Here is a 138377-nt window from a genome sequence, read left to right as displayed (position 1 = left end):
AAAAGTAAGCAGCTGAGAGTTAAATTATTTTTTTTACTGCTTTTGTAGCTAGGCCTGATGGAAATCACAAGAAAACTAGAAATTCAAGAAGAAGGAATGCTGCCAAGTGCCTTTGTTCACTGGAAGCTAGTGATGAGTCTGCTGTGCCAGAGAAGGGAGCAGGTCAGCATCTCAGGCTTAGAACACACAGGCACCATCCCGAGCAGTGCTTTTCCTCTGGGAAAGGACAGTGCCCCACCCACCACACCACACCACACCACACTACACCACACAACACCACACAATACAACACAACACAACACTGTGCTACATGAGGGTTGTGGGGGGACGGGCGGAACTACTATGAATTCACCATCCCTCTCCTCTAGACTCTGCACTGACTTCCCAAATGCCCCCTTTCCACTCACGGCTGGACCACAGGCCCAGGCCTGGGGGCCCCGTGGTCCAGTCTCCTTCCTTGGACTTTCATATGCAACTGCTTCTTGAGTACTGCCATTTTTTCATTCCTGGATTAGAATTCTGGAGTGAAGGAGCTGAAATTGGGGCCCATAGCAACCATCTGGCCCAGAGAAGGAAGTTCACTTGCCCAAGGTCACACAGGATGTTAGTGGCCAAGGTGTGCTGAAGAAAGACCCACCTGAGGGCTGGTGCTGGGAGAAAGCCAGACAGAAAACACATATTGCCCTGGATTGGGTTTGTGCTTCCCTTTCTCCCAGAAGAGAAGCAGGGGGAAGGGGCAAGACACATGTCAATGAGAGGCAAAGGAAAAGGAAGGGAATTAATCTTCAAAGAGCTCCATTTCTGTTCTGGGTGTGAGACATTTTGACCTATAACTCCAACTTACCTCTCACTCTTCTTGGGAGTAGCTATGTATCCCTTATTTTACTGATGAGAAACTGAGGCCCAGAGAGGTTAAGTGACTTGTTCAATGGCACACAGCTCATCCCTAGAAGGACAAGAATAAGAAGCCAAGCCTTCTGTAAAATGCCCTTGATGCTCATTCCTTCTCTCTAATCCCCCCAGCCCAGGCTCCCACAGGGTCAAGTCAGGGTTACAACACCAGCCGCATAGCAGGTACACTGCCCTAGGGAGCTGCACAAGTCAAGTCCTCTCCACATCACTAGGTTATTTTTCCCAGAACACCCCTCTTTAAAGTTGCCAGAATGTCATGTAAGAAATTATGTGATTATTGTCTGCCTTCTTTTATTTACCACGGTTTTTGAAATTCCCCCATTTTTGTGTGTGTATTCATTCCTTTTTTAAAAAATTGTTGAATAGCATTACAGTCTATGGACATCCCACAGTTTTCATTCATTCACCAGCTGATGGGCATTTGGGTTGCTTCCAGTTTGGGGCTATTATAAATATAGCTGCTAAGAACAGTCACACACAAGTGTCTGTGCAAACATATGCTTTATTTCTCTTGGATAAATATTTAGGAGTGGAATTTCCAGGAATGATATTGTGTATGTTTAACTTTAGAAGAGATGGCCAAACTCTTTCCCAGAGCAGGCTTACCATTTTACACACACACCAGCGGGGCATGTGCATGCATTTTAGTTGCTCCACACCCTCCCCAATAGCTGGTGTTTCCTTGTCCACTTCAGTCATCCGGTGGGGGTGGGGTGCTACCTCACTGTACTTTCTGACTGATGATGTTGAGCAGCTATTCCTGTGTTTCCTTGCTATCTGTACATGTTCTTTAGTGAAGTGTCTATTCAAGTCCTTGGCCCATTTTTTATTTGGGTTGTTTGTCTTCTCATTTTTGTGTTGTAAGAAATTTTTTATGTGTTCTAGATACAAGCCCTTTATTAAATATATGTTTTGCAATTTTTTTCTACCAGTCTGGGGCTTGCTGCTTCATTTTAAGTGTCTTTTAAAGACAATGACTTTTGCTGAAGTTTATTTTAATCAATTTTTTCTTTTATAATTCATGCATTTTGTGTCCTACTTAAGAAATCATTGCTTAATACAAGATCACTACAGTTCTTTTCTATATTTACTTCTAGAAGCTTCTTAGTTGGTTCTTACATTTAAACTATGATCCGTTTCCTGCTAATTTTTGTGGGTAGTGTCACGTAAGAGGGAAGGTTCACGTTTTTGCACAAAGATATTTATGTGTCAACCTTTCTGTTCTTGAAGCTCCTGATACATTAAAAAAAAGGACCCACGCCAAACAGAATTTTAAAATATTATCACATATTTAAGTGTTTAATAAATTAATGCTCTCAACCCAAAAATTATGCAGGTACAGTGATTACAAGTAAAATCTCATTTTCTAAAATTTTTTCAAGGTCCCTGACAACGGACCCTATGCCCACCCTACCCCCTCTGCATGCCTGCTTCCACCAGCCGCCTGCTAGCCCCCTAGGGCCTGGGCTGCCACCTCCATATTCTCTGCACTCCCCAGTGGGACAGCATGGTCCACAGGGGCTGACAAGGGGGCCCTCAGTACCCAACACAACAGCTACTGTTTGTGGTGGGCCTGCCGCTTTACACGCAGGTGTTACCATGCCCCTGTCAGATGGCATGGACAAACGGAACATTTGATTCTTGCAACAAATAACATGTCCCTACCCTTATTTCACAGTTGCAGAAACTGAAGCCCAGAAGTTTTAAATTCCTTAACCAAGGTCACTGGGGGATGAAACAGCAGAGAGGCTGGGCTTCGAGCCCAGATATACAGAGACCAGAGCTCTGCAACCCGGCCCGGACATCTCTCCACAGACCCAGGCTTCGTACTTGTGACCCTGCTGATGTGGGTCCCTGAACCCTGCTCGCATGGCCATCGCAATGAACAGAACTGACTTTTGTCACTGTTATGGGAATACAGTGGAGGGTGTGTCTCCTCAGTGAGTGGAGGATATAAAACAAGAGCATAAGCGTAATTTTTCCTCAGGCACTTTATTTTGAAATACTTTTAACACATGGAATACTGAAAGAGGAACAGCGTTATATTATATACCTAGATTGAACAGCTGGTGACATTTTGCCACATTTGATTTACTCTATAAACTTTTTTAGAATTCTCTGAGAGTAAGTTGCAGACATCAACACACTTCACTCCTTAATGCAATACTTAAGCATGTTATCCCCTCAGAACAAGAGTGTTCTATAGAATGATAATGCCATTATCCTACCTAAGAAAATTAATAATCCCCTGGTGTCTAAGAGCCAGCCCAAATTTACATCTCCTCAGTTGTCAAAATGACTCGTATACCTTTTTAAAAATCAGGATCTCATCAAGGATCAACACATTGTCTTTGGTTATTATGTCTCTCTGGCCTCTTTGAATCTGTAACACCCTCACCACTTTTCTTCGATGTTGTCACGACTCTGACTTTGTAAAGAGTCCAGGCCAATTTCCTTGTAAAATATTCCACATGGTGGACATGTCTTCATGTTTCCGAGTGACAGCCCTTCACTTACTCCCCTCTCTCTGCAGAGAAAGCCATTCCCTGCTTAAGTTTTCTGGCTCCTGTAACAAGCCTCATTTGTTTGCAAACCATTACAGCGAGAATAAGAAATAAGCTGAACCCACGCTTCTTAAATTTTATTTATTTATTTTAATTTATTTTTCAGTTAGAGTTGACATACAATATCACATTAGTTTCAGGTGTGCGGCATAGTGATTAGACATTTATATACCTCACGGAGTGATCACTCCAGTAAGTCTAGTTTCCATCTGACGCCATACATAGTTATTACAGTATTATTGGCTGTATTCCCTATGCTGTACTTTATATCCTCATGCCTATTTTTATAACTGGCCATTTTAACTGGCACTTTTTATTTCTTAATACCTTTCACTTCTCCTTTTAAAAAAGCTCTGGGTGACCACACTAGCTGAAAAGTGAGGTGCTTACTTTTACAGTATTATAATAGCATCGACACCAATAACCTAAAGATTTACCTTCCCTGACTGCCTGCTGGGGGTTGGGGGAAGACGCAAGGAGCTCCCGGAGAAGGCCAGCCATCCATGACATGCGGCTCCAGGAGTAGGGAGGCGGAAGTAAGGGGAGCACTCTGCCTTCCAGCCTCCCAGCCCACCAGTGGCTGGCTGAGCCCTGGGAATCCGAGGAATGTATAGGGCTACGTGAATTTTTTGGTATTTGAAATGTGGAGAGGCAGCATGGAGCCTTAGCAGAGAGCAGAACGGGCATTCAGACAACCCAAGGCCAACCACTTCTAACAGCAGTGTGCACCCAGGACCTTTCCCCGTCGAGTTAATGGGAATGCGCCTAGGTGATCTCTATGGTTACCAAATACGACCTTATGAAAGAGCTCAGGAAAGAACGGGGCACATGATAAGACACCCAGCCAACTTGAAGCCTGACCCATTGGCCAAAACTGGAACAAACTGAGAAATAAATAAATACTGGGTTATAATCCATCAAAATAAATGTCCATGATTTCATACTGATATAAATTTTAATTGTATAAATAAATGGGGAAGAAAGGACAGCTCTTCTTTACTGAAGATTCCAATAAATAAATGTAAAAGAAATAAGAAATATAAAAAAATCACCACTAGGCAAACATCACAGTAATAATTATCACAGGCAAAACCTACTAATGCATGCTCAAATTAGCGTGAGAAAGTTTGAGGAGAAATAAAATATTTGCATTGTCTCAAAGTATCTCCTTCAAGATATTTATTAATTATATTGGGGAAAATAGCAATTTTACATGGAAAAACCTAGCAGACACCACCTTAAACAAGTGATCAGGGTTAATTATCATCAATAATAAGGCATATTGACATTATGTACCCCTTGATATATATGCTGAGAAGGTCACATTATTCTGTGGTATCCCTGCCAAAAATCCATAATGTAATCTAATACTGAGAAACATCCAACAAAACCCAGCTGACAGGTATTCTACAATATAACTGACCAGTATTCTTTGAGAATGGCAAGGTCACACAAGACGAGGAAAGACTGAGGAAGTGTCACAGATTGGAGGAGACGAAGGCAATTAAATGTAATGTGAGTTCTACATTAGTGGAAGAAGTGGTAAAATTCAAATTAGGCCTGTAGTTTAATTAATAGTAATGAATAGCATTAATAGTAACATTCATAATATCAATGTTAATTTCATGGTTTTGATCACTATGGCTATGCAAGTAAGATGTTAACATTAACATACAGAGAAGCTGAAAAATGGGCACTCTTTTGCAACTTTTTTGTAAGTCAAAATTCATTTCAAAAGAAAAAGGTTGTAAAAACACAGTTGTACACACATACACACATATATACACACATATATGTAAATGAAGTAGAAGGTCCCCTAGCCACTGTGGCCTGAGGGACCCCGGTAGGAGTACCCTGCCTACATATTCCTCTTCAGCCTGTCAAGATGTCTAAAATCCCACCATTCATGATGCATTATTTTCAGCTAAGGTTCTGTGTTCCTACAGGTCCAAATGTCATGCAACAGATACGTACTGAGTCCTTTCTATGTTCAGGCACCTGCTAGGTATTAGTGATAAGTAGTGAAGAAGACCAGCAAGACTTCTGTTCCCCTGGAGCTTATATTCAGCCATTCGCATCTTCATATGAATTTGTTAGTTTGCTCCATTTTCTACAGCAGCCACAAAGCAGGGTGTGAGGAGGGTGAATTCGAAACAGTGAAAGGTGGGAGAGTGGGCTTCCAGCACAGAGCAGGCACAGGAGAGAAGGTAGGAGAAGGTAGACCTGCACAGGGGCTTCTGGAAGTTTGAAAATCTGAGCAGAGCACTAAGACAACAGAACAAGGTTCTGGGAGGTAATGCGGGCCCCACTCTGAGTGTGAAGGCCCACTAAGTGGTGAGGGCATGTGTGGCCTGAATTAACCTCAATAATAATAATAGCCAACACCTGTATAACACCATGTGGCAGGCACAGGCATTTTATTATACTTCCCTTTATTATGCTTCACAGGTGGTGTGTTTTTTTACAAATCGAAGCCCAGAACCTCTACCAGAAAAATGATTACAACTCAATGCTGGCTTTATTAAGTGGTCTGGAGCTGAAACTGCAACATCACCTAGGATGCCTATACTGTTCTCATGAATTTGTATGTGATGACACAGTCGACCCTCACAACAGTCGTACAAGGTAAGGTACTATTATCCTTTTCTACAGATGAAGAGACTGAGGCATTGAGAGTTTAAGAAACTTGCCCAAGGTCTCACAGCTGGTATGTGCTGGAGCTGGACCACGGACCACGGCAGTTTGGCTCCTGAGTCCATGCACCTAACACTCGCACTCTAATACCTTCCAGAGCTAGGGGAGAACACCTTGGCATGGGGAAGAAAGAGTGCCACAGAGCCAGGACCAATGCCATCTCTGGGTCTGAAGAAGCAAAAAAATTCATTCCTGAATCTTATTTTGTATGAGTGCCTACTACATGTTAAGTACAAGACCCAGTATTAGACATGTAAAATTCATACTTCTGAGGTACTATTTTTCCCATTATACAGATGAGGAAACTGAGGCTTAGAGAGGTTATTTTGCCCAAGGTAACATAATTCTGGTAATAGGGGAAGCCAGGGTACAGCTGACTTGTGGAAAACTTTAGACTTGGCTGCCATCAGTCTCACCCTTGGCCGAGCACTAAATAAGGTCTTTCCCTCTCTCCCTCCCTCCTTCTCCCACACTAAAGTTAATTATTTAATATGTAATATATATCCTGAGTATGGCATTTTGCAGCACTGGGCTTTAAACAGTGCACATTTAAATACATTTAATCCAATGAATATTTCAAGGAAATTAATCTCCATAGGGCAGGAGAATGTTCAAGTTTCCCAGCACACCATAGTACATCTGAATCAGCCGAGGAAATGATTTGCAAGCTCTGCAGCAGGTTGAGAAAGAACCATTCACTTCAAGACGTTGAGAGCTGACTACTGGTGCTAAGTAGCAAATACGCGGCCACTGAGAAGAATTAAGGCGCCCCCTTGTGGTTGAAGGTGTTTATGCAAGGAGATAGTATAGCTAACAACCAGGGACCGGCAACATACCTGGTTGTTTGGGTTTTTTGGAGGGAATGCCCTGTAAAAAAAATGTGTGTTATGTATGAGAGAATATATATATATTTCTACAAGACCCAGTGAATCTACTCCCTCACCTCTCCCTTTCCTTAGGAATCCTTTCCTAATTTCAGAAGCTAGAAGCTTTCAGATGGCTTCATAGTACAAGAGCCCAGTCCGATCACACGAAAACACCAGACAGGCCTGTAATAAGGAACAGTCACTAAAACAACTGGTCTCTGGCAATGTCAAGGTCATAAAAAGAAAATGAAAGACTGAAGAACAATTGGAGCCAGTCGGAGAACAGGGTGAAATGACAACTAAATACTGTGTGGATTCCTGAAAGAGGTCCCGGGACAAAAAAAAAGAACATTCATTGAGAGACTGGTAAAGTTTGAATGGGATCTTGAATTTGGTCAATGGTATTGTACCAATGTTAATTTCCTGGTTCTGACCATTGTACTATGTTTATACAAGATGTTAACATTTGGGAGCATATAGGTGAAGGATATATGAAAACTCTACTATTTTGCAATTTTTCTGTAAATCTAGAAGTGGTTCAAAATAAAACATTAAGTAAAAAACTACTTGCTTAACCTTGTAGGGCAGTAGTTCACAATTCATGCAAGTCATTTTATAAATAATAAAATACATTGTTTGAACAAAGTACTGGTAATTTTAATTAAACCCTTTCTTTTAAGGTAATTGCAAATTCACATGCAATTATAAGAAAAAATACAGAGATCTCATGAACCCTTTGCCAGTTTTCCCCAATGGTAACATCTTGTAAAACTATAATACAATGTCACAACTAGGATGTCAGCATTGGTACAGTTAACACTCAGAACTTGACCACAACGATCCCTAACGGTGCCCCTTTAGACCACACCCCTTTTCCTCTCACCCATGATCTCCTGAATCCCTGGCAACTACTAATGCAGTCTCCATTTCTATAATCTTATTATTGCACTCATATGTATGTAATCTTTGGGAAATGGCTTTTTTCACTTAGCATCTTCCACAGAAGATGCATCCAGGTTGTCACCTCTATCAATAGTTCATCCTTTTTTACTGCTGAGTAGCAGTAAATTTATATCCCATGGTATAAGTGTGCCATAGATTGTTTAGTAACTCACCTGTTAAAGGATACCTGGATTGTTTCCAGTCTTTGGTTGTTACAAATAAAGCTGCTACAAACATCTGTGTACAGGTTTTCGTGTGAACATAGTTTCATTTCTCTGGGACAGAAGCCTAGAAGTGCAAACGCTAAGTTGAGTGGTAAGTGCCTGTTTAGTTTAAGAAGCTACCAGGTATCAGGGAACTGTAGCTGTTTCCCAAGTGGCCGTACTCTAACGTCCTCACTGGCAATGTGTGAGTGGTCCCTTTGTCAGCATTTTAATCATCCTGACTAGTGTGCAGTAATGTCTCACCGGGGTTTTAATTTGTATTTACCTAATGGCTAGTGACAAACGTCTTTTTTATGTGTTTATTTGCCTGCTGTATATTCTCTTTAGTGAAATGTGTCATCATGTTTTTTGCCCATTTTATAATTGAATTATTCATTGGTTTTACCATTGAGTTTTGAGCATTCTTTATATATATATATATATATATATATATATATATATATATATTCTAGATCCCAGTCCTTTGTCATATATGTGGTGTACAGATATTTCTCCCAGTCTGCAGCTTGTTCTTTTTTTTATCCTCTTAACACAGTCTTTTACAGAGCAAACGTTTTCAATTTTGACAAAGTCCAATTTATTGCTGTTTCCTTTTACAGGTTATGCTTTTGGTGTCAAGTCTAAGTATCTTTGCCTAGCTCTAGATCTGAAGACTTTCTCTTATTTTTTCTCTAAAAGCTCCACAGTTTTACACTTTACATTTAAGTCCATGATCCATTTTGAGTTATTTTCATAAAAAATATCAGATTTGGATTAAATTGCTCCCCCACCCCCACCCCTGTGAATATCCAGCTCCTTCAGTATCACTTGTTGAAAAGGCTGTATTTCTTCTGTTGAATTGTTTTGCAGCTTTGTGAAAAAATCAGTTTGGCCTATGTGTGTGCACCTGCTTCTGGGTACTCGATTCTGTTCTGTGGACCTATGTGGATACCCCTCCTCCAGTGCCACCTAGACTAGATTACTGTGGCCAAAAGTAAGCTTTAAAAACAGGTAGATTGTTCCTCTCACTTTATTCTTTTTTCAAAATTGTTTTAACCCTTCTAGCTCTTTTGCCTTTCCACATAAATTTTAGAATAATCTTGTATATATCTACAAAATACTTTGCCGGGATTTTGATAGGAGTTGCGAGTATATACTAATCTGTATATCACTGTGGGCAGAGTTGGCATCTTTATTATCTTGAGTCTTCTGTCCATGAATGGGATACCTCTTTATGTATTTTAGATCTTCTTTAATTTATTTTACCAGTGTTGTATACTTTTCAGCATGTAAGTCCTATACATGCTTAATTACATTTACATCTAAGTGTTTAGTTTTTTTTAAGCTATTTCTTTTTTCAAAGATTTTATTTATTTTCAGAGAGAGGGGAAGGAAGGGAGAAAGAGAGGGAGAGAAACATCAATTGTGGCTGTTTCTCATGCACTCCCCACTGCGGGGACCTGGCCCACAACCCAGGGATGTGCCCTGACTAGGAACCCTTTGGTTCACAGGCTAGTGCTCAATCCAGTGAGCCACACCAGCCAGGGCAATTTATATCTAAGTATTTAATTTTTAAGCAATTGTAAATGGTATTATATTTTTTATTTCAGTGTCCATGTATTCAATATATTATTTTTGTGTTTATCCTGTATTTTGCAACTTTGCATAACTCATTTATTGGTTATAGTTTTTATGTAGACTCTTTGAGATTTTTCTACATGGATAATCATGTCTGCAAAGAGGGACACTTTTATTTCTTCTTTTCCAATCTGTCTGCTTTTTGTTTCCTTTTCTTGTCTCATTGTGTGAGTTGGAACTTCTGTCACTATGTTGAATAAGAGTGATGAGAATGGGTATCTTTGCCTTATTCCCAGTAAAAGAAGGAGATCATTCAATCCTTTGTCATTAAGCATAATGTTTCTGTAGATGCTTTTTACCAACTTGAGGAAATTTTTCTCTTTCTAATTTTCTGAGAAACTTAATCACTAACAGGTTTTGAAATTTGTCACATACCTTTTCTGTGGCAATTAATATGATCATATGACTTTTTTTGGTCTGTTGATGGTGGATTACAAATATTGAACCAAACTTGCATCCTTGGAATAAACCCCACTTGGCCATGGTATATAATTATTTTTATATATTGCTAAACTATATGTGCTCATATTTTGTTGCAGATTTTTGTGTCTGCATTCATGAGGGATGTTAATCAGTAGGGTTCTTTTCTTTTTGTATTGTCTTTGTTTAGTTTTGGCATTAGGGTAATACTAGCTTTATCAAATGAAGTGGGAAGTTCTCTCTTTTCTTGTTTGTAGAAGAGATTGTGTAGACCTAGTGTTGATTCTTCTTTAAACATTTGTTGAAATTCTTCAGTGAAATGATTTGGGCCTGGAGATTTCTTCTCTAAGAATTTTAAAATTATAAACTCAGTTTCCTTAATAATCATAAAGCTACTCATATTTTCTCTTTTATATTAGGTGAATTGTGATAAGTTATTCAAAATTTATCCTCTTCATCAAAGTGGCCATATTTACAGAGAGCCATTTATAGTATTCCTGTAATATCCTTTTGACACCTACGGAGTCTGTAGTGATAGCTCTGATTCATTTCTGATGTTGTTAATTTGTATCTCCCCTCTTTTCTTTCTTTGTTAGGCTTGCTAGAGGCTTGTCTAGTGCCTTTTCTTTTCAAGGAACCAGCAGTTTGCTTTATTGCTTTTTCCCTGTTATTTTTCTGTTTTCAATTTCATTAATTTCAGTTCTTTATTATTGCTTTCCTTCTGCTTGTTTGGGGTTATTTCACTCTTTGTTTTCTGGGTTCTGGAGGTGAGAACTTAGATTATTGAATTGAGACTTCCTTTTTGTTAATGCAGGCTTTTATATAATGTCCCTCTCTGTCTCTGGAAACTTTCTTTGCTCTGGAGTCTATCTTATTTGATATAATATAGCCACTTCTGTTTTCTTTTGACTAATGCTTGTATGATATATCTTATTTCATCCTTTTACTTTTAATCTGCATATATCATTATATTTGACAATATTGTTATATTCGACATGAGTTTCTTGTAGATAGTATGTAATTGGGTCAGTTTTTAATCCTCTCTGCCAATCTTTGTCCTTTAAGTAGTATATTTAGACTATTTACATATAATATAGTTATTGATCTATAAAGACTTAAGTATGCCATTTTACTTTTTGTTTTCTGTTTGTTCTGTTTTCACGATTCTGTCTCCTTTTTCCTGCCTTCCTGTGGGTTATCTAAACTTTTTAAAGAATTCTATTATGGTTTATCTGTAGAATTTTTTAGTGTATATCATTATATAGCTCCTTAGTGGTTGGTCTAAGTATTACACCTTATGTACATGAGACCCTACTCCACCGGTATCATTATTTTACCATTTTGAGTGAAGTACAGAAGCTTTATCACCCTTTATGTATTTTATCCTCTCCCGCCCACAATATAATTGTCTTAAATATTTCCTCCATGTTTAGAACCATATCAGATGGTGGTATAATTTTTGCTTTATTTATCAAACAATATAGAAAATAAGAGGAAAAGAAAAGTCTATATTGTATTTCTCTGTAATTTTGGTCACCACATTCTTTTTTCTTTCTTGGTGCTTCAAGTTCCCTTCTCTTATTGTTTCCTTTGTGCTTGTAAATGTGGAACCACTAGTGGGCGTTCAAAGTGAATGGCAACAAGGAGAAGAAGGAGAAAAGGGCTGATGGGCTCACCACTCTGCAGGTTCGCCGCAACCCATGATTGTGAACCAGGGGCCTCTTCCCTCACAGGCTGGCCCAAGTCTTTAAAAGGCATAGTCAATATTCTTCCATATTTGGAAACTTTAAAAATGAAAAATAAGTTTAAAGAAAATTGAATCTGACATCTACTTGACATCTGAGGACCTGTGGAAGATGTAATGTTCTATATCTGTGATGAGAGAATTTTTACATTTAACCAAAGGGGGCATAAATTAGAATAGGTAAAAAAAAAAACAACCCCAAAAACGAAAAAAACATGGTATCAGGAAGTGAGCACCATGGGCACTATTAAGAGACACTACCTATATTAATCAGGGTTCTTCATGAAACAAAAATAAAGAGATTTATTATACGGAACTGGCTCATGCAATAGAGGAGGCTTAGAAGTCTCGATATCCGCTCTCTGCAAGCTGAAGAGCTGGGAAAGCCAGTGGTGTAATTCAATCCGAGCCCAAAGGCCTGAGAACCAGGGGAGCTGATGGTCTAAGTCTCACTCTGAGGGCAGGAGATCGATGTCCCAGCTCAGAGAGTCAGGCAGAGAGCAAATTCTCCTTCTTCTGCATTTTTCTATTCTATTCAGGCCCTCACAGGGGAGGGCAATGGTTTCACTCAGCCCAACTCAAATGCTAATCTCACTTGGAAATACCATCACAGACACCCCCAGGAATAACTGTTTAGACAAAAAGCCGGGGGTACCCCACGATCCCATCAAGGTGACACACACAGTTAACCATCACACCATCCAATACTCGGAAAATTGCGGAAACTCTAATAGCCACATACAAAGATGCACTGACCACACTCTTTGTCAGCTTCAACGAAACCATTGACAGGGGCCAGTGTGGTCTCTGGCTTGTCTGGAGTCATGGCACAGGTAGGGAGAAAGGGACACACGTGCCACCAGCCACGGCCAGAGCTGTGTGCCTTGTGTGGCTATGTTTTCCTGCAGGGTCACTGGGCATCCCATGTAGACAAGCTCAGGAAATCGGAGAGAAAGCTCTTCCACTCCATGCAGTTATTAATTGCTCAGCGAGTGAAACACAGTAGAAATAGCAGGCAGATATAAAATTCTAAATGTTGGTGGGAACTGTATTTAACCTTTTCTAAAGGAACATTAAAGATGCTTTAATACTTTGGTTGGGGGACCCCCAATGTGTGAAAAGGAAACAGCAATTGCTGACAGAGTCACTTTCCACAGAAGGAACCATGCCAGAATCAATTTCTAATAGGAAGGAAGGGTAATGAGAGTGCATTGTGGATTACGGTCACATTTTACATCACATTCTACATCTCTAAGAGCTTCTCTGGACAGACTGTAAATTACCCTGACCTTAGAAAGTGTTCCCCCTAAGCTTTGGATTTTATGAGCATTGCACCTGCACATTCTGACCTGGCTTTGGATAAAATAAGAATTGAGCCAAGAAATCAGCTGAGCCACACAGAGCCAAGGGTCAGGCCTTGTCTGAGTATTGATTTTGACTGTTTTCCTACCACCCCTATATCTAGACACATATAGCATTATCTCCATAAATGGCAACCAAACCCCAGGCCAATTTGGGATGGTTAGTTACTATCCCAAACTTGCTTTGGCTACTGGTAAAATCAATGTAACATTTGTGGCATTCCTTCAGGTTTCAAAACTACAGCTGAGAGCACCACACCACCTTTTGTTTAGGGGCAGGTTACTGGAAATTGTGCTAGGCAGGGCCCTCGATCGAAAACAACAGACAGCTCTTCTAGGCATGATTGAAGCATCCTGGCTGGAGAACAAGCCTAGCCGTGATCTCACACAGAGCCACGGGCGCTGCAGGCACCGCAGGTATCACTGCCCCTGGGTCCCCTCCACTGGCACTGCTACACTTCATGCCTTGGACACGCCCTCTGCACTACTGGACTCCACTGCAAGTTATCACCAACTGACCGGCCTGTCAAGTTCAGTTCAAGCAGGAGCACTTTAAAGTTTGTACTGAGGCCATGTGACTATGCTTAAACTCATGCTGCCAGGGGATGGGGAGTGTCCTCATATAGGAAGGGTATATAATATTCTGGGCAGCCAAAACAATAACTAACATCCACTGTAAATGAGTTAGACAAAAATAAAAATAGCTACTCCCATGTGGTAGTAATGTCCAAATTTATATATGTGTGTATATATGTGTGTGTGTGTAATATATACACACATATACTATATTATATATACATTTTATTAGTAGTGGGTTGCCCAAAAACCCCATTGGATTTTTTTATATGATGGTTCTAGTTGCACTTAGCTGTCTTCAACTTCATTTGAAATAATTTTGTTAGATTGTATTGTGACAACTGTCATACCAGCACGCATTAAAAAAAAAACTTACTGACTTCTGGTCAAGATGGAGATACAGGTAAATACAGTTAACCTCCTGGCACAAGTGCATAAAAATTACAAATAAATTATAGAACAACCATCACTCAGAACCATCAGAAATCAAGTTGAAGGAAAGTCTGACAAATGTGGAATTAAAGAAACCACATCCATCCGGACTGGTAGGAGGGGCAGAGACACGGAATGGGCTGGTCCCACATCCATGAGTGGTGGATAAAAATCCAGAGGGGATATCTTGGGAGCAAGGAGGCCCAGCCCCACACCAGCACCCCAGCCCAGGGTACCAGTGCCAGAAAGGTAAGTTTCCATAACTTCTGGCTGTAAAAACCAGCTTGGATTGAGTTGGTGGAAGAAATTTCTGGAGTCCCAAGCAGTTTCTCTTAAAGAACCTGCACATGGACTCACCTACTCAGACTCACTCCCTCGGAGTTCTAGGGCCTGGATGGGAGCTTGAAAGGCACCAGTGGCATGCAGGGAGAAACTGAAGTGTTTGGTATCAAGGTGAGAGCTGGAGAACAGCTTTCTCCCAGACAGAAAGGGAGGCAGAGCCACAGAGCTGGCAGGCAGGTATAATATCAAGGACTCCATCAACCTGGTTAACACAGTTTTCTCTCCCCTGGAGATCCCTTAAGGCTCCACTACACCCAATTACAGCTGTTAACAGTAGCTTCTCCATATGAATGGCTGGTCTTGACTCAAGCTTCACACCTTCTTAAATCCTTTCAAACAAGCAGCAGCCAGCCTCAGTGAGCCCTCAACTCCCATACCTCTTGCTAAGTAGATCCAGGCACAGCACTAGCAGCAGCCAGCCTAGATTCATAGCTTGGCTTCACCTGGGAATCTCTGAGCCCAGCATAAGTAGCAGACATCTCAGATTGTTCTATAGCTCAGTAAAGGTGACCCCAGGCAAAACACAGGTCAGGGCTGATCCTGGTCTGCACCACTTGGAAAACCCCAGGGCCTGTACACCCAGTGGACAGCAATAGACCACATCAGAGCACCACCACCCCGCCCCTGCACAGCTGATCCTCCATGAAGGGTGGGAGTTGGTGGTCAGTGGTCACAACCAGTCCTTGAAACTGACTGGCCTGGGTAAATTTCTCCCATTGTCCTGCCATCAGCAGCCAAGGCTCAACTACAAGAGGAGAGTGTACTCAGACCACACGAAGGGTGCACCACAAGTACCCAACTTGGATGATAGGGAAGGTTGTGCCACTGGACCCTACAGGACAATTACATTAGGCCATACTACCAAGACACAGAGTCAAAGCAGCCCTACCTAGTACATAGAAACAAAGGGAAGCTGCTAAAATGAAGAGACAAAGAAACATGGTCAAATGAAAGGACAGATCAAACCTCCCCAAAAAGAACTAAACAAAATAAAGATAAGCAATCTCTCAGATGCAGAGTTCAAAATACTGGTTATAGGGATGCTCAAGGAATTTAGTGAGGACCTCAACAGCATAAAAAAGATCCAGTCAGAAATGAAGGATACACTAATTGAAATAAAGAACAATTTACAGGGAAACAACAGTAGAGTGAATAAAGCTGAGAATCAATTCAATGACTTAGAACATAAGGAAGCAAAAAACAACCAATTAGAATAAGAAAAAAAAGGAACCCCCAAAATGAGAATAATATAAGCAGCTTCTGGGACAACTTTAAGAGGTCCAACATTTGTATCATAGGAGTGCCAGAAGAAGAAGAGAAGAAGCAAGAAATTGGAAATCTATTTGAAAAAAAATGAGAGGAAACTTCCCTAATTTGGTGAATGAAATAGACATGCAAGTCCAAGTAGCACAGAGAGTCCCAAACCAGATGGATGCAAAGAGGCCCACTGCAAGACACATCATAATTAAAACGCCAAAGGTTAAAGATAAAGAGATAATCTTGAAAGCAGCAAGAGAAAAGCAGTCAGTTACCTGCAGTGGAGTCCCCATAAGACTGTCAGCTTATTTCTCAAAAGAAACTTTGCAGGCTAGAATGGATTGTCAAGAAATATTCAAAGTCATGAGAAGCAGGGACCTACATCCAAGATTACTCTACCCAGCAAAGATATCATTTAGAATCAAAGGGCAGATAAACGACTTCCCAGACAAGAAAAACTAAAGGAGTTCATCATCACCAAATCATGATTATATAAAATGTTAAAAAGGCTTATTTAAGATCAAAACACAATAAAACAGTAAAATGGCAATAAATATATACCTGCCAACAATTGAATCTAAAAAACAAACTAAGCAAGCAAGAAGATGAGGGACAGAATATGGATATAGAGAGCATTTTTATGGTTGCCAGGTGGGATGGAGGTGTGGGGGAATGGGTAAAGAGGTGAGAAGATTAAGAAGTACAAATGGTTAGTTATAGAATAGTCATGGGGATGTAAATACAGCATAGGAAATGGAGTAGCCAAATAACTTATATGCATGACCCATGGACATGAACAATGGTGTGGAGATTACCTGAGGGTGTGGGGGGTGCTGGGTGGAAAAGGGCAAAGAGGGAAAAATGGGACAAGTAATTGCATAATCAATAAAATATAATTTAAAAAATAAAATTAAAATAATTAAAATAAAAAATCTTACCAAAATTGGTGAATTTTTGTGCAGCCATTTTAATATTGAAGATAGAAGAAGATATACAACATTTAGGCACATTATGTTTTATTATTTCAAGAACGGTAAAATGCAACTAAAACACAAAAAAAGATTTGTGCAGTTTATGGAGAAGGTACTGTGACTGATCGAACGTGTGAAAAGTGGTTTGTGAAGTTTCTAGTACTATTGACATTTTGGCCGAATAATGCTTTGCTGTGAGGCTGTCTTGTGCATTAGAAGATGTTTAGCATCTTCCCTGGCCTCTACCCACTGGATGCCAATAGCAGGAGATAGCTGACATATTCAAAATATCCAAATCAATAAAAGTTACTGGTGCAAATGAAAAATGTGTCTTTTATTTTACAGAAAAAGTAAATGGACTTTTTGGCAACCCAATGTGTGTGTGTGTATATGTATTTTCTGGAAATCAATTAATGAATATGCATAGATAACAGGCCTGTGTATGCTGGTGCATATCTTATTTTCAACTCCTTCATAATAGACCAGTGACAAATCTTTACATGGGATGTGCCTGGTTTCTCTTCCAAATGGCCAGGCCCCAGTGTTTTGTACCAGTTTCCTGCTCTACACACCTCAAGTCCATCCTCCAGCCCACACGAAGGAGTGGCCTTTTTCCTGGCTTTTTTATTAAACATTTACTACTGAACTAGGTCCTGCAGGGATATCCAATCTTTTGGCCACACTGGGAGAAGAGTTGCCTTGGGCCACACATTAAATGCATTGTGATAGGTAATCACACACACAAAAAAAATCTCATAATGTTTAAGTAAATGTATGATTTTGTGTTGGGCTGCAATCATAGCCATCCTGGGCTGTGGGTGGCCCAGGGGCTGCAGGTTGGACACCCTGTGAGAGGGAAACAACATAGAAAAAGGGAAGGGAACTAACATTTACTAAGTGCTCATTGACTATTGAGCATTCTGGGAGCTTAGTTGACATCATACTTATAACAGGCAGGGCTGTAACCTTACAATACTCATCTGGGTTTGAGGCCCAGCTCTACCACATATTGTAATCTTGAAGTTATTCAACTTTTGTGGCCACAGGATTTCTCATCTATAAAATGGAAGTACTTCAGGGTTGTTGGGTGAAGCACCGAACTCTGTGGCACACAGCCATCAGTTATTGCCACTGGCATCAGCTGAAATCTGGCTCCCTCTTAGGTGTCTCCTCCTCCAAAAAGCCTTCCCCCATCTTCTGAATCTGATGGTGTCCCACCCTCCCACTTTGTCTTTGGATTCTACCTTCTTCCTAGAGCTCAACACTGGCAGTGAAGACTATTCAAAAGCAGGAGTCTACATTATATTCCCAGCAGCACCTAAAAATTCCTTGCACATGCTAAGTCTTCTATAGAAAGTCATTGAATTGAAATAGCCAAACTGTATTCTTCATGGCAAACTTCCCATTTAGCACCTTAAATTTGCTAGTGGATTGTCTAAATTGCCCTTCCTCAACAAAGAAAGATGCATTTTACATTTATAAGAAAGTCACACAAGCAAAGCTTGGGTTCTACACTTCGCATATTATACAAAATCATGACAAAACAATCCTTAAAGTGTTCTAAGGAAGGAGCCATGCTGGACGCTGACATACTGCCTTTCAGTAAATCCAACACAGCCTTTCCCCCCTTTAATTATTGATTCCTGGGTTAATACGAGATGACACAGATGGAATGCATTTAGAGGCATGTGACAGGAAAATCACCTGTTCCCTCAGTCAGCAAGGGAACATGTTCTCATTATTGATGGCATGAAGGAAATGAGATGCTTTGAAGGAACAGCAGATTTGCTTCTTCTAGTTTATATGTATTCCATGAGAAGGAAAAAGGTACTTTTAATATTATTTAAATCATTTATTTATTTCTGAATTCAAATAGCTGAATTTGTGTAAATTTAAATATATGATACCATTCCACAACCCAGAACTCACTCCTTTCTTAGCTCGCTGGTGAATCCTATTCAGGGCTGTGTTATACACACTAGCTTTGCAGTGAATTGCAAATGCAGATGGTAGGGGATGAAACAAGGGAACATACTTGATCTGTGGAAGAGGGCATTAACAGCCATCACCCCTGTATGATCACTGTTAGAAGATGTGGCTAAATTTCTGGTCCTTCTGCCTTCTCCCCTAATGCCAAATGCAAGATTAATGCTCCTCTTTATCCAGGGCTGTTAAGTGTTAGTGTGCTTCTTGCATTTCTCTTTGGTATCCCAAGGATGCTCTCTTATTGTCATTGCCCCCAGCTCCATGTCCAGGGTACAGGAGGAGGGGCATTGTGTACAAACACTGCTGACACCTGTGGGTGACCACTGTACTGTGTCCTTTATTCTTCACCTGTCTGGCCATGTGGCTATAGGCCACTAATATCTATAGCTAGCCCCCTTCTCTTTTTGCTGCAATTGAAAGTTATAGTTCATCCAAACTTTCTGGGGTCTTTTTGGTGGTTGTTGTTGATTTTTATGCATGCAAAACAATTTTATGAAGTGTTTTCAAAGAGTAAACATCATGGACATGTTTGTGAGGACAATGGTCTTTTTTTTTTAAATCCTCACCCTAGGATATGTTTATTGATTTGAGAGAGAGAGAGAAACATTGATGTGGGAGAGAACCATCAATCAGTTGCCTTCTATACCCAGCCCAAAAGGCTCCCCAACTAGGGATTGAACCCACAAACTTTTGGTGCCTGGGATGATGCTTCAAGCAACTGAACCACCAGGCCAGGGCAGGATGATATTTCTTATTATGTTATCATAATAAGCTCAGCACCTTTAGGATGGAAATAATGTCTTTATCTATCTCTATAACTCTATGTGATTCACAGCACATAATAGGTCATCAGAAAATGTTATTGATTTAATTGCATTGTCTACATCATAGGCTTGCCACTTGGGTTTTTAACAAGAGTTCCACAAAATCTTAAAATTGTATGAAAAAGTATATGTGCGTGTACTTTTTTTCCCTTGGGAAAAGATCCTGCTCTGATCTGAGAATGCTGGTGCCCGCTGTGAACCTTTCCTTCACGTTTTGACCCAGGTGAGGGAGGCAGCACTGGTGCAGAGAATGCAGGGACAACTTAAGACAGGTGATGACCCAGAGTCAAGGCTGAGGAGTCAAGGCTGAGACATGCCGGGAGAAAATAGGCATATGAAAAAATACTGGGAAAATTCTTGTCACATCTGTCAAAATGCTATCCTGCCACATTGCCCCATGGGTAGGTTCGATTTTCAGGGGCACTGAGAAGTTCGTGTCACCTCCTTTAAAAATGTCACTTTGGTGTGTGCTACTATTCCGTTGTGCAGCTCCTTGCCTATTCAGCCTAGGCCTCTTTCTTCCATTCTAAATGAGAATAACTCGCCACCATGGCTGCCTTTCATGCTCAGAATGCCTTTGTTGAGACCCAGTTATAAACTCCCTGCAGGCTCAACATGCTTGCTAAAAACAACAAAAATACTGCTAAAGTAGATTTTTTAAAACACCACTACCCTACAATAATCAAAGATCTGAAAGTATAATAAAAAACTTCCTGGTCAGCCCTGGCCAGTGTGGCTGAGTTGGTTGCAGCAATGTCCCATACACGGAAAGTTTGCAGGTATGATTCCCTCCCTGTCAGGGCACAGGGCACATTCATAGATTGTGGCTTCAGTCCCCAGTTGGGGAGCCTTCAATAGGCAACCAATTGATGTTTCTCTCTCTCTCTCTCTCTCTCTCCCCCTCCCTCCCTCTCTCTCTCTCTCTCTCTCTTCTCTCCCCACCCCCTTTCTCTCTCTAAAAGCAATGAAAAATGTCCTTGGATGAAAATAAAAAAAAAGAACTTCCTGGTCAATATCTGGATGAGAAAGCCTGCTACCAAAACGGTAAAAAGACTGCTCGATGATCAGAGCCCCTAGGGGCATCTGTCAATACTATACCTTTAGGATGCACTGTACTGCACCTTTATTAGAACAGTGACTATCAAAGACAACCAAGTACTGAGGAAATAAGAACCAGCAAAACAGCAGAAAAAGGTCCACATAGACTTCAGCTATCAGGAGACTATAAAAAGCTACAGGCCATATCTGAAAAAGAACTAAACTAAAAGTAAAGATAACTGAGATTGAAAACTCAACAACCATATTGGTAACATACTGACCCTGTAAGGCAGAAATAATGAACGGAAAGAAAGGGCAGAAGGCATTCTATAGAATGCAGTACTAGGAGAAGACAATGGAACACACACACAAAAGCATACAGGAGACGTGGAGAATATGATACAAAGTTCTAACATTGGCATGCCAGGAAGAGATGAAAGAGAGTAGTATAGATTGAGGATTTTTCAGAACTGGTAGACATCTCACAGATTTAAGAGACTCAGTGGATTCCAACCAGAATAGAATGAAATCCGTGTCTAGACACCTCATAATGAAACTGCAGAAAACCAACACATAGAGGAAAAACAGAGGGGAAAAAGCCAGAGGGGAAAACATTATCTTCAAAGGAGCCACTGACAATGGACTTTTAACAGCAAGTCAGAAAAGGGTAGTCCCATACAGCTTTAATGTGCTCAAAGAAAATTAGTGCTAACCTAGAATTCTATACACTACAGACACACAAAAAGTTTTTTTTTTAAATGAATTTGGTCCCTTTTCTTAGTCTTTGGTCCCATATAAAACTCTTGGCACTCTGGGAGAGGTCTGAAAAACCCATGCGGGTCGATTGCACTTTACATGATAGGCCACGCAATGCGTTCATCAGACTGGTGGTGAGAAAGCCATAGGACGAGACCCTGTAAAGGCACACGGAGTTGGCGGGAAAGGGGGAGGGAGTACCCGAGAGGTTGGAACTGGCTGCCAAAGACCAGTGAGGCCTACCTAATGATTTGCCATACAGTGAATACAGCTCATTGGTGAAAAACACCTGCTATATCTCCTTCTGTTGGTTCCTCATCTATTGATGATGCATCAAGAATGGTTCCTTATAGGCAAGGTGGATACAATATCTAACAATTCTAAGGCACCTGCACTCATCAGTCAGAAAATATTCCCACCATCAGACCAGAGCTGGCTGTTGCACAAAATTAGTATCCTGGAGGCCCCCCATGGTATAAGTTGTTAACCCTTTAGTGGCTACAATATGTGGAAACCCAGATGGGGACCTGATCAGTTAGGGTAGTAGAGACATTCGAGACAGCAGCTATCTAACAGTTGGTATTTTAATACATGTATTAGCAGTCCTAATACAGACCAGGTGAGGATGAGTCCTGCTCACAGCCCTTCCACCAGACCTCTTAGCACCTTTCCTTCTTCCTCTGCTCCCTGGTCACTGGTCACCTTTCTGGAACCCTTGCAAACAAACCTTCCAAGAGAGCTACTATTTCCTTGTCTAGTTCTACCAGGAATATGCCTTAACAAAAAGCCATAGGACAACTTTCTATCTCAAAACCTGGTTCCTAGTTCCCTTGGACACCAGACAGAGATTGTATATTCTCTTTTATATATTCATTCCCGGATATGACTGTATTATTTTATTGCATCTTAAATGGGTATTATAAAATTAAAATCTAGATTTATGCAGAAAAGAAAAAAATATTTCTGGCTCTGGTCAGATAGCTCAGTTGATTAGAGTCATTCTGATACCCCAAGGTTGTGGGTTCAATCCCTGGTCAAGGCACATACAAGAATCAACCAATGAATACATAAATGGTTGAAAGAACAAATAGATATTTCTATTTTTCTCTCTCCCTTCCCCTCTCTCTCTAATCAATTAAAAAGTTTTAAAAGAACTATTTCTTTGCTCTATAGTCATATTTAAAATACACTTCCTTCAAATGACATACTCCTTTGCTACATTTTATGGTTATAAAATAATTTATTTTCTTTATTATACCATATACATTTATAATAAAAAAGTTAAGAAATAAACAAAAGCACCTGTAATCTCCTTCCATTTCCCTCAGATACTGACTTTACGTGTGTGTGTATCTGATCCAATTAACTTAACACTCACTTTGTACAGAAACCTTTTTAGGATGAAGTTATCTCTGTACTCATTGAAAGTGTCATGTGTGCCAAGGTACAGCTGTACTTAGCAAAAGAAACAATTTATTCTTCCTGGAGACAATATCTTTATTGGATTCTAGTGAGTAGATCAAGCACTATCAATGTAAAGTTGCTTTGACATCAAACAAAAAACCCTGCAGTAGCGCAACTCAATATGATTTGGATTATCATCTGCAGATACAAAAACACATCAGAAGTTCAGAGCCCAAGGACTTCATTTTTAAACCTTAGGGCTTGAACTACATCTGAATTCAAATTCAGTATGCCCTTAGATCAACTTGAGCTGACAAGTTCTTTAGAAAAAAGTGGAATAAGGCAATTTGATGGAAATTATACTGTGCAGTGCCTTGTCACTCCAGATATTTCACTTTTACATCAATTTTTTTTCAATTAATTTAAAGGTAACTGCTATGTGCCAGATATGCAGGCTATTTGTCATTATTATTCATTTATTTATATGCAGCACTGTCATTTACAAGGACATATTTCTTGGGAAAACATAATTTCTCTAAACTTATCAACTTGCTGATGTAAAACTTTCTCAAACCTTTTCTCTGGAAAGAAAGTTAAGCATTGGTTGTCAGAGAATGTTCCCCAGGGACCTCCACACTCGGTGCACACTTGGGCCTCTGCTCCTGGCCTGCTCACACTCACCAGGCTCTCTGCCCTGAAGCCCAGGACGATCAGGTGGGTACAGTGTTGTTCCAAGCATAAAGAAGCCTCAGCAAAAATGTGACGATTTAAGGCGACTTCCAGAGAAAAGAGCAATGCATGCTGTGGAATATGTGGGAAGAACTACTGTGTCGGCACATGAATGAAATAAAAACAAATGTTTACTAACACATCCTACAGCCACTCCCCTTGCCCACTTCCTTTAATAAGAACCTAGAATCACAGACTCAAAAGTCTAAAGAAGCTTAGAATAGGAAGGGACTTTAGAGTTTATTTTATTCAACATTATTTTATAGGTAATGAGGCTGAGATCCAGAGAGGTAATTCCACAAGACAGCCCCAGGACAGAGATGTCTCTAGAGTCTGCTGGTCATGATTTATCACGGGTGGTCTAGCACCCCATGTGTGAAGAGCCAGGTAGAGAATGTCTGGGTGTGTGGAATATTATGGAGGTCACTAAATGACAAACTCCCAAACTCTGCTGCCACATTTACATGTCTCATAATTCCCACCTGTGAAATCACCTCCTCCATTTCATTCAGAGCTCACTTATACTCTGTCTCCTCTAAAAATGTTTATTAAAGCAATGCGAAGTTAATGCCTGTTTTAAAAAGTAAAATTATACCCATACCAAAACATGACTAAGAATCTGGATTTTTATGCTTTCAGGTAAACAAAAGCAAACATTCCCTCCATCCTGAATCTCACATCAAACTCACATGAAGTACATATGTTTTAACAATTTTTAAAGTCTTAGAAGGCAATCACATGAAGTGTACAGCATTGCAGTTGATCGATGCTTTTGCAATAAGTCTGCAGCTTTTGCCTCCAAGGATCAGGCAACCACAAGCTTCATTCTTCTTGGAAGACAGCTTAGCAGTTCACCATCTTCATTTAGTCTGCTGATGGTTGGTGTGTCGTTACATGCTCAAAGTTCTCACTTTCATTCACTGCATACAGAAAGTCAGCTGATAACCTTAACATTTCCTTTAACAGGAAAGTAGCTGGCATACAATGATGAATCAGTAATGGAGCATAAAGATTACCCCACTTCACATTTTTCAATGGTTCCCGAGAGCCTTCGGGATAAAGTCCAGACCCCTTAAACTGTCAATCATGGACCTCCAGGATCTGAGATTCATCTCTCTTTCTAATTCCAATTCTCAACCCTCCCCCTCCTACTCTGTGGCCCAGGCACACAAAACTACTTTGAGTTCCCTGGAAAAATCAAACTCTCGCTCTTCCCTCTTCTGAGACTGCCCTGCATGTACATAAGCTCTTGACATTTGTCTGCTTAGTTCTGACTCACACTGTAAAAGTCCATTTAGTTGTAGACATCCATTTGGAGTGTTATCATAACATAGTTAATGTTAACTGCACCCTAAATATGGGAACAATCAAGGCACTTTCAGTGGGACATCAACATTTGCCTTTTCATCACTAATCTTTTGGTAAAATAGTTTACACTCACTACCCCCATTTCTTTATTGTTTGAATAATTTCTTAATCCCTTGCAAACCTGCTTTCCCTGACATTACTCAACAGAAAATATTTTAAAGGCTACTAGTGTCCTCATAACCATTGAATTCATTGGCAACAGTTTTTTTCCCCTCAAATACCAAGCCTCCCTAAGGTCTCCAAAGCCATCTAGACTTCTAGTCATCCTACAATGTCCTCCCTCCCTTTTCCTTGTGTGGCACATAGTTCTTCTAGCTGTCCTACTCTAATTGCTTCTTGTCTGTGTCATTTACTGGCTCCGCTTCTTTCTCTAATTAAAGATATTCCTCTGGGTTCATTAGATTCAGAACATTAGCATCAGGATGCCTTCCAATCCCTTAACTCACAACAAACTCAAATATTTGTGTATCCTGGTGACTCTAGCTTCTTAGTGAAAAAGCGAGAGCTCATAGTCTAGTAAAAGAGCATTAGTTTTGTAGACAGACTTGGGTTCAATCTTATCTGATCCTTATTCTTTTTTAAAAAATTAATCCTTGTCTAAGGGTATGTTTATTTATTTCAGAGGCAGGGGAACAGAGAGAGAGAGAGAGAGGGAGGGAGGTAGAGAACATTGATCAGTTGCCTCTCTTATAAACCCTGACCAGGGATCAAACCCACAACCTACGTATGTGACTTGACTGGGAATTGAACTGGCAACCTTTTGGTGTATGGGATGATGCTCCGATCAACTGAGCCAGACAGCCAGGGCTGTCACTCATTTTTGAGCAGTATGACATGGAGCATACTAGATCCATCTGGGCCTTAGTTTTGCATCTGTATGTTGGAGAAAATGCCTGTCTTTTGGCATTACGATATGAAGTGCAGTATGCAAAGTATTGCTAGGTACCAAAGCTGGGTACATAGTGGGCACTCAGTAAGAGTTAATCTCTATTACTCTTATCTCTACACCCACTTCCCTGACACTTGTATAGTATCTCACTCCCAACCATTTCTTCATATACATCAACAATAGGTATATATTACAGGGTGCAGATATGTTTCCCAATTTTTTACCAAGGCAAAGCCCAATTCCTCCCTATTTAAAAATCTCCAGGATCTAACTCCATCTTTCTTCTCCAGCCTTTCCCCTTGCTGCCTTTTTCAATGAATACTATTCTCCAAGCAAACTGGAGTTTTTCTGGTCCTCAAGAGACCATATATTCTTCACCTCAAGGTCCAGCTCAACTTCTGCATCCTTCATGAAACTTGTTTCCTCCCTGGCCAGGTGTTTTATCCTTAGAGCATTTTATTAGTACTTCTCTCTCTATGGGTACTCATATTATCTGGTACTCAGTTATTTGTGCAAAACTGATCCTTCCTAACGTATAGATTGTAACCTCTTTGAAAAGAGAAACTAGACTTCTGGCCAAGATGGAGGCATAGGTAGACACATTGTGTCTCCTCACACAACCAAAATAAGGACAGCAACAATTTAGAAACAAAATAACAACCAGAACTGACAGAAAATTGAATTGTGTGGAAGACAGATAACCAAGGAGTTAAAATAGACACATTCATCCAGACTGGTAGGAAGGGTGGAGTGGGGCAGCTGGGCGGAGAGGGGTTGTGGCACAAAAAGCGGTGGTACCAGGCACATAAGGCATTTTGGGCGCACAAGACTGTAGCGGGTGGACCCTGGGTGCGCAGGCGGCAGCTGGTAGACCCTGGGCCTGGGATGGCAACGGGCAGAACCAGCAAGGTGGCGAATGTGAAGCAAGACACTGCACACAAGGTGGCTTGCTGGCTGACCATGTGGTCCCACATTCATGCACAGATAAACCAAGCAAAATTGGGGAGACAAACTGTGCAACCCAAGGTCCCAGATTGAGAAATAGAGCCTTGGGGCACTGATTGAAAACACCTGTGGGGACTGAGGTGCCAGGAAAGACTCCCAGCCTCACAGGAGAGTTCGTTGGAGAGACCCACGGGGTCCTAGAACATGCACAAGCCCACCCACATGGGATTAGCACCAGAAGGGCCCAGTTTGCTTGGGGGAAACGGCGGAAGGGGCTGAAAACCGACAGAGTGGAGCAAGTGCCCTTGTTCACTGTGGACCCCGCTCCCACATACAGCGTCACAACCCAGTGACTGGGTTGTCCCACCCTGCTGAACACCTAAGGCTCCACCCCTCATACATAACAGGTGCTACAAGACCAAAAAATGGCCCAAACAGAAGAACAGATCAAAGCTCCACAGCAAATACAACTAAGTGACTAAGAGATAGCCAACCTATCAGATGCTTAGTTCAAAGCACTGGTGATCAGGATGCTCACAGGATTGGTTGAATTTGGTTGTAAATTAGATGAAAAAATGAAGGCTATGCTAAGTGAAATGAAGGAAAATGCACAGGGAACCAATAGTGATGGGAAGGAAACTGGGACTCCAATCAATGGAGCGGACCAGAAGGAAGAAAGAAACAACCAAACAGGAAAGACGGAAGAAACAAGAATGCAAAAAAATGAGGAGAGGCTTAGGAACCTCCAGGACATCTTTAAATGTTCCAACATCAGAATTATAGGGGTACCAGAAGGGGAAGAGAAAGAGCAACTAGTGGAAAAGTTATTTGAATAAATAATAAAGGAGAACTTCCCTAATCTGTCAAAGGAAATAGGCCTACAGGAAGTCCAGGAAGCTCAGAGAGTCCCAAAGAAGCTGGACCCAAGGAGGAACACACCAAGGCACATCATAATTACATTAGCCAAGATGAAAATGAAAGAGAGAATCCTAGAAGCAGCAAGAGATAAGGAGACAGTCACCTACAAAGGAGTTCCCATCAGACTGTCAGCTGATTTCTCAAAAGAGACCTTGCAGGCAAGAAGGGCCTGGAAAGAAGTATTCCAAGTCATGAAAGGCAAGGACCTCCATCCCAGATTGCTCTATCCAGCAAAGCTTTCATTTAGAATGGAAGGGCAGATAAAGTGCTTCTCAGATAAGGTCAAGTTAAAGGAGATCATCATCACCAAGCCCTTATGTTATGAAATGTTAAAGGGACTTATCTAAGAAAAAGAAGATAAAAAACATGTATAGTAAAATGTCAGCAAACTCACAATTATTAACTGCACATAAAACAAAAACAAAAACAAACTAAGCAAACAAATAGAACAGGAACAGAACCACAGAAATGCAGATCACATAGAGGGTTAGCAACAGGGGAGTGGGAGGAGAAGAGAGGGGAAAAAGGTACAGAATAAGTAGCATAGATGATAGGTAGAAAATAGACAGGGGGAGGGCAATAATAGTATGGGAAATGTAGAAGCTAAAGAACTTATGACACATGGACATGAACTAAAGAGGGGGGATGTGGGTGGGAGAGGGTGTGCAGGGTGGAGGGGAATGAAGGGGGAAATGGGACAACTGTAATAGCATAATCAATACAATATATTTTTAAAAAAGAAAAGAGAAACTAGGTTCTTATTATGCTCTTACACTTTGCTAAGTGACATGGTGTGCATGTGTGTGTATATATATTTAAGCACCAAGTAGGCTTTTCCTTGGGAATTATTTTCACCTCCTCAACTTCTTATAAATGGGTAGGAATATAATGGAAAGGGAATGGTGTATATTAGGCACTGCTGGCTGAACTTCCACTTGGAATTCTCCCAGGAGCAGCAAAAAGGCAGTGTTGAAACAGTCATCCTAGAAATCAATCAGGTAAGCCTTTAAGATCTGTTGATCAATTGCAATCAGCTTCTTGGGAAACCCTTTACCAATTTCCTCTGCTTGTCCATATTTCTTTTCTTCTCCAGAGCTATTGTCCTAACATTCCAATCTCCTCTAAACCAAAAAGTAATCAAAAGACTTTATTTTAAACCTACAATTGAATACTCAGGAATATACACACATGTATTGAATGCCATTTTATGTATTAATTCATATCTGATAATCTTATTTCTTTAAAACAAAATTTCTTTCAACTAAAATACAACTAGATTTTTATAGGTTAATTTTTTAAACATTTGTTTTTTCAAAAGTTTTATTTATTTATTTTTAGAGATGGGGAGGGAGGGAGAAAAAGAGAGAGAGAAACATCAATGTATGGTTGCCTCTTGCATGCCCCACACCGGGGACCTGGCCTGCAACCCAGGAATGTGCCCTGACTGGGAATTGAACCAGTGACCTGTTGGTTCACTGGTCAGCACTCTATCCACTGAGCCACACCAGCCAGGGTTATAGGTATAACTTTCATGCAGCATGTGTGTAGTGCTTTGGGTATAGTATAAATTCAGTATGTAATGGTTGGAAGAAGAATGAATTTACATTGCACAACTGCAGAACTTAATGTTGGTTAATTGCAGTGAGAACAAAAAGAAAAGAGTTAAATTGAGTGTGATGGTTGGGGGCTCAGCCCTAATCAATACCAGCTGGGTAAATTCTTGGGCATCACAATGATTTAAGTATTTCCAGCTGAGTTGCTTGAGAATAGAAATGAAGTGTTATTTTATTTTGTATTACTTTGTACTATGTCAAGTCTGAAGATACTTTTTCAAGTGCAAGAGTATCCAGGAAGTAGGAATACTGGAACATTCACTCTTCAAGGAAATTAGGTATAGTTCATATTTGTAAATTTTTCAACTATTGTGATCCTCAATCACTCCAAAGCATAAACGAAGTATTCAATTATCTATCTCAATTTACATATCATAACATCATACTGCTGGCACTAAAATCCAGTTCCAGACCCATTCTTCTCTCTACTATTGAATATCACAGAAACACAGATTGATAGAAAGTGAAGGATCTCTAGAAATGACCAAACCTAATCTTTTTTTAAAATGAAGAAAACTGAGGTCACAACAGCAGCAAAGCTCCTACAGACAAATGACCTGATGCCAAGTCCATGTCTTTAGAGGTCACTTTCAACATACACATTGTATTTATTTTTGCCTTTCTGAAAATCTAGAGGTCTAAAAAAACCTCTACAGGTTCTCTCAAGCCAGAGGTCCTCGTTTACATGTAGCCATAGGGCAAGTTTTATTTGGCTCACAGTGGTTTCCTGCCCTCTCCCCACACCCGGAGATTTAGGAGGGTGAAGGGTGGCAAGCAAACATTCTCATTAGCTATTTGGTAACCCCTATGGCACAAGTCTTTTATTCTAGAGTTCAGCTACCTTAATGAAGAGAAACTTACATGTTTTCTTGATATTTATTTATTTCCTCACCCCAAGATATGCTTATTAGTTTTAGAAAGAGGGGAAGGGAGCAAGAGAGGGAGAGAAACATCAGTGTGAGAGAGAAACATCCATTGGTTGCCTATCGCATGCACCCTGACTGGGAATCCAACCTGCAACCTGCAACCCAGACTTATGGACTGAGAGCGAATTGAACCCTCCACCTTCTGGTTTCCTGGACAACGCTCCAACCAACTGAGCCATAACAGCCAGGGCCAGGATTTCTTTTTTTTTTTTTTTTTAAGGAAAAAAAAAAGGAGAGAGACACAGATTAGGTTTGTATGTGCCCTGACTAGGGATCGAATTCTGCAACCTTTCAACTGAACTACAGGGTCAGGGCGAGGTATTTTGATGCGGTAGGAAGAGCACAGGATTTTGAGTATATACCAGCTTGCATCAAATCCCGACTCTGCCACCACTTAATTAATGCAGCTTTGGCCAGGACACTTAACTTCATTGAGCCTTGGACTCCTCATCAGTAAAATGGAGGTAATTCAGATTTTGTGTAGGATTTGAGAGGAATGTATGTCTGGCACACAACCAAAGATCGATTAAATATTTGTTAAATGAGTGAATAACACAGTCGATGCTCAATGAAAGGTGACCATGCACTGCTGGGTAGTGCTATCTTCTGGAGAGCTGCACAACTGAAGGCTCTTCTCCCACTCTGACCTCAGAGGGCTGAAGCTCAGCCCAGGGTCCAGCCCATACCTTCCCAACCTTAATCAAGTGCCACGTCCAGGGTCCGCAGGTGACTTGCTGAGCCACGTTGCGTAGCCCATTAGGGTACTATGGGCTTAGAACCTTGTCTCGCCTCTCTCTTCCCATTCCTCTCCTTAGAGTCAGAGAGAGCCTTACAGCAATTCTCAGCCCTAAGACACAATTCCTCTATGTGCGGGGCACCCCCTGCCTTAGTGTCCAGCAGGAATTAATCATTTCATTTTTGCCATCCTTTTTATCTCTCGGTTTTCAGGTTTTCGTTCACGCTTAGCGACGACACTACACTGTCCTCCGTGGCCAAGGCCAGAGCCGTCTGCTCCTACGGCACTAGGACGATTCTGTGCAGTATGGTGGACCACGTTGCCTAGGAAACTGGGGAGGGGCTTAGGAAAACGTCAGCCAAACGCCTGGTTTGCGCAGGCGCTCGCGTCGTAGCTTTCACTATCGCGAGAATCACTTTCCGGAAGTTCCACGTCAGTCAGTCCGTCGGTCAGCGGGTGTGTGAATCTCTTCAGGGACTTCTTTGCGGGTTTCCAGTTACGGCGTCCCAGTTCGGACTGACGGAGCCATGGTAGGTCCAGACCCTGCAGGAGGGAGCGAGACCCCTTGGTTTCAGGCCAATGCATGGAAATCCTGGTCTGGGGCCCGCGGTAAGAAGTGGCTTTGGCCCCCGCTGTGGCCGCCGCCTCAGGCCTTGTTGGGTCCTAGTCCAGTTTGTGTTCGTGAGGAGGCGGTGGGACCCAGGAGACTGGGGTGGTTTACGGGGAAGCGGTACCTGTAATTGGGCCGGGGAGTCCCTGGCTCCACTGGTGCTTATGGCCTTTGACGGAGCTCCTGAAGTCTGCAGCGGGGTCCGTGGTCATGGTTCAGTTTGGAAGTACAGAAGGCTGTAAATGAACTTCGTAGAAGGCTTTGGCAAAATTACCTCATTCTGCCTTTAAAACAGTGACAGCTGCTCTTGCACTGTGGTTGAACTTAAAATCCTGGCATAGTGTGTGCGCTGACCACAAACTACGAGCCTAAGCAGATGAGCAAAAAAGAAAGTAAATAGAATGTATATGGAGTCAAAAGTGGGGTTCCAAATGCTATTCTGGCTTAGGTTTCTGAGGGGAAAAGACGGGTGAGAGAGTTGTTTATCAAACTGGCCTGGTTTTCTGCATTTGCAAATCTGGTGGCTGGTAAGAATGGCAACACTTTTTTTTTATTATCACCCTCTCCCTCAAAAATGCCCTGAAATACTTTTTCACAAGAGTGTTATAGTTAAAAAAAAAGTAGTGTAAAAATATTATTTTTGAAAAAAAGTAAGAAAGTATTTTATTTTAATTTAAACATTTTCCAGCCTTTTTCCTTTTTCTTTTTGCTTGTTATGAAGCACAGGTTCAAAGACTTTGGAGCTAGAACTTCAGAATTAATAAGTTAAACTTCCTCATCTGGCAGTTAAAAATAAAACTTAAAATTAAGTTTGTAGGAGGCTAGTTGAGGCAATTGAAAATACAACAGAGATTGAGTCCTAGGGCAAGCTGTTGAAAATTACAGATACTCCCAGAAAAATGCATAGAGAAACACCATGTTGCATAAAATTTCAGTGGGCTCACTCATGGACGCCCTGCCCACTAGTCTTATCTGTGAATTTTCTTGGGTCACCAGGTTCAGAGCCCCTGAACAAGACTTCAGGTCTTTTAAGTCATATTAACCACATACTCAGGTCTGGGGTCTGCTGTGCTTTCAGTAATGGACATTTTTGGGAAGGGCCCTTGGCTCTGCCTAATTAAGTTTTGTTATGTAATCTGTACATTAAAGAATATATTTCTATAATTTCCTTCATTTTAACACAATTTAAAATCTTTTAAGAAACAAAATGAATTCATTTATTCACTCATTTACTAGCGAGTGTTTACTATGTTCCATGCACTTCGCTAAACTTTTGCCTCCTGATTCTTATTACATCTGGGAGAGTGAGTTATGAACAAACAGTAGGCCAGGCACTGTTCTGTTTAACACTTAATTTATTTCCATAACACTAAAAGATAATTGTGTCATCACTCCTTTACCTGTGTTGAACCTAAGAGAAGTTAACTTGCTCACTGTTGCACATTTTAATGAATGCTGGAACTGAAATTTGAATTCACCACGACCCTCTAGACCTGGGCTGTACTGTCTATCCTAAACCCCTGTACCCAAACACAGGCATACTTCATTTTATTTTGCTTTTGCTTTATTGCGCTTCACAAATACTGGGGGCAGGGGGGTTGTTTGTTTGTTTTGTTTTGTTTTTTTTTACAAATTGAAGATAAGACCCTCTACCAGCAAAAAGATTACAACTCACTGTAGGCTCAGATGATGGTTAGCAGTTTTGATTGTTATGTATATTGTTGTTTTTTAGGCATAATGCTGTTGCACACTTAATAGACTGCAGTATAGTGTAAACATAACTTTTATGTGTGCTGGGAAACCAACACATTCATTTGAGTTGCTTTATTGCAGTGGTCTGGAATCAGACCACACTATCTCTGAGGTATATCTATATAAGGTGCTATGCAGATAAAGACAAATAAGCAATGACTGCCCTTAAGGAGCATCTACTCCAGAAATCAAAAAGGGACATGTACACATTTTCAAAGGTTAAAATTTAATCTGTAGGGCCCCAAAGGAAATGCTATTTATGGCTAGGGTAATCAGAAAGATCATAGTGGTGGAGGTAACATTTCAACTGAGTCCTATACGAATCCAGCTTTTGGAAGATGGAGGGAGACATTGAGAGTTGAGGGTACAGTGTGAGTATATTAATCTTTGTATTCCAGAGTGCCTATGCCTAGTACAGTGTCTCATTCAAAGCAGTCACTTACATGTTGAGAGAAGTATAGCAAGAGCTCTTTCTTGGCTGTGGTTTTGAAACGGATTTGTGCAGTAGGGGAAGGTAAAGGTACCGTAGGATATTTCAGTCCCCTGGACCACCTTCTTGTAGCATCACTTTTGCTCAGTAATCAGTTATTTAAAACACTTAGTCATAAACTATACACAATTTGTAAGTGTCTAATTTCCTCAGTAAAGGAAAAGTATGAGATGTGCTGGCTTAGTGAAAGTCCCCACCATGGTTCCTGGTACATAATAGACACTGCATGTTTGTTGAATCAGAAGAGATCAGAAAAAGAAAATTTGTGATGAAGCAAATTCAGAAATGGATCAAGTAAAAGGCCACGCTTCCTTGAATGAGCAAAGATTGTGAAGATGGTGGTTTGAAAGTAGAAAATTTGAGATGGAGAGGAAGGGATGACAGTGGAAACGTTTTTCGTGGTGATGGTAGAGAAGATCCAAAGAATTCTAATCTTTTGAAGTAAATTAAGGGGTACTGGTTGGAGGGTATAAGTAAGGGAGGAGTAAAGTAAAATAAGGGGTACAAGTGTTGCTACAAGTGGGTGAGGAGTATATAGAAGTAAGAACAAGGTTCAAAGTAATCAGTGACCTAAATTTGATACAGATGCAAAAAGATGAACAAAAGCCTTGTGAGGTGTTTGTTTTGTTTCAGGAAATTGTCTTTGCCAAAATTATCCAGTGATCTTCATTTTGAGTTGGAAAGTAACCTTAAATCTCTGCCCCATTCATGAATATCATGGAAGTTAACAAAAATAAAAGTTTGACAGTAGCTCAACTTGCCAGATAAATTTGTAGTTTGTGTGTAAGAGCCGTTGAAGGGGAAATACATTTTAAATCAGTTTTCCTCAATTTGCCTAAAAGAGAATTAAGACTGTTGCTGTAAGGCACCATGTATTTTATATGAAAGTTTTCCTAGAATGGTATCTTTGAAAGAATTAAGAAAATTGTTATTTAAATCATTTTTTGTTTTGTGGTTTAGATGAGAAATCCAAATTGAAAAGGCAGGTTTATTGATTTGAGAGAGAGAAACATCAGTTAGTTGTTCCACTTATTTATGCATTCATTGGTTAATTCTTGTGTGTGCCCTGACCGGGGATTGAACCAGCAACCTTGGTGGAACAATGCTCTAACCGATGTTAGCTACTTAGCCAGGCATAAAAGGCAATTTTAAACTATTAGTATTTTCTGGCTTGAGAGAGTATTTGAGTTCTTGTTTAAAATTGTTCTGCTTTCCATTAGGTTCCTGCAAACTAAATCGATTAAAATACTGTAACGCTTCCATTTGCTCCAAAGGCTTTCATGGACATAGATATAATTCATATTGATCACATATTACATTGTCTAGCATTACTGTCAAAATCTACTTCCTCCGAAAAACTCTATTTTTTTGAGGTGTAATTGGCATACGGTGTTATATGAGTTTCAATATATAATTGAAATATAACAATAATCACAATATAGTGATTAGATATTTGTATATACATCTTATGAAATGATAACCACAGTAAGTCTAGTTAATATTCATCACCATATATAGTTACAAAAATTTGTTTTTCTTGTGATGAGAATTGTAAGATCTACTCTCAGCAACTTTCAAACATGCAACACAGTGTTGTTAACTATAGTCACAGCATTGTGTGTTACATCCCATGACTTACTTTATAACCGGAAGTCTGTTCCCTTTGACTTCCCCCGTTTCACCAGCCCTGCACCCCAGCTCTCGCAGCCACCAGTCTGTTCTCTGTAAACAGATCTGCGAGTTTGGGGATTTGTTTTTAAAGATTCCACATATAAGTGAGATTATACAGTACTCTTCTTCTGTCTGACTTATTTACTTAGCGTAATGCCCTCAAAATCCATACATGTTGTCATAGTAAAGTTTCATTCTTTTTATGGCCGAATAATATTCACTGTAGTATGTATACATATAAACCATATTTCTTCACCCATTGATGGGTGCAGATATTTTTCTGAGTTGGTCTTTTGTTTTTTTCAGATAAATACCCAAAAGTAGGATTGCTGGATCATGTAGTTCTATTTATAATTTTTGGAGGAACTCCATACTGTTTTTCATAGTGGCTGGACCAATTTACATTCCCACCAAGTGTGACAAGGGTTCCCTTTTCTCCATAACCTCACCCACACTTGGTATTTCTTGTGTTTTTGATAGAGCTGTTCTAACAGGTATGAGGTCCTATCTTACTGTGATTTTGAGTTGCATTTCCCTAAGAGTAGGGATGTGGAGCATCTTTTTATATACCTGTTGGCCATCTGTATGTCTTCTTCAGCAATATGTCTATTCAGATCACCTGCCCCCTTTTAAATTGGATTGTTTTTGTTTTGTTATTGGTTAGTATGAATTTTTAATATTTTTTTCGCTATTAGCCCCTTATTAGATATATGATTTGCAATTATTTTCTCTCATTTGGTAGGTTTCCTTTAATTTTGGTGGTGGTTACCTTTGTTATGGAGAAGCTTTTTAGTTTGATATAGTCTCACTTGTTTATATTTACTTCTGTTGCCTTTGCTTTTGTTGCCAGATTCAAAAAATCGCCCCTAAGACGGATGCCAAGGAGCTTTTTTGTTTTATGGTTTCTGGTCTTACATTGTCGTTTTAAATCAATTTTGAGTTAACTTTTGTGGGTGGTGTAAGATGGGGGTCCAGTTTCATTGTTCTGCATGTGACTCTACAGTTTTCCCAGCACCATTTATTGAAGAGACCAGCCTTTCCCCATTGTGTATTCTTGGCTTCTTTGTCATAAATTACTTGCCCACATATACATGTGGGTTTATTTTGGGCTCTCTATTCTGTTTCATTGATCTATGTCTGTTTTTATGCCAATACTATACTGTCTTGATTAATATTGTGATTTAGGGTTACTAAGACTTCATGAATAACTCTTTCTTAGTAATACTTTCTTATATGACATTAATGACATGGCCAGAAATGGTGATTTAGTAGATACTTTATGTTTATTTACCAGATGATCGATAAACCAAGGGTTCTCAAAATGTGGTCCATTATCTCATAGGAGTTCCCCATATTTTTTTAGGAGGTCCACAAATTAAAACTATTTTCCTAATAGTAAGACACTATGGGCCTTTTTCACTGTGTTGATATTTGTATTGATGCTGTGGAAGTAATGAAAGATAAAACTGCTAGTGCAGTGTCAGCAAATTCTAGTGATAGTGTATTCTTCACTGTCACACAGTTTTCTTTTTAAAAAGCCAGTTTCATTAAGAATATCATTGATGAAGCAGGAAAAAAAATACTACTTTTATCACATATCAACACTTGTGTATACATCTACATTATTGTGTGTGGTGAATGGGAAGTATGCATAAGGCACTTGTGTTGCGTACTGTTGTTTAAGTTGCTAGCTTTACTTGAAACAACGGCTGACAATGTTCAGACCTGATTGCTTGGCAGACATTTTCTAAAAGCTGAAAGAAGTCCCTGATAGTATTTTTTGCTGATGATAAAATTAGAGCTTTCTCATGTAAGTTAGAGTTTTAGAAAAGTTCTATCGCTGACCTTAACAGTTTTCTAAAACTTATCAGTTGGAGTCAATGGTGATATTAATACATGTGATTTTGATACTGTATAATGCAGTATGTCAACATTTGGAAGATCTGTGTAATTCATTGAACCAACATTTTCCAAGTAATTGATGTATGATGTTACAAAATGATGCATGGATCTATTCAAAATACAGACTAGAACAATAGGTTTTAAATAGCAAAGTGTAAAAGTTCACTTGGCCCTGGCTGGTGTAGCTCAGTGGATTGAGCATGGGCTGCGAACCAAAGCATCACATGTTCGATTCCCAGTCAGGGCACATGCCTGGGTTGCAAGCCACAGCCCCCAGCAACCGCACATTGATGCTTCTCTCTCTCTCTCTCTCTTCTCTTCCCTCTCTAAAAGTAAATAAATAAAATCTTTAAAAAAAAAAAGAGTGGGAGTTTTCTTTTAAAAAAAGTTCATTTGTATAGTTTCAGATTTCACACAGCAACTAACCTTTAAGAAACTACCACTTGTTACGTTTTGGTGTGATATCAAAGAAGTATATCCACAGTTATTTGACAAAATGTTAAAATATTTCTTTGTAACTACATATCTTTGTGAGACCAGTTTTTTTCATATACTTCACAAAACAACATACCACAATATATTGAAGGCAGAAGCAGATGGAAGAAACCAACTGTCTCTATTAATTCAGAATTTAAAGTTTTATAAAAAATGCGAAACGTTGCTACTCTTCTCACTAAATTTCTTTTGAAAATACACTTCATAAAAGCATATTATTTAAGTTAACATGAAATGGGTTTATTCTTGTTATTTGAAAATGAATGAATACATAAATATTTTAAGTTGTCTCAGTTTTAACTTTTATCATGGTAAATATCAATATATATAACCCACATAAAAATCATTTTTAGGGTCCTTAAAATTTTTTAAGAATATAAAGGAGTCCTGAGATCAAAAAGTTTAACTGCTGCTATAAATTTTAAAATTTTAAATATTTATATTTTTTGTGTGTATGAGTGAGGAAGTAGAAGAATTTACGTTGTGAATTCCTTTGCCTTGATGAGAATGATATTCATTGTGGTTTTTTGTTGTTGTTTTTGATCTACTTCTCCATCCAAACATTTAGACTTGATACTATGTCTTCAGTTTCCTAGAGTAAAACTGAATTGTTTTGTAGGCCTGTTAATGCACTGTTTTTAGTTACAATTTCAAACATATTATTTGGCATAACAATTTATTTTTTTTTAATGTTATTTCTTCTTAGCCTCTACGACTTGATATCAAGAGAAAGCTAACTGCTCGATCAGATCGAGTTAAGAGTGTGGATTTACACCCTACAGAGCCGTGGATGTTGGCGAGTCTTTACAATGGCAGTGTGTGCGTTTGGAATCATGAAACACAGGTAGGAATTTTTAAGGCCTTTATTAGAAATACTGTGTTAGACTGTGTTTATAATGACAGAGAAAAAATAGCATATCAGAGTCCAGTAATGCTTCCTCAAATTGGTACAAAGTGTGTTCAGTAAAGAGAAACATAGCTTGCAGAAGGCACAGTTCTGGGCTTCTAATACACAGTCTGTAAATGTTAAATTCTGTAGTATTAGCTTTTCTTTGAGATTAAGGAAACCAACACCAATCTAAGATTACTTGGCTGTGGAAAAGGTATTTAATGGTATTTACTTTTCCATTTAGTGATTAGTCTAATAGTCTTAAGAATGGAATTTTTAATTTTATTTTTCCTCCAGTGCTTAATATGATATGTAGATAAGTTTTAATCAGCCATACAAATTATAAATTATATCAGAAATATTTGTAGTCAGCTTTTGATTACACATATGAGAATATGCATTTTACAGAATATTTGCCTTAAATGCTTGTTTTGTTCTCTTTCATATGAGTAAATAATGTGTCCTTCAAATTAGTTTATCATATTTTCTAGTCTTTTTTGACCACAGTTGATCTTTTTCTTCTGAAGTGCAGAACAGATAGTCAGCACTGTGCTGTACAAGTTATGTGTCTCTTGTACAGTAATTGTCCTCAGTGTCCAAGGTTAAGTTCTAGAGTCCAGATAAAAATTCACATTTGAGAAATTTAAGAAGGCAGAAATAGACTAAGGGTACTAACATCAGGAGTAAACCTAAAAACCCTGCTAGAGCCTTTTGTCCCCGTAACAAAACAATGACTGCACATTAACACTTTGTTCTCTGCTGTTTCCAAGTGCCTACAACATTACTTGACACATAGTAAGTGCTCAGTAATTATTCGTTGAACCAGTGAATAATGAATATTCCATTTATTATTGTTTTACTATTTCAGGATTTCTTTCCTGTGTAATTTCTGATTTTTTACCTTGTGAATTCATTTTCCTTGAGGCAGATAATATAGGTTCTGTTTCATGGTTTTGTTTTTTTCTTTTTTGTCTACTTCTTCATTCATATGTTTGAAACCTTTCTGATTTTATGCTTAGCAAATATGTTGATGCTTCCTCTCACCCCCACCACACCTGCTAATTCTTTCTAGGGACCCCTCTGTCAGCTCAGGTTCAGGCTCGGTTTACTTATCTGGGATAAAGATGTTGTTTCCTTTCCTACATCACAAGATTGTCAAATGGATTAAATAAAATTAGGTAAATTTTGTATGAGACCTGTGTGTTAGCCATTATTTCCCTAACTTACATTGGGTGTTGAGTGTGCAGCATTTCTCCCCCTTTAGATAGTTCAGGTTTGAGAGTGTGGAAGCCAGCTCTCATGTCATTTGTATCAGCCACAACACTAACGTGGACCTGAACGTGACTGCTTGTTCTATAGCTGCTTTTCTTTTACTGCTCAACAGATCCCTGGGTTTGTTGGCTCCTCCTGTGAGCTTTTGTGGATTTGTCTGTCATCTTACAGATCACATTTCTGTCTGTTCTCAGTGTCTATATCACAGTCAACTGGTAGCATTTGTACAGGTTGGAATTGATGTCCCCATTTATTCATTATTTGTCTGAAGAAGCTCCTCAAGCCAGAGTAGGCTCAACAGTTCGGAGGAACTAGGCCCTATTCTTTTTGTTTAGTTACGTGGTTAATCAATCAGTAAGATTGTGCTGTTTTTATTACTCTGTGATACAGAAAGAGATTGAAAAATGATAGTTTGATTCTTCAGAATTTTAAAGAACAAGGAATCACAGTGAGAAAACAAAGAAAAGCATTCATACTTGCTCTATTACTCCTTTTGGGGCAGCTTGAAGGTACATCTAAGTCACTGTTTTCATACTGTACTAAAAAGAGATAAATAGCATTTGTAAGGATACATATGTTAAAGTGTACAGAAAAATTATATCCTGAGTTTATGGGTTTTATTTTAAAAAGAAACAGAGCTGATTCATTCAACAAATACTTAAAACATACTGGTTGTTTTCCAGTCACTGTTTTAGGCTCTAAGAATACAAGATTTCCACCCTTAGGGAGCCCAGCAGGAAGGATTGATGTTAAACACATGATTTTAAAGGTGTAAAGTTATGAAAGGGGAGTATGAAGTGCTGTGGGCGGGTTTTCAGGCTGAGGGAACAGGAGGAAAGGTAATTTGAGAGTAGCCACAGATGAGGCTAGAAAAGTAGGGAAGGGCTGGAGCACAGAGGATCTGGAGTTCCGTCTTGTGGACATTTGTTTTTTCTTACCTTTTATACATATTTTAAAAACCTGTTAAAGCAAAGCATGATTGACCTGTTTTTTAACTTGACTGTTGAGCTTTCATATTTTTGCCTGACAATATTTTTAAATCAGAAGTGGTCTAAATAATTAGATGTTTAAAGTATAACAGAAAAGATTTTTCAGTTATTTCCCCATAACTCAAAGTGTATATTCTTGTTAAATTTTAAAGACGCTGGTGAAAACATTTGAAGTGTGTGATCTTCCTGTTCGAGCTGCCAAGTTTGTTGCAAGGAAGAATTGGGTTGTAACAGGAGCGGTAAGTAATTACATGAGTTTCTAGTCCCATTTTCTGAATTGGTCAAAGATTATATAAATGAGTTACAGCATTTTGATTCTTGATTTGTTTTGTAAATTAGCGCAATGCTTTGAAGCATGGACTTTATAACATGAGCCTATAGTATAATTTTTCGTGCAAGTCATAACTGTAATGATAATTTTAAAATTTCCATTTCTAGGATGACATGCAGATTAGAGTGTTCAATTACAATACTCTGGAGAGAGTTCATATGTTTGAAGCACACTCAGACTACATTCGCTGTATCGCTGTTCATCCAACCCAGCCTTTCATTCTAACCAGCAGTGGTAAGAGGTGACCCCTTTTGGTCATGTGCATCTCTGAGTGATTTCATTCAATGAGACTTGTAATTCTTTACTGCTCTTACAAGTAGAGTTCTAATTCCAAACAGCCTTTAAACTATTTAAATCCATTAACTTGCTATTGATGCTGGTTGCTTTTATATTTTAATGAAATAGAACTCTATTTAGAATTTATATAGCAGAAGAGCTCCAGTTCCTGTCAGAGAAGACCTGAAGGCCTAGATGCTTAAACATCTGCTGAACAGAAAGCTCATTTATATGTTGATGAGTGAGCTTTTGGCAGATTGCCATATACCCTCCTCAGTGTTACCTTTATATTCAGGCTCATTAGCTCCTTGGTGTTATGTATGAAACAGTCGACCTTTTGGATCACAATTAAAACAAGTTGCACTGAATTGGTAACAGCTCTTTGAATCATTTTTAAGTTAAAAATTGAGAAGTAATTCACACTTTTTAAATCAATCTTGTATTATAAGAGATATGCTTATTCCTTTAATAGTTACTGCCATCATTGTTTAGTCATACTTACACGCTAATCAAACTTGCATTACTACTCCTTTGTCATTCTGTAAAGCCCAGAGTCTGTCCTCAGTGTTTCCATGAAATTTTATATTTGCTATTAGTAATTTATCTTTTTATCTCCACTTTTTTGTAGAGAGTTAAGTTTATTCTTAGAATAAATAAGGATTTTGAAAAATCTATTCAATCCGGATACTATTTCTGGAAATCATGAAATGTATGATTTGTGTTAGATCTGCCTTAAAAGGCACAGAGACTGCTTACTTTTGAATGAAAGACATAAAAATTGCAGCTAACTTGAGACTTTCTTTTTGGCCTAGATGACATGCTTATTAAACTCTGGGACTGGGATAAAAAATGGTCTTGCTCGCAGGTGTTTGAAGGACACACCCATTATGTTATGCAGATTGTGATCAACCCCAAAGACAACAATCAGTTTGCCAGCGCGTCTTTGGACAGGACTATCAAGGTAGGGTGTTCAGGATTTGTGTCAATTAGGGTTACTTGTGAAATACAGTTGTTGTAGGTATTTTACTACTTACTGGCTGCCCAGAAAGTTGTTCCCATCTTAGAAGTTTCTCTCAAAACTTCATTTTGAAGTCAAACCAGGGCTTCTCATTTTGATCCAGAAAGGCATATTCTGTTTGGAAAAATATTGTGGCAACTTGGTATTCTTCATGAAGGAGTGTTTTTCCACGTGGAAGCACTATTTTAAGACTTATTAAACCTTTGCAAACCCAAAATTTAAAAAATGCCTGTATCTTCTCTAGGTTACTATTTCTTCTCCTTTTTGTGAATTTGTTGTTTACCTCTGCTGATTATGGATCTGATTTTTATTTCAAGTTCATCTACCTCCATTCTCTTTTTCTTACTCCATTTTTCCATACTGCCAGTTATCCTTCTGAAACATGGATTCTATCTAATCAGTTGCCAGTGTAAGGATAAAATTCCAATGCCTAGTGTGGAATACAAGGGCTTCCAAGACTAGCCTCAGCTAAATTATGAGATACCTTCTATAGCCCTGGAATAGTCACTCTCTGGAGATGCCATTGCTGTTCACAGAATCTTACCTTACTTAACTGTTCCCTCTGCCTGCGGGACCCTTTATTCTCCCTTTTTGATTTATTTTCCTCTGGTGAATTACTCATCCTTCAAGGCTTAGCACAATTATTTACTCTGAGAAGCACTCTTCAGACATCCATTTCACCTCCAGACAGAGCTAGTCATGCTCATCCCATTTACTTCATTGCTTTTTGCCTCTATTATGGCCTTCACATTGGATAATAATGTGCTTTTGGAAATTTTTATCCCCTGAAATGGTGATGTTTGGGACAGGAACTGTGTGTCACCCACCTCACTCAAGCAGACATTCATTAGCAAGCAGCACAGTGTCTTGCCTGTACTAGATGCTGAATATGTGTTGCAGTGAATGCAGTCATATTTCTTTTTCCATCACAATATTTAACATCTCTCTATATGCAGAGATCTAAAATGACATATTGCATTAACTGTTGCTTACACATATATGCTTATAGCTGTATAATATTTTTTCCTGTAACTTACATAACATGTTATTTGACAGCCTAATTATTATTAAATGTTATATGTCTGAACATACTAGGGTTTTGACCTTCCTTTTTTCCCTTTCATTGTATCATCCTTGCTTTGACAAGGTTGGAAAGTTTGAAATTAGTTTTAAGCTTTTTCACTAAATTAGGTGTCTTGAGAATAAAAATTGTCTTCTCTTTGGCTGTAGTAAAGTTTGTTGTATACAGTAAGTAATAAACATATGTACTTCCCACAGGGACTCCCACATAGTAGGCGCTCATTAAATATTTGTAAAGAGATAAAGTTCAACATGAATGCTGTAGTGATGTTTGACTAGTTTTCCATACTTTAGTTAAGCAGTATTTTTTTCTTTTTAATACATCTCACTAAATCCACTTCCATTAGCTTTACATTAAATCTCTCATAAAATCATTTCCTACCCTTAAATTTTCTCAGAGTGTCACCTGTGGATCACCTGGTATGTCTGTTAAAAATCTAGTTTTCTGCCCTGGCCAGGTGGCTCAGTTGGTTGGAATGTCATCCCATACTCCAAAAGGTCTCATGTTTGATCCCCAGTAGGGGTGCGACTGATCAATGTTTCTCTCTAGCACTGATGTTTCTGTTTCCTTCTCTTTCTCCTCCCCTTCCTCTCTCTCTAAGAAAGCAATAAAAACATCCTTGGATGAGGATTTTTAAAAAATCTAGTTTCCTAAGATCATTGTTGTGCCACTGAATCATAATCTATGTGGATTGAAGCCTGGAAATTGACATTTTCAGATTACACCGTAGTGATTCTGCCCCTAGAAATTCAGGTGAAGTGAGAAAGGACAAAAACAAATGGGTGGAGAAAAAATGAATGTTCTTAGCTTCTCTCTCCTGGGCTTTCGCATTTTTTACATTATGTCAGAGGGGTGGTAGAGTGGTCTTCTGAAAAGCAAGACCCCATATTGACTGGCAGATGCTGTTGCTCTCTGAAGGTCTGGCAGCTAGGCTCCTCATCACCAAACTTCACTTTGGAGGGACACGAGAAAGGTGTGAATTGCATTGATTACTACAGTGGTGGCGACAAACCATACCTCATTTCAGGTGCAGATGACCGTCTGGTTAAAATATGGGACTATCAGGTACAGTTCTTTTATAACTTTACTTGCTATATGTTAGACATGCTTCTTAATGTTTCTTTCAGGACAGTTCAAACTTGGATTGTTGAACTCTGTTCGTAGCATAATAACTTAAGGCTTTGTTATTCATACCTAAGTTGTGGTCCCAGAATTCCCCATAAAAATGAAAACAAATGCCTATCATGGTTTAAAAAATAAAATGCTATCATGTTTGTTTTTCATTTAATAGTAGAAATTAGAAATATTAGGCTCCTGGTTTCCAGGTGCTCACCGTAAGCATGCAAAAGTTGTCACGTAGGGCGCTGAGGATCGCAGTGCATGTGGCTGGACGGCGGCAGCTGGTGTGGGGTTGAGTCCTTGTGAGACCCAGAGCTGCTGGCCGATCGCAGAGTTCTGCTGAGCCCTTGCCACCATAGGCCCCTGTCTTCAGCCAGCCAACTGCCGCTGCGAGTGCACGCCTGCCCTGCTCTGTCTCTTTGATGGCGTCCACCTCTGGGGCCATGGTGGAGAATGAGCAGATTATGGTCCTCGACCCTCACACAGATCTCAAATTGAAATACTCCTTCACAAATGTGGTCACTAGAAATCTTAAGTTGTGAAATCCAATGGATAGAAAAGTGTGTTTCAAAGTGAAGACTGCAGCACCTCGTGGGTACTGGGTGAGGCCAAGCAGTGGGATTACTGACCCAGGGTTGACTGTGACTGTTTGTCAGTAATGCTACAGCCTTTCGACTATGGTCCCAGTGCAAAGAGTAAACACAAGTTTATGGTGCAGTTTTTGCTCCACCAAACATTTCAGATATGGAAGCTTTGTGGAAAGAGGCAATACCTGATGAATTAATGGATCCCAAATTGGATGTGTTTTTGAAATGCCCAAGGAAAATGATAAATTGAATTATATGGAACCTAGCAAAGCTGTTCTGCTGAATGCATCTGAACAAGATGGACCCATGCCAAAACACATGTTGTTTTACTCGGTCATACTGACACAAGGCAACTCATGGAAAAGTGTAAAAGACTTCAGAAATGATGAAGCTATCAAAAGAAACTTGACACTTCAGAAATGAAGGCTTAAAGCTCAGAAAGGTAGCACACTTAGAGAAACCGGGATCAACCTCAGCTGCATCCTTCAGAGAGAATGTCACCAGTCCTCTTCCTTCACTGCTTGTTGTAATTGCAGCCATTTTCATTGGATACTTTCTAGGGAAATTTAGCTTGCAGTGTGAAGCATGCAGAGTGCTATTTCTTTTATTTTCTCTTGACCAGAAAAAGAGTTGTTTACCTGCCAATTCATTGGTATTTGGCCTGTGGTGAACTTTTGTGTGTGTGTACAGCATCATACAGCCTTTGCCTTTAATGATCTCTTAGGGTTAGAAAACACAATAAAAAAAAAGCCGATTTGTTTGGCTACCAAATTGTATATTACCAGATCATCACTAGCAGATGTCTGCTACACATCCAGTCCTTTATGAAGTTCATAAATAAAGGATTGGTCTTTCTTTGTGGTTTTAAGTAGAGCTCAAGAATTGGTCAGTCTTAGAAATATTATTTTAATAATCCCTTTAAATTTTACCTGTTGCTGTTACTTCTTGAAATATTTATTTCGATTGCTAATTCCACTCATTCAGGCAATGCCAAGAGGTATTCTGTGGGGAAATGGCACCTCTTACAGTGTAAAGTTTCCCCATTACCTTTGCTAATATAATGGCAGAATTTTTCTTATTCCCTGTGAGGTGGTTGTTAACTGGGTTTTTCATCCTTATAATCCTGCCCCATGGTATTTAATATAAAAAATAATAAAACTTAACAGATTAAAAAGAAATTTTAACATTTTAATTAAAATGAATTCGTACATCCTCTAGTGTCGTCATTGGCAGACTTCCGTTTATATTTGAAAACTAGCAGGTCAGTGAATGTTATGAAATAGCCTTGGTACGGCTATTTTGCCACATAGACTCTTATAAACCTAGCTATGAACTCTTGTTAGCAATAGTTTTTATCTTCAAGATTTTGTTAAGTTTTATTTTTTTGTTTCTCACATATAAATTCCCCCAAGCAGTTAATAAAAGGAGGGCTAGAAGACCAGTTTTGTATTTAAATACAGAAAAAAAATCATTAAAGACATTATTATAGGAATTTGGGGAGAAATACTCAGATGTAAACCGGAGATCTTTTGGGGGTGTGAGTGTGGGTGTGTTTCTGTCTTTAAGTGTGGTATTTACATTTGTCTATACTATGATATATGTATATACAAGATAATTCTATTTCAAAATTGTCTGTACTGAATACTTTTAGAGTGTCACAACTACTGTCATTTATCTTTGTGCACCTGACAAAATTAAGGATGAGTTACTTGATTTTCACTAATAAAAATGTTTTCTGAAAAAAAAAAAAACCCGAAAAGACCTTTTCTGTGTCTGATTACAGAACAAAACATGTGTGCAGACACTGGAGGGACATGCCCAAAATGTGTCCTGTGCCAGTTTTCACCCTGAGTTGCCAATCATCATCACAGGTTCAGAAGATGGTAAGTTGGAAATGTACGTTTATTCCTATGCCTGTAATTATTACTAAGTGGATATTTAAGTCAGGTAGAACCCTGTATTATAATAGGAGTTTTCCAAGAATTTTAAATATTTTTATTAGAGTAGAATATTTAAACTATAAAAGAGGAAAGGGACATCATCATCCTCATCCTGATGTGTTTTGACTCTTACTTAAATAATAGGACATCCAGAAGCCCTAGAGAAAAAGTGAAAAAGCCTGTGCTTTCGAATGTAAAACCCGGGGTCAAATTCAGGTTCTGCCACTTTGTGGATGTGTGGTTTGGGCAAATTATGAATTGGAAATGGACTTACCCATTTCATAGGATTGTAGGGAAAGGCCGAGAAGAAATCACACGTGTGAAGTACCTGGCACATAGTATGCACTGTAGCCAGGAAATCTTTTCATTAGTTTCCATTTAAAATTACATTCTTAGTTTCAGTTTCTTATATACTTTCTATTACTAATTTGCTTATGTTACTTTGTAAAATCACCTACAGACTATAGATTTTAAAACATTAAGCTGCCAGGAAGTGTTTTCTGTTTGCATATAAAGACTTCCATGTGTCTGGTTCACCTGACACAATTCATTGTCGACGTTTAAATTAAAGGAGTATTTCATTCTTCTTTTTAGGAACTGTGCGTATATGGCATTCAAGCACCTATCGCCTTGAGAGCACATTGAATTATGGGATGGAGAGGGTGTGGTGTGTGGCCAGTCTGAGAGGGTCCAACAATGTCGCTTTGGGCTATGATGAAGGGAGTATCATTGTTAAGGTAATCAGTAATTATAACATCTCTCTGAATAGATGGACCCAGGGGAAGCAATTTTCATTGTGTTTTAGTACAGTCATTTTCCAAGTCACCAGTTTCGTTAAACTAGCACTACTTTTATTAAGCACAAGAGATTAAGCACTGGAAGTATGAAGTGGAAGAAAAGGAAGTTGGAACTGTTTATTCTATTGTGGTTTTGCTTTTCCTTTTCATTGTTGAGAGTCATTTGTCATTCTTCCAGCTTGGTCGGGAGGAACCTGCCATGTCCATGGATGCCAATGGAAAGATAATTTGGGCTAAGCATTCAGAAATCCAGCAGGCCAACCTAAAAGCAATGGGAGATGCTGAAATTAAAGATGGAGAAAGATTGCCACTGGCAGTAAAGGATATGGGGAGCTGTGAAATTTACCCTCAGACTATTCAGCACAATCCTAATGGACGGTAAGCCAAACCAAAGTGTCTTTCTGAGCCTCTGTGTATGTTAGAGCAGGGTTTGCATAGCCACAGAGTATACACTCCTGCCCTGTGGTGGGCATTCCTCATTGAGCTTTTGCCCTAGCCTCACAATCCTTGGCACAGCTGCAGTCATACCAATGGGTGGAGTTGGCACGCAAGGTAAAGCATATTTGCCTTCTTGGCCTGGTCCCATCACATAGTTTTGACCAGATACATAGTTTTCTGTTTTATTTCAAATATGTTGGGTTTGTGTCCTTGTCCCCTTTGAGGGCAAGGATCATGCCTTACCCTGAGACTCAGTAGGTACCCTCTCAGTATTTGCTGACTCATTGCTCCTAAAAAGAAAAGCTGGCTCTGAAGTGTGTGTATGTGTGTGTGTATATCTTTTTTCAAAGATTTCATTGATTTATCTTGAGAGAGAGGGGAAGGGAGGAAGAGAGGGAGAGAAACATTGCTGTGAGAGAGAAACATCGATCAGTTTCCTCTCATGTGCCCGACTGGGGACTGAACCTGCACCCAGTCATGTGTCCTGACTGGCAGTTGAACCAGTGACCACCCCCTCCATCCCCAGTTTCCAGGAAGATGCCCAGCCAGCTGAGGCACACTGGTCAGGGCTGAAGTATATATATGTATGTATACATGTTTTGAAAAGGTTTTGGGATTGGCAATAATTCCTTTTCTTTTCTGTAATTTGAACCATCAGTTCTGTTCCTCCTCAAAAATTTTAAATCACCAAACATCTTGTGAGAGAAGAGTTGCTAGTGCAATGAATTAAGGCTGTGGAGCTTTAAAAATTAATCTGCAGTAGATCTGGGCATATGAGTATTTAAGAAGACAAAGTAGATAAACCAGCTATGCTGCCTGGTTCAATAAATGGTATTCGTAATTATTTGTAAGAAAGGTTTTTTTTTGAAGACTAAAAACACATTATATATTTTCCCTTAATATCATAAAACATTCTTTACTGTAAGTTTTTTTCAGTTCACTTTTGGTAGTCCAGTAGCAGCTACTACTGTATTCTAAATTGCAGCTTTGGAAGAGGGTTGCTTTGCTTTATATCTATTGAGAAAGTTTTGACCTTCAACATTCTATTCATACTCATTATTTAAATGCTAAAATATCCTGTTCATTTTGATAAATTTAATAGTCATTGAAAACTGGAGTGAGATACTTGTATTTATCTGAATGATCAGTTTTACTGATCAGCATGGGAGTTTTGACCTGCTCTGTTTCAGACCTGGGCTGGTTCACCCCTCCTTAGGCAACCTGCTGGCCCCCGCTCCCTGGAAGTCACCATATTGATGCAGAACTTAATGCAGACACCCAATCAGCACAGTGCACTACAGCCCAGAACTCCTAGCTCAAGCGATTCTCCTGCCTCAGCCTTCCAAGTTGCTGGGACAACACGTGCAACACTGCGCCCAGTGAATGATCAGCTTTAAAATGAAGATAGTCTTGGAACAAGATAGTGCCTTCTTATGGTATAAATGTAATGGGCAAGGTGCTAGGCATCTTGGTGCTCAACCAGTATTGGTTGAATTATTGAAATCCTCTCCAGTGTATCTCCAGCCATCCTCATCTTCCTGTTCCCAGTCTCCTTTGTTTATAAAAGAAAGCCACTGCAGCAATAACCCCATTTCATAATTTGCTTTTGGATTTGCTGGGTAGAGTATTTAATCTAGCTCTGCATTCATAGACATGTATAACTTTAAAAGATTTTAGGTTTAGTTGTAATAGCTGACTGAAATAATGTTTATTAGAAATATTTTACCATAGTACTGGCTGGGTGGTCTGGTTGAAGCATTGTCCCATACACCAAAAGGTTGCAGGCTCAATTCCCAGTCAGGGCACATACCTCGATTGTGGGTTTGATCCCAGTTGTGGTGCATTCAGGATCCAACTGATGGATGTTTCTCTCTCACATTGGTGTTTCTCCTCTCTCTGTCAAATCAATAATAAAAAATATCCTCAGGTTAGTATTAAAAAAAGAAATATTTTACAGTGAATATGAATCATTGTTTCTTGTACATGTCCTCTATAATTCCCTCCCTGGCTTCTTTAATTTCTAGGTTTGTTGTGGTTTGTGGTGATGGCGAGTATATCATCTACACAGCAATGGCATTGAGAAACAAGAGCTTTGGATCTGCCCAGGAGTTTGCATGGGCCCATGATTCTTCAGAGTAAGTACACTGTGTGATATCCAGGCAGCCCTGATTGCATGTGGGTGTTCTGTGTGGGGCTGGGTTAAAGAGGTTCTTGAGGCCCAGTGGATGCTATGCTTTCTGTATTAAAGAAGGGCTCTCATCAGAGCTGTGTGTTAGAAGGTTAGCTGTGCAGTGTGAGCTGCCTCTGCCCTTTATAAATTCAGTGTTGAGCTAGCTCATGTAAACTGACCTAATAATTCCATTAACTGGGGATCCAGCACCCATTTCCTTGATGGCAACCCATGGTAGAGCCTGGGTGCAAAGTAAGTAGGCCCTAATATCAGGTCCCTGGCAGGTGACCTGGGGTCACCCTCTGACCTGGTGTCCTGAGGTGTTTCTGCCCCTTTATGAGCTGCCTGGGAGAGATGCTATAGTCTGATGTCTTTGACAATTTCACTGAATCTTTTTAAAACACTCATTTTCTATGATGTTACCTCCCATTCTTAATAAAACAAATTCTATCTGTATTCAGATGTTCATAAAATGTTCTCATTAAAAACAGGAAAAATACACTAACTCTGAATTATTATACTAGATAGTCGCTGCCTGGTCCCTTTTTGATTCCAGTTTGGTGCATGTAATAAGCATTAGGGCTTTGGTCATTTTCAGACCACACACCAAATTACACCTTCCCAGTTCTCTTAGTTTTGTTTCCCCTTATTTTGCATTGCCTCTGGCTCCAAGAGTGGATAATTTAAGCCTTAGTATTATGTAATAATAGGCATCTTTTTTTAAAAACAAAAGATTAACTGAGAAGTTAAGGAATAGTTTTGATTTTTTTATAAATTTCCTAAATATACTCATTCGTGCACAGTTCCATAGACTAAAACATACTTTGAATGGCCTTACCTTTCTCGACAAACCACTGCCTCTGGTTTGGTAGTTCCCCTTTTCACTTTATCCAGCCGAGACACTGTTCAGCATCTTTTCTGTTTTCAGTACAGCAGTTGTCAATGAATGCTTTTGAATAGCCAGCAGTGGCCACAGCCCCCTTTCAAGGCAGAAACCTGAATTGTATATAATTTTCTTAAGTTTTTGCCAAACATGGACGACTAGTGAGCCACTTACAAAAGTTGTTTTTTATTTTTAAGTCACTTTTATTGAGGTATAATTTATATAAATAATTTAAGTGACCATTTCAATGAATTTAAGCTAATTACAAACATTAACCACCAGTACAATCAAGATAGAGGACATTTCTGTTGCCTCAAAAAAATCCTCATGTTTCCTGTTATAGTCGGTACACAGCCCTGTGTCCCAGCCCCAGGCAAATATCTGCTTTTTTGGCACCATATAGATTAGATTTGTTTACTTTAGAATTTCATATAAATTGAATTAATACAGTCGACACTCTTTTGTCTGGCTTCTTTTGCTCAGCTGGTTGTTTTTGAGATTTACCCATGTTGTTGCATGTGTTAGTAAGTAATCAGTTCCTTTCTGCAGTGGAGGATTCCATTGTACCAGTATATCACAGTTTGTTCAGTCATTCACCTGTTGATGGACATTAGGGTCTTTTTCAGTTTGTAAAATAATTTGTAAGTGCTAGTAATTTGTGTAATAATGTGAAACCCATGTATAATTTGCCCAACTATATAAGGAGTTCACTCAACTCTTAGGAAACAATTTTACTAGTGAATCTTCAAATATTTTCTATTTTTGCATAGTTTACTACTTAAATATATTGGAAGAAACTTGTAATGTTTGGTGGAATTATGGCTTAGTATATAATATGCTGTGTTTGCCTTCTGTTTTTCCCTCCCCCTGCCCAGATATGCAATACGAGAGAGCAACAGTGTTGTAAAGATATTTAAGAACTTTAAGGAAAAAAAATCATTTAAACCAGATTTTGGAGCTGAAAGTGAGTGTTATTTATACACTATAAATTTTTAGAAGCTTTGTAATAGCTTGAAAAACATCTGCACAAAAACCTTTTTGTTCTTTTTAGGTATCTATGGAGGCTTCTTACTGGGTGTCAGATCTGTAAATGGCTTAGCTTTCTATGACTGGGACAATACAGAACTTATACGCAGAATTGAAATTCAGCCCAAACATGTGAGTTCCCTCCATTGTTTTTGGAATGTGTGTCTTTGTGATGAGCTCTGGGTTCCTGAGACCAAGAAATGTTCTTGAATCCTACTGTCTTTGTTCCATTGTGTTGGGCATGGTGCCATTTACCTCGGGATTACTTAGACACTCAGAATTGTGATATTAAAATAAGGGAATAGGTGCTGGATATTTTGAAAAATATAGAAAGTGCCAAGTGCTTTTCATATTTGAAATGGCTTCCGACCGAGTGGAAAAAAACCCCATGTTTTGAAGACAAGAAGTCTTGAAGTCCTTCACTTAGAAAGGCTGTTAAAGTTCCCACTCATTTCAGAGACTATTTTCATACTTCACCTGACAATGGCTGTTTAAACTTTAGGTAACTGTCTCCAGTGACGTATTTTTTCTACCTTTCAAATTGCCTCTGCCTCTGTGACAGCTTTCATTGTCGGGAAATTATCTGTGGAGACAAATCCACCTCCTTAGGGTCCTGTTTCTGTCTTCGGTAGCACCTACTCAGTGGGCAAAGGGGACAAAAATTGGTTTGTGTGGGGTGAAAAAAACTTAACTCTTTTTCTCTATAATGTGTAAGTATTCGTATGTATATACATATCATTTAATATATTTACCATATGTGTATGCATTATTTATGAATAAACATATATACTGTAGTATCTGTGATATAAAAATTTCATAGTGGAAGGTGGATATGAAAACAGTGTCTAAAAAAGTTCAGGTGGAATTGAATTAACACTGTTGTAGAACAGTAGTGAATAGGCTACTCCTCTGGTAAATCACAGCACGCCTACTGAACACTGACAGCTCTCTTTCCTGCCTCCCTTAATCTTTCCATTTCTGGGCTAAATAGAACAGCACTGCCCTGTCCACCTTCCCAAATATATGTATATGTTCATTACACTTTAATGTAAGAAAAATCTGGGAGAAACAAAGTGTATGCAGTTTATCCTATCCACTCAGAAATCCAAAATAATTTGTCTGTGTTTTTTTTGTCATGTTACAGATTTTCTGGTCGGACTCTGGAGAGCTAGTCTGTATTGCCACTGAGGAGTCATTTTTCATCCTTAAATATCTGTCAGAAAAAGTCTTGGCTGCGCAGGAAACACATGAGGGAGTTACTGAAGATGGCATTGAAGATGCATTTGAGGTAATTACGTTAGCACAACGTTAGCTTTGTTTTAAGTGATCTGAGTTCTTACAGCAGAACCTCACTCATTTTAACATTTTAGTATGGATTAGGTTTGGGAAAACTAAGCATTTAAAGAGTTATGGTAAAATGTGAAAATTAAAATCTTGGTTCAGAGATCAGGGTATGAAAGTATTTATGTTTAAAAGAAATTTGTGCTTTGATTTTAGGAAATCCTTAGATTAACTTTGGTGTCTTTCATTAAGGAAATTAGAAGGTGTTTTGGTCTTAAGACACTTTGGCAGAGTGATTTAAGTGAGCTTTCAAATGGTAGAGATAAATCATCCATTGTGGAGATATCTTGGAAGATGGTATGAAATACTTACTAGCCAATTTCATGTGTGTTAGGAGTTTAGATCACAGCTTTGGCACAACAATGAGATTTTACATTACAAACAGTCATGCAGGATTCTGTTCTTAAAGGAAGAAAGGAGAGAGATTCTGAGGGTAGATTTTCTTTCTTGAAACAGGATTTTGCTTTGTCTCCCTTATTCTGCCTTATCACCCTTAATTATAATCTTTTTTTTTGTTACTGACAGGATTTCTAATGCTGAAGAAGGTAATAATAAACTTTCTCTTCTTCTTGTAGGTTCTTGGTGAGATTCAGGAAATTGTGAAAACAGGATTGTGGGTAGGCGATTGCTTCATTTACACAAGTTCTGTGAACAGATTAAATTATTATGTTGGAGGAGAAATTGTCACCATTGCCCACTTGGACAGGTAGTATCATTTTGCTTTTGTCTTAAGCACCATAAATTTAAAAGTATACTTTTTAAACAAAACCTATTGCTGACTTATAGGGATGATAGGCCTGATTTTTCATTGTTACAGTTTTAGTAGGTTGGCAGTTGCTAATCAAAATTACATCAATCTAATGGGAAGATTTTGAGCAGGAGGCAGAGTGTGTAGGGTGTGTGTACTGATTAGGGCTTCTAAATTAGTATCTGTTTCTCGCACAGAACGATGTATCTCCTGGGCTATATTCCTAAAGACAACAGGCTTTATCTGGGGGATAAAGAACTGAACATCGTTAGCTACTCCCTCCTGGTTTCAGTGCTGGAATACCAGACGGCTGTCATGCGGCGGGACTTCAGCATGGCTGACAAGGTCCTTCCCACTATTCCAAAAGAACAAAGGACCAGAGTTGCACACTTTTTAGAAAAGCAGGTAAGAAGGTTTTGTGGGTTTTTTGTATAGTTTTTTTTCTGTGTTTCTTAAAACCAACAATTCAAAAGGATGTTAATATGAATTGGAAAGACTTTATTTCTTAATTGCCACTTACTTCCTTACAGTAATGGAGTTTTTCTGTAAATTTAAGTCACTTATTATACTCTTCCTTCTCCTTTCTCAGTGTATGTGGCACCCCGTGTAAATGTTGGGGTAATTACCAATCTTCCCCTCCTGTAGACTTCTTTTCCATTCTATTAATATTTCCATTTCTGTAATGCAACTTTCTCTTTTACCTGGTTTGGTTTTGTTTTTTTTGGTAAAAAAAAATAAAATATTTATTTTATTTTTATGTATGGTAAAATACACACAACATAAAATTTACCATGAGTGATACACCTTTTTCTTAATGTGGTGTTTTTAAATCAAAATTGTATGTGCACAGTTTTACAAGGCTTAAGTAAAAAACAGCCCTCCCGTCCCTCATTCCTGCTCTCCAAGAGGTCATCACTTTTAATTCTTTTAGCTGACTCTCTTTGTATTTATTTCCAGATTCTGAATAACATGCTTATATTGATGTTTCTCAGCTTTAGGGATTCCTTATGACTTCCCAGTTGGTAGAAGATGAGGATTTACTCTTCTTCCCCCACCCACTTCTATCACATGCATGCCATTGCCATTTTTCTGTTTCCTTATCCTTCCAATGTAGTTACGTCATGTTTCTGATTGGATCAGTGTCCGATGTTTACACTATTGTGGCTCTGTAAACACTGTGCAAGCCTCATGGTATAGTGTAGCTTTCCTTTCCTGCAACTTGTTTTCCCTGAAATTAGTAATTGTCTCTCTTTTTATACTTTGCTTATTTTTTTTAAATGTACTTATGATTATTCTACCTACTCTGTTGGTTCTTCAGATTTCCTTAAAATCTCCTTCCAGTATGTTTCGTCTGCTTCAGTCTGAACTGTTTTTTCTGCTCTCATCATGGATAATCCCCCCTCAGCACCCTGTTGGGCCTCGCCTTGCCTCTCTCTCTGGAGTTGGATCTGTTTCCTATATTCCCATCTTCATTCCTGGTTTACTTCCTAATTCTGCTGCAGCATATCCATGAGTTGTTTTCTGAGAAAAGACTTATTAAAGCAAATAAATTTTTTGTGACCTTCACTACCTGAAAGTGCCATTGATCTACCCTGAAACACAATTGACCATTTAACTGGATGTAGACTTCCAGGTTGGAGGTACTTTTCTTTCAGAATTTTTAAGACTTTGTTCTGTTGCCGTCTAGCTTCTAGTTATTATTGAAGTCCAAAGCCATTTCTGTTCCCGATTCTTAGTACCTGATCTGGGGGGTTTTTTTGGACGATTTTTTTGGATCTTGCCCCTATTCTGCGATACCCTGATGGTGGGCCTTGAAAGGCGTTAATTATAATTCATTCTGCTGGATATCAGATAAACTCTTTTTATTGGAAACTCACGTCCTTTTGAGTTTAAACATCATTTCTCTGATGCTTTCCTTCGTTTTCTGTAGTCGCTCTTTGGAATTGTTACTCAAAGGTTGGACATCGTGAACTTGTTTTCTCATTTAGTTATTCTTGGACTTTTAAAATCTTGTTTATGGGTAAAGTTTTTCCTCTTTCTCTGAAGATGTGGGTGATAGGTTTTTGTTGTTTTGAAGTTTTCCCCCTGCGTGATAGGCTTCTGTACAGCTACTGCTATTGGTTCATTTTGATCTCCATTTTTCCTGGGAGAGATTCTCATCAGGTATCTGATGACCCTTGGGCTCTCACTAAAGAGTGGAGGTCTAAGAAGCAGATCAAAAGGCCTGAGTTTGTGGCTGGGCTTGTTGGGTATGGACTTACAATTCCTGATGTTGTTGGGCCGTTTGATGGGGGAACCTCGATGTCAGGATCTTCATCTAATGAGTTTGATTAATAACTCCTCGTTTATTCATCTAATGAATTTAATGAGCACTTAACATTGTACCAGGCACTGTTCTAGCTGACATGTAGCCCTCATTGACATTTTAATATTTTTAAGTCATACCCCTTGGGCTGGTTAGTTTACAGAGAAGCTCCCCAGTCACCACTATTCTGGGGGCTAAGTAGAGAACAGCTCAGTGTCTCAGAATTTAGTATTTCATTTAGTCTCAACATCCATTTTCATAATCTGTTTTCCTTTTGATACTCAGGACTCTTTCCTCAAAGTGTACATACAGGGCATCCCTCAGACCTGAGACCATCTCTAAAGAATAAGCCTGCGTTTTGTGTGTGTGTGTCCAGGGGTGTGAGGGAGAGGAGTGGGGACCTGTGTTACCTAACTGCTTCTCATGTAGACTTTCAGGCAGTTCTGTTTGTGTTCACAGTGTCCTTCAGGAGACACCTTTGGGGATTCTGAGGTGTGAACCAGGTGTGTCTATGCTCTCTTCACTCCTGATGTAGGGTTAATTTTCTCTGCTGTTTTAACTGAGTTTTATACCCTGCCACCAGATTGCCAACTTCTAGAATTTTGCTGCTAATGTCTCCTCTGCCTTTTTGTGTGTTGTTGAAAGTTTATGCTTTTAAAGAAGAATCCCTTTGGTGCCCTTTCATGGGGGATATGGAGGAAAACAAAACTGTACAGTCAATACCTTGGTACTCGTCGGCCTCAGAACTTGTCAAACCCTATACACCTTGCATTTTGATGAGAAAAAAAAATGTTTTGGCACTGGGCACTTGCTCAGGACTCATCACAATTGCCAGAACTTGTAGGAGTCAGTTTCGGTACTTGTCGGTTTCGGCACTAGTTCTGAGTCCTGAAATGAATTAATGAGGAGTACCAAGGTACCACTGTGTTCTGTCCACCCGATTTCATTGGCTCGTCCTTGCCTGTGTCTGACTAGTTCCATAGATCTTCATCCCCCACTCTGGGATTCTGTATGGTCTGCCTCAGTGCTAGGGAGGAAAAGGAGTGTGCAGGTTATACAGAACGCCTTGTTTACATTGTACTCATGGGCAATGAGGAAGGGACGGCTTGTAATAGTTTGGGAAATCAAACATTTTAAACAGGATGGTACAGTCATCCTGAAGATCCTGCGAACAACTCAGAAAGCTGTCCAGCATCTCTGTTCTGACCATCCGTAACTGGTAAAATCTGAGCTTTTTGCCTAACACACCACTTCCTAGAGTTGAAGACCCAGCCCATAGGGTAGACCTCACTAGTACCGTTTGTCTGTCTTGGGAGAGAAGCTAATTTAGAAATTACAGTTGTTTTTTTAAACACCTGTTCCTGAAGACGAGTGAGTAGAGCATGGGAAAGAATGTTTGCTGATGAATAAACGGAACATGAGACCAGCACTCAGCATAGGTAATGACGCCTAGTCAGTGTTAGGGCCTGAAAGCAGATGTTTGCTAAGTGACCTGCAGATGACAGAGAAATGGAACATTTACATTTGACTTCCTTTTCTTTGAAGCACTAGACTAGGTGAACTAAGACCCTGCTTAATGAGTAAATTACCAACAGCCTTCTTTTTGAAATGACTCTTGTTCAGTCAACTTTCTAAAATCCTTTTTTTCACATTTTTATTTTTTATATTTCTGATTTTATTAGTCGTTTTACTTGTGTGTATCTATCATTGGTCAGCTTCCACTGCTTAAAGAACAGTAGGCATTGTGTGACTGAAAGTTTCTCTGCTGGGGTCTTATCAGTTAATTTAATGACTCCTTAATTTTTCTTGATCTTCTCATGCATATTTTGTTACGTTACTTTTGTTTGACTCAAGTAATGGGGTTTCTGTGTCAGCAGGGTATCTGTTAGTTTGAAAGGGAAATGGATGATTCACTGAGTGCTTGTGTATATACTGTGTTTCTATACAGACTACACACACTTTTGTATACATAAATACACACACACTTTTTAAAATTTGTTTAGGGCTTCAAGCAGCAAGCTCTTACAGTATCCACAGATCCTGAACATCGCTTTGAACTTGCTCTTCAGCTTGGAGAACTCGAAACTGCATACCTATTAGCTGTGGAAGCAGAGGTATGTACTAGTAACTGATAGAAAGACCAACATGTGCTTCTAGTATACATTGTTATTAAAGTCCCCTGAATTGTAAATTAGACTCATTTTAGTGAGGTTATTGCTTTTCTTTGGTCTCCTTAAAATGTGCATTATGTTAATGTTTGCCTAGATTATGTGGATTCTATTGGAGGTATTAGCTTTCTAATCTGTTTAAGAGAGTGTTTTCAAACCTTATAGGACAGGGGTGTCAAACTCATTTTCACCGGGGGCCACATCAGCCTCACGGTTGCCTTCAAAGGGCCGAATGTAATTTCAGCTTCTTCAAGTTAAGGAGTAGTTTACATTTGTACAGTCCTAAAATTACATTCGGCTCTTTGAAGGCAATCGAGGCTGGTGTGGCCCCCTGTGAAAATGAGGTTGACACCCCTGCCATAGGAGATCTGTTTTGGAAGAGAAGGAATGTGTGAGATAGTAGGTAAACTAGTCTGGGAACTCTTTTAAAAAAGAGAGTGCAGATGTAGCAGTAATTTGCCAATATCCAAAACTACTGAGAAAGATTGTTTTTAAGGAAGGGTTCTGACATTTTGATAGTTTAGGAACACTTTTATGGGTCTTTGTATATTGAGGGATCCTAGTTGTGGTTTAAGTCTAGCATTTACTGGTAAATTATTTTCAGATGTGCAAACTAAAGTTTAGCTATGTTAAGCTCACCCAAATGTGCTGCATTTTGAATTCTGAAAAGCCACAAATGACAGATATTAATTAAGTATTTCAGGACACAAGAAATAATTTTCTAATCTTAAAAATGGTATTAAATCACTCATTAAAATGACGGCAATCTAATTACCTTAAAACTTCTATAGTTTTTTGACTAATTACAAAATAAAAATACAATGGGTTGATGATTATTCATGTATCATTAAAATTGATTTGTTTGAATGAATTTTGAATATGTGAGTAACTTCCATTTCTTCATTATACATTTTGTCATTCCTTTTATTTTGATTGATAGAACCAAGTTAATAAGTACAGCTGAATATACAGGGTCTGGCACAAATAATGCCCTGTTTAAATTTTTATTTATTTATTTTTAAAAAAGATTTTATTTATTTTTAGACAGAGGGGAAGGGGAGGAGAAAGAGAAGGAAAGAAACATCAATGTGTGGTTGCACTCATGGGCCCCCTACTGGGGACCTGGCCCGCAACCCAACTTATGTGCCCTGGCTGGGAATTGAATCGGCAACCCTTTGATTCACAGGATGGCATTCAATCCACTGAGCCACACCAGCCAGGGCTTACCCTTTTTTATTACAAAATCATAAGCATGTAATTCTGCAGCGTAACAATATACACTCAAGCACACCATATGACATTTTATGTGAAATGTTCGAATTAAAACTATAAAGTATTACACTCATTTATTACCCTACCAACCACTCAAGCAGGCCTTACTTCTGCTGGATCCTGTATATGTGTGTGTATATGTGTGTACATATATATAACCTCCCACTGTCAGCACAGTATTGCTCAGGATAATAGAATAATGTTGATGTTGGAAATTCAGATGTTTATTTCCAAAGATATTTTAACTTGGAAACTTTCTTACAGTCGGAACAGAAGTGGAAACAACTTGCTGAGCTTGCCATTAGTAAGTGTCAGTTTGCCCTAGCCCAGGAGTGCCTGCACCACGCACAGGATTATGGGGGTCTGTTGCTGTTGGCCACCGCTTCTGGAAATGCTAGTATGGTGAACAAGCTAGCAGAGGGTGCAGAGAGAGATGGCAAGAATAATGTGGCATTCATGAGCTACTTCTTACAGGGCAAGTGAGTATTCACCCAAGGTGTGAAAGAGGTGGGCATAGTAATTAAAAGCACTCTTGGCATTGAATTTGAGGGCAATTTTTGGAAAGGATTGTGAAGAATAAACCCTACACAGAGATCTGGTGCCTAGCCAAATGGTGTAGCTAGTGAGGGGCAGTCAAGACATTACCCTGTTAGCTAAGGATGCTCTTAGCATAATTGTCTAAATGTTTGAGGAAAATGAGCTATTCAGGGAGGCTCAATTGAGAGAAATTTCTCAACAGCCCTGCCACTGTCTGGCTGAAACACTTTATGATGGCAGGAGGTTATTTGTGCTGCTCCAGTTGGTACCTAAATGGTTGATGGTTTTACCCAAATCAGGTAATTCTGATCTTTGGCATGGCAAGAATAAAGGGAGATGAAGATGCCGGTTACTCTCAGATTTGAGTCCAACTGGAAAGCGTAAAAATGACCTATTTTTAAGTCTGGCAGTTAGTGCAAACCAAATCATTTCAATAGTAGTTGACCATGCCATGAAATAAAACACAGAAGTATTCATTAACCTTGTCCTACATGCTAACTTTTTAAATTCCATGAATTATACAAATTTTGAATGTATTCATATTTAATATTTATGTATTTAATACATATTATAGACAATATATTTTTAAATTTGTATACCTATTAAGACTAGATCCACTCTTCCTTAAAATTCAAAAATCTAAAAATATTCTGAAGTTTTTTGTAACTTCTTTGATGGCAAAACCTGACCTGAACTCTGAAATACCTGTTACCTTTATGCCACTGGGTGTTTTTATATCATTTAGTTTTTATGTTACTGCAGAATATTGATGTATCATTTTTATTTGATACTGATATTAGGTAATGTATACTATATGTACTATATTACCTTTCTAAAGTCCGAAGAATTCTGAAATCTAAAACATACTTATCCAACTCAAAAACATGAAATTAAGAAAGGAAAAATAGACAGTTGGGTTATTTTCCTACTGGATACCACTGAGTCATCCGGCACAGCCCGTGTTGGAGACACTGCCCTGTATTCCTTCCTGCTTTTATTCCCTTATCTCCTGAAGCCTTTAAAAGGTGCTTATCCCAGCTGCCTTAACTTGCCTTGAAAAGCCCCTTTCAGTTCTTCTTAGGAGTTGTTAAAACAAGTTAAAGAGTTTGAAAATGGTCAAAAAGCTTTCTCACCCTTCACAACACCTGGAGTCCACTGATTGTGGAACACACTGGTGATGACAAGTTAATGGCTCAGCAAGAGAAACGAGGTGCATGTGTGGGAGTTGGGGAGGGGATGCTGACTTAGCAACACTAAATCTACGTTCTCTTCATGTGTTAAAGCACTGTGTTTATTCTTGGTAACACTGCCTCTCCTTTTTAATCGTTAGGCTTGATGCTTGCCTGGAGCTCTTGATTAGAACGGGACGACTGCCAGAAGCTGCCTTCCTGGCCCGGACTTACTTACCCAGTCAGGTTTCAAGGTATAGACTTGTAATTTTAGGAAGAAATGCTTCAAATAAAAACAGCACATGTATTTAGTCTCCCTTTGGTTCCATGATATCTGTATTAGGGTGGTGAAACTCTGGAGAGAGAGTCTCTCAAAAGTCAATCAGAAAGCGGCGGAATCCCTTGCTGATCCAACAGAGTATGAAAACCTTTTCCCTGGATTAAAAGAAGCCTTTGTCGCGGAAGAATGGGTGAAGGAAACACATGCCAGCCTGTGGCCAGCTAAACAGTACCCACTGGTCACGGTGAGTGGCCGTCCTCCTTCGGTGTGACCACAGGGTGAAAGTGCATTCATGACTCAAGATTTTGAACAATATTACATATATTATTGTTGGGATAAAAGCTAGTATCTGGGGTTTAAACCTACTTCACAGATTAATTACAACTTCAAAATACTTCATTTTATTACTGCTTTGTTTTCTGATAGCCTAATGAAGAAAGAAATGTTATGGAAGAGGCAAAAGGCTTTCAGCCCTCAAGATCTACAGCTCAGCAGGTCAGTGGAATGCTAATGAGATCATCTTGTTGAGCTTTGTTGCTGAAGTATTAGCTCCACTTCCTAATCCTGATCAATCTTCCCTTGGCGGGGACTTTAAATATGTCTCTACTTGGGCTTTCAGGAACTTGATGGAAAACCTGCTTCTCCTAATCTTGTTATCACAGCATCCCACTCAGCCAACAAAGAAGAAAAGGTATGGCCATCATCCCCCAACTTCCCATCGAACCCTAGCCTCACCCTTCCCTCCTCTTGAATGTCTGCAAGGTGTGCAGGCCTCTGCATTTTAAGTGATGTGATCAGTTTCAGAGCAGGGGCTTAGAAAGGGGAAGAGACCCTTTTTGATTGACTATAGGCATACCTCATTTTATTGCACTTCGGTTACTGTTTTTTTACAAACTGAAGGTAAGCCCCCCACCCCAGCAAAAAGATTGCAGCTTGCTCAAGGCTCAAATGCTGGTTAGCACTTCTTAGTAGTAAAGACTTTTTAAATTAAGGTATGTGCATTTTTAGATATAATGCTGTGCACTTAATAGACTACAGTAGAGTGTAAACATAACTTTTATATGCACTGGGAAACAAAATTCATGTGAGTTTTGAAAAACAAATTTTTATTGTGGTGGCCTGGAACTGAGCCCGCAATAGCTCCATGGTATGCCTGTATCGTTTCAGTTCCCCTTGGATCATGAATCAGAACTTTAACATAGTACCATAACTCACCCTCTCCTTCCTCTTCTTTGTAGAGTTTACTTGAACTGGAAGTAGATTTGGATAATTTGGAATTAGACGATATTGACACAACAGATATCAACCTGGATGAAGAGATTTTGGATGACTGAATAATGTTCTCCATTACCCAACTGAAAGGGTGATTATTATGGACAAGTATTAATCGTCACCCTGACCACAGTGCTGGGCCTCCAAAAAGAAACCCCTCAGATTTTGATAAACTCCGTCCTTGTTTTAGGAGTTTATGTAAGTCAGTGTGTTATTCCCTTGTTAACTAAAATAGCCATGGGCTTTTTTTTTTTAAACTGTCATTAGACCATATATCATAAAATCTTTTGATTAAAGACACTTCAAAGTTTTCTTTCTAAATAATGAAAATAAACATCTAGTTTTACAGTGGTGGGCCAAAACTACACCTCACTGTACAGATCATCCCACATTCTCTTTTCTTTGCGTCACTAAATCATCAACCACATTTTTTCCTTAGCTGTACTGTAATTCTTATAGTATAATTCTCTTAACTTCATTGCATTATTTCCCTCAGTCTTGTGTGCCTTGGGTGTCTTCTGTCTTGCCCTGATTGGAATCTGGGTCTGAAACCCCAGCTCCTCTGACCTCCTTGAGCTGGGCTCTAACACAGAAAGGCATGGTACTTTTTTCCTAATGATACCCTTACCTGCTGTGATTAGAGAGATTGGTATCCAGGCACTCAAACACACACTTTTCAGTTATCCCCTTGTAGCCGGGAAAGTGAGTGGCATAAGTTTTCTTTGTGTTTCTGCTAGAGGCACTATTTGGAATTTAAAACACAAAAAAGAAATTTATAGGAAACTCCAAATCAGTACCTTTTACTTTTGACAATTTAAACACTCAGATCAATCAACATCAACAGAAAGCTAGTTGGTATTTAGCAAAATGAAATTTATTTGAAAAATATTTTCAGGAAGCTGCAGAATGGCTAATGGATGCTTCTTGATAAGCTTGCAGTGTTAATTCTATATATGCTCCCTTTTGTGCTTCTGTTTTTGCAAAAACCTGTTCAAATTAAAAAAAAAATGTTTTAAAGCAATTGAACATACACCATTTATAACATTTTTAGTTTTTAGACATCATTACCATTTCTGTAGTAGCAGGTACCAGATTAAAGGCTTTCCAAGTTTCACAGTTTTTTTCTGATTATAAAGCAACAAGCATACAACAGGGACAGAAAAACAGTATCCCACACAACTCAAACATAAATACTAACTCTTACTAAACACCAGAAGTATCCTAATATGGCTGCCATCTTTCAGGAAAAAAAATAAGAAAAAAATTTAATCATTTAGCACCTCTTGCCAAATCAAAATGAGAGCTATTATGTTTAAGAGAAATCTGGAAGATCAGAATCAGCAAACTTTTTTCATTCTAAATGTTATTTTCCGAAAGCATTCTGCTTTTTCTGGCTTATCACAAAATCAGTGTTACTGTTGTTGTTTCTCCTCCTCCTAGAGTACAGGTGGCAAACACAAGGCCCACAGGCCAAATCCAGCCCTCCACCATGTCTCTACCCAGCAGCACCGCTGAGCTCCTTGCCCCTAGTTAAGGAGTACTTACATTTATACAGTCCTAAAATCACATTCCACAACTTAGAAGGCAACTGCGAGGCTGATGTGGCCCCCTGTGAAAATGAGTTTGACGCCCCTGTCCTAGAGTGTTCATCACTGGTCATTTTATTCCTAATAAACTTTGTAACTGCTTTGCAAATGCACAAGATAATACTGGGATAGAAGCCAGACACACAAAACCATGTCTATTCTGAATATTAGAAGAGATGGAAATTATACAATGATCTCCCCTTCCCTTCCTGAAAAAAATACCAGCATTTATAGAGGAGTTTGTATAAACTCATGGTTTGAGGGGTCTATAGCTCAAAACAATAATTCAACTAAGGCTTGGTAATATATAAGCCCCACTGAACAAGAATGTGACCACACTGAAGGACCAGAAGCTGCACTGGAATCTGTGCTACTGTGTCCTCCACCACACTCTGCCGCTGACTGTCAGATGACGGTACTCCAGAGAACACGGGGGCAGCTTCCCCACGAGCTGAACTTCTCAGACACCCACCTGCAGCTTCTCCCCCGCCACCCAGTTTCTTCTAGTGTCCAGGCTGAAGATATTTGGGGCTCTAACCACTGTATCAAGACCACAAATCTATTGAGTTCCCATTAAACATAACCTACTTCAGAATTCTTCCTAAATTAATTATCACACAAGAGCCAATGTAGAAAAAGTCACTTTACCTTAATTAAATGTAATCCCTCAGCAGCCTGCTCCTTGGCCTCTTGAGCGGACTGGCCATCTGGATGGAGGATGTGATACAGCTGCACCAAGCTGGTGGCATCATCAGCTCTAGAATGAAAGGGTTTATTGTTTGTTTTCTCCATTTGCTAAGTCCTACAAAACGGTGTGCCAACTCAAAGCTAAATTACATTTCAAGCTTCCTTGGGCCAGAGAAAAAAAATTTTTAATCCTTCAGTTTTATATTTTTAAAAGCATTTTCAGGGATATTTAGGCTTCATACCAACTCTGCATTAGGTAGGGCAGGAGTCTCAACAGGCAGTGCCCAATTCATGAAGTGAATATATTCTAAAAATGGCTAAATTATTTTTGGAAGCAGCATTTCTCATGGAAACATTCTTAATGGCAGATGATTCCTAGGCCAGCCCACTTCACGAGCAGGTAATGTCCTCCAACTCAGGGCAGGAATACACCTTCATCCCACGTGAGCCAGAGGCTGGTGGTCACAGGCACACGAAGGCACTGCCTTTACATGTTAGCAGTGTCGTCTCCTACTACAGAATTTTCACTGAGACTCTGAGCTAGTGGATAAAGGCCTCTTAAAAGAGGCCTAGTAGGAAACCAAGGACAGACACCCGGGTTACCTGTATATTTACAAGAACCCATTAGTTAAAAAGAAAAAACATCTAGTGAGGCAAATCGGAAATGATGCACACCAGACGGAGGAAAGCCATGTTCCACTTGAGCAGTCTAACTTCAGTGTCACACAACCATCTATGATGAAGCCAGAACAAAAACACAATTCAGGATTGTACTTACATTTTTTAGAGAGCTACAAACAATGGGTGAAGAGGTGAGGGGATTAAGAAGTACAACTAGGTAGTTACAGAGTAGCCGTGGGGAAGTAAAGTACAGTCCAGGAAATGGAGCAGCCAAAGAACTCACATGAATGACACAGGGACATGAACAATGGTGTGGGGACTGCCTGAGGGAGTGGGGGAGCTAGGTGGAGAGGGGAAAAGGGAAACATTGGGACAACTGAAATAGCATAATCAATAAAATAATTTTAAAAATAAAAGAACCCTTAAATACATAATAAAATCCTTCCTGTCCTTCAGCAAAAAATCACTATCTTCTCTCACAGTCAGCACCTTTCTACTATTCACCACCTCAAAGCTGAGCAGATATTTAGAAAATAACCCTTCTAGTATGCTTGTGCTTTTGAGGTTCTGTTGTGTACTGGCTTCTGGTTCAGGGGACAGTGAGGACACTAATTCTGTGCTCCCCCAGCTATCTCACTTTGACCTTCCCTCCTTTCCTATCACTTGAGCTGGGGGTTGGAGTCAGGTGACCTGGGAATAGGTAAAGAATTTCTCAAGCTTTAAATACCCTGGGGCTTATCCCAAGGCCCATCTACCCTAAAGGCCCTCCCTTGGGGGAACTAAGAAACCAGATGTGCTCATGCAGTAAACCTTTCCAGGCGAAAAAGTTCAAAAATGTTAATTATAAATCTACTACGCTAGTTATAATGTAACAAAGTCTGATAAACCTGGCAACAAAACATCTCAAATAAAATATAAAAATAAATCACTTTAGACCCTCAGCAGGTGGCCCCATAAAGAGTGTAACTGGGTTTTTGTATATTAGAATCATGTTTGTGGCTTCATTACATTCATGATAAAGTATGATGCCTGTGTCTCAACGATTTAGCTTCATACCCAGCCATATTTGAAATTTTTAAAAATTTACACATTCAGAAAGAGTCTCAATTCAAAACCAGCAGTGAGACTTGAGTCTGAAATGTTTGCTGAATCCATGTTCTGGCCTGGTCTCCATTCAGTGAGGACACGCGCCCTCTACTGGCTAGCCTGGGATTTGTAGCAAGCTCTCCAGTTCACATTCCCACAGGAACAGTTTTTACTTGTGCAGAGTAGGAAAGGTTAACTCAGAACACAAAATTCCTTCCCCACACGCAAATAAACTGCTTCAGATGTAAAGCTTACATGTCATAATGAATACTGTCACATATTAGTATACTTCAGTAAAGAATTTAATTTTCAGCCCTGGCTGGTGTGGCTCAGTGGATTGACTGCCGACCTGTGAAACAGTCACTGGTTTGATTCCCAGTCAGGTCCCCAGTAGGGGGCACATGAGGGGCAACCAGGCATTGATGTTTCCTTCTCTCCCTCTTTTCCCTTCTCTAAAAATAAAATCTTTAAAAAAATTTAATTTCCAAATTCAGACGTTTCTGTGTTGCTCTAATTTCTTATAAAAAAGTTATATTTTTCTTATAGTAAAATTCAGAATGATTACATTTGAAAAACTAAGAAAATTCATTCATAGGTGATGTCAGTAATAATGCACCTAAAGGCAATTTAATTTTGAGTATCCTCATGACGGTCAGCCAGCCCCGTTTATTTGGGATGAGGGTACGTACACAAGGCCTGTCCAGAAAAAGTCCAGCCATTGTTAATATAACAAGAACAGATATCAGTGTAACCTGGAGAGTGGACTGGAGTGCACATGTGTGAAGGACAACTTCATTGTACTAGATAGTGGGGGGCAGTAGATACTGTTCACTGAGCATGTGTATTTTGTGGCCAACACATTCAAATGGACTGAGCCAGAAGAGCAGCAAATCTGCAGCAAATTTTACATTAAGCTTGAACATTCCTCCACAGAAACTATTCAGATGACTCAGAAGGCCGCAGCTGTGAGCAACTGGTGACTGGCAGCTTCATCACAACAATATGCCTGCACATGCATCATGTCTTGTGCAGAGATTTTTGGCAAAACATCAAATCACCCAGGTGACTCAGGTCCACTAGGTCCAGATGTGGCACCCTGCAACTTTTCCCAAAACTAAAACCACCTTTGAAAAGGAAGAGATTTCAAACTGTCAATAACATTCAGGAAAATACGATGGAGAAGCTGATGGCAATTGGGAGAACTGTGTGAGGTACCAAGGTGCCTACTGAGGCGTCACTGTCCTAAGAACAGTATTTCTTGTATTTTGTATCTTCTTCAATATATGCCTCGTTTTCATAGTTCATGGCTGGTGACTGTCTGGACAGACCTCGTATTCTTGCCCCCTACTTTGGATTACACTCACATGCTGCACCAGCGGGCTGGCTGGAAATCACCTACTGTTAAGAATGCTGTTTCTGTGAGAAGTAATGGTTTCCAAATATGGGCTGTATTTGTTAGAAATGCCTATGACACCTTTTATTTCATTACAAATGCCTTACCTTTGTATGAATGGTTCAAATTACATGCGGACACTGTGAGTCAAAACACCTTAGTGTGAAGGTGGCAATTCATTAAACATCCTTGTAATTCAGAATTTTGAGTCCAGCAAGGGCTTTTTTGTGGAAAGCTGGCTTTCTTAGTTGGTTTCTTTTCCTTGTCACTTTGGTCTTTCTAACCCAATCAATAGACACTCAAAAACAATTTTCAGTGTTATCACAAGTTATAAGGTACACCATTACTTCAGCTAGAACCCTGTGACACACTATTATGCATGCTAAAACATAACATTCTTTGTTTCATGCAACTTTGAAAAATGTAACCTTCTTAAAAATGCCTTACAAATCTTGCAAAAGCCAAGGCATATCAAAAGAGTATTTTGCAAGTTAAATGATGACTTTTTTTGAAAAGCCCCAGAAGTAGTCCTGCCAGAAAATAAGCACACCCTCCCACCCCCAAGCTATGTCAACTTATTTACACTTCTTACTTAATGCCCTTTGAGTGTCTAGAAAGTTCACTGATGCCCATGAGCAGGGATACGTCAATAACCAGATATACAACAGATCTGAAGCCACTTACTCTTTCAAAGAATTCTAGCTGTGTTTACATAATGAAAACAAACACAGAAAACCAGGTTACACTGGAAGAACAAACCCATAAACAAACCGCGGTGAGTGCAAGCTACTTATCAATGGACAGTACACTGTTATCACTGGAAAAACAACAAACACATAGCTTAAATACAGATTTATAATAGTAATCAGAATTTCTTTTACTTACTAATTAAGAGCATACTTACAAATCTCTCTGAATCTGGTCAATCAGTAAACCATCAATCCTTTTCTTATTTACAAAATACCAAGCCATTCCACCAAAATGTCTTGTTGAACGTAAAAGGTCATACTTTCCATGTTTATCTATATCTTCATAGGTCTGATGATGAATCTGTCCACATAAGATGCAATTTTTTTCAGAAACATGAAAATAAAGTGAGTGGCAGCATTACTGGATATACATTTACTAGCATGAGTATTGCCCAAGAAAGTACCAGCAAAACCAGGTCTACTTATACCTGTGCCTCCAGTGCCATTAGCTAGTAGGTAAGATTTAGACCAACCCTCCACTGTAGATGCAAACAGCAGCCTAGAACAAGTTTACCAAACATTCACAGCCAGATCGATTACTTTTCAGCAGCCAGGCATTATTCATGAAGCACCAATTATATGTGTAGACCACTGGATATAATGGACCATTATTTCCTGGTAACTAGGGGGGGAAATCAAGAGTATCCTTTCACTCCTTCCCTCTTACCCCATCTCATCAGCCACCCTATCCATCAGCTAGTCCCATCTTATTAACTAACATTCCTTCAGTTCTCCTTCCAGACTGATCTTCCGAAATGAATACTTAGATGAAGGCAGTCCTATGTTCAAAGGCTTTCAAAGACCTGCTGGTGGAAGTCAAGATGCCTCAGCCTAGCATCTGGGGTCACCTGTGATAGGCCCCATCTACCCCTCTAGTCTAATCCGGAACCACCCCTGCACAGACACTGCATGCACAAGCACACCAGGTGACTGGCCACTTCTCAAGCATACATCGTCGTTTCCAGCCTGTTCATACTGTCCCCTTCACCTGAAACACCTCTCTTCACCCAACTCTGCCCACCACAATGTTCCCTGCCCTTGCAGAACCTCTTTAAGATCCCTGTGAAGCCATTCCTGAGAGCACATGGTAACCTCCTCTTAGCACCTAGTGTCTCAGACCTCAGGTGGTAAATTTTCTGTATACTTCAGTAGTACCGCCCCCCACAGTGATTTCTGGGCTGCAAGCTTTGACACAGCACACACCCCCCATCCTGGTTCATATCATCACCTATAACATCTACAACACTACCTTACACACAGAAGCTACTCCATGATTACTTATTAAACTGAATTGTACGACACGCACTCTGCATTTTGGTAAATTTTAGTAAGTAACTTTGTTCCCGTATGAAAAATTGAAAAAAAAACAAAAAAAACAAAAACCAAAAACAAAACAAAACAAAAAAACTGGCTTTGCCATCAAGTTTGGGCCCTAACTCTACCACTCACTATCTGTGCAACTCTCAGCAAGCTACTTAACTCTTCAAGCTTAAATTTTGTCACCCTTAACTCAAGGTTTTTGGAAGGATAAAATATCTATCTGGTAAACATCAGATCCTTGACAGGTGTTCAGGTATCTCCCTTCTCTTCCCCCTGCATCAAAGCTTATAACTTAACTCACTGTGCTAGAGTAAAAATCTTACACCCATATTTAACCCCTAATTCAGAAACTAGAAAACGTACTCACTTTGATATATTCAGCAGAATCTGGCTCAAACTGGGCAACACAGAGGTTGAGGACGTCAACATGCCGGTCCAGGCTGTACATGGTCTGAAACCACACAGCAGAGTTGGAATTAGATGGAGAACAGGAGAGTTCAACTCTTGGCCTGATGCCATGACACGCCTGCCCACCCACACATAGGCCACAACTGTGCCCACTGAGCAGTATGCAGAAATAACACAGGCTTGGTAACTGTTACACCTGAATTCAAACCCCAGCTACAGTAACTCTGGTCGAGTTATCATTAGAAATGTTTATCTGTGTTTTCCAAAGCAAAATGCTCAGCAGCACCAGAGCCAACTGCTGCTGTGAAACCAAGTCCCCTTACTTGAAGATTTTCTTCCTTGAAGATTATTGGTGTTAAAGTTCTCCGACCTTCTTTTGGGAAATAAACTTGTATCATCCGGTCCCGTTCTTCCCAAGAGGCTTTGCGTAGTGTGCCACTTGGTTCTCTGACGACAATAAAGCGCTCCTGAAATAGGAAACATAATCAAGGATGAGTTTATGAGGACTTATTTTTAGTCCTTGTGCCCCACTAAACATCATTACAAACATAATTTGCAATCACCAATATAAAGTACAACTGGAAAACATAAAATGCAATCATGTGCATGACTTCAATGATAATTTTAAACCTCAACGACTTGGCTAAGATTCAATACTTTCTTCACTAATCACAGCTCAACCTCTGACAACAGGAAATCTACAATGAAAGTATTTACTAAGTGCCAACTATGATCCTAAAATGGGTTCAATACACAAAATGGTTCAACTAAAGAAGCTGATCTGAGGTTCATCTAAATGCCTTTCAGCAGAAAGAAGTGCTATAAAACCTTTTCAAACTGTTTCGTTTCCCCATGCCGAAGTCTCACCTAAACAGAGTTTACTATTTTACGATGTACATTTAAAGTTCTGGAGATAAAAGGAACAAACCCCAAAACGTGGAATATTAACCCACACCTCTGTGACTCCTCATACTGACATGAGACATAAATGTGTCAGGCTGACCAGTCCACCTGCCTCTGGTCTCTCCACTCTTCCTGCCAGATCCGAGGCAGGTGGACCACTTCCTCTATGCACCACTCAGCTCAGAATTTACCATGTGTAAGATTCTTAACACCTCTCAAATATTGTTAATGTTGTTATAGAACCAGGAGAGGGCAGGGTCTGTGGATTATAATTCTTTGCAACACGCAGAGTAACTTACATAGAGCTTTTGCACACAGCAGATAATTGATACATATCTAATTAAATTAACCTGATGGTACTGACTCAATTTTTCTGAGGAAAAGAGTCTCTGAATGTATTTTGAGGTTAATATAACTTTCATCAAGTACTGCAAATAGAAATAAAAATAGCAGATGTCAAAATAACATAATTGTTCCTCAAAATTATTTTGGTAATTTCAATTCCAAGTTCCCTTCTCCCTTTCAGGTTATAGAACAGACCAGCCTTCACAGCATTGCAAACATGTGTTAAAGCACCCAAAGGAGAAATCTCAATTACAATGAAACGCTGTGATGTGCACATGTCAGACATGTGGGTGGTTCGTGTACAGACACGGGCACTGCTCAGACCATGACTCCTACCTAACCAGTCGTGTATAATGAAGACTGATGTGGGCGGCCCTTTCCCAGCCCTGGCACTATGCATTATCCTACTGCATTTTGTAGGCTGAACTATATTATAAATTACATGTTTTACTCTTTACTCGAAAAGGCTCAAACACAAAACTGACATATTTTGTAAGTGTCAGAGTGTTCTTTTGGAATTGGCAATCGAGGGAAGAGGAGATAGTGAAACTATAGCAGAAGTGGTGCTGTCTGAAAATTACCTGGGGAAACATGCCCTTCTCGTTGCAAACTCTGAAAACGAAAATCCTTCGGGAGTCTGGGTTTTTCGTATCATCAAGTACTTATAGGAAAGAAACACTGTCTTTCCAAAAAGCATCAGCTAAGGAAGTGAGTCTAACCTGGGCAGAAAGAATCTCCCTTCTTCCATTGCCTTGCAGAGTTTTGCCTACTTGGGGTGTGGCAGTGGGTTTCTGTCTGCACACCCCTGTTCTGCCCCAGCACTCCCAGCTCCTCCTTTGCAGTCACCCTGGGACATACTGTGTTCCTAAACTGTAGGGAAATGGTAACATCATGTGGGGCTGGTCTACATTTCTCTTCTTCCTTAATGTTCTTAATCTTCCAGAATGTTCTCAACCAGACACAGAAATTCTGGCGCAGAAGATTCAGAGACAGCTGGGTCACGTGAAGTTGACCCTTGTCCCTCTGTCCCATCCTCATATAGTATTTCTAATAAAGATCAATTCATGATTAGACATATACTCACCCGATGTGGTATGCTATATGATATGTCAGTAAACACATATTTAGCTGTTTCTGTTCCTTCCAAAATCTTATCTTCGGCTAACACGTCATTTATTGGTGTACGTTCTTCCAAAACCGGTGGCATTTTTAACCGTGCTTTAGCTGCCTCAACTGCCTGTCTTGTAGCCTAATGAAATAAAATATTAAGGAACACCACAGTTACAGACCAACGGATCATGTGACAGAAGCAGACAGAAATCAAAACCGCTAAGGACTACAAAGAGAAGAAGCCACAGCCAAGAGTCAGTGAGTAAACCAGTGAGCGGGCTCCTGGGCCCGGGTCTTTGCCTCCGTGGTCTGGCTGAGAACATCAGCTACAGGCTCGACCACTCTCAAAACAGCAAAGGGATGTTCTGAGGCAGAGCCAGGACACAAAAGCTGCTTGAAATAGAATAAAGGATTTCATTTTTTGGGTGCTTGCTGTGTGTCAGGTATTGTTCAAATACTCTGAATGTATGTGGCCCACAACTACCTTATGGGTGAGAAAAGAGGCACAGGAATGCTAAGTAAACTGCTAGGATGTTGCAGTGCATGGATGTGAACTCAGGCAACTCAACTCCAAAGCCCACATTCCTAACCACTGACTGCACTGCTCCACATCATGCCGTTAACCATGGTTACCTCTGAGGGTGAGGGGGGCTTGGGCTCTTCATGTGATACATAGCACTATCAGATATTTGAATTTTTGCTATGATTATAAATTACTTTTGAATTAGAAGAAGAGCAATAATGTTTCACATATTTATAAATTGAAGCCTTTCCAACAAAGCATTCAATACCTATTGACTCCAGAAGGAGCCTGGTCCCTGGAGCAGGATGCTGTTCAGAAGGATCTCATAATCTCACCAAAGTTTCAGCCTCACAGCAGCTCAGGACAACTGTTCCTCCAGGAAGGGAGCTGGAGCAGGCAGGACAAAGGAAGGATGCTCAGACTGGTTTTAGAGCAGAGGATGCTCTGCTTGGACACCAAGACCTGCCGACCCACATGCCCAGTCTGCCTAATTGTGGCCTGCTCCCTGACCCTCTGCCTGCCCACTCATATTTCCTTTCTCAGTTCTGTGCCTGGGACTCCCCCTCATTAGTGTCTGTGGAAGAACAACTATCAACATGTGGAGGGGCCTCTGGAAATCTTTTTTAACCTTTTAAAGAGCGGTATTCTCTACCAATATTCCTGCATTCATGTACCTCTTCCAACTGTGCCTGAGTCATTAGCTTGTAGGTCGGGGGCTTCAGTTCTTGTACAGCTGGCTTAAAAATCTTCTGCAAATCCAAGCCTGTCATCTTGATAAGTATGTTTTGGACTTCTTCATCCATAAATGTAGGTTTCTTGATCTCTGAGCTACCAGATTCTGTTAAAATAATTTTAGCAAATAAGAAATGGAAAAAATGTCAAGCCAACAAGACCTCTAAATGTAAAAGTTAAAAATAAAAATGATTTACTGTCTACAATGTCTACCTCAATACACATATTGGTAATACCTATGAGATGCAGTTATTAGTTCATTCCTTCCTTTACAATTTATTGAATATTCACAATGAGGAGATCACAGTTTCTGACAAAAAGGCAAAGTCTAGTGGAGGAAGTAACAGGGAAAAAGTAATTAATGTAATAATAATAATAATAATAATAATAATTGCTTTCATTTACAGAGTTGTTTCCTGTATGCCAGGCCTTACACACAGTTTCAGGAATGCTAACAACCACCCACAATAAATACTGATGTCCCAGTTTTATAAATGAGGATACTGGAGCCTGCTTAAAGACCCAGCTACTGAGTGATCAAGTTAGGATTTAAACCAAGGTTTATCTGATTCTATAGCCTAGATCAATCCCAATCCACTACAGTGCTCCTCAGCCTTAGCGCCGCAGAGCAGGGAGGCATGTGACTGCTGAGGAAGGAATCACACATGACCTGGGAGCATGTAGGGCACGATGGGGTCAAAGACAGCTTCCCAGGGGTCTAAACAAGACAGAAAAAAGGGGGAAAGAATTCTAGGCTGAGAAGTTGCAAGTAGAAAAGAGTGGCCTGGATTACTGGACATGGTACTGAAGAGGCCATGTGGTGTCTTGGAAGAAAGAGCCTTGGACAGGAGAGGAGACTCAGATCTCAAAGTCTGCCCCATGCAGTGGGCCTAGCTGTTCACCTGACTCCATTTCCACTCCTATCAGGGAAAAAAGGCCATTCCTTCCCGGCCACCTCGTCCTCTGCTAGTCCTGTAATTGCTGGTGTCCCTGATGATTTGGAACTACCTCCTTCTTTCTCCCTTCTCACATTCTCAACAGATGACTTCCTAGCCTTCTGTAACTTAAGTTATTTCTGTATGTTGGAGACTCTCAAATCTGAATCTCTAGCCAAGACCATCCTCCATCCAAATACCCAATGGACATCTCACACACACTTCAATAAAGCAATAAACCCCATCAACTTTCTCCTGTCTCAAACCTATTCTTCCTACTCTTCCCTATCTTACTATCATCCAACAGGCATGTGAGGCAGACACCTTCCTTTACCCTCCACATTCCTGCCTTCTTTACCCTCCACACCTAGGCAACAGCAGCAGTGGGAACAATACTAACAGCTGACATTTGTTAGATATTTACTATGGGCCAGGACTGACAGAGCTAAGTACTTTTCACAGCACATTTAACCCTCATAACTACCCCCTAAACACTATGATTATCTCCATTTGAAAAAAAGGAGACACAGAATATACTGCCTGTCATAACTCATCAATTTTCTTTAATCTTCCATTTCCTACTGCTACTACCCTAGTCAAAGTCACCCTCATCTCTTGCCTTAGCCTCCATACCAGTCTCCCTGCCTCCATTCTGACTCCACTATAAACCACTCTCCACAGAACCGCCAGAGCAATCTCTTAAAAATGTAATCCAAACAAGAGGAAAGATTAACAGAAAAAAGAGTTCATTCTTTGGTAGGATAAACAAAACTGACAAACCTTTAGTTAGGTTAATTGAGGAAAAGAAGAACCCAATTATAAATGAAAAAGGAAATTTCACAACTGATACTCCAGAAATACAAAGACAGGACCCCGAGGCCACTACCAACCACCACATGCTAACACACTGGGCAACCTGAAAGAACTGGTAAATTCTTAGAAACATACGACCCACCAAGACTAAATCAGGAAGACAATCATGCTTTACAAAGTGTTCCCTGATACTTCCACTAACCATCTAGCACCATATATAATTATTACAATATTATTAACTACATTTCCTATGCTATACTCAACTACCAAGCTGTACTATGCCGTACACCTGAAACCAATACAAAATAATATAGAATGTAAACTATAATTGAAAAAAAATTTTTTTAAGAAGACTAAATCAGAAAATCAGAACAATTACTAGTAAGGAGACAAACAGTAGTCAAAAATCTCCCAATGAAGAAAAGCCCAGGCCCAAATGGCTTCACAGGTGGATTTTACTAACACTTAAAGAATTAACGCAAATCCTTTCCAAATTCTTCCAAAACCAGGGAGGAGGGAACATTTCCAAATTCGTATTACAAGTCTGGCATTAACCTGATGCCAAAGAGAGAAAAGGACACTAACAGAAAACTACAGGCAATATTGCTGATGAATATGAACACAAAAATTCTCAATAAAATACTAGCAAACTGAAATGAGTAGCACATTAAAAGATCATTCACCATGATCAAGTGGGATTTATCCTTGGGATGCAAGGATGGTTCAACATACTTAATGAATGTAGTACATCACATTAATAGAATAAAATAAAAAATATCTTATTTCTTCAATAGATGCAGAAAAAGGATTTGAGAAAATTCAACATCCATTCATGATAAAAACTCTTACCAAATTAAAGTACATAGAAGGAACATAGCTCAATATAATAAAAGCCATATACAACAAGCCCACAGCTAACATACTCAGTGGTGGAAGGGTAAAAGCCTTTTCTCTGAGATCAGAAACAAGAAAGGGGTGCCCTCTCATCACTACTTGACAGTACTGGAAGTCCTAGCCAGAACAATTAGGCAAGAAAAGAAAGAAAAGGAAGGCACCAGCACAGAAAATCAGAAGTAAAATTGTTTCTATTTGCAGATGACATGATTTTATATTAAAAGTCCTATATGTATAGAAAATATGCCAAAATGTTATATCAAGTGAACAAATTCAGTAAAGTTACAGAATACAAAAATTAACATTAAAAATGAGTAGTGTTTCTATATACTAACAAATTTATATATACTAACAAATATATATAAACACATTATCTGAAAAAGAAAATAAAAATACCATTTATCATAGCATCAAAAACAATAAAATAGTAAAGCAGTGAAAGATCACTATGCTGAAAACTACAATCACTGAGGAAAGAAATCAAGGAAGACACAAATAAATGAAAAAGCATCCTATGTTCATGGATAGGAAGAACTAATATTGTTAAAATGTCCATACCACCCAAAGCCACCTATAGATTCAATGCAATTCCTATCAAGATTCCAACTGCATTTTGTATAGAAATAGATAAAACAATCCTCAAATTTATATGGAACCACAGAAGACCCCGAATAGCCAAAGCAATCCAGAGAAAGAACAAAGTGGGAGGCATCACACTTCCTAATTTCCAGCTATACTAGGAGGCAACAGTAATCAAACCAGTTTGTTACTAGCATACAAACAGACATATAGACCAATGGAATACAACTCTGAGCCCAGAAATAAACCCAAATATATACAGTCAACTAATACTTGACTATTTGACAAGGGAGCTAAGAATATGCAATGGAAAACATAGTTTATTCAATAAATTATGCTGGGATAAATGGATATTCATACATAAAAGAGTCAAACTAGACCCCATCTTATATCATTCACAAAAATTAACTCAAAATGGATTAAAGACTTCAATGAAAGACCAGAAACCATAAAACTAGAAGACAATGTAGGGGAAAAGCTCCTTGACATTGGCCTTGGCAATGATTTTTTTGAATATGACACCTAAAGCACAGCAACAAAATAAAAAACAAATGGTACAAAATCAAACTAAATAGCTTCTGCAGAATGGAAGAATCAGTCAACAAAAGACAACCTAGAAATCAGAAAAAAATATTAGTATACTATATATTTGGTAAAGGGTTAATATTCAAAATATATAAAGAACTCATACAAATAAATAGCAAAATACAAACAATCCAGTTAAAAAGTGGGCAAAAGACCTAAACAGATTTTTTCCCAAAGAAGATATGTAAATGACCAACAGGTATCTGAAAAAGGTGCTCAACATCACTAATCATCAGGGATATGCAAATCAAAACCACAATGAGACATCACCTCACACCTGTTAGAATGGCTAGCATCAAAAAGACAAACAATTAACAAATGCTGGCTAGGACGTGGAAGAACAGGGAACCCTTCTGCACTATCGGTGGAACTGTAAATGGGAACAGCCACTATGAAAAACAGTACAAAGTTTCCTCAAAAATTTAAAAATAGACCTATCATATGATCCAGCAATTCCACTTCTGGGAATAACACCAAGGAAACGAAAATACTATGTTGAAGAGATATCTGCACCCCCATGTTCACAGCAGCATTATTTACAATAGCCAAGGTGTGAAAACACTCTCAGTGTCCACTGATGGATGAATGAATAAGAAGATGCGGTGTGTTATTATTCAGCTATTTAAAAAGGAGGATATCTTGCCATTTAGACAATGTGGATGGATCTTGAAGGCATTCTGCTAAGTGAAACAAGTCAGAGAGAAAAACAAATACTGTATGATCTCATTTACATGCGGAATCTAAAAACAACACAAAACCCAAACTCTAAAGAGAACAGATTTCTGATTACCAGAGATGGTGGAGGACTGGATATAGGTGATCCAAAGGTATAAATTTCAGTTACAGGATAAGTGTGTGGGATATCATGATGGGCAGGCAACATGATGACCTCAGTTAACATTGCTCTATGGCATATATGAAAGTTGTTACGAGAGCAAATCCTAAACTTTTTTCTCTTTTTTCTCTACACAGAGGATGTTAACTAAATTTATCATGGTAATAATTTCATGATATATATAAGTCAAATCATCTTGCTGTATACCTTAAATGTATATGCTGTTGTATGTCAATTATGCATCTCAATAAAACTGAAAAAAATATTTAATTTTTAAAAATGTAATTAAGGTCACTCCCATGCTTAAAATTCACCAATGGCTCACAACAACAATTAGGGGGGAAAAGCTAAGGTAGTCTGCTTATGTCACTGTCCCCCACTAGCTGATGTGATTTTCCAGGACCAGAACCCTTTCTTGTAGTCATCTTCGGCACCCAAGGTCCCTTAAAGTAGCCAGCACACAACAGGTGCTCAACACTGCTCTTTCCTCAGTCTGACCCCTTCCCCGCGCCACCCCCGCGCCCCGCTTCGGTTACCATGCAGTGACCAGGTGTGTATATTGGACACTTCCACTTGAATCTCAAAGGCACCTCAAATTTAATGTGCCCAGAACAAACACCGATTTCTTCCTCTTTTCCCATCTCTTATCTCATCTACTTGCCTTTTCTCCCCTACCTCCCCTCCTTTACCTTTCCCTTAAAAACTGCTGCTACAATTAATCTTCTGTCTTGGTATAAATAGGACCACCCTCCACTCAACCGCTCAAGTCACAAACTTGGGGAGGCAACACATTTCTCCTTTTAAACCTAGATCCAAAGTCATAACCAACCCTTCTCACCAATCCTACCTCCAAAATGGGTTCCCAAACTACCTGTGTTCAGCCTCATTTCTGGACTTTTGCTTATGCTGTTTCCTCTACTTGGAATGCTCCTTATTTCCTCCCTAGCATAGTTACGCGGGTCTTGGCGTTGGTCATGACCTTTCCAGGAACCAAAAAATTTCCAGACACCCCTCCCTGCCCTTCCAACCTAGTTTGAATTCTAGTCTCATGTGCGTTCCTATCAGAGTCCGGGTCACAATGCACTGCCACCTCCCCACCGGGCCATGAGTTCCTCTGGGGAAAAATCCGTGTCCCCTACACTTCACACGGTGCTTTGCAAAGAGCAGAGCTCGAGCACTGCTGGTTAAGAGGGTAAACGAATGAACAAACGCGGGAGATGACAGACCCAGCTGGTACAGAAGACAGAAGACTGGGCGCAAGAGCGCGCTGCAGGAAGGGAGGGGAAGGGAAAGGATGGGCGGGGTAGAGTGCAGGTGGGGCTCCGCGTGGGTCTACCAGCCAGAAAGCAGGCTGGTCTCCCAGAGAACTCCAGTAGACCTCGAGCAGGTCACTTACCGGCCTCGGAACTAAACCGACAACATAGCACTTTCGCCCCGCAGGGCCCGGGAAGCGGCTGCAGCAGGGCGCCGGGCCTGAGCAGACCTCGGGCCCGGAAACAGACCCGTTTCGCACCCCGAGAACCTGTCAGGAGGCTCCACGGCGACAACGACGCTCGGAGAGTCGCCATAATTACCCAGGGCCGCTTGCGCCGGAGGCTGCTGGGAGCAATTCTCTGTCTCACAGGGTTTCCCCATGGCATTCTGGGAAATGTAGTCTGGAGGAGGGAACCGGAAGCCTTTTACAGATTGTTTCTGTAAACTGCGTGTTCACACGTAAAAGTGTCCGAATCCTTCTCTATGCATAGAGCCCCCAGTGCTCTTTTTCCTGGACTTTCTCTTCGTTTCCATGGCTGTAAATAACAAATTTATATTTCCTACCCAAAACTCTTCTTCCAGCCTCAAGTTTAAATCCAACTGCCTATTCGACTTCTCCATTCAAACTTCTCACAGGACCCCTACGCCCAAATACAACTCCTGAATCAACTGCCACCAGCACCATCATCTCCTTCAATTCGTACACCTCATTGTCTCTCAGAACGTTACTCCTTTCCTTTGTAGCCCTTTTCTCAATTTGTGATTTTGCTCATTTATCTCTGCTTACTTTTCTCACCCCATAAAGACAATGACCCTCTGATTATAACATCACCTAGCTTGACACATCTATGCCCACAGCAAACATTTGTCAAATAAACGACTAGATGAATAATTGAATGACACTGTTATTTTCGTTTCAGCTGTCCAAGATGTGCAGGTCTTACCGCTCCCCTGGGCTATATGTTGGTGCCCGTGCTAAGAACTTATCCCAAAGCCTAGCTAAAGAAAGGTGTTAAGTTAAACACTTGTTTGAATTTGCAGGACAGGTACACTCACCTAATCTTACCTCCTTTCTCTCACTGCCCCATAAGAGCTCTGCATGTGAATTCGTTCGCTGTGGGTGGTGAAGGAGAGCCGCAGGCTTGGCACTGCACTCAGGCGTGACTGTTGTCCCGTGCTTCCCAACACCTCCTCTCACCCGGCCTGAAATCAGGTGTCAGGGTAGTGGCGTGCATGCCGGCTGTCTCCCAGCCATGCTCTTTCTCTGAGAATCATCAATTAACTACTTTCCCAAAGCTGTAGCTGATTGGATAGTGAGTGGACACCTAATGCAAGAGGGATGAATCCATTGGCTGGGGTATTTGTACCCTGTAACCACTGTAACAATTTACAACAAACTTGACAGCTTAAAACAACAGGAGCTTATTCTCACAATTCTTGATGCCAGGCCTCTGAAATCAGTATCACTGGGCTGAAATCCAAGTATCAGCAGAGCTGTGGTCCCTTCACAGGCTCTAGAGGAGAATCCATTCCTTATCTCTTCCACCTTCTGGCGACTGCAAGCATTCCATGCCTTATGGCTGCATCACTCCCATCTCCGCCTCCATCTTCATAGCACCTTCTCTTCCGTCTTGTGCCCCATCTCCCTTTGCCTCGCTCTGATACGAATACATACGATTGCAGCCCACCTGAATAACCCAGGATAATGTCCTCACCTGAAACCCCTTAACTTAATCACCTCTGCAGAGACCCTGGTTCCATGTAAGGTAACATTTACAGGTTCCCGGGATTGGGAGGTAAATAACTCTGTGGAAGGAAAACCATTTTTCAACCCACCCCAGCCGTCCAGGCACCAAGCAGATTTTCTCTCAATATTTCAAACTAAGAAACACAGAAACTATAGTGGATGGTAAAAGCTTGAAGTAAATAACTATTTAGAGTTACGTTTGTAGCAGCCTTTTTCAGCAATATGCTCTCTGATGAGTAAGCAGAGAAAACTAGTCAGCAGAGAAAATCAGGAAAATGGAGCAGCAGCAGAGGTGGCCCACTGTGAGGTATGAGAAAGAGAGATGGAGGAAAGGGCTATTTTGGCCAGAGAGTCCCCTGCCCCTGCCCCCCGTCCCCCACCACACACACTTTCCCTAACCTCCTTTACTTGAGCTACACTGAGTTTCACTGACATGGAGTAACCAAGATGCTTGGTTCCAGATGTGGGCAGATGCCCACATCTTTCAAAGCCTCAGACCCGCACCTGCAAAATGGGTATAATGGTAGTACTGGTCTTGCAGACTTTGAAGATAAATTACTTTCAGGGTCTGATACCTGGAGCAAGAAGAGGGTGCAAGAAGGTCCTGTGGCAGCAAGTTGGGGGTTTTCCAAAGCTCTGCAGAGGGAGAGCTTTAGAGAGTCATATGTTTGTCAGCTAATATTCTCTTGCAAGCAACAGAAATCTTTCCTAACTAAAACAGGAATGGGAGTTATTTGAAAGATGATGAATATCTCACAGCTAAAGGGAAAGCTGACCAGCCAAGCCTCAGCTAGTACTTGAAGACTAGCAGCTCCAGGGTCCCAAGAGACAAGAACTCAAGAGAGATCTCTCCAGCAGGCTGCTTTTAGGGTGACTTGGTTCCAACTACAAGCTTTTCATCAAATTCAAGTTCCTGGTGAGAGCAGCTGATTGGCCTGGGTGGGGTTCTATTCACCCTCGGGGAATGAAGGGAGCTGGCCCTCTGACTGACAGTCCCAAAGAGGTCTTGCTGCATCTACTGCTGGGATTCATCAGGTCATATCTGGGAGAGGGATCACCAGCTCTGTGGAGCAAGGATGAGTCCTATTGTTTGTAAAACAAAAGTACTTTCAATTACCCAGCTGTCAGTAATTTTACAGTCTGAACTTTTCGTTGTTTCCCCAAAGGGACTAGGATTTTGCCCTGGACTCTCACAATATTCTTCAAGGCGACGGTGGGGGATAGATCTCAAAACTTATCACTGAAGCCTTCACCAAGGGTGTATCTGCCCCGTGTTTTCCTCCCCCAGAGTGTTTTGGCCCTGCCCCTGTTCAGATTCCAAACACCCAACATCCTCCTACAGACACAAATTCCGTGGCCAAAGTCCCTCCATGTGCTGGAAGGGGCAGCTAGCAAGGGAAAGAGTAAAGTGGGAAGGAACAAGTGATGATGGGAGGTTCCCAAGGAAGCTACTGGGAATGTGATCTTAAGTGGGCACATTTGCCATTGATGGAAAGGGGCCTTTGTGCTAGGATGCAAGGTATTAAAGATGGGGAGAGTGTGGATGGGTTTTGAGGTGGGAATCAGAGCGCCTTCCTGCCTTTCTGCCTCTCATCCTCTCATCTCTGAGCCATGGAAAGCAAAGTCATTGGCTGAGAAAAGGCAAGGTTGTGTTGGGAGCTGCAGGAGCAAGAAGTGTGAAGTAGCTGCTGGGGGCTGAGCACATGGCTGTGCCACTAGAACCTGGAGCACTACCGGCCCCCAGAGTGCTGGGGCAGTTTGCAGCAGTGCAGGAGAGGAAGCTAGATCTGGAAGCCAGGAAACTATTTACCACGGTTCTGGAGGAAAATGGAAACATTTGAAGGTGTCCCTGGAAGCCTGTGCAAGGCTGTGCCTGAGCAGGAAAACCGTGAGCAATGGTGAGGACAGTGAAAGATGAGACAGCACTGCCACCTTCCTTCTCTCTCAAAGCACACTGTCTTCTCATCAGTCCCATTGCTCTTCATGGCAAAGCGGTGAGGTAGACAGGGCAGGCACTGATATTGCCATCTTCCCTATGCATAAAGTAAGGCTCCAAAGTTAAGGGTCTTGCCCCAAACCACCCAGTTTATTTGGTGCAGGGACAAGGCTAACAGCTGTTATGGTGGAAAAGCTCTGTTCACATGTGTTTTGTGGGGTGAGGAAAAACACTGAGGCTTCCAGAAATGACATAGACTGTCTTCTGGGCCCAGACTGCGGCCCAAGAGAGGTCAGGCAGGGAGACTGTCCTCCGCCATGAGACAGTGGGAGTGAATGAGTCAGCTCCTCCTACCCTGGAGTTATCAGTTTATCTCCAATTTTCCACATGACACTGTGTCTCCTTTCTTCTGACAGACAGCACCCACTAAACTGCAATTCTACCCCAAACTGAACACTCGAAACAGAAAATGATTGCCGGAGGCCAAGGCTACATCTGTCAGTGATGATAGGCAGACCCTCTGTCCTGTGGCACAGGGACACAAATGTCAAAGGCACTTAGGCCGGCTCCTTCCAGATGCTCCTGCCATCCCAGATGCCCCCACAATGATGCTGACCCAGAGCAGTCACCCTGTGTCACAGCCGTCATGGGTATGATCTGTAAGAGCCGACACTTGGCTCCCCTGCTCCCAAGAGCTGGCCGCTGTCGGTACTGGTATGTGGAACATTTTGTCTGAGGGACATGCTGGCCTGGGTTAAAAGTAATTCCCATCAGCTCAGAACTGGGTGGTCTGTCACAGGGTTATTTTTCAGTTCAATCTGAACTCAAGAAATCTTTCAGAGTGAGAGCTGGTATTTTCAAAGGTTAATAAGCCTGTCAGATATTTCTTCCATGAGAAAATGTGTGCATCTGATTGCCCTGACTTGCATGCAGTCCCCAGATCGGGGGCCTGAGCATGATTTTGCTTCAGAGTCAGGACCGCAGTCTCCTGAGGATGCAGGGGTCTGGGCTGAACGGGAGGGGTGGGGGAACTGGCAGATGCATATGCAGGTCACCCCTAATGGGAAGCCAGAACCAAAAGGGCAGAATGTATGCTCTCAGGGTGTCCTACGTGTGTGAGCCTGTCTGTTGTGCACTTACAGTGTGTGTGTGTGTTTGGCTGTATGTGTCATACAAATGTGTGTACATGTGTTTCTGTTTGCCTTGGGGGAGGGGGGATGCATAGATGTGTGTATGTATAGGTAACTATTTGTATGCATATAAATGTACATGTGTTCAAATGTGTGTCTACCTGTATATGTATGATGAGCATGTGTATGTGAGTTTGTGTGGTCTTGGGTGTGTACAGATAGACATGCATGTGTTCACACATGTATATTCAACCTGGGAATGGGGGCAAATTAATAGTAAGAGCTTCAGAATCAGAAAGATGTGAGTTCACCTGAAACACCAGTCCAAAAGAACCTATGCACCCCAATGCTCTTAGCAGCACAATTTACAATAGCCAAGTACTAGAAGCAACCTAAGTGCCCATCAGTAAATGAGTGGATCAAAAAACAGTGGTACATTTACACAATGGAATTCTATGTGGCAGAAAGAAAGGAGCTCTTGCCCTTTGTGACAGCATGGATGGAACTGGAAAGCATTATGCTAAGTGAAATAAGCCAGGCGGTGAAAGACAAATACCACATGATCTCACCTTTAACAGGAACCTAATCAACAAAACGAACAAGCAAGCAAAATATAACCAAAGACACTGAAATTGAGAACAGGCTGACAGTGACCAGAGGTGGAAGGGGGGGGATTACAGGGGAAAAGGGTGAAGGGTTTGCAGGAACAAGTACGTAGGACACATGGACAATAACAGGGTGGGGGGTGGAAACAGAGAAGGGAGGTGGAGAGGGCTGGGGTGGTGGGGAGGGGTTGGGGGAAAAGGCAGAAAACTGTACTTGAACAACAATTTAAAGAAAAGAAAGAAGAAAGATGTGGGTCCAAATTCTAACTTCACAGCTTATAAGCACATGAGCCCTTGCTACTCACCACTTTGGTTTTCTTCTCTCCAAGATGGGATGATAACAGCTTCCACACAGGACCGGAGTGAGGGGTCACAGGCATGAAGAAGATAGCACTCTGGCACACAGTCCCTGCCCAGCAAATGGTTGATAGATGATAACTATTACTGTCATCACCATCAGCATCATCCTTGTCTCACCTTATTCCCTGGAGTTGGGGCATGCATTCATCTGTCTCCTGTAAAACCCCATCCAGGGCTGCAAACATTTCAGATGGAAATAAACGGCTTAAACGAGTAGTCCAGAGAAATGAGTGGCCAGACCAACTCACCTCACCCCCTGTGAATCTGGCTACATCAGGAAATCAGTTTCCCCATCTGCTAAATGGCAATGGTAAACATCCTTTCTTAATGAGTTTCTTTCCACACTGCTGGGTCTTGTAGAGATTATGCACAGTAGTCAGGGATTATGCAAAATAATCAAATGCCTGTCGGCCACCTTCTGCATCCCCAGCCCTGGCATGAGCTCGTGGAAAATACGAGAAGAGAATGCCCATATTCCTGACCCAGTGGAAGTGCCTTTTAAAAAAAAATACTTAAACAAAAGAACAAACAGGCATATTCAGGTGCAACTGGAATACCATAAATGGCGCATATTTACAGCATGTAACTTGACGTTTTAACCTACGTACACACCGTATTTCCACCATCACAACTGAGACCATGAACACACCCACCATACTGAACGTGATCCCTTCCTCCCATTCTTCCCACACAACTCCCGCCACCAGTCAACTGCTGCTTCCTTTCCCTATAGATTAGTTTGAATTTTCTAGAGTTTTAATTAAAAAGACATCGTAAGCATGCATTTCTTTTTTTGTCTCACTTTTTTCACTTAGCGTGATTATTTTAAGGTTCATCCACGTTGTCTGTCACACGTGCCGATGACATGCACTGCCGAACGATACTCCATTACCTGGGCATCCCATCATTTGTCATTCGTTCACCTGTTGAGGGTTGGGCTGTTTCCAGTGTCTGGTGTTATGAAAAACCCAAAAACCTCCTGTGGACATTGTGTACAAGTCTTTGGACATATGTTTTCATTTCTCTTGGGAAATTTCTAGAAGTGGGATGGCTGAGTCATATGGTAGGTGTATATTTAACTTTTAAAGAAATTTCCAAACTGTCTTCTAAGGACATTGTACCACATTGCACCTCCCCAGTGTACGAAAGCTTTGTTTCTTCGACATCCTCACCAGCTCCGGATACGGTCAGTCTTTTCAGTTGTGTCAGTTTTAACAGGTATGTCGCAGTATCTCGTTGTGGTTTTCAATTTGCATTGGCTTGATGACTACTGAAGCTGAGCATCTTTTCATGTGCTCATTTAGAACTCACGTATCTTCTTGGGCAAGTTGTCTCTTCAAATCTTTTGCCTATTTTTGAAGGTGAGTCATTTGTTTTCCTATTATTGAATTTCAGGAATTTGTGTATTTTTTGGATTTAAAATGTTTCCAAATATTTTTTCCCAATTTGTGGCTCACCTTTGTATTCTCCAAACAACGTCTTTTAAAGAGAACATTTTAACTTTGGTGAAGTTTCGTTTATCAATGGGTTATTTTATGGGTTGTGCTTTGTCTAATCGAAGATACCAAAGATTTTTCCTGTTTTCTCCTTAAAAGGTTCATAGTTTTACACTCCACATTTAGCTCTATGGTCCGTTTTGAGTTAATTTTTTAAATTTAACATGAGGTATGGATTGAAGTATATTTTTCCATACGGATACCAATTGTTCCAGAATTATTTGTTGAAAAACTATCCTTTCTGCACAGAATTGCTTTTGTACTTTTAAAAAACATCAGTTGTCCATACATGTGTGGGTCTATTCTGGAACCTGTTCTGTTTTGTTGATCTATTTTTATATCCTTATGCCAATACTCTCTTTTTTATCACTGTGGCCTTATAACAAATCTTGATATCAGGTAGTTAGTTCTCCAATTTTGTTCTCTTTTTTTCAAAGTAATTTTGGCTATTTTATGTCTTTTTAATTTCCATATAAATGTTATTTTACTTTTAAAGATTTTATTTATTTATTTTTAGAGAAAGGGGAAGAGAGGGAGAAAGAGAGGGAGAGAAACATTGATCAGCTGCCTCTCACACGTCCCCAACTGGAGACCTGACCTGCAAGCCAGGTATATGCCCTTACCAGGAATTGAACCAGTGACCTTTTGGTTTGTGGGACAATGCCCAACCCACAGAGCCACCAGTCAGGGCTCCACATAAATTTTAGAATCAGGTTTTCAATTTTACAAAAGTACTGCTGGAATTTTGACTGACATTAGACAAATCTAATGTTCCCTTTGTTATTCTTCTGATGTTCCCATTATATGTATGTTACACCTTCTGAGTTAGTCGTCCCACAGTCCTTGGATATTCTGTTTGGTTGTTTTTGGTCTTTTTTTTTTCCATTTTGGAAGTTTCTGTTGACATATGATCAAGCTCAGAGATTCTTTCCTCAGCTGTGCCCAGTCTACTGAGTTTGTCAAAGGCATTCTTCGTTTCTGTCACAGATTTTTTTTAATCTCTCCTATCTATTTTTTCTTAGAATTCCCATCTCTCTTCTGTTCTCGCATGCTTTCCATTTATCCATTAGGGCCCTTAGCATATTAATCATAGTTGTTTTAAATTCCTCTTCTAATAATTCCAATGTCCCTTCCATATTGGAGTCTAGTTCTGATGCTTTCTGCCTCTTCAAACTATGCTTTTGCCCTCTAGTATGCCTTGTAACTTTTTCCTGATGGTTGAACATGATGTATTGAGTAAGAAACTGCAGCAGATAGTGACCTGGCGGTGAGGCGTGGAGGCAGAGGACGTGCTCTGCAGTCCTGTGATTAGGTCTCAGCCTTTTAATGAGCTTGTGCCTCTGTGAACTTCACCTGTGCTTCTCAGGTTCTGCCCAGACCCTTAGGTGGGACTGGATGGCTAGCTGGGGCCACAGTTGGGTATTTTCCTTCCCCCAGGGCGCTTAGGCTCTGGTAAAATAGTTTATCTTGAAGGTAGACCTTATTAAGAAGAACAGAAAAGTCAAGCATATTCCAAAATGGTTCCTTCCCCGCTTCCCTGCAGGAAGTGTGAGGGGATAGTCTCTGATCGTCACTGTGATAATCTGGTCCAGTTCCAAGAGATAAAATTCACAAAACTCTCAGACTCCTCCTAATACTGGTCCCCCTGGAATTTTTCACCCCCATACCTGTCCACACTGAGTTTCTAGCAATTCACCCATTACCTCTCCGATTTTCCCTCTGCCTCAGAGGTTCCCACAGAGGCCTCTCTCCTGGGTTTTTACTGCTGTGCGTTTCGAATCTGCATAGCCGCTTCTCTGTCTTTGCAGTGTGGTGGGCTCATGACCTCACTCCCTGACAGACCTGAGAAGAGCTGCTGATTTTCTGTTTGTTCAGCTTTTTATTTGTGAGGATACAGAGATGACTTCCAAGCTCCCCACAAGCTGGACTAGATATATATTTGGGTTTTATTTGGTTTTATTTGTCCAAACGGTTCATAATCATTTTTTCATAATCTTTTTTTCCTCTTTTCTGCTTGTTTTCAAATTAGTTGAGTATTTTCCATAATCCATTTTATATCTTTTGTTGGCTTGATATTTTTATTTTGGTGATTGTTTTAGGATAGCATGTGATACAACATACTTTCAAGTGATATTAGATTATTTCACATATAAGAACCTTACAGTAGTATACTTCTGTTTCCCCCCTCAGGTCTTTATGCTATTTTATTATACATTTTACATATATGCAATATATGTAATACATATGTGTGTACATGTCCTCAATGAATTACTATTTTTGTTTAAACAATTATTTTTTATTCTAATGGATTTTTCTTTTTTAGAGCAGTTTCATGTTTACAGAAAAATTGAGCAGAAAGCAGAGAGTTCCCATAGACTCCCAGTTTCCCCCCATTATTAACATTTTGCATTTGTTATCATCAGTGAACCAGTCTTTACACAGTTTTTAAACTGATGTTCATGATTCACACTACAGTTCAGTCTTTGTGTTGTACATCTTATGTGTTTTGATAAATGCATAGCACCAGGCATCACCTCTACAGCATCATTCAGAAGAGTTTCACTCCCGCAAACATGTCCTGGGCTCCTCTCACCCCTTTCGACTCCCCGAACCCTTGGGAACCACCGCTGTTTTTCTGGAATGTCATAAAGTTGGAATCATAAAGTGTGTAGCCATTTTAGACAGGCTCCCTTCCCTTAGTGATATCCCTTTAAGATTCCTCCATGTGTTTTTGTGACTTAATAGCTCATTTCTTTTTATCACTGAGAAATATTCCATCATATGGATGTACCATAGTTTATTTATCCATTCAGCTGGTGAAAGATCTTGATTGCTTTCAATTGTTGGTGATTATAAATAAAGCTGCTATATGCATTCATACTCAGGTTTTTTTGTGGACATAAGTTCCAATTGATTTAGGTAAACACCTAGAAGCATAATTATTGGATCACAGAGTAAGAGTATGTTTAGTTTTGTAAGAAAGTGACTGCCAAACTGTTTTCCAAAGTGGTTGTACCATTTTGCGTGACCAAATATCTTATTGTTTAAAGATATTTAAGTAGTAAGAAAAATTGTATATATTTTCCAATGTATGTCTTTTCCAGTGTTCTTCATACATTTGTATAGATTCAGAGTTTTATCTGGTCCTTAGGAGGTGCTTTGGGTTTCTGTCCAGTGCCCACCTCTGTGGACAGAGGGGACACCTGTTCTCCTGAGATGACACTAGGTGGCGCTGTGGGACTGCTGTCAGGATCCAGACCTTGGGTGTTAGATCCTCCCAGGCCACTCAGCCCAGAGGAATCTTCCCCACGTGGGCCTCTGTGGAGTTGGGGCAGCAGCCTCTGTTTTTCAGCTTTTCTCCAAATGACACAGTGTGTCCTCCCTTTTCATGTAGCCTCTTGGTTCCTTTTCCACTAGCCCTGCTGACAGAGAGAACCTCTACCTCCCTTCCTTCCAGAGACATGAAGTCTCCCAAGACAGGAAGTGGTGGGGAGTACACAGGATCTCGAGTCCCGTGAATGAGGGTGATGATGCTGCAAAGACCCTGTCTACCTCCTACGTGCCAAAGCCCACACCCAGGCATCCAAGCTTCTCATCCTGGAAGCTTGGTGATAAATCTCTGCGACCCTGTCTTTGGGAAGACTTGCTTTCTAAAAGAGTCTGTTCAGTAGAGCCAGAGGGCCAACACTCCTCCTATCTGGCACTTAGGAGCCTCAGTTGTGCCCAGAGGCCTTTGCTGTGGGCCTCTCAGTGTAGGGTGGGGGAGACAGTGTGACCAGGAGGCGTCAGACCTGGAAGGCAGGCTCAGCCTCCACTAACTGGGTGAGTTAGAATCAGAGGCAGCAGGTAACTTCTCTGATGCTTGTCTGCAAAGTGGGGAGCGTAAGGCCTTCTGACTGGGTTGCAGTGAAGAACAAATGAGTGTGTCTTGTGGCAGCGCTTTGTCATCTGGAGAGCTCTGGGCACTTGTGAGATGTGGTTATCACAAAATGACAACAAGCTCGGACAGCCTTGGGACATGGGTGAAATGGCTGGTGTGGGCAGTGTGGCCAGAAAGGCCAGAGGAGGGTAGAAGGGAGGGCTGGGCTTTGAGCCAGGTGGCTAGGATTACGGGACAGGGTTCACAGGAAGACAGCGGTTGGAAAGTGGGAGGTGAGTGGGGCCTGGTCCACAGGCTGGAAGGAGAGGACAGAGCCAGGTGAGGAGCCCCAGGTGCCAGGCTGCTGCGTCTGAGCTAGTATTCCAGCAATTAGGGAACTTCTATGCAAGAAGGGCAGCCCTTGGAATGACCGCCCCCTTCCCCCACATGGCAGTGGTGACAGGAGAGGATGGGAAGCCAGCTCAGAGGCTACTGTAATCAATGTGCATTTCACTGTTGTTAATTGTGATTTTGGAAGCATTGGCTCCTCCTCTAACTTTTCCAGACCATTGAAATGGGCTTGAGAGTTGAGGCTCACTCATCCTTTCTGTCTCTGGTGGACAGAACTGGCCAGGCCACAGCAGGTAGCACTTGACCGATGACCTGGGGCAGATCACACATGTGTTCCTGTCTGTACTGACACCATGAGCAGTGTCCCTAAGTCTCTACCTCCTGCTTCCCAGTGAGGCAGTGAGCCTGGCTTAGGCCTGAACTGTCTCGAGGAGAGAAGCTGGTTGTGGAACCCATGGCAGTGCCTCCCAAACTCACACCCCCTGGGGAAATGAAATGTATGGGGGACAGGGCCACCTCCACTCTGAGGGAAAGCCATGCAGACCACAGGGCCACATGGGGTGCCGATATGCCACCAGGCTTTATCTCCTCTGTCACACACCCAAAGCAGAGGGTGCTATGGCCAGTCAGCCTCTCCCGCACAGGGTGCAGGACCTGCTTCCTTTGCATCTCCCTCTACAGCAACCTTGTCACCAAGCCTTGGAGCTGTCGGCTAGGAGACCTTGGCTGGCCAGAGGTCCAGGCAGTAGGCCCTTCTGTTGAGGGGGATGAAGGGAGCACCTGAAATCACTTTCTTTTCCCTGCCTGTGGCTGGTAATCTTTCTGAAAACCCAGCATTTGTGGTTCCTATCATTGCTGGTGGCTTTGGACGGAATGTCCCTTGAATGTTAACTCTGAACCTCAGCAACAGAACAACCGCAGGAGGAGGAGAAGGGCACATGGCATCAGGAGGGGCTGGGCTGGCCTAAAGACAGATGTGGGGGCTATCCCTTTGGAGGAAAGCTCAAATCTGTTCAATTCCATGATCCTGGGTCTGCCTCCTTCACAAAGGATGCAGAGAAAAAGGTAGAGTCTAGGATGAAGGGAGTCTTGGTTTGCTGGGTTCTGGCTTAGTGAGCTTTATGTTCCAAGATCCAGGAGCGATTCCCGTGTTGCATAATTGTCCCCTCCCCATGGTAGCCTGGCAGGACCTTTGAGCCAGAGAAGAGGATGAGAAGCCACCCCCCACCATGTGCCCTCACCAGCCTCCAAAGTGCTTTGTGCTCAATATTTCCATCTGTAATGTGGGAACAATACACAAAGGCATGGCATGGGGTTGTCATGAGAACTAATGAGTAGATGTAAAAGAATTTGGAAAAGGGCTGCACACCATTTAGTGAAGGTGGTATTTTCTCCTCTGTGGAAAAAAGAAGCAATATCTTCTCGCTATATACAACTAAAACCTCAGTCCCAAGAGCCAGATGAATCCAAGAAATAAAGCCAAAAACAAACCTGGAAGGCAGTGGCTGGAATTCTCAGGACGAGGCCTTTGAAGTAAGGACCCTCCCTCCCTCCAAGGACTCTGGCAGCTCCCCCCAGCCAGGCCTGATGAAAGGGAAGACGGGCTCTGTTGTGGTTTGACACACGCCCCAGATGTCAGGTTGCAACTCCATTTGGCAATTAGCTCTCAGAAGGGGCAGCTGTGTGGAGTGGAAAGGGCCCGGGCATGGGATCAGGTCCACAGTGCCAGTGCCAGCCATGCCCCACACCTGTCACCTGTGCCTCCACGCCTGCGGGGGTGGAATGAGGATGATTCCAGCACAGACCTCTTTCTTAGGGTTGCCAAATTTAGCAAATGAAAATATTGGATTCCCAGGTCAATTTGAATATTGGATAAATGCAATCCTTGGGACATATTTATACTGAAAAAATTATGTGATGTTTATATGAAATTCACACTTGACTATATGTCTTGTATCTTATCTAGCAACCCTACTCCCTTAAGAGATTTTACAAGGGGTCATCTGGGTGAAAGGGCTTTGAGTGTAAAGTCTTTGAAAGAACCGGTTGGGAGGAGCTTTGGAAAGATGGCGGACAGTAACTTCAGCAACCAACATGGTTATTTAAAAACTCCTAAGGCTCCCACCCGCTTCCATCCCTGTCCCCACTCCACTGGGATTTCTGTATCTCCAAAGGGCCCTCCCGCTCTTCCGACCCCTTCTCCCTTCTGGCTTTTATGCCTGTCCCACCCCCACCCACCCCCAGGGTCCTGGTGAAGCTTGCTTGGGTTCTTGGAGGCTGCAGTCATTCTCTGCTCTAGGTCCTGCCCACCATGGCTGGTGTGAGTTTGCTGTGGCTTTGCCCTTCAAGGAGTATGTGAGGCAATGGGAGGCTCCCAAATCCATTCAACATCCCTGGCTGGAGTGCATGCTGTGATGTGGAAGCAGAGACTTTGGGCAAGCTGCTTCTTGTCCCGGAGCCTCAGAGTCCTCATCTGCACAATGGGAACAACGCTACCCTACCTCATCATTGAGATAATGCCAGTAAAGCACCTAATTCGGTGCCAGGCATAGAGTGGGCACTAAGTAAGTGTACCTGCTAGTTACCTCTACCACCTGTTCCATGGCTGGCCCTCCACCATGCCAGCCAGCCTGCTGGCAGGCATCTACACGCTCTGTCTGAGGGAAGGCTCTCCCTCACCATCACTGCCCCTGCCCTCTCCCCCCCTTGTTTTTCCACACTCTGCGGATCCCAGGCTGCTGACCTTGCTAGCGTCTGTGTCTCAAGGCCCATCTGTCTGCCCTCCCCAAACCTTGCTGGATATGCATGCTCTCTAATGACAGGAAGTTGGTCACTGTCACTGTTGCCCCAAAGCAGCAGAGAACCAGAGGAACTCAGCTCACACTGCAGGCGTGCCCCAGTCCCCTCCCCAGCCCAACCCCTTTTCTTCCCAAAGACCTTCCAGAGGTCCGGCCACCTCAGTGAAGCAGAGCAGGTACCTGAGTGGAACTCTCTGCTGGGTCCCTGTTGGGACCCCAAGTGGCTGTCAGGACAAAATGTACTTGGAGATGCGGCACAGACAACAACGAGAAGAAGGAGGACTCCCTGAGGAGCAGTCCAGACTGAGCATCCCACTGGGAAAGGCAGGGTTGAGAGTCAGGATCCCAGGCCCACCCCTAAGCCCCACTGGGCTGCACTTCCTGCTCTTCAGAGGGAGGGACTACCACCCACGAATTACTCACTCATTCATCCAACACACAGTCTTCTGGTGGGCTGGGGGGAACACAGAAGAAAAGGACACATCCCTGCTTTGGTGGCCTGAGAGAGGGACAGAAATGAGGTGGATACGATGCAGGTAGGGGGAGCCAGGACGCGGGGAGGCTGGGGCACTCGGGATAGCATCTGGACACCCCATGGTGTGCGGACAAACGGAGTCTGGAGAAGATGAAATGAGCACAGGCATCAACTGTCTTAGAGCTGGCCCCTGCTGACGCCTGCAAAGGTGTGGAACAACAGGAGTGTTCACACCCTGCCGGTGGAAACGCCTGTTCCCCACGGACACCCACGGGGAGAGCGGCACTCTCACCGTGACCGGAAGCCCAGGCAGGAGCAGCCCCCAGGCCGCAGGGCTGGAGCGCAGCCTGTTCTCGGGTAGAAGCTACACCGTGATGAAATGCAATGCGTACGAGGTAACTACATGCAGTAGCAGCGATGACTCTGACACACACAGGCACGTGAGTACATGCGGGATTCGATGTTTACCGAGTTTAGAACAGGCAAAACAAAACCTGTGGCTTTAGGGACACGCGCGTGGGCGTTACAACGCTACAAACCAAAACGCTGACTGTCGCCAAGTCCGAATGGTGGTTTCCTCCACAACAGAGCTTCTTCACTGGGGGATTTTGCACACACATCGGCTCCCCCGGGGATTCGTGGCAATGTCTGGAGAAGTATCTGACTGTCATGACTGGGGGCATGGGGGAGTGTGCTACAGGCCACGGAGGCTCCTAAACATCCTGCAATGAACAGGACACCCCCAACCCCCCTACACCCCCCACCAAGGAATTATCCTGCCCAAATGTCATGGTGCTGCTCTTGGCACCCTGATCTAGGAGACAAGGAAGCTGCTCATATGGGGCTTCTGAGATCCTGGCAACAACAAGGGTGGTCATTTCACACACACCCTATACATGCTGCATAGTATTTTACATACTCCAAAAATAGTTACAGTGTGTGCAGTTTGGTGTTTGGGGGATCATCAGGGTCAGCCTTGGCCTCTTGCTGCAAGAAGAACCCAGGGAGCAGTGCTGTTCCTGGGACATCCCCCCCACCCCCCAGTGGCATTTCAGATATGTCAGCAGCCCAACACCTGCCCTCAACACGCCTCTAAGAAACTGGAACCCAGAGGGGATCCCCATGCCAAGGACAAGGGCCCTGCCCAGCCAGCAAGGTGAGTTCTCTGGGCTCCATCCCAGAACTTGTCTGGGCAGGCGCAGTGCAGATAATGAGGGCCGAGGTGGAGCTGCCTCCCTCCTGTCTGTGCAGGAGGGCCTGAGGGTCCAGGGCTTCACTGAGGCATCTAGGGGGTGCTGGGAAATAGATCTTTTTGGTCCTAGGATTCCATGGGTGAGGACACCACCCAGACAAGTTCTGAACTTTTATGCCCCAGTATTAGTAAGGATGGGCCGCGGTAAGGGTTACTGGAATTCAGCCTAGGACCTGGGTTCAAATCAGAACTTGCCAGTTTTAAGTGGTATGACCTTGGCCAAGTTACTTAATCTTGTTGAATGCAGCTTCATCATGTATAAAAATGGAAATGGCTGTATCTCAGTCACAGTGTTGGCACAAGGAAAGATGAAATGATGTAGATGAGATGGCTTGACTAGCATGAGGGCCCGGGAGCAGCTACTAAGTGGTAGCCATGACTGGGGCAGCTAGGAACCACCACCAACCATACTGCATAGTGTGGCGGGCAGCGGCCACTTGAGCCCTCCAACCTGTTCTGTCACCTGCAGTGATTAAGGCCTCTTATGTCCTCTCAGTTTCCCTGCTAATGCCCCTTGGTATTAATGGATTTAAAAAGCTATTGGCCCCTTTATGGGACCAGGAGAAGGAACTTGGGTCCAGGCCTAAGCCAAGGCTTTGGAAAAGACCTAGTCCTTGCTTGAACATAGATGTAAAAATTCTGAACAAAATATCAGTAAATGAGATTCAATGATTCATGAAAATGTTTATACATTATGACCAACTGTATTTATCCCAGGGATGCAAGGATGGATTGGCTGATTAGTTTACAACTTGTGAATTAATCAACATAATACATCACATTACCAAAATAAATAAAAGCCATAAAATCATCTCAATAGATTCAGAAAAAGCAATTGACAAAATTCAGCATCCTTTTATAATAAAAACTCTCAATAAACTGGGTACATAGAAAGAACATATCTCAACCTAATAAAGTCTATATATGATGAACCCATAGCTAGTACCATACTTAGTAGTAAAAAGCTAGAGGCTTTTCCTCTATGATCAGGACCAAGACAAGGATGGCCACTATCACCACCTCCATTCAACAAAGTGTTGGAAATACTAGTCAGAACAGTCAGACAGAAAAAGAAATAAAAGGCACCCAATCAGAAAGAAAGAAGTAAAACCCTCCTATTTTCAGATGGCATGATATTATAAATAGAAAACCCCCAAAGACTCCACAAAAAAACTATTAGCCAAAACTAAATTCAGTAAAGTTGAAGAACATAAAATCATATACAAATATCTGTTGCATCTCTATATACCAATAATGAATGATCAGAAGTAGAAATTAAAGGAAAAATCCCATTTACAATTGCATCAAAAAGCATGAAATACCTAGGAATAAATTTAACCAAAGACGTGAAAGATCTGTACTCTGAAAACTGTAAGACATTGAAGAAAGAAAAGTGAAGAAGATACAAATAAGTAGTAGGCTATCCCTTGCTCATTGATTAGAAAGATTAAAATTGTTAAAATGTCCTTATTACCTAAATCAATACACAGATTCAATGCAATCCCTATTAAAACATTAATGACATTCCTCTCAAACTAATCCTAAAATTATATAAAATCACAATACACCCCAGAATGGCCAAAGAAATTTCGAGAAAGAACAAAGTGGGAAGTATGTTCCCTGATATCAAACTGTACTATAAAGCTACAATAATCAAAACAGTATGGTACCATCATAAAAGCAAATATATAGATTAATGAAATAAAATAGAGAGCCCAGAAATAAATCCTCACTTACATAGTCAATTAATCTGTGACAAAGGAGGGAAGTATATACAATCAGGTTAAGACCATCTCTTCAACAAGTGGTTTTGGGGAAACTGGACAGACACATACAAAAAAATGAAACTGAACCACTTTTTTACACCATATACAAAAGTTAACTCAAAGACTTAAATGTAAGACCTGAAACCCTAATAATACTCCTAAAATAAAACATTGACAGTAAACTCCTGGTCATCACTCTTAGCAATATCTTTTTGGATATATCTCCTTGGGCAAGGGAAACAAAAGGAAAAATAAACAAATGGGACCACTTCAAGCTAAAAAGGTTTTGCACAGTGAAGGAAACCATCAACAAAATGAAAAGAAACCTACTGTTTTTAACAACCTAATAAAAAAAGATATTTGCCAATGATACATCTGATAAGAAGTTAATATACAAAATATATAAGGAACTCATACAATTTAACAGCAAAACTCCTAAATAATCCAATTTAAAAATGGGCAGAGGACCTGAATAGACCCCTCTCCACAGAAGACTTACAGATGTTAAGTATCACTAATCATCAGGAAAATGCAAATCAAAACCACAATGCAACATCCTCTCACCTCTCAGACTGTCTATCATCAGTAAGTCAACAAACAACAAGTGTCTGGTAAGGATGTGGAGAAAAAGGAACCATTGTACACTGTGGATGGGATTTCAGTGTAGTCATGTTGGAAAACAATATGGAAGTTCCTCAAAAAATTAAAAATAGAGCCTGCCATTTGATCCAGCAATTCTACTTCTGGGTATTTATGCAAAGAAAACAGAAGCACTAATTCAAAAAGACACATGCACACCTATGTTCATTGTAGCATTGCTAGTAATAGCCAAGATACAGAAGCAACCTAGATGTCCATCAACAGATGAGTAGATACAGATGTGCTACAGGCTTCCGGTCAAGATGGCAGAGTAGGTAATGCTGTACTTGCCTCCTCCCATGACCAGATCAAAATGATAAATAACTACAAAACAACCATCTTGAAAGCCACCTGAGGTCTAGCTGATCTGCAGTCCTACAGCTAATGCTATACAGAAGGGGTGGAGGTGAAGAACAAGCTGGTCCCACACCCATATGTGACAGTTAAAAATTGGGAGGAATATCTCTGTTGCTGAGGCCCCTCCCAAGGAGTGAGGAATCTCAGCCCCGCACCAGGCTCCCCAGGCCAGAATTCCAGTACCAGGAAGAGAAGGCTGTGAAACTCTGGCTCTGAAAAACAACAGAGACTGTGGCTGAGTGAAACAGAAGGCTTCTGGTGTCCCAAGACTTAAAGGGCCACACATGGACTTATTTACTGAAGGACTCACCCATTCTGAGCTCTACTCCTGGGCAGTAGCTCAAACAGTGCCAGGGACAAATGAAAATGAAATGAGTTGTCCAGCTTCGGGGTAAGGGCTGGAGTGGCAGTTTTCTCTCAAACAGAAGTGTTGGCAGAGGCCATTGTTTCTTTGCTGAGCTCTTCCCCTGCAGGCACAGGCACAGGAAGGTGCCAAATCTGAGTCTCCATCAACTTAGATAATGCTGTTCTCCCTGCCCCTGGTAATTCCCTGAGACCTCACCCCACCCAATTTGAAGGCTCACCCAAGCTTCTTCCAGTGGCTTTTCCATACAAATGGCCTATCTTGGCTCCTGCTGCACTTTCCTAAACAAGCAGCATCTGGCCTCAGTGTGCCCAGTACTTCTTGCTAAGCACCCCAAGCCCAGCACTAGTGACAACCAGACTCAGTTTACAGGTTAGCCTTTCTCAGGCATCTCCAAGAAAAGAACAAGTGGCAACAATCTGCAGATCACTTTGTAGCTCATACCACGTGGCCCAGAAGAAGGCACAGGCCACATCTAACCTTGACTTGCACATCCCAGGAGGCCCCGGAACAAATACACCTGATGGTCAGCTTTAGACCACATCAGGGCACCACCCAACTACCTCTACAAATGACTCACTCAAAGGGAAGACTTGGCAGACACCAGAGCCCCACTAAAGCAAATCCTGCTCCATAGGGTCAGCCCCTGAACAACAGCTCCTCCACTGTTGTCACTGCCAGTCCTCACAACAATCAGCTTGAGGGTCAGTCCCTCCCACTGATGTGCCAACAACAATCAAGGCTCAACTACAGCTTGAAGACACATACAACCCACACAAGGGACACACCTGGAACACCTGGCTCAGGTGACCAGGGAGACTATGCATCTGGGCCCCACAGCTCATGTAGTACTACGTAAGGTCACTCTACCAAGACTGGAAGACATAGTAGCTCTACTTAATATATAGAAACAATTATAGAAAGGGCACCAAAGTGAGAAGACCAAGAAATATGTCCCAAATGAAAGAACAAAACAAAAATCTAGAAAAAGAACTAAACAAAATGGAGGCAAGCAATCTACCAAATGCAGAGTTCAAAACATTAGTTATAAGGATGTTCAATGGTCTCAGTGAGAACCTGACAAAGAGATTTAAAAAACACATAAAAATGGAATAGAAAACATAAGTCAAAACGAAGTCAAAAACGAAGAAAACCAGTCAAAAACGAAGTATACAGCAACTGAAATAGAGTCTACTGATAAGATGAAGCAGAGAATTGCAACAGCAATTTGGAAGATAAGGAAGCAGAAAACATCCAATCAAAACAACCAAAGGAAAAAGGAATCCCCCCCCAAATGAGCATAGTTTGAAAAGCCTCTGAGACAACTTCAAGTGGCCAACATTTGTAGCACAGGAGTACCATAAGAAAAAGAGCGAGACAGCAAGGAATTGAAAACCTATTTGAAGAAATAATGACTGAAAACTTCCCTAACCTCATGAATGAAATAGATATACAAGTCCAGTAAGCACAGAGAGTCCCCAAACAATGAACCCAAACAGGCACATACTAAGGCACATCATAATGAAAATGCTAAAGGTTAAAGACAAAGACAGAATCTTTAAAGTAGCAAGAGGAAAGCAGTTAGTTACCCACAAGGGAGTTCCCATAAGACTCTCAGCTGATTTCTCGACAGAAACTTTATAGGCCAGAAAGGATTGGTATGAAATATTCAAAGTGATGGAAAGCAAGGACCTACGACTAAGATTACTCTACACAAAGCTATTATTTAAAATCACAGGACAGATAAAAAGCTTCCCAGACAGGAAAAATCTAAAGGAGTGCATCACCACCAAACCAGTATTAGAAAAAAAAATGTTAAAGGGACTTCTTTATAAAGAAGAAGGAAAAAACATATAACCACAAATCTACCAACAATTACTTTAAATGCAAATGGATTAAAAGCTCCAATCAAAAACATACAGTGGCCTAATGAATAAGAAAAAAAGACCCATATATACGCTGCCTAGAGAGGCTTACTTCATATCAAAAGACACACACAGACTGAAAGTAAAGGGATGGAAAAAGATATTTCATGCAAGTGGAAACAAAAAAACTTGGGGTAGCAATACTTATATCAGACAAAATAGATTTTAAAACAAAGGCTATAATAAGAGACAAAGAAGGACCCAGCAATTCCTTTTCTGAGTATTAATCCAAAGAAACCCGAAACACTAATAGAAAGGGAAATTAAGAACACACTCCCATTCACAATTGCTTCAAAAAGAAGAAAATACCAGGAATAAACCTAACCAAGGATGTAAAAGACCTGTACTCAGAAAATTATAAGACATGGAAGAAAGAAATTGAAGAAGATACAAATAAGTGGAAGCACATACCATGTTTATGGATGGGAAGAATTAACATCATTAAAATGTCCATACTGCCTGAAGCAATCTATAGACTCAACACTAGTCCTACCAGGATTCCAATGACATATTTCACAGAACTAGACTGCGCCAAGACTGTTAGAGGGCTGGTACTCCCCCGGGCAATGGTGTGAGAGCTCTACGTTAACAGGATACGTGGGGCTCCAAGGCTCTGCTTCAACCACCTCCACCTGCACCTTGGATTCTCTTGCCAGGGTTGGAGCCTCTGTTTTTTCACCCAGCACAGGGATCACCTCACCGAGTCCTCATGACCATCTGTGTGTGAGTCATTGTCCCCACTGGATGGGTGAAGACTCAGGTACAGACAGGTGTGTCCATCAGGAGAAGAAAAACATTCTTTTGATGGAGCAGAACTGAAAAGGCCGAAGGGAAGGTGAGATATCACAGAGATAATAATGGCAGGAATATGTAAAGAACTACAACTCAGTATTAAGAAAGCAATGCAAGTTTTAAAATTAGGCAGATGATTTTAACAGACACTTCAAAGAAAAGATAGAAATGGCAAACGAGGACATGAAAGATGTTCAGCATCGGTAATAACCCCTAGCTCCGGGGGGACAAAGGCGAGACTTTGGGATTATGAAGACCTTTGGGGACTCTTGGAGGAGGGGCCTGCAAGGCTGGGACCCAGACTTTAGGGAGGACCCAATGGGCCTGGCTCTGGGTGTGTGGAGGGAACAGGCCACCAGCAGTAGCAGCTCCAGGGCAGGGTCACTGCTGATGGGAACAGGGAGCAGAAGTGAAGGAGCGAGCCCCTTCTCCCTCTTCATCAAGGGAGGCTTGCAGGCTCCATCTGAAGTCCCCTCTGGGCAGAGCCTGATTTGTAGAGTCCAGAAGCACCACAGAATGGGACAGAAGGGCGGGTCTGGAGCTCAGACAATAGCTTAAGAAGCAGCACCACAGATCATGTCACTCCCCCAGGTAATACAGCTGGTGGGTAATGGAGTTTTCCTCCAGGAGCATCTGCTGTGAAGCCAATGCCTGCCTGATATTGAACAGAAATGCCAGCCCTGGAGGCCAGACAGACCTGACAAGTCTGATGTGTTGGGCACCAGGACCGGAGCAGAGGGCTGGGGGCAGGTGTGCCTCTTTCCTAGACACAGGACCTTCTTCTTCAGCTGAGTTCTTCCCCAGGCAGGGCTGTTAGGATCCCAGAGGGAACGCCCATATTATTGCAGTTTTCTTCCAGGACCAGCTTCTTTGTTGTGATGACCATGAGCCACCCACCGCTCACTTCACCAATGTGAGACCTTTGTTTTTTTCCAGAAGTTTTCAGAAAATGGGGCCACGACCCATATTCAAGGGTGTGGGGAAGAGTTATAAGATGGGGAGTGTGGGTTGCCCCTCCTTGGCCCTGCCAAACCTCCAGGCTGTGTGCAGGCAGGTGCAGCCTGAGTGGTCACCAGCAGGAGACCCCACTCATCGACCCCACTCCTCTCCATCAGCCTTTCGCTGGGTGTGCACCTGCGGAGCTAGGGCTTCCCACACGGGGGTTCCTCCGAGCCAGCCTCCCACGGCAGAGCCCTGGGCCCCCCACTACCAGGCCCCCGGTCGCCCCCGGTCACCACCTCTCCTCTCTGTGAGGATACACCCAGCCTTGGGTTCAAATCCTAACTGTGCCACAGTGTGGGCACAGCACTCAGTCTCTCTGCACTCTATTGTGTGTGTCAAACAGGGAACCACCCGTATGTGCACCCCTGAGGCCTCTTAGGAGGACATTCTGAGGTCAGGCATGACAGTTCTGGCATGGTGCCCGGCACAGGGCTGGTGCTCAAGCAAGGTAGCTGTTGTAATTAGAATTAGCTTCAGATTTGGGGCTTCTAGGTTCTCCTTTGATCCTCTACCCACCTCCTGGGCATAAGCACCACCCATGCTTCCCGATTTCCCACCTAGCCTGGCAGGCCTGCCTCCCCCCATCTGTGGCCTCACCCCACCCAGCCCTGGCTCTGATCCCCTGGCCGGGCCCAAGCTGCTTTGACCTGGCTTTGGACAAGAGGAGTCATCGACCCATCTCCCACACCTCGGCCCAGGGCGGGTCAGCAGCCCGTGGACGACGCCCCCACTGCTAGCAGGGCTGTCTGCATGCAGCCCCAGCTGGCTCTCCCATGCGCTCGCTGCTCCAGCGTCCGCAGGCAGTGGGATGCCTGCCTCCTCTGCTTTGATCAGGACAGGGGGGTGCTCAGCAGTTGGTGTGGGACCATCGCCGTGATGCATTTTGACAGCCTTGGCTAAGCATATGCTTTAAATCCCCATGAGAAAGGGTCTTTTTGAGTGGAGCGGGAGCCTACGGCAGCCTTCAAAAGGCTCTCTGGACAAACGCAGTTAGATGAAGAAGCCCCTGGCTCCACGTCACCCTGCTGCCTTCGTGTAAGTGCAGTGTGGCTCAGAGAGGAGACGCCTGGCCTGTCCTTCAACCCAAGCAGTGACACTGCAATCCAGTCACAGCCTTGCTCAGTCTCCCCTCCACAGGGCCCAGCCTCTTGAACTCTTCTCCCAGGTTTCTTGTGCCCGTCCTCCCAGCAGTCCCTGTAAACTGGCCCCGTGGGCTCTCCATCGCAGAACCTGCATTCCTTCTAATGGCTCCACAAGGGGGTTAGATAAGGGGTTGAAACTGATGCACCTGGAAAAAACTTAATGAGATTTTAACTCAGTACTTCTGAAAAATCAATGATATCCAGCCATGAGGATATGGAGACTAGACAGACCATTCCAAACAGCAATGAAAAAGTTCACCCTTTTATTATTCTCCTGTTATTACTGCCCCCAGTCCAGTCGATGTGCACATATCTGCATGCAACTGCCACCTGGGGTCACAGCCCTGGGGCTGACAGCAAGGTCAGTCTTTGTCCCTGAAGGTGCTCGCAGCCAGACTGGGCCTCCAGGAAGGCAGGGAAGGAACATTCCCTGGAGCTGGCGTGTCCTTCTGTGTTTAATTTTCCCATAAGTCAGCTCTGATTAAGGGGGATGGCCTCATGTTTCGTGAATTCAGAGTCGAGTTCTGAGAGCACCTTGAGCGGGCGGGGGAAGCCCCCTGGCTGGCAGGCGGGGGCAGAGGGGTAGCTGCTCACCAGGTCACCCCCAGCACACACGTCTGCTGCCTATCAGATCTCATTGGAGGAATGATCTGCCGAACGCTGAGATCATCTGACAGCCTCCCCCTAATGAGACCCAGGGCTGCTTCCAAGCTTGTGCGGGCGGCTGGATGGAGAGGAGCCCTCGCCAACCTGGGGAACCATCTCCAAGGGAAGACAGATGTGCTCCTGCTTTGCTCTGCGACGCGGTGCAGGAGAACTGCAGAAGGACACGCCTTCATGCTCCAGTTGTCCCCTGGGACAGTTGCTTCTCAGGCCCCTTCAGGTAAAGACAGGAACTTTCAATATTTATTCACTTTTTCATCTCTGTTGCTGGTTCACTGCTGATGGCTTCTGGCAGGTGCAAGAGAAGGTGAGTTCAGTTCACATCTCCAAAAACTTGCAGTCTTCCTGGGGAAACATGAAGGATGCCCACAGAACAGAAATGTCATGTGACCACAGAAAGGGGGAGCCCCGTGCACAAGGGTACCCACCGAAAAGCATAAATCAGATTATATTCCCCTGCTGAAGATGCTTTACTGCATCTCACATCACTTGGGGAAAAAATCCAGACCCTTTTCCAAGACACTCCAGTCCCTAGTCAGCCAGGCTCCTGTCAGAGTGCTTTTCAAATGCCACCTACAATCCCCGAGCCTGCACCCTTGCTGTTCCCTTGCCTGGAATTCTCTCCTGCCAGATGGTCACACAGCTGTGCCATCATACCTGTGCCACCTCACCATTGAAGTTTCAGCCCAAGCGCCACCTCCTGAGAGCCCTTCCCAGACCATCCTATCTAAACAAGGCTCTCCCTCAAGCACTCCTGGTGGCACCAACTTGCCACGATGTCCTACTGGACACTTGTCACGATGTTCTACTCTTGCCACACTATCTTTCCTATTGGTGGACTGCTTTCTGGATGATCTCCCGCACTTCCCACTAGCCTGGAGCTCCGCACAAGCAGAGGCATTGTCTATTGTGTCCTCCACTCTATCCTAGAATGTGAGGATGGTGGCTGCATCTGACAGAGGAGGCTTTGTTAAATGTTGGTTGACTATGTGATGGAACAGGGAAGAAGGAGTCCACACACAGCATCTGTTCTGAAATGCTCCCAGCCACCCACACCAGCTGCCAGGGTGGTGAAATGATGGCCTCCGTGCCCACCTGCCAGCATGTGGGAATGCGTCTCAATTCCCTTGTGAGCAAAATAATGGAATTGCTGTGAGGATTCCATGTGGACTGCTTAGTAAGGATCAAGTGTGGCACCAGTGCTCCATAACTTGTAGCTCATGGCCACCACCCTCATCACCACCATCAGCAGCATCTATATTGTTCACCTGCTACCCACTTTAAACTCTGTTGGTTGTCTTCTCTTAGCTTCTGGCACATGAAACTTCTTATACTGGTTCACTCTCCCTGTCTGGTCTCATTGGAACCATTGACAAACACTATTGGTTTCCTGGCCCAAAGTCATCTCAAACCTTCCCCCTGCTAAGAGAAAATTGAGTATCTGATAATGTCTTGATCTTAGGGAAGCCAGGTGCAGAACATGGTCTGGAGAATGGATTTGTGAGCCATCCCTGGTCAAGCTTCAGGCAGATGTTTTCCTACCAGAAAAAAGGAGGCACATGAGCTGGATTGAATACAGTTGTATGAGGATATGATGTCTGGAGTTGTGGCAGCTATATTGTGACTATGAGACAACATTCATGAGGACAAAAATGCTAACATGCTGAGCATGGGGAAATAGCTAGAAAGAGCCTTATGCCTTGATGACATCCTTAAGCCACTGAACTGACTTTGGGTATACCTTTCTTCAGTCTCCCTGTTAAGTATCTATATTTTGTAAGTCACCCTTAGTTATTACTTGCTGTCAAAAGCTAAGATAGCAAATGTCATTGCAGGCTGTGTACAAAACTCTATCTGGCACCTCTTGCAGCAACCTGTACTCCAGTGACCATGTCCCCTCCCAATGGGACACCAACCACGCTGGTCCTGCTGGTAAACCCATCCCTGGCCTCCCCCTGCCCCACACACAGAAGAAGGGAAGCACACTGTGGGGTAGATAGGAATTGGAATGGAAGACTAAGAGAACAGAGCAAGGACTTCCCCACCTGAAAGGAGGAAGGAATGGCATATAACTATTTTAAAGGTCTCTGTTTTGGGGCATTTAAAGGGATAATTAATAAGATGATTTTAAAATGATAAATGGTAAATTCTATGAGAGAAAAGAACAACTTCATAGGTGAATATCATCCCTCAGCATAAATTTATGGCCAAACCTGAGACTAATCTTGTTTCACGGTCAAGAACTTAACGTGTTATACCCTGGACAACACCCACAGTGAGGCTTTCTTCTCTTCCCTGCGATAGATCTGCCCCACCAGGACAGTGCAGGAAGGCAGCCGGGCGCCACTGAGTGTAACGATGAAAGGAATCCCAGTCTCTTTCAGGTAAATACTCAGTCTCCCTTTTTCCTCTTCTTTCCAAACAGCTTCTAAAAGTAGGGGCAAGCTTATGTGCCCCCTTTTGGTGGAGGGAGGGGTCTCGGGAAAGTGGGAGATAAGCCCTGGGGTTGTTCCCTCAACCTGCTCCTGCCCCCCTCTGATGGAGCTCAGGGCTGAGAACTCGTGGGCTTTCCTGTAGTACGCTCAGTGCCCACTGGGCTCCCCCACCTCAGCCCCGGCCCCATCCTCAGAGCTACTGCAAGCGTCTCAGCCAGGTGCACCACCTGGTCCTGGCTCAGCCTCCCCAGCCTGGTCTCTGATCTGCGGTCTCCGTGACCCTTACCATGGCGGCCCCCTGGCTGCTCTACTCCCTCCTTCCCACATCTCTCGGTGGGAGCTTGTGGACAACACCAGGTTCCTCCAGAGGAGCCGAAGGAGACCATCCACGATTTGTGTGGTTCCCTGTCCAGCTGACTCTATCTTCTGGTCAGTGGTGCCACCTGGTACTTTCTAAGAGGGATCACAGTTTTCTCAGTCTACCTTCATGAAAACTAACAATAAGCTTTGAAGTCAGAAATACTCTCTGCATGTTCTTACACCACATCTCTCCTCGGGTTCATGGGGGGCACGTCTTGGTGGGGGAAACTGGATGCCACGGCCCAACCACGTTTCTGCCTTCTTCCTTCCTCCTAATACTGGAAGAGGGTTGTTCCCCCTGCAGCCTGAAGGATTCCTCTGGGCAGTCACCCCCTCCCCGCCTGAGGGATCTCAGTCCTCTGGGCTGTGCTCCCTCACCCCGCCCTGGAGCACAGACCTCAGGGCTTGGTCTCAGAGGGTAGGTGGGCTTTCAGAGGAAAAATACCAGCTGACTCATTTTAGAATATATGTTAAAATACACTTTAAAAGTAGTATTCTGGTTATATTTGCCACCTGCACACTCTTTAAGGAACTTAGTGGCAGCTCTTTAACTAGAATTTATTTATTTCCAAATGAAATGATAGGCCCCTCCCACTGGGCTTGTTCAGCAGATGACAGTGGCTCTTTTCTCCTGTCCCCTCTCCATTTCAGCCACACTCTGTTTCTGGGGGGGCCTCTGCTCTATGGTGTTTCCACCTAGTGCAGTGCCCCGGTGGGGTCACGACCGGCCTGCACACGGGCTGGGGCAGGGCCACCCTGAGGGTGTGATCGATGTGGCTGGGCTGGACTAGACAAGAAAGGCTTCCTGGAGGAGGTGGGCCTGGAACTCAGCCCTGATGGGTGGTGAGACTCAGACTGGGAAGTGGACGGGGATGGCTTGCTCAGTGGCTCAGAGGCAGGATGAGCTAGGTAAGAACAGGCACTTGACCTCCAAGACTCAGAGCCAAAGGTCTCCAGGGTTCTGTCAGCATTGCTGACATGTACTCACTCTGTGCCAGTTTGTGGGAAAACACGGGTCCTCCTTGGTCAGATGCCCCAGGCACCCCTACCAGCTTAGGCCTGGCAGGCTCAGGTCCACTCTGCAGTTACACTAATGCCCTCAAGTAGAGGCCTGGTCCTCGGTCCTGAGTAAGGAAGGCCTGTCGGTGGCCCTCTGTAACTCATCCCCAGGTTCGGCCTGGCTGCCCTGGCACTGCCCCACTGAGGGCGCTCTGCTCCAGTCACTGGAAGGCAGACCTATCCTTGTCCTGACATTTCCATATTTACCTGTCTGCTGTGTGGCCTCCTCTCTGGGTCAGTTGCTTCATTCATAATGCATCCCTTGCAAGGGCTGAGAATTACGTATGTTCATGCATGTAACATACTTAGCATGTGGCAAGCACTCAGCTAATGGCAGTTATTACTATATTTCTTCACATCTCATCGTTAAGGCAGATCCTGCTTTTGTAAGAAATTTGCTTTTTTCTTCCCATGGGTCCACACAGGTCTGTGCCAGGGCGCCCAGCAGCCATACAAGTGTCACAGAGGGGCGTATCCACCTCAAGGAGGCCTCCCCCACCCCAGGGCCTCCAGCCTGTCTGCACCCTGCTGGACTCCGCAGGCTTGCTGCACTTTTGTCCCTTTTGGGGCACAGCAGAGAGCCCTGAGAACGCCTGGCCCATCTCATCTCCCAGAGACCTGTTCTGCCCATCACCAAGTTCCTTCAGACTTGCCTTCCTGTTCTTGTCTCCCATCTGTCCCCGCCAGCACACTCACTCAGATGCACGTGCTCACACATACACGTGTTCACACAATCATAGTCACCCATGCTCTCACACATGTGCACAGATGCACATAACCACAGGCTCACACTTGCATGGAAGGAGCCACCTGCCAGAAGCCACATGCTGATTTCCGGCCATCCTCACACATCTTGAACACACGGTGGAAAACCAGTTCAAACGGCACCAGGGGGTGAAGAGGCCAGTGCCCCCACCTGGTGAGTCAGGGCTGACCAGGTGGGACAGAGACAGCGGCCAGGCAGGAGCAAGAAAGCTGACCAAGGGGAGGCAGCCTAGAGACACAAGCAGAGTTAGCAGGAACGCCAGCTCCCTGGTCACACAGATGAATCCTGCTCTGTCGTTTTCCAGGCGTGTGGCCTCTGGCAAGTCACTTAACCCCCCTGGGTTCCCATGTCTCATCTGGGAAGTGAAGACAATAGGACCCATCTCTGAGCAGGGCTGCAGGAATCCACCCAGATAACATCTAGAAAACTCTGAGCACAGAGCAGGCACGTGGCTAGAACTCGATTTGTGGGGCAGGTTTTTCTCAGTGTCGGATCCTTAGACTAGGAAGTAAAGGAAGGCCAGAGGAGCCGGGGGAGGGGGGCTGCGTGGAGGGGCGGCCACTCCGCGGGCCTCCTATGAGGCTCAGGGAAGGGGTGAATGCACTGTGGGCACAGGAAACGGAATTTACACACGCACGCTCCTGGCCGGCAGAGGGTGTGTCCTGCAGGTTGGGGACATTCAGTGGACACTCTAAGCCTGGAGTAAATCCTATTTTAAATGCTCTCATTGTAAACTAACTGTGGAATTTGTTTGGGGGGGGGCTCCTCGAAATGAGTGAGCATCCTTGGATATGTTACGATGAGCAGCAATCTGCACGGTGCCCCGAGTCACAGCCCCACTGAAAGATCCCACGTTGTCCAAATCCCAGCAGAATCCAGAACAACAAGGCTCCCTGGAAACCCAGCTTTGACAGCAGTTCCCCACTTACTCCACTGGTGATGGGCAAACAGCAGGTGCTCAATGATGGTTGTCAGCAACCACCACTCCAGTACCGGTCTGCCTCCCAGTTCTGTTTCCTGCTGGAGCTTTTCACCCCCTCTCTGAGGCCCTCTGTCCGTGATGCCTGCCCCCACCCCCCCACCCCATGTGAATGCTAACGTTCCTCTCCTCTCCTCTCCGGAAGAATTCAAAGGGCCTGGAAACTTGTTTATTAGGAAAAGCTGTGGGAGTCTGTCCTGCTTGGTGAAGGCGCTGACCTCTCCCATCCTTCCCTGCATATTTCTCCCCAGCGACATCTTTTCATGTTCCCTGGCTCACTTGGGTGAGTCACAGCTCTGTAAATCCCGACCACAGAAAGCTTGGCAAAGTATGCTAGGTGTTTATTGGAAGGGGGAGGAGGCAAATGATCAAAACATTGGCGGTGGCTCTCATCTCTGAAATTTGCAAGAGCAAGTTTTAAAATCTATGTTTGAAGCATCTAAACAGATTCGTGGAGCACTCTTAACAAAAAAAAACCAAAACCCACAATGAAATAAGATTGTCTGTACTCCTCAGATGCAGTCAGGTTTTAGGCTGCCTTTGTATGGTGCTAGATATTCAAGTGAAAACCCAGGAATGCAATTCAGTTTCACCTCTCTGATTCCTGATGCAGACGTTGTTTAGACACAGCCTAACTGATACAACACAGGCTGCAGTTATTTGTACACCCCATGCTGATTCATGCCTGCCTCCATACCTTTGCACATGCTGTTCCCACAGTTGGCAACTCCTTTCCATTTGCTTCGGAGAGCATTGGTCGTTACTCTGTGTCAGGCCCTGGGCTGGGCACTAGAACACACATAGGAGTCAGACATAGTTTCTGACCTCAAGAATTAGTGAGGAAAAGAGGATAATAGAGAAGGCCCAAGCTGGGTGTTGAAGTATGAGTAGAAGTTCTCCAGACCAACACATAAGGGGAGCCCTTCTCATGTGAGCACACCATCTCCTCCTCAAAGATGCAGCTTATGCCTCCCCCTCTGGGAAGTGTCCCCTTTTACTGAGTTGGAGATGCAGTCCAGCCCCCTCCCTTGTCCACCCACTTCCTGGGTTATTTATCTGCCTGGTGGTCTTGACTGGGGTTCTGAAGAGTAGACATTATTTCCTGTCTGCACCTCTGGTGCCGGCTCTGGACCCGCTGCATGGCAGGTCCATCCAGTGTCTGGTGCGGTTTTTCAGCGGAGCTTTGCCGTCACCACAGGTGAGAACTGAAGCAGCCCCACGGCACTGCGAGCGCTGACTGCTGTTTTGTCGGAGAATCCACACGTGAACCCCTGTTGCTTCAAGCATCTGAGCCCTGAAAGGGTCTGGGTGGGATTAACCCCAGGATCCCAGCCTCATTCCAGCCTCCCTGGTTGGGTGGTGGCAGTGGGGGGAGGCCCTATTCAATCAAGGAAGAAATATGCTTTGAAATGAAAACACTTCTCTTTCTGATCTGCCTGGCTCTGGGTTCTCCTGCCTTCTTAATATGCATGAATTCAGCCCCCATTTCAAGACTTACCCTCAGCATCTTCTCCCCGCTGATGGGGCTGGAGCTGGCTCCCTCCCCTCCCCCCGCTCCAGTCCGCTCCAAAGACAAATTGCTTACATCTGTCAAGGCCTTTCTGATTAATAGAGGAATACGCCATGGGATGTCATCGGGGGTTCAGAGGCTTTTGATCAAAGGGGGAGGGAGGCCAGGCCACATATCCCTGTCGGTTCATTTATCAGGTCAGTTCAGCACCTTTCCTCCCTAGTGCCCTGGCAAAGGGTGCACCCACCAGCCCACCATCAGCTCCCATGTCCCCTGAGGGAGGGGAGCGGAGGAGAAATGTACTCCGATCAGGGGGCAGTGGGGAGCCAGAGGCAAGGAGCCCAGCCTAGACACTGATCCCCAGGGCAGCAGGCCCCCAAGCATTTCCATTTCCAGGCAGCGACTGGGACACGCACCTACCAGGGAATTCCCCAGAGCATGAAAATGAAGGGAGGGAGGGGCCAGTGAATGAATAAATCAGAGACAGGATGAGGGAGTGAGGGATCTAAGAAAAGAATGAGTAAAGGAGGGAAGGAACGGTTGAATTAATGAGTCACTACATGTCTCAATGGGTGAAGGAATTAATGATTCATGACAGTCCTTGAAAGAGTTGGATTTCTGGTACAGATTTATCTCATTTCTTCCAGTCACCCATTGGTTGGTGTCAACAAGATGCAGCTTGGAAGAGCAACTTTAAGGCAACTCCAGAGGAATTGCGACCTCATTTCCACCCCAGCTCCTCTTAGTCGTGCCTCTGACAGGCCCGTGAGCCAGGCAAGAGCAGATGAGGCCTGGGGCCGCTGAGTGACTTCACAGGGGCAGGGGCAGGGGCAGGGGCAGGGGCAGCCCAAGAACCAGCCTGCCTCTCAGCTCAGAGCCAGCACCCTGAGGAGTGGCTGGTGTCCATCACGGGCCCTGTGTACCCTGGGACCGTGAGATCTCTGTCCACCATGTCCCCCAAAGCTTGCCTCTGCCAGGGACTCTGCAGTAGGAACTCCAGAGAGCCATGTAGGGTAAGGCTTCAGCTGGCCTTGGGAGCTGCTAAATTAGGCTCTGAAGATTTATATTAGCCTTATTTAATGACACGGGTGGCTGGCTGGATTGAAGTTCCAATTTTTTTGTCTTTCAACTCGCTCAACAATTACTTCCCTCAAGTTGGTTGCAGATGCAGCCGGCCCAAGAATTATAATCCATTCCTTACTGAGCACGAGCAGAGCATGGGGATGTGGGCCACAACCACACGCACATCCCCCAGGCGGGGGACCCAGGGGGTAGGCAGTGCCATGCACGGCGCCTGCGCCCCAGTCAGAACTGTGAGGTGAGGGCACAGAAGGTCTTACTGGGCCAGGCTGGCTGTTCCGGGGGGGCTGGCAGGTGAGAGGCTCCATGAAGATGGAGCTGGCTGGCTCCGGATGGGGTGGTCACTGACTCTACCCCCCACCCCCATTCTCAGCTTGGAGGGTGCATCCCCACACTGACATAAAACACACACACAGTCAGAGAAGACACATGTGGACACATCCATGATGAGATCCACATGGACCCTCAGTCACAGACACATGTAAGCATGCATACCTGTACAACACATACACCCAAACCACCAGAGACAGACATTCATGTGCCCAGATACCCCAAGCCCAGGCCTACTCAGGGAGACATTACCCTAAGCCTACTCAGGGAGACATGCAGGTAAACAGCTCAGCGCATTGCCATACCTGAGGACTGTGATAGAGGGGGCTGTGGAGTCCTGAGGAGCCCCAGGTATCTCTGAGGTCTTCCCAGAGGAGGGGATGCCTGAAGCCAGGTGTTAGGCGAAGATGGCAGGAAGGGCATTCCTGGCACAAGGAGGAGCCGGGCCAAAGGCAAGGAATCCTAGGAGAAGCTATGTTCAGAAAAAAGTATTTCATGCAGCATGGCCAGATCACAAGGAGAGCCTCTGGAGGGAGTCAGAGCGTGGTCTCACTGCCCAAGGCAAGCAGCCTCCACCTAAGCACACTGATGCTTCTGATTTGTGTTAGAAACCCCTTTGCCTTCTGAGTAGGGGCCACTTCAGGACATCCCACTGCCGGCACAGCTCAGGGAAGAAGCATGCTTTCCTGGGAACTCCCACCACTGACTGTGGGACCACTGCCTCATACCCTGCCCGGCCCAGAGATGGCTGGGAACAATCCTGATTCCATTTGCCCTGAGCAGATGCAAGGGGCTCTGCCAACTCAGAGGCCCCTCAAGATGGTCAGGTCTTGGAAAGATCCTCTGCTCAGATGCTGATTTAAAAAACCCAGAGAGCGCTGTTGGTGGGAAGGCAGATAGGTACAACCACTTTGGAAAACAGTATAGAGTTTCCTCAGAAAATTAAAAATGAATTGCCTTTTGACCCAGAGATTCTACTTCTGGGGATATATCCTAAGAATTCCCAAACACTATTTCAAAAGAATTTATGCACCCCTATGTTCATTGCAGTGCTATTTACAATCCAAGATTTGGAAGCAACCTAAGTGTCCATCAGTAGACGAGTGGATAAAAAAGCTGTGGTACATTTATGCAAGGAATACTACACAGCAGTAAAAAAGAAAGAATTCTTACCTTTCATGACAGCATGGATGGAACTGGAGACTTTTATGCTAAGTGAAATAAGCCAGTCAATGAAAGACAAATACCATAGGACCTCACTTATAAATAAATCTAATGAACAAAATAAACTAGTGAGCAAAACAGAACCAGAGGCATAGAATCATGGAACAGACTGACAGCTGTAGGAAGAGGGGCACTCCAGCTGTTACTAACAGCTGTAAGCACTCTAACTTACAGCTGGAGTGCCCCCATTCCAACCAGGAGGGTGGACACTGGTTGAAAGAAGGTGTAGGGATGAGTCAAAGAACATGTATGCATCATCCATGGACATGGACAATGGTGTGGGGATTGCCTGTGAGGGGTGGGCTGGGTGGAGGGGGCCAAAGGGGGAAAACTGGGACAACTGAAGTAGCATAAACAATAACATATTTAAAAGGAAAGCCTGATAGCTAGCTCCCTGACAGCCATCTCCCAGGAATTTGGATACTAGTCCAGGTTCCCCCTGGAGTGCCCCCACACACTAACTCACTCACTCCCCTAGCTAGCTTTTACTTGCCCTTTCAGACCAAGCTGAAGTATTGCCTCTTCCAAATATCGCTTCTAAGGCCCCATGGACACTGCCCCAGGGGAGTCAGACACAGGTCTTCAGTGCTTCCCTCTACTGAAACCTCATCAAACAACAAAGTCATTGTCCGTTTACTCGAAGGCCTCCCCAGAGACCCCAAGAGCCTTGCTCTCTGTGGGTCCAGCTTCCCCACGGGGCCCATGTCTTAGCTCTCCATTGCTGCATGACAAACTATCCTCAAACTTAGTGCCTTTGAGGTTTCTGGAAGTCAGACACTTAGCACGGCAGGGACATCTTGTCCACAGCTTCTGGGGCCTCCACTGGGGTCTGGAACTATTTGAAGGAGCAGCTGGGCCTCCCCATGTGGCCTGGGCTTCCTGTCAACATGGTGACTGGGTGCCAAAGGCACCCAGAAGACAGAGACAGAGCAGAGAGGAGGAATCTGTGCCATTTTTGTAACCTAAGATCAGGAGCCATGTAACATCACTTCTGCCATACTCTGTTGAGGAGTCATACTCACCCATGCAGATTCAAAGGGTGTGAACCTAGGGCCCCACTTCTCAGTGGAAGAAGTGATAGTCATGCTGTAAGAAAGAGATATGGCTATGTTTGGAAAACACAATCTGCCACAGTCAGTAACCAGGGGGTGCTCAATGAAGAGCTGGTGAATGAATGAATGAATGAATGAATGAATGCTTTGTACTGTCCATCTCTCCTCTGTCCACACACAATTCTTTTTAGTTAAGACTCTGGCTGAGTCTGACAAGCCCAAATGGCTGTCAGAGCCTGCCCCTCCATTCTGGAGGCCCAAGGAAGCATGAAATCCCTTCCAGCTTCAGAGCTCTCAGCAATTCGGAGATGCTCACTGTGGCTCCACAGAACAGGGGAGCAGTGGCAGGAACCAGAGAGGCTGCCAGAGCAGCTGGGGGAGGCAGTTTCTTTTGCTAATCCAGAGACAGGGTTTCAAGAAGAGATCTATGGACCCAAACATTAGGCAACAGCTTTTTAAAAGGTTTTAAAGATTTAAATAACTGCTTCAGTTATTTAATATCTTTAGGAGAAGGGGTGCTGTTTGTACTAGCTGATTCTATTTTTTGAGCTCCAACTTTTGAACAATGAGTACGTGCTTTCACAGTTCTCCTTATTAGTAACAGAAAGCATTGGGATCTGATGCAGGGCGAGGCTCTGTGCTAAGTGCTTTGTGGGCTCTGTGTCTGCAACGGCAAAATGGCGAAGGAAGGAGCATTCAGAGGCTCCCTCCACTCACCATGTTAAGATGTGATGCAGCTGATCAATGAGAGGAGAACAGAAAGTCCTTGGTGAGTGAGGACTTGGGAGCAGACACACAGGAGAACTGAGGGGAAGAGGAGCGTGACTCTGAGAATCATTCTGGTGAGTTACAGACTGGATCTACTGCGATGCTCTTCAAGAGGCGCAGCGAGGGCTGACATGCTTAGTTGCTTTTGGCTCTTGGACTGAGCTCCTTTGACTGTGGCTCTGCACCGCTTCTGACCCACAGGGACACTGGAACTTACAAGGATTGCATCTCACTTGACCCTCACAACAACTGCACGAAACACAAATTCCCATCATCATCTCCTTTGAACAGCTGAGAAAAAGAAGATGCAGAGGAGGGTCTGAACACTATGTCTAAGGTCACAGAACTGAGTCATGGAACTCAGAAGTGGCTAAGCTGGGACCAGGACCCAAGTCTCTCTGACCTGGAGGCTGACCTCTTAGCCGCTATGTCATTTTACTGTCTCTTCATCTTTGTAGACAATTGGGAGAGCACAGGCATTTCGGCAGAAAGGAATTCCAGAGAAGGGAAGTTCACGCAGTGTGGCCAGATCAAAAGGAGGGCATCTGAAGGGAGTCAGAGCCTGGTCTTACTGCCCCAGCCAAGCAGCCTCCACCCAAACTCATTGATGCCACTGTGATTTGTGTCGTTTCCCAGGTATGAGCGGGAGGGCAAAAAATCCAAGATGGTTAGTTTCCATTCCCCACATAGGTTCAGATGTTCTGCATGTTCTTCCTTCTGAGTGGGAACATTGTACATTAGCTAAACCTTTCAAAGAACACACGCCCTAAATAACCCAATTTTAAAATAGGTAAAGGAGCTGAATAGACATTTTTTTTCTGAAGAAGATTCACAAATGGCCAATTGGTACATGAAAAGGTTCATCAATCATCAAGGAAATGAAAATCAAAACCACAATGAGGTATCACCTCACATCTGTCAGAACGGCTAGCATCAAACAGACAAGAGCTAACAAATGCTGGCGAGGATTTGGAGAAAAGGGCGCCCTGTGTGCTGCCAGTGGGAATGTAAATTGCTGCAGCTACCGTGGAAAACAGTACAGAGGGTGCTCCGAAAATTAAAAATAGGGCTACACTACGATCCAGCAGTTCTCCTTCTGGAAATGGTCTGAAGGGAAGGAAAACACCACGTCAGAGAGCTGTCTGCACCTCCACGTTTGTAGCTGCATTGTTTACAGTAGCCAGGACGTGCAAACCACCTCCCTGTCCACAGACCGGTGAATGGATAGAGATGTGCATGCACATACAGGAATACTATTCAGCTACACAAAAGAAGGAAATCCTACTACTTGTGACAATATGGATGGCCCTTGAGGGCATAGTGACATGCCTTCAAGGCTGGGTGAAATAAGTCGGACAGAGAAGAGCAAATAGTATATGATCTCACTTACATGTAGAATCTTTTTTAAAAGAGAAAAAAAAGCAAACTCGTAGAAAAAGAGATCAGGTTTGTGGTTCCCAGAGAAAAGGGGGTGGGGGGAAGGGGAATTGGATGAAAATGGTCAAAAGGTCCAAGCTTCCAGCTGTCAGGTAACTAAGCACTAGGGACGCAGTGTACAACAGGATGACCGGTTAACACTGCTTGTGGTGTATTTGGAAGTGGTTAAGAGAGTACATCTTAACAGTTCTCATCACAGGGGAAATAACATTTTTTCCTTTTTCTTTCTGTGTCTACGCGAGGTGATGGATGGGCACTAAACTTATTGCAGTAATCACTTCACAGTATCGGTAAGCCACGTTCTTGTGCTGCACACCTTGAACTTGTACACCACTGTATTACAATCATGTCTCAGTAAAACAGGGCGGGGGAGACACCCACCTGCCTCCACTGCCTTTGAGCCAGGCCATGGCCTGTAACTGTCATGCTCATCACTGTTCCCTCCGTTCGTCACGTTGTGCCTTCTGCCTGACACAAGTGCTGTGTGCCCCAGGTCCGGACCCGCTTCCACCAGTCCGCCCTCCCTCACCTGTCTTCACTCTGCCCTGAGTGCTGAGGCAAGCTACTGAACCCCTCTGAACCTGTCATGCAACCGACCTAGAACAGGGGTGATGAGATGTGAGGTGTAGTAACAGCCCGTTCAAGAGTTGTGGAATAAATGAATGATCCAAAAATACCCACTTCGTGGGGCTGTTCTGAGGGTTAGTGAAGGTGTGATGAGGAGGAGCCAAGTCCTCAGTGAGCACTCAATAAATAGTGGCTCCTACTATAAAACAGGTGGGAGTTCTGAAACATTGCACTGGCTTTTCTCACCATTCACAGCCAAGCTTTCCTACCTTTTTTGCAAAACCGTATCTCTGTCTGATCTAAGCATTATTAAGAAACAGTAACAAACAAAACTCAAAACCCAAACCAGAACCGAGTAACTTCGTAACTGTCCTGTGACCACACAGATGCCGAGCATAGCTTAGCGGGCCAGTGCAGCCACTGCAGAGAGAGACCCAAGCCGAGAAACCCAAGACCATTCCAGGGGTGTGAGTCAGACTCCAGCACCAAGACCAAGGCAGCCAGGGTGAGCAGGGGCCAGTGTGAGGCCTGTGTGTGCATCTGCAGTTCTGGGCTGGAGACACCTTAGCTCATAAGTCTGTAGTGGATAGAGGGGAGGCTCAAGAGTGAGCAGAACACAGGAATCCCAGGAACAGAGGAGGGCCTTGGAGAGCTCCAGTTTCCACCTGCAGGAGCCTCACTGTCAATCTTGCTGCATGGAGGTGTCACTCTGCTGGTTCCTCAGCGTCTTCCTCAGCACCTTGTGGCTCTCCTGGGGGCCAAGTCCTCCTCCTGCCACTGGCCCACTCACTATTCATGGTCAGTGCCCCCAGGTGGCAGGCTGAGGTTGGGGTTGGGTCCCAGGCTGCTCCATCTGTTCATCCTGCTGACATCTGTGTGGACAGCTGAGTAGTTCTCGGCAAGATAAGCACTCAGCCCATGGCAGTCACCATCACTGCTCAATGCAGCCAGGCATCTGTGGAGCCCACTTGGCTAGGGCCACAGTCTCCTGTGCAGGATTGGTCCACTCGCTCCTGAGCCAGTGGCCTGCCTGGGACGCACGCCATTGGGACCCTTGGCTCCACAGCAGGTGGACGTGCAGGGGCAGTTGTGGCCTGGATTTGATGCGCCCACCAATGCCCAGCACTCTGAACCCTTCCAGGCATCCTGCACCACGGAGGAGGTTTCTCCCGACCCCCCAGCCATACTAATGGACATCAGACCAAACTTGAACTCAGACTGCTTCCAGCCCAGAGGCTCTGCCTCCTACCCACTCAAAGCACAGCACCTTCCAGGCAGCACAGGCCTGGTTTGGCTTAGCAAAGGGGATGACGGGAAGTACTATCTCTTGGCCAGCTGAGTCACCCTCTCTGTGAGCCTGCTCCTTCCTCCAGGGGTCAACTATGAGTCTTGGAGGGGCTGGGCCCTCCCTGAGCAACAGGCAAAGTCTCCTCAGCTGGCTGTGTGGAGGAGAAGTGCCTGACAAAGAAAGGATCATCCCACCCCACCCCCACACTCCTCCCCCCAGTGGGGGTGAGCTACAGTGTGGCCCACACAGCAGAGCAGCCAGGTTCCCAGGCTGGTTCAGAGCACTGGCACCCCTGAGCCCTCCCTGTCCTGGGCCCTGGGAGCAGGGAAGGCAGGGGCTGCCCCTGCCCTCCCAGTCTGGGGGGGCACCAACCCCAGGAATGTCCACCTCTATTTATTGTTGTGGCTGGTTGGTTGGCTGTGTTTTCCAGCTATACAAGTAGAGCTAAATCTGTAGAAAATTGTGCAAACAGAAAATTGCATAGAGAGACAATCAAATTTATGGGATTTTCCTTCCAGTCTCCGCCCCCACCGCCCGTACTGCCGCTAATTGTTATTTCACATAATTAAGACCCTAAAGTACTTACCATTCTCCATTCCATGCCCAGTTCCCCCCCACCCCACTGCACCCTTTGGCTTAACCTCATACCAGCAAGATTTTTCTTATTTAGTCAAACTCCCTTTCGCAAACGCAATTTTTAGAGGCTGCGTAGTCTTCCTCACGGGCCCCAGCCAGGGTTTCCGTGAGCGTTCCCCGGCTGGAAGCTTCGTCTATTCGTGTGGCGGTGTGGCAAAAGTCAAGCCATGGGAAGCTTCGCCTGCGTTCCAAAACCTTCCCTCGGGACTTCCGGAAGTGGCCCCGTTGGGCGAAGCGCAGGAGCAGCGTTAGGGTTCCCGGTCTCTGTTACCCAATCAGCCGCCCCTGGGGCAAACAGCGAATTCAGCACACTGTGCTCAGTGCCAGTGATAGAGGTCCCCTCAACCACAGACCTTGCTGCTTAGAATTCAGTTATCTTGCTACCACTATCAGTTCTGGGATTTCCACGTACCAAACAGTCTCCCTGCTTCCCTACCCTCAAAGGCCACCTTCCCCACAAAATAAAACAATGCCAAACATCTTTGGAAAGAGCACTGGGCCCAGGATAAGAAGAGCAGGTTCCAGAGCCTCTCTGTCACGGGTGAGCTGGGTGACCTCAGGCCTCAGGGTCTTCACTGCTTGAACTGAATGGTCCCCATGGACCCCATCCGGTGGCACAGGCTGGCCGTGCAGGAGTCAGTGGTCCAGGCTGGGGTGTCAAGTTGCCCTGGCTCAGATCCCAGCTTTGCCACTTGCCAGCGGTACTACGTAGGGCGAGCTGTTTAACTGTCCTAAGTCTTAATCCTATCATCTGTAAAATGGGGGAGAGACGGAAATTAAATTACCTATCAAGTTATCAAGAGAATTGAATGTAATTATATACTAAAAAATTATGTACAAAAGAAAACCAGTGACTGGCACAAAGTAAATACATAAAGGGTTTGATGCTGTCGAATTTGCTCGCTGTGGACTGAAAACATAAACCCAACCGAAAGGGGTCTGCTAAGGTGGAGAACATGCTCCCAGCCCACTGCGGTGCAAGTTATCCAGCAGTCGCTGGCCCGTCTCAGTGGTCTGTGCACAGCCTCTGGGGCTGGCTGGTCTGAAACAGGATGCTTCCTCGGGAGGGGAGTTGAAGGACACAACGCCAGGTGGTTATCAAAGCCCCAGCCGCCTGGAAGGCTTGGGAACGTAATCTCCGGAAACAGATTGTCTGAGCTCTCTGGGGAACAAGGACACGGGACTCTGATAAGCCTGTGCAGTAGCCAAGAGGGGTTGTACCTGGGGGCTGAGGGAGCAGCGCCTGGCTGACTCAGCCTGCAGGCGTTTCCTTGGGGCTCTGGTGAGACAGAAGCCAGATCCATAGCTCTCGGTGGTGGAGGGTGGCGGAGGGATCAGGTCAGGACAGCACCCTCTCTCTGGGTTGAGGGTGGGGACCCTGACCAGAAACGTGCCTCATCGTCAGGGGCCATCCCCAAGCCTGTCCCCCAGCCACCGGGCCAGGCCCTCCCAGGGGAGTAGGTGGTTGGCTCAGGGGCCATCCAGGCTCTCCCAAGGAAGGGGTCACGGCTCAAGTCAATGGGTGTCCTGAGCACCCCAGTCAGTTTTCTCAGCAGCAATAAGAACCCCTCATTCCAGGACAGGACATCCTCAGAGGGGAGACTGGATGGGAGTGACGCTCAGCATTTTAGAGGTCTCCACCACAAGCCAAGCTTGGGAGCTGTCAGAGAATGTGCCTAAAATGACAGCGCGTGGAGGCTGAGCATGGCCCGAGCATTTGTCTGCGAAGGGCTGGCGGGCCTCACCAGCCCGTCAAGAGTCTAAGAACCCCTGAACTAGTTCCTGGTGTTTTGAACAGAGTCTCCCACAGAAACCAAGTGAGGCGATCCCGTGTGACAGGAATGACATTTTTCTGCAGGCCCCAGACTGTTTCTCAGCGGTAGGCATCTGCAAGGAGCTACGGGAAGGTATTTCTCCTTTCTTAATGGCCTTGACATTCAACATTCAGGCAACAGTTAGTGAAGTCCACTTCAATGGACCCCGTTACCACCTGGCACCCACTCCCACTCTCCGTGCAAACAGAGCCCTGACTTTGCTCAGGTCTTTATCCGCCTCACAACGGGGTCTGCAGAGGCATGATATTTACCCAGCAACGATGGCATATCTGTGTAAAGCCAGGTTTTCAGCAGTTGCAGGCCTTGAAGGCACCACAAAAAAATCAATGTAGTTAGGAAGAAGGAATGGTGGTGTCAGCCTAACGCCCAGGCTTGAGCAGCTCAGGCTGGAGAAGCTCAGGCTGGAGAAGCTCAGGCTGGAGAAGCCGTGTGGAGCCCAGCAGGTACTCATGTGCCATCAGCAAGGCACCGCGGTCACCTGGGAATGATATCAAAGACATTTCTTTTCAATTTGTGAGGTTTCTTTCCGAATGGCTACTTTAAATTGTTAGGATATAAATACTTATTAAATTGTTTGTATCTAACTAATTAATAAGGAGAACTGTTAAATATTTTGGTCCAGAATGCTATGAAAAGGTACTGAGGCACTAAGGGTGTTAGCACAGAAAGTGAGAGACCTCTGCCCTCAGCTAACAGAGCAAGGCATTTTCCGGATGCCTGTCTACAGTCCGCACTGGGCCACTGTCCCTGTCAGACGGAGGATGAGGACACATGGGCCATGACTGGGAGCTGATTCTCTTGCTTCCCCACAGAGCAAGGACAGAGTGGCACACAGACCCAAGTGCCACCGGTAACAACCTTGTGCTGTCAGGGAACCGCCCCTAGCATGGGAGCAGCGAGGGGCCTGAGCAGCGAGGGGCCCGAGGTGAGTAGTTCAGCTGTTAGAGGAAGAAAGAGGGCGAGCTAGAGTTGCCAGAGTTAGTAGCACAGGGTGTGTACATGCAGACACACACAAATTAAATCTGAATTTCAGATAAACAACAGATACTTCTGCAGTATAAATATGACCTAAACATTGCTTGGGATAAACTTATACCCTCAAAGTATTTAAGGTTTATCAGAAGTTCAAATTTAACTGAGCATCCAGCAACCCTAGTCCAGGTCGACCAGAGCAGAGCAAGAGGGAAATGGCCTGACAGAGGTCAGAGGCGGGGCCCTGGGCAGATGCTGCAGGGCCTGGGTGTCATTCCAAGCGCAATGGAAAGCCAGAGATTGGCTCTAAGCAGAGTTGTGGCATGGAGAGAGCCAATGTGGCATAGTGGCTAAGCTCATGGGCTCTGGGCCAGAACCAGGGGAAGTGGGGTTCTGGTCCTGGCTCTGCCACTGGTAGTTACGTAGTCTCATGTGAGCTATTAAGCCTTCTGTGTCTCCGTTTCCTTACTTATAAAATGGGCAGGATGAAAATGACAATGCCACCCCCACCGGTTGTTGTGTGCAGATCACCTAGAAGAGCATCTGAATCAGTCTCTGCTGTCATTCATTTGGCTCTTTAAAGAGATCACCCTGGCTGCTGCATGGAATGGTGCAGGGGAGAGGGAGGGAACAGAAGAGTCAGGGAGACCACTGAGCAGGCTGTTCCAGTCCTCCAGGAGAAAGGACAGTGACCAGAGGTGGAGGGAGTGACTGGAGCACGGCCGGAGGTGCTTATTAGGGAGGTGGGAAACCAGGCATTCCCACTGCCCAGACTTTTGGTGTCTTCTCCAGGAGGGAATGGAGCTGCCCTGTCCTCCGGAAGGCGGGAGGGGCTAGGGGCCGGGTGGGATGGAGGTGGGCTCGCACAGGGAATGGGGCCCTGGCTGGTTGAAGGGAGACCTCTGCTCTCCAGAGGCCTCCAAACTTCTCCCTCTCCTGCAGAGGCAGGACTGGGCTCCGGGAGCTGCCATCTCCATGGGCCAAAACTGGCTCTAAATGCAAATCAAGAAGGAAATTATAACAATGTGAGGCCAACTTGCCTTCTATTTCTGGCACCTCGGTAACTTTAGAAAGTCCTGAAAGATTTACATGGTTTGTCATTTCAGGAAAATTCTACCCCCTCCCCACCTTCCAGAGTGAGGCCACGCCCGCCAGGCTCCTGCCCAGACTGACATTTCAGATGTGTGCTGCTACCAAAGAGGGTGTGAGTGGGAGCCCCACGTCGCCGCTCACCGCTGAGACTCGGACCCTGGTCCATGCGTCAGGCCTGCCCGCCAGCCCCAGCCCTGCACCCAGGCTGGAGGCTGAAGGCCAGCTGCAGCTGCAGCTGTCAGACCCTGATCTGGAAACCAACAGGGGGCACCAGAGACTGCTTGGGACAGTGAGCGCAGAGTGGCCAGGAAGCTGGAGGGAAGGTTCCAGAACCAGAAGCTGGTCTGAGGAACAGCAAAGATGAAAATTGTTGTACATTCATGATAAGCCCCTTCTCCTCACCTGTCTTAAAAGGTAGAGAGACACATATTCTCAAATAGCTGTGGTGAACGCACACACGGGGTGCGTCTTCACCCCCCCCCCACAGAGCAGATTGTAACAGCTTCTGAATTGTCTCCTGGCCTCCAAGCTGAGATTGATTAACAATGCCTGTTGTGGGCACAGGATGTGGGGGGTGAGGGGATGTGCCAGAATTTTTCCATTCATGGATTGGACAAATCTCGGAGTACAAATGTTATTAATGTTCATTAGTTCAAAGAACAACCGTGATCCCTACCGACTCCAGAGAAAGCTAAGCTTGGTGTTCAAGGCCCTCACAATGTGTATCCCCCTCCCTGGCAACCTTAATCCCCATCAGGAACCCACTGAATGCTGTGCTTCAGCCAGACTGGCCACCTCACGGTGGGCCTCCGACACGCCTTCAAAATCCCAGCGGACCTTTACCCTCTGGATTCTGCCTGACTGGGACGTGCTGCCTCCCCTTTGCAGAGTCCCCTAGCCTCAACGCAAGGCCGATGCAACCACGACGACCCAATCCAAGTGGCCTGCCCTCTGCTCAGCCGCTAAAACATCTATGTGTTTGTGGCTTTCGCTGGCCACTGCCTCATTAAGGCCCAGAAGAATCACTTGTCCTTTGTGCACATGGAGTTTGTCTCTGCATCTAGACTACAAGCCCCCTGAAGACAGGGATGCTGCCTTGCTCTCTGAGAAGGGAAGTGAAATGCCTCTTCCAGGAACCGTGCTGGGAATTTTTGTCCATTCTTCCGCCCAAGATTGCTAATCCGGCAGTGGGAGTGTGGCCACCTCTACTTTATAGATGGGAATATAAAGGCTCAGAGAGGTTAAGTGACATGTCCAAGGTCACACAACTAACATGTGCAGGCTAGACTTCAGACTCTGATCTGAATTCAAATCCAGTCACCCCAGCGAGAGTCACAGTTCCATGGAAGACCCTGAAGAGGGTAATGCTCAACCCCAGTGGACGAGCCTGCTGCCGGGCAGACACTCAGGACTGTGAGCGGTCTGACTGATAAAGTCCTCAGGGTGAGGTAGGACAGGTGAAGGCAGAGGGTGGAGGGGTTCATTTCTGCCCGGCGCCCTCCCGATGGACCCCCGATTGCACCTGTGGAAGGCTAACAGGGCAGTGAGCCACATGGACGGTGAATTTTCTGCCTTTTTTTTTATACCCACCCCTTCCCTCCACCCCGAGCTCCAGTTTTTGACCAGCCTGGATGATTCAGCCTTGGATTGCTGAGGCTGCCACGCCGACTGCTTTAACCACAGGGGGAGCCAGAAATGTCCGTCACTTGTGCCCTCAGTTTATCTTTAGGAGAATGACTGATAGGACCTCCACTGCCCAGGATGATTGTTTTGACAGGTTTTTATTGTGCATAAAATTGCGTCATTGTTTTGTTTAACATTGAAAGGAGTTAAACTGCTATGAACTTAATGCGCCGCCCCCAGTAAACCATTAGGTCCCTTCTATGTTCCTGACTTTATAAGTCTGTTTCCCTCAGAGGAACATCTGTTGTATACTTAAATGACCTTAGTTCAAAGGCACGATCAACAAAAATTCTTAACTCCACTAGGAAGCATTTGAGGGTATCCGTTACTCCGCGCTGGTCGCAGTCTTAGGGGCTTCTCCATTAACAGCTGTGCACATCTGCCCGTGTGGGCAGAGGCCCCTCTCTTTCTGCACATCATTAAAGATGCTCGGGCCCGAGTTTCAGCCTCCTCCCCACTCTGCCCCATGCAAGCGAGTCTCGCCAAAGTCTCCATTTTACGGGCATCCGCAGCCAGGGTCCTGCTCAAGTACAGTTTTTACCCTGCATGCGGAGGGTGTGTGATGAAAGACGAGCAAGGGGTGTTCTGCTAATCCTTGGAAAGAACATGAATGAGCACTAGGAATTTCGAGCAACTTGACCGACGCAGGGAAAACAGATTGTTCTTAGCCAAGCACGGAGGAATTTGAGGAGAAAAATGACCCTGTTGCAGAGAAAGATTACAAGGAGACACCATCTTGGAGGCCATAAAAATCATATTGGAAACAGAGATAGCAAGGCAGCAGGCTTTCTGGCTTTCGCACTGATTAGCTCATCCTGACGTTATCCCCATTTTCCAGATGGGTCGACAGGCACTGGGAGCTCCCAGCTTGAGCAGAGGAGAGTGCAGGCGCCTGCCTCCAGCCGCTCTGTGTGTACTCGGCTCCCACTCCAGTTAACGTGCGCCTGGCCGGTCTGTCGATGTGAAGACACTGATGGTGTGGACAACCGCGCTGAGCTGTTTTAAATACTCTTCCTCCAGCCCCTCTGCTTGGAGCCTGGCTCTCTGTGGGTCTCCACAAGGTTTCTGACAGTCTTCTTTCTCAGCGTTTGGTCAGATTTTCCGGGGAATGTGACTTTTCCAGGATGCTCTGACATCTGGTCCACTGGAACCGGCTTTCTCCAGCACACTGAGGGCAGGCGGGCTGTCTGTGCACAGCACAGTCCAGCCAGGGTGGGGAGATGTCCTAGGGATGGGACAGCTGGGCCCCGACTCAGGTTTCAGGCTCTCTGGGGGCCCCTTTCCTAAAAGGGGTCACAGGGTCTTCATGCACATGCAGATCTTTATGAGTTGCTAAAACTTTTCTGGAAGTTGGTGGCGTTCATGGGATTGAGTTCTCTCGAATTAAAGAAATCATTGCTAAGAAATAAAGGAAAGCTTGGTGTTGCCTTGTTTTGAGAGGACTGGCTTGCAATGTCACCCTCCTCCTATGTTATCTTTTAGAGAATGCTGAAGAATTTTGTTCATGAGGAAAAAAAGAGTATTTTTAAAAAGTGTAGATCTAATTCCATCGCCAAGGGTTTCAGAGATGGTTAGCTCCCCTGCTGGACTGAAAATGTTGCAGCATTTGCTCTGTGGTGCCCGCAGCCTGTGGACCCTCCGGGTCTGAGGAACCTCGGGGGTTTTGTTGGGTTTGGGCCATTAAAGTTTTAGCTGGATGGGATGTGACCCATAGCCCTGTTATTCCTTCCTTTTCCACCCGCTCAGTCAGTCAGCCAGAGATGATCAAAGCCCAGCCCGCGTCCAATCCCGTGACGGTCTTCAAGGATGCAGAGATGAAGAGAGTCAACAATGTGCCGTAAAGGAGAAAAGGCTTACATGACTCTCGGGGTGGGGGTGGGGGCAGGGGTGGGAAAGCTGGGGGACAAAAAAGGGCTCCTAACCTGTCCTGGGGTGGAGCTTTAGAAGAATTTTAAAGGTCAGATGAAGAACAGAGGAGGAAGACGGGACAGAATTCCAGGCAGAAGGAACAGTGCTACAAAGGCTGGGGTGCCTGGGGGCTTCTGCTCCATGGGCCAGCAGGTGGACGTGGAGAATGAGGTGGGTGAGTCTGGACACGGGGCCGGCAGGTGAGGCCTCAATAAAGACAGGATCTGACCGTGCACTTGCACGACTCACCTCACTTCCCCTGACTTTAATCCTGGCCGTGTCAGTCCATGCCTTCATTAAAAATTTTGATTATTTTAATTCCACAAAAGACTACGTTAAAACTTGATTTATCTTGATCACTGAGTTTTGGGGCACCCTCTTGAGTTCTGCACCAGAGGTGAATGCCTCACTCTCCCCACCCTAGTCCTGGCTTATTCAAGAGAGGAAGGAGGCTTGGGAAGAGGGCAGGGTGGGGGTCTGGGGGCAGCCCTCTCAGCTCAGAACATTGCCCTTTGGCCTGAAGGCAGTGGCAAGCAACTAAGGATGGTAAAGCAGGGAAGTAACTCCATCAAACGTGTTTTAGAAAATCTCCTGGCAGCTGCAGGGCAAGTGGTGGTGGCAGGGAGGGGGGAGGGAGGAGGCAGAGGGATTCGAAGCAGGAAGACCTATGAGGAGCGAGTCCAAGAATCCCAGGCAAGGGCTGATAAGGGCCCAAGTCAAGGCTGGGGAAATGGGGTTCATGAGGAGGACCTGGATAGGTGGGAGCTACATGCACAGCAGAATCTCTCCAGCAGTCCCAGCACCCAGCCTCCCTTTGGCAATGAGCAGAGAGAGAATTACTGGACCCTCTGTGGGCAGAGGAAGGCATAGGGTGGCCAGATGACCTGGCTTGTGCTTCCTGGGGGCAGAGGTGAGCCATGCCATGCCCACCCCACAGGATGGGAATGCCCTGCTCCCTGCAGAGTAGGGACCCCCAGCAGGACTCTAACCTCCCCTTACCCACCTCCCAGCCTGCCCCAGCAGGGGTAAGCAGGCCTGGGGCCTGCTGGCCAACACAAGTCCCGGGGGCAATGCTCTCCGCTCAGCACACAGGCATGCAGACACACAGGGGGGCAGGCAGGAGGAGGTCTGGTCCCCATTAGGGGCTATTTGCTTGTGGTATCAGGCCAGTGTGCCTGCAGGCTCGTTAACAGGCATGTCCATGGGCTGCTGGGAAGGAGCTGCTGCCTTGAAATCGCATTGATTGCCTCTAATTTCCCCTGCTCCACGCCGAAGACCTGCGGGCAGCCTAATGCAGGGTGGCAGCCGTGGCAGCCCAAGATGTGACATCTCTCCTGACTTAAGAAAACACAAGAAGTTTCTTCTCTCCAACTGGTTCTTATGGATAATGCAATTTACCGTCACTGAAGTCTCAGCCAATCAAATTCCACCTCCTCCAAGAAGCCTTCCTGCCGGGTCCTGACCCATGGGTTCTGGCATCAGACATATCTGGGCCCCTTCCCTCCCAATCTGTGCCCTACCCCCTACCCAAAAAACCTCTTAGCTTCTCTCAGACTCAGTTTCCTTAGTTGCCGAATGGACAGGCAGGACTCCATGGCAGACATGTGGTGACACAATGACAGGGCACCTTACTCAATGCAGCACTTCCCTTCTAAGAGCAAGCGTGGCTTTCACACCCAGATAGCCACTGTGCTGCACACCCCATGCCCACCCTCACCCGACCAGGTTAGTGCACTTCTCTGAAGCTACAGAGGAACCAGCACCTCCTCTCCCTGCAAAAGAATCCAGACCTCCAGTCCAGCCTCCTACTTCTCACCATCCATCCTCAACCTACCCACTGCCACAGGAGAGGAGAGATACAGCCCGCTGGCCCACAGATGACCTCGCTGGTGCTGGTACTTGGGCAGCAGTGGGAGTGGGCACCCCCACCCCACCGCCACCACTTCTGTGCTCACTGCTGGCTGCTCCCTCTATCTCTTGGCCCTTGTCTCCCTCTCTCCCTTCCCATCTCTGACCTCATAGCCAGCTGAGCTCCTCACTTCTCTCTCTGGGATTTCTCTGGCTGCTGCTTCCTCTTTTTCTCTACCAACCCTTACCCCCAAGCTTCTACTTCTTTCCCTCCTCATTCAGTAATACCTGCTAAATAGTCAGTATTATTGGAAAATAAATAAATATTTTCTAAGTGCCTGCGCTGTGTCAATGGCAATGCTAGGCACTGAGCATGGAAGGGTAGGCTGACATGGGGGATGTTCTAGTGGATGTCCTCGCACTTGCTGTCATGTCCTGTCTTTCTTTAGCATTATTTCTTGAGCTAAAAGGGAGATCAGGTCTGCCCTGGAATCACAGAGGAAAGCAGAAAGAGTCAGGCCCTTGGAAGACCATCCTTTCCTCTCTCCCACACCCGCCCTGGGATGCAGAGGCTCCCCTTGGCACTCTCCTCCTCCCCCTCCATCCTCCAGGGCTGTTCCTGCCTCCATAAGGTTAGGGAGTGAACGGGGAGGAGAGGACCTCCTCTCTCAGGCAACTGCATGGCTGGGATGGGATGGTGAATGGCCAGAGGGGACTGAGAAGCCAGGTCACCACCAAGTCAGGCCCAGAAAGCACTGCTTCCGCCTGAGGACTGGCCAGCAGCCCCCAACCATTTCAAAGGGCTTGATAAACAGCTTGGCGGCCTTGCCTCCCCCACACGCTGCACAGCCGCACAGGCTGGGAGAGGCAGCCCCGGGCCAGCAGCAGCACTGAGGGTAAGGTGCTCCTCTGCTGGGTCAAGGTGCTCCAGGCTCCTCTCTGGGCCCCCAGAACTGGCTGCTTTTTGGCAGCCAAAAAGCTGGGATCCCTGCCTGGCCCTATGAGGCACATCTGTTTATATTTAGGGGTCGGTGCCCATCGGGAAGTACAGTGAGGCAACATGCATGCAGACCTCACACGTGTACCTGGGCCTGCGTGCATCCAGACACACTTGACACCACACACGCCTGTACAAACACAGCCACCCACATGTGTCCAGAGGCCCCCGTGCACACCCAGATAAGCACAGATATGCTGGCATCAGCGACAATAAGTTCTGTCCAGGAATTATACAGCCAAACAGACTGGATGAGGAGGGAGGAGTGCTTTCAACTGAAAAATAAAATATAGGCTAAGGGGGTTCAGAAACAGCTTTAAAAGAAAAAAAAATGGAAGGAGCTAAGCCAACATCTTAGCACTGCTGATGCTATCGGACAGGACTGCACTAGCACAGGGGGCTCAGAGAGTTCTCCCCCCGGGGGGGCACCGGGCCTGCTCTCCCAGCAGGGCCCCATAGAGCGGGAGGCAGGGCAGCACTCTGTGGAAGTCAGGGCCCACTGCAGGGCCCACTTTCTGCTGAGACAGACTGCCCCTCCACACAGGTGGAGTGGACCTGGCTTCAGGGGGTCCATGAACCTTTCCAAGCCCAAGGGAGTGGCACTTGGTGTGGAGCCCCATTATATGGTGTAGGTCTGGAAGGGCCCTCATTTCACAGATGCAGAGGCTGACCCAGAGGGACAGGGGCTGTCAGTGTGTCCCGGCAGGCAGCAGCTGTTGGGATGGTGGCCCAGGCTTCCTCACTGCTCACCCCTCATTTTAGTTGTCTAACCCAAAATGCAGGCCAGGTGGTCAGGCCCTGGGGAGGCCCTGGCCGGGTCGAGCAGCATCAGAGGACAGAGGGAGCCCTGTCTGTCCAGGCCTTCCCCGAGTCTTTCAAGAAAAGGGGTTTCTCTGGGCTCTGAACTGATCTCACAATTGGTGGCTATTTACCTGTCTGTTCTGAGAGGCCAGGGAGTGTTGCAGTCCAGCAGTTGGCCTCTGGGTTCGAGTCCTAGGCCTTTCACTGGCTAGCAGGTGACACAGGGTGACTCAACATTGTGAGTCTCAGTTTATCCTTCTCTAAAGTGGAAGTGATAATCTCATTGGGCAATGTCCTTCTATGGATTCAGTAAGTAATGTAGGTAAAGTGACTGGGACCTAATAAAAGCTCAATAAATGTTACCACTTCTATGGTTAACCCTGATAAAATGAATTTCCAGGCCCCCATTGCTTCCTTTAAAGTACTAGCTTGCCTCTTCCTGTTACCCAGGGAGTGGGGAGGCAAAAGACTTCAGGTCATCATTCTAGAATGTGATCTGAGACCACCAGCAGCAGCCTCACTGGAGAACTGGTTAGAAACACAAATTCTGGGCCCTATCCCAGACCTACTCAGATACTCAGGGGTGGGGCCCTGTGCTGTGTACTTTAACAAGCCATTGTGATGCAAGCTCAAGTTTGAGGACCCCTGGTGAAGGTACATACCACTTAAGTCATAGATCTGACACCTGCTTTGTGTGAACCTTTTATGACTGCTGCCCAGAAATACCCACCGCCAGGCTCTGGGGTGAGGCCTTGCATCCCAGCCGGGTTTCCACACCCTATGGCTTGTCTAACCCCTCCTGGTCACTACACCTGCCCTGCTCACCTCTCCCATCCCTGCCCTTTCCCACCCACCTCCACAGCCCATATGCTGGGTCTTCCCTGCTCCTGCCTCCAGCCACATGCACCCCAACCTCTGCCCGGCACTCTGCCCCTGTCCAGCTGGACTGGACTCAGCCCCAGAGGGGGAGACTCAGGCACTTGACTTCAAAGCTTTGTCAGAATGAGCCTGGTTTGCAGTGGAGGTCAAAGAGAAACCAAGGAACAATTCCGCCAGAAAATGTGCATAGGGGGAGGCTACTCTGAGCCCCAGGGGAGGAATGTGGCTGGGGCCGGGGCTGGGGCTTGTTTCTGCAGCTGTTTCTGGAGAAATGCTTCCAGTAGTCGGACCCCACACTAGATACCCTTCAGTTAGGCAATCTGAGGGGGAGGGGGATCTGTCTAGCTGATCCCATCTCCACTCCACCCCCAAATGAGTTTGAATTGCTTTTGTTCTGCCCCCATCCCTTGCATTTCCTCTCATTAGCAATGTGGTCCCAGCTGAGACAACACTTGACCCACAAGCAGCTTGGTGCCGGTAACACAGCAGGTGTGAGTAGAACAGAGTGCAGGTGGGACCCAGGTGTCCTATACAGGTGTTGCGGCCCCTACTGCATGGAGCTGCCTGTGCCACTGCCTGCCTTCCTGGGCTTCAGGCAGGGCCTGCATATGCCCTCACCGAGCACTCCAAAATTGCCACGCCTGTACTCCAAGCACCCTCTCCCATTTAGGCCATAGGGGTGCCCCTCAGGGTGTAAATGAGGTGAAGGTCGGTGAGCTCCATTCCACGAGGTCTGTCCAGAAGGTATCCAACCATGTAATATGAAAAAGAGGCATTTATTGAAGAAGATACAAGATATAAGAAACATTGTACATAGGACAGTGATGCCTCAGTCCCCTTCAAAGCAGGCGCCTTACAGTTCTCCCAGTTCCCATCATCTGTCCCATGGTATTTTCTTGAACCTCATCAATGGTCTGAAATCTCTTCCCTTTCAAAGGTGATTTTTGTTTTGGGAAAAGCCAGAAATCACAGGGTGCCAAATATGTGCTATAGGGGGGTTGAGTCACCTGGGTGATGCCACAAAAAACTCTGCATGAGATGTAATACATGAGTGGGCGTGTTGTCATGACGAAGCTGCCAATCACCAGTTGCCCACAGCTTCGGCCTTCTGTATCATCCAAATAGTTTCCACAGAGGAATGTTCAAGCTTAATGAAAAATTTGCTGAAGATTGTTTGCTCTACTTGCTCAGTCATTTTGAATGTGACAGCCACACAGTACACATGCTCAGTCAACAGCATCTACTGCCCCTGTGCACTAGTACAGTGAAGTCATCATTGTTCACTCATGCGCATTCCAGTCCACTCTCCTTGGCTGCCAGGGTACATTGATGTTGCACAAACTGTTCTCATTATATTAACAATGGCTGGACTTTTTCCAGACAGACTTCGTACATCAGAAAAGGGCACAGTGGGTATTGCAGGGAAAAATGTGCTAGGGTTAACCCCACAAAACCAGTATTCCTGGAACTTCATCATGAGCCACATGACCTCTGAGAACTTTGCCATTTCTCACTCCTCAGAACTGACCAGTAGACAGAGCAGGGAAACCAGCTCATCTCTCAGAGGCTGAGGAGAGCAGAGGACCAGTCCAAAGTCCCAGACCAGCTGGGTCCAGGTACCCAGCTGAGTACCCGTGGTGGCCACTGTCCTTAAGACACCCATAACCCAGGGGAGAGATGGCTTCACATGTGCATCTCCTGACCTGGCTGCCAGAGGTGCTGGCAGGAAAGCCATGCAAAGTGGGTGCTACACACTCAGAGCAGCAGAATCTGCCAATGGTGTGGCAGATTCCTTCTGGCCCACATTTCCTTTGGAGTGCAGCACAGAGAAAGCAGCCTCCATCCTCACCCAGGAGAGGAAACTTGCCTTCCTGCGGCCCGGGAAAGGGAAATTGCCACTTTCTGCCAGGATCTTCCTCCAGGGGGAATGGCTTCTTCTGGCAGAGCCCGCAGGGCGAGGGTGTGCGGTGCACATTGGAGGCAGAACTGGTGCCGGCAAGAGAGGGGGATGAGCGGAGACAGCTGCTGCCCCTCTGTTGTGGAGCCGGTGTTGAAGAGCCGTCGCACAGATAATTGGGGCAATGTCCTGGTACACTGATGAGACCCACTTCCAGATGGCACTGAGGGACCACTTAGAACAATTAGCCAGGGGAGATGACTCCACCTGCTATTTTTAGAGGGTACCACATCTGGAGGTGGTATCTTTCGGCTGGAGATGTCTGCACCAAAAGCCAGGAGATTTGCATCATCTTCCGTGATCAACTCATCAAGATTTCTCTACCATGTTTCCAGGACTTCAGATGAAAAATCACTCCAGGATTTTTGTGTATGAGGCCTGGCCCTCGAGCCGCCTCCAGAAATATCTTCCAATCAGTGCTCAGTACTGCCCTGGAAGGGGAGGAAAGGGTCCAGGCAGCCACGTTTCCAGCTCTGTCCGCAGGCTGTGGTGCTGAGCATCTGGGGAGCCAGGCCTCAGGCATGGCCAGGGGCACTTCTCTGGGTTCAAGGATCTGTTTGCTGGAGCTGCTACTAATACACTGTCCCAGAATCCCCAGGGAGCAGGTCATAGAGAGTGAGACCAAGGGAATAGACAGGGACTTTGACTTCATATAGATGTGAGCTCACATGCCAGCCTGGCTTTTTGTTGTGGTCTTGGGTGAGCAACTATACCCCTGTACCTCAGCTCTCTTCACCTGCAACAGGTGGAGGAGACCTACCTTAAAGAAGAGGAGCCAAACACAATGCAGAGGACTGCGAATTTTCGCACCCAGATCCGCATGAGAAAAGTTGTGCCTTTATTTCCCAACCTAGCTTAGCACTTGAACCCTGTGTCCACTGCTGCCAGAAACCATCCAGGCATTTCACAGGAGACCCAGTGCTACCAAACTTTCTCAACCAATTCCCAGGCAATTGAGCACTCCTCCCCTCTCTTTCCCTTCTTTGTGCCCAGGAGAGATGAAAGCTACAAGCATTAGAGGGAGGTACCACTGCTTCTCCTTCCAGCTGCCTCTGCCCAATGCTGGTACTGATCCTGGATGTCCCTTGCCTGACCTTTGTCTATTGGCCTGGGGCCACATTGTGACTGCCACTGCCACGTCTGCATACTTCCTGTTCTCTGTTCACCAAGGGCATGTCATCACCCCAGGTCCTAGCTATTTCAATGGAGGACATCTCCAGATCTGCTTGCTCGGCTCTCAGGGACTCCTTACCTCTCTGCTGTGGGGCCCAGTAAATTCACAAATACTCCCCTGTATTACCCCAAGGAGTTTCCAGTGTTCCCTTCCCACAGCTTCTTCTCTTTCCCCCTCACCACCCTGCCAGCCCTCACCTCTCAGAGCCTCTCTGCAGGAGGACTTCCCTGATGACCAGGTTTACTCCAACCGAGGCCCCTTCTCTGTGGCACTGCCAGCAATAGACCCCACTGAGACAAACCACCCCAGGACTCCAGGCCCCCTGGGTATGTATTCTGCCGTCTCATTTGGTGCATCCAGGTTCCTGCTGGGAAGTCCCCAAGGGTGATCAGAGTCCTCTCCTCCAACCTGCTGGGGCTAAGCCCCCAGTGGGTCTCCCTATGCCAGCCTGTGCTCCTCTACGGGCAGGCAGAAATCATTCCTACGACCTGCTTCATGGCTTCGGGTGTTCTCTAAGGTTTATACAGTCAACACAATAATTCTTTGTTTCTCCACTTAAAAAAAATAGCTTTCTAATTTTCTTAAAGATAAATAAAGCAGTCTTTGATAAATAGCTGTCCCCTACCCCCTGGCAAGAAAGGTAGGATTCAGGGGTGATTAAAAGTGAAGGCCTTTTAGCTAAGTTAGTAGAAAGAAGGAAATAAAGATCACAGCAGAAATAAATGAAATAGAGACTAAAAAATGATATAAATGATGAATGAAATGAAGAACTGGTTTCTAGAAAATATAAATAAAATAGACAAGCCTTTAGACTTACCAAGAAGAGAGAGAGAGGACTCAAGTACATAAAGTGAGAAATGGTGGAGAAGAAGACACTACAACTGATGCCACAGAAACAGGGGATCATAAAAGATTTCTGTTAACAATTATGGGCCAACAAATTGGACAACCTAAGAAAAAATGAGTAAATTTCTAGAAACATACAACTTACCAAGACTGAATCATGAAAAAATAGAAAATCTGAATAGACCAATTACTAGTAAGGAGATGGAATCAGTAATCAAAAACCAAGACCAGGTGTCTTCACTGGTGAATTCTATCAAACATGTAAGGAGAAGTTAATACCAATCCTTCTCAAGTTCTTCCAAAAAATAAAAGAGATGGGAACACTTCCAAACACATTTTATGAGGCCAGCATTATCCTCATACCAAAATCAGACAAGGACATTACAGGACAAGAAAATTATAGGTCAGTATCCCTGATGAACAAAAACACAAAAGTCCTCAACAAAGTATTGGTAAAACAAATTCAACAACACATTAAAAGGATCTTATACCATGATCAACTGGGATTTATTCTAGGGATGCAAGGATGGTTCAACGTCTGCAAATCAATCCATGTAATACACTATAATAAAAAAATGAAGGATAAAAACCATATGATTATCTCAATAGAAGCAGAAAAAGCATTTGACAAAATTCAACATCAATTCATGATAAAAACTCTCAACAAGGTGAGTGTAGAGGAAATGTACCTCAACATAATAAAGGCCATATGTGACAAATGCTCAGCTAACATTATATTCAACAGTGAAAAGCTGAATGTTTTTCCTCTAAGGTCAAGAATAAGACTGGCCCATTCTCATCACTTTTATTCAACATAGTATTGGAAATCCTGGCCGGAGTAATTACACAAGAAAAAGAAATAAAAGGCATCCAAATTGGATGAAGAAGTGAAACTTTATTTCATTTTCATTTTTTTAGAGGAAGGGAGAGAGGAAGAGAAAGAAAGAAAGAGTGGGGGGCAGAAAAAAAGAGAGAGAGAAACATTGACTTGTTGC

General features: G+C 43.6%; 2 protein-coding genes and 1 pseudogene across 2 annotated transcripts; 2 read left to right on the top strand and 1 right to left on the bottom strand.

Annotated features, from left to right (window-relative positions):
• The first annotated feature begins 31453 nt into the window (after window positions 1-31453).
• Window positions 31454-66671, top strand: COPB2 (COPI coat complex subunit beta 2). The gene is made up of 22 exons (XM_028519002.2): window positions 31454-31584; window positions 38681-38818; window positions 41277-41363; window positions 41563-41689; window positions 42544-42692; window positions 44749-44895; window positions 47320-47419; window positions 48071-48213; window positions 48452-48651; window positions 50736-50846; window positions 52640-52728; window positions 52816-52922; window positions 53935-54078; window positions 54707-54837; window positions 55077-55284; window positions 59188-59298; window positions 60889-61103; window positions 62492-62584; window positions 62674-62854; window positions 63037-63105; window positions 63230-63301; window positions 63849-66671. Exons 1-22 carry the CDS (start codon window positions 31582-31584, stop codon window positions 63942-63944), a joined length of 2721 nt encoding a protein of 906 aa, XP_028374803.1. The 5' UTR covers window positions 31454-31581; the 3' UTR covers window positions 63945-66671.
• LOC114501765 lies at window positions 44902-46299 on the top strand (annotated as a pseudogene).
• MRPS22 (mitochondrial ribosomal protein S22) lies at window positions 64739-81589 on the bottom strand. The gene is made up of 8 exons (XM_028519003.2): window positions 81383-81589; window positions 75288-75451; window positions 74065-74229; window positions 72056-72199; window positions 71692-71775; window positions 70160-70305; window positions 66117-66225; window positions 64739-64869 (listed from the first exon to the last, which is right to left on the bottom strand). Exons 1-8 carry the CDS (start codon window positions 81552-81554, stop codon window positions 64774-64776), a joined length of 1080 nt encoding a protein of 359 aa, XP_028374804.1. The 5' UTR covers window positions 81555-81589; the 3' UTR covers window positions 64739-64773.
• Between the last annotated feature and the right edge of the window lie 56788 nt (window positions 81590-138377).

This window comes from Phyllostomus discolor, chromosome 7 (assembly GCF_004126475.2).
Source record: "Phyllostomus discolor isolate MPI-MPIP mPhyDis1 chromosome 7, mPhyDis1.pri.v3, whole genome shotgun sequence".
NCBI lineage: Eukaryota > Metazoa > Chordata > Mammalia > Chiroptera > Phyllostomidae > Phyllostomus > Phyllostomus discolor.
The sequence above is the reverse complement of the archived record's forward strand: the minus strand, read 5'-3'. Positions and strand labels throughout refer to the sequence as shown.

What these genes read in the sequence shown, in the direction of transcription:
- COPB2 (XM_028519002.2), top strand. An exon ending in TTTCATTCTAACCAGCAGTG is followed by an intron (nt 41,690 to 42,543) that starts GTAAGAGGTGAC and finishes TTTTTGGCCTAG; the next exon opens with ATGACATGCTTATTAAACTC. An exon ending in ACCATTGCCCACTTGGACAG is followed by an intron (nt 54,838 to 55,076) that starts GTAGTATCATTT and finishes TTTCTCGCACAG; the next exon opens with AACGATGTATCTCCTGGGCT.
- MRPS22 (XM_028519003.2), bottom strand. Translation starts at nt 81,554, where the DNA reads ATGGCGACTCTCCGAGCGTCGTTGTCGCCGTGGAGCCTCCTGACAGGT. An exon ending in TCGGTTTAGTTCCGAGGCCG is followed by an intron (nt 75,452 to 81,382) that starts GTAAGTGACCTG and finishes TTATTTTAACAG; the next exon opens with AATCTGGTAGCTCAGAGATC. An exon ending in TCAAGGAAGAAAATCTTCAA is followed by an intron (nt 71,776 to 72,055) that starts GTAAGGGGACTT and finishes GTGTGGTTTCAG; the next exon opens with ACCATGTACAGCCTGGACCG.